Source organism: Theropithecus gelada, chromosome 4, assembly GCF_003255815.1.
Source record: "Theropithecus gelada isolate Dixy chromosome 4, Tgel_1.0, whole genome shotgun sequence".
NCBI lineage: Eukaryota > Metazoa > Chordata > Mammalia > Primates > Cercopithecidae > Theropithecus > Theropithecus gelada.
The window spans coordinates 99,423,120-99,567,298 of record NC_037671.1 but is presented as its reverse complement, the minus strand read 5'-3'; the positions used below and the strand labels follow the sequence as shown (position 1 = coordinate 99,567,298).

At 39.6% G+C, this 144,179-nt stretch overlaps 2 protein-coding genes across 2 annotated transcripts in view; both read left to right on the top strand.

Annotated features, from left to right (window-relative positions):
- ASCC3 (activating signal cointegrator 1 complex subunit 3) overlaps positions 1–8,859 on the top strand; it is a 392,325-nt gene extending 383,466 nt beyond the window's left edge. Inside the window, exons 39-42 of the mRNA XM_025383070.1 lie at positions 1,504–1,651; positions 4,920–5,129; positions 7,770–7,945; positions 8,041–8,859. Of these exons, the coding sequence (XP_025238855.1) occupies positions 1,504–1,651; positions 4,920–5,129; positions 7,770–7,945; positions 8,041–8,188 (682 nt within the window). The 3' untranslated portion in view covers positions 8,189–8,859. The remainder of the gene's footprint in view (positions 1–1,503; positions 1,652–4,919; positions 5,130–7,769; positions 7,946–8,040) is intronic.
- A 41,305-nt stretch (positions 8,860–50,164) lies between these two features.
- On the top strand, positions 50,165–125,345 carry SIM1 (SIM bHLH transcription factor 1). Its single transcript, XM_025383463.1, has 12 exons — positions 50,165–50,480; positions 51,158–51,780; positions 61,283–61,365; positions 64,776–64,865; positions 65,433–65,541; positions 65,684–65,769; positions 66,452–66,651; positions 66,879–66,985; positions 67,697–67,844; positions 94,179–94,347; positions 121,761–122,163; positions 124,521–125,345. The coding sequence occupies exons 2-12, from the start codon at positions 51,606–51,608 to the stop codon at positions 125,249–125,251; spliced, it is 2,301 nt and encodes a 766-aa protein (XP_025239248.1). The 5' UTR covers positions 50,165–50,480; positions 51,158–51,605; the 3' UTR covers positions 125,252–125,345.
- Positions 125,346–144,179: the final 18,834 nt, after the last annotated feature.

Below are 144,179 nucleotides of genomic sequence, written 5' to 3'. Positions count from 1 at the left end.
TGGCCAACTGACAACATTTTGGTTTGGAATTTGATCATCAGTCCCAAGCTGAACTATAATTTAAACTTCTCCTATCTAAATCATTTTCCATTTGAAGCATTGGATACATTTTTTTCTTGATTCCTTTTATTCTTTTACAATATCAATCTTCATTTAAGAAGACATCATTAAAATGCTTTGTGATCTAATGCAAAATAAATGGCCAATGTCTGTTATTGTTGAAGAGATTTGAGATATCTGAAATCCATTGTAAAAGTAAATTGTGCATCTGTAAAATGTCCCAAACTAGGTAGTTACATATATTAGGAGCTCAAGATATAACCTGTGTGTAAGAGTTTATGTTAGCATCAATTATTTAACCCATAAGTCTCATGTACATGACTGAAATATATTTGCAAGGAAAAGAACAGTGTTTAATACAAGCAGGGTTGGCAGTGTTTAATTGGAAATGTTTCTTTCACACCAGTGTTTCACGCCAGTTGAGAGATAATTTGCAGCAAAATATTGGTTCACAGTCATGTAGACAAGCAAAACAATCTGGCTGTAGCTTGCCATCATGCACTCGTACTCCTGTTCATCCGGATAAGGGGTGGCAGTTATTTGAGACATCTAGACACAGATGCCAACAAGAACCTCAGGCACACACGAAGTCTCCTTAGGAAAGTCCCTCAATTTGACTCAAATATATTGGGTTCCAGGGCAGTTGTCTCCATGGTACTTGGGTTCCAACCATGGGATGTCCCTAGAAACTAAAAGACACTTATGCCATAGCAGCAGCAAGTGGCATGGGGTGAAAGGCAGATAACCTCCTCTGTGTGTCTGCAGCTCAGTTTCAGGAGCCCTTCCAGTATGGTATAAAAGTTATGGGAGTAGGGTTTCAGCAGTAAAGAACACACATTAAGGTACTACCACACATAGCACGCAGGTCTGCTATGGAAGCTGCTTGGGACCTAAGAGATTTGATACAGTTTTCACAGCACTCTTAAGAGTTTCAATTATATTTCTCTTCTTACTGGAATATTTAGGTGGCCTATGTTTCTGGGATCTAGCACTACTTATGCTGTAAATCTCAAAAATTCTCAAAATGAACTTTTAGCTTTATGTTCCCAACAACTTATAATTTAAAACTTTATTTAAGTAATTATATTAAAGACATTTGCTGCACCCATTAAGCACATTTCAGGGGTCCAGATCAGTACTTCATGTACATGGAAGCATTACTTCACATTAGTGTCTTCCTGTAGAAAGATACCCAATGTCTGTGAACCCTAAGTGTTTACTCAGCTCACACATAATTAATACATTTTATGTAGTAATAACAGTACTGCCTAGGGCTGTTATCCATACAGAATGCTGGCTGAATTTTTAAACTTAACATAATGGTCTTAAAATGTCATTTCTTAATTGAAACAAAAAAAGTTATCATTATATAAACCACCATTGTCAGAAAATCATCTTTCTGCTGTGAAACAATTATTTGCTTGGTTCGATATTATTTCCTAGGAAATGGAAGCCAGTTATGAAGGGCCCACATGCTAGGGGTCGGACCTCCATCGAGTGCCTTCCCGAACTGATCCAGGCCTGTGGAGGTAAAGACCATGTATTTAGCTCCATGGTAGAAAGTGAGCTACATGCTGCAAAAACGAAACAGGTAAGACCATCTCTTAAGTGTTTTGAAGGCTCCCCTACTCAGAGGTGTACCATGAGTTTTCTAACTTAGAGCATGGATTTTGGAACCAGGCTCACCTTGAGTTAAATTGTCTCTGCCATTTACTACTATGATTATGGACATGAAAACATACATGTCTCAAGAAGTTCTTGTGAAAATTAAGGAAGATACTCTTATGTAAACTGCTTTATACAGTTCTTGACATAGAGTAAGAACTCAATAAATGAATACTAAAAATAATGACAGTAATAGTAACTAATAGTGGTATTTGCATTACGAGAAGTTGTTTCAGTATAAATGCTACTAAGCTGGCTGTGAAAAGCCTCAAGTAGCTTGTCCATCACTTGGCTGCATTATCCTAGCCTTCTACTCCCTCTCTTCAGGGTAGTGTTTCCTTCGGTATGCTTGGTATATTTTCATGCAATTCCCTCAGTTATTTGTTTATGCCCCTCTCTTATTATAATCACTTTGTTTCTAGATCCAAAAGTATCCTTTCAAATAAACCGTGTGTGTGTGTGAACCATATAACTTACACAGAAAGCTGAATCTATATTGCGAAAAACAACATGGATCATGTCTCCAAACAATCTTTAGGAAGACCAAAAATATGAATGAACAATGCCAGAAATATTTGGCTATCTAGACTTTAAGTCTTAAGCAATTTTACCCTAAACATGTCAAAGTAAACGTTCAGGATTTATAACATAATTAACATATTGACTTGCAAATACGGGTATTAAAGAAACTTCTAAACCATGTCTTTTTTTTTTCCAAGTGGAACTTATTTTTTATCAAGACTTGGAAAAAGTGTAACAAGCATTAACGTCTGATTGACTGTTCAGTTTCTGTTGAACCCAAGATTGGCACAAAATACTATTTAAATATTCATAATAAATGCCTACCTTTCCAACTAAATTACCATCAAAATTATGAATAAAAACAATATATTTAAATCAAAACAAAGCTTCTGTTAGCAACAACAGATTTCCAACATAACATACATTGATTTCAAGCCAAGTTTTAGATATGATGAAAAATTAGAACATTGTTATAATTAGTTCAGGGAGAACTCAGAAGTAAACTTACTTAATTTATTTGCATAAATTGCCATTCTGTTATCTTTAAAACCAAATGCAAATTGGCTCTGTCTGATATGATGATGGTTATTTGGCTCAAAAGTGCTTCAATTTGCAGAGCAATCTGGTGCCGGCTCTGCAGTGAGGCGATCCCAGGTAACATACAAATCCTGAATTATTCCAGAAATTAGTATGTTTAAAGCATCAATTTAAGTGCTAATTGCAGTAGTAATGAGAAAAAGCAGTACGACTGTGAGATTTGCATCTTCTACCCCATCAGTATGCCTGGAACGGCTGCTGACTGGCAGAGGATTTGGCTGCTAATTAAATAATTGTATGCATGGCAGTGCTCTTGCCTGATTCAATAGATGAAGATTAATCCTCAGATAAATATGTTTGGCTGGTATTGAAATGTCTTAGCAGTTTCTTTAAAAATAGTTCATGTTTTATATACATAAATATATATACACATATATATCTCCAATAAATATATGTGTACACATTGTAGATTGAAAATAATAATAACATTAAGTCCTACAAAAAATTACATATATATAAAAGCCAGATATGGCATTTGGGGACTTTGTAAAGTAAAATCCCAATGAATTGCTGATAACAAAACATTATATTGGTAACTAATTTAATGGTACAAGTAAAGAAACATATCAAGTCTTGCTTCATGTGGTAAATATTACTTGTGCTGTCTGACAAAGTCAAATGCTTTACAGAAATTGTGTTTTTAAGTCCCCTTAACCACTTTTCCAGACTGTCCAGTCCTAGAAGAACATCCAGTGGTACAGCTTCTATACTTAGTGACTATGGGTTCTAGCAGGGGATAGACCATCCTTTGTACTGGAAGTACACTCTGTGGCTTGACTATTTCAAAATCCAGTTCAAGACATGATTTCAGATTCATAAGACAAGTTATAGGATTGGATTTGAATTGAAAATTTGCATTGAATTTACATTTTTTAAAATTCCTAAGGGGTAGTTTGGTTCATCAGGGCTACTTCATTTCAATTAGGTATACTCAGCAGCAGTAAGCAAGATCAAAGCCTATAAGGAAATATATAGTATGTATTAAAGGAATAAAAGGAAAACCAAAATTAAAATACCATGTACTTTTAAAAACTAACATAGAAGGTAACAACTGATTTAAAAAAAAAAAAAAAAAAAGCCAATGTCTTGAGAAGTTTTCTTGACTGATGCTGATATTGCCATAGAATTGTATATGTTATAAAAAGATGACCTCAAGTTTCTTTTGTTACATCTTTTCTGTAGACCTGGGTATTCATTCATTCATTCATTCAACATTGGTGAGCACTTGCTATTTGAATACTGATTTTTCACAAATGTCTTTCCACTTCAAAAGCAGTATAAAATTAGGTAAAATATCTTTTAATGTGTCATTTTAATTGGTATTCTCAGCATAATGATGCCAAAAATTCATGTTTGTTTCTAGAAGGAACCCTAAACTTATAGAATTCCTTGTGAAATATCGAATATAAAGAAAATTTTTTTTTCAGAATAAATAGGACAAATTTGAAATAGGAGCCAAAAAATGTACAATAAGTGGTCAGTGGAGGATTCTAACATCAATTATTCAATTACAAAATTTTTTTTAGGTTGCCCATTTATCCCCAAGTAATGCTCTCCATCTTAGAAGCCACATGAATGTCTGAATAGATGCTTCTCTAAAACAAACCAGTTCGACAACAAACATTTTTTAACTTGTTTTATTTTAGTATAGTCAACAGCTGCTCAATATCAGGAGGGATTTACAATAAAGAAATCATAAGTTTAAATAATGATAAGCCCTCTTTTACTTTTACAAAGACATTAAAAAGACTAAAAGCACAATATTTTTACACATACATGCATATAGCCACAAGTATAAGAAAAATTGAGGACATCTGAACAAAATCACTGGATTATGTTAATGTTAATATCCTAGTAGTAATAAGTACCATAGTTTTGAAAAATGCTACCTTTAGAGGAAACTGAGTAAATGTCCACAGAATGTCTCTGTATTATTTCCTGCAACTGCGTTGGATCTAGAATTAATCTCAACATTAAAAGGTTGATTTTTTTCTAAAAGCACACTATTTCTTAGTTGATCATTGCATTTCACATAAACTCTTCCTTTATTATGTTACTTTTCTGTTTTTATTTAGGCATGGAATTTCTTATCTCACTTGCCAGTGATAAATGTTGGCATAAGTGTTAAAGGCTCGTGGGATGACTTAGTTGAAGGACATAATGAACTCTGTGTCTCAACTCTGACTGCAGACAAACGAGATGACAACAAATGGATCAAATTGCATGCTGACCAAGAGTATGTGCTTCAAGTCAGCTTGCAGAGAGTCCACTTTGGGTTCCACAAGGTATAGTGTTTGGTTTCCATTCTCAAATATTTCACACCAAATACCAGCATGCGCCACCACACATATCTGTTATATGACTAATGCGCCCGTGTCATTCATGAATCCTGCTTTCTCAACTGGTCTTAAGCAGCAAGAGTTAGTCTTTTGAAATTCATGAGTTCTCCTCATGTGCCATTTTTCAGCCCCAGAAAATCTACCTTACATAAGAATATATTGCCTAGAGTTCTATTCTCAAAGTATGGTATACAGACTCAGTCCAGGAGAATTTCCTCAAGGGCCTTTTAAAGCGCAGATTCCTTGGCCCCACTCCAGACTGGCTGAATCAGAACCTCAAGAGGAGGGGATCTCAAAATCTATACCTTCACTCAATACTCCAGATGATTTTTAAGGGCCTTAAAGCTTGAGCAGTACTGCCCTAGAGGCACTTTCGTATACAGGAACTGCATTGGGCTAGATATAGATGAGACTGAAGCTTTACCACTTAGCTCTATGAATTTGAATAAGACATTAAGCTTTTCTGAGCCTCAGTTACCACATCTGCCTGCGTCCTTCATTATAATGCATAGAAGAGCTTTGTCAATGTTCATGCAGGCCAAAAATGTACAGTATTTTTATTTTAGATTACTATGCTCTTTTCTGTTGCCTCTGACACCAAAATTAATTATCTGGTCCTTTAAGAATATTAGTACACAGCATGTGGGCAGATTGGTTTTTAGTGCCATAATAATTAAAATAAGAAAGAATTAGTCTTCTTTATGGTCCAGTGGATTCAGGGCTTTCCCATATCTAGAATAAGCCCTCAGGGGTGAAGCTGTAGTTCATTAGTATTGCCCCTTCTGTTCTCACACACAAAATGATCAGTAACTTTCTATTTGTACGATGTTCTTTCAGTATTGTACCTTCAAGTCTCACCTCATTTGATTTCTAAATCTAAAAAATCTGTCAGTGTAAGTATTAACTGATTGGCCTCTGGCATTTCAGAGACTTTAATATGAGCTTCTTTTTTTCTTTTTTCTTTTTTCTTTTTCCTTTTTTTTTTTTTTTTTGATACAGAGTCTCACTGTGTCACCCAGGCTTGGCTCACTGCAACCTCCACCTCCCAGGTTCAAGCATTTCTCCTACTCCAGCCTCCCAAATAGCTGGGTTTTACAGGCATGTGCCACTACACCCAACTAATTTTTTGTATTTTTAGTAGAGATAGGGTTTCACCATGTTGACCAGGCTCATCTCGAACTCCTGATCTCAAATGATTCGCCTGCCTCTGCCTCCCAAAGTGCTGGGATTACAGGCATGAGCCACCACACCTGACATTTATATGAGCTTTTGTTTGTTTGTTTGAGATGGAATTTCACTTATGTTGCCCAGGCTGGAGTGCAAGGGTGCAACATCAGCTCCCTGCAACCTCCGCCTCCCGGTTCAAGCAATTCTCCTGCCTCAGCATCCCAAGTAACTGGGATTACAGGTGCCTGCCACCATACCTGGCTAATTTTTTGTATTATGTTGGCCAGGCTGGTCTCAAACTCCTGACTTCAGGTGATCCACCTGCCTTGGCCTCCCAAAATGTTGGGATTACAGGTGTGACCCACTGCACCTGGCAATATGAGCATTTTTAGAGGACTTAATGTATTCCAACTTGTTAAAAAAGTAATATAAACTAATACTAGTAGTAATCATAAAAATAGCAATAATCATAAAGATAAAATCATAGGGGAAAACTATGATTTTTTACCTTAATATTCTATGTATAACTTAGATTTAATCATGCCAGAAAATCTCTTAATTTTTGTTTCTGAATGCTGTAAAAATATATTACTCTCTGACACCCTTTTGAAATAAGTGAAACATCTCCCTCTAGAATACTGAGTGAAGTCTGAGAATATATCATTATTACTATATTTTATTATGCCATAAAGTCATTGTCTTAAAGAATCGTTAGAATAATCTTGCATTTTATAAAAATTGATCTAAAATAAAGACCTCAAGTGCGATCATTATGTTTATATCTAATTTGGATTGCGGTGATTAATATATTTTACAAATTGCTTGACTTAAAATTGCCCATTTCTCAGAGAAGGGACTCTTTAATATTACCATATTAGAATATATGCTTACTTATGTGAGTTTTTTTCTTGGATGGGGGGGAAAGTATGTATTTGATATAGTACTCCTCATGTTGGGGTCCAGAGTCCAGTCTTGATTGGCTTTGTGTTTTTGTTTGTTTGTTTGTTTTCTTAAGCATTCGTTTTTTGTGAATGAGGTTTTAGAAGATTTGGTTAACATGGTTATGTCTCAATTTGTTCATCTACCAATGTGGTATTAAAGTTAATTATAGGAATAGCATGAGAATTTGCTACTTGGATGTCAAGATCCAGAGTTTTTTATTCTAACTGGCCAAATATTCTGATACTTACAACCACAAACTAGTGTCTATAATGTGCTCTGAGAATCTTGAGATAAGTTAAATAATTGCATATCAAAGACACCAAACCAGAATGGAAGAAAATTTAAAACATCTCAGATACATATTGTGAACTATGTAGATGTATGGCCTTCAAGTAACTCAACGTAGCCTTAACCACAACCAAGTGGTATAGAAAATCTAGATATTTTTAATGTTGTATCTTTTTTTCTGGTTTATAGGGAAAGCCAGAGAGCTGTGCAGTTACTCCTCGGTTTCCCAAATCAAAAGATGAAGGATGGTTTTTGATATTAGGAGAAGTGGATAAGAGAGAACTTATTGCTTTGAAAAGAGTGGGATATATTCGAAATCATCATGTTGCTTCCCTTTCTTTTTATACCCCTGAAATACCTGGAAGGTAAGAAGAAGCCTACTAGCAAAGTTCTAAAAGAATTAAATATGATTGTGATTACAAATGTGGTTTTACATTTTTATTCTATTTTTATATTTTAGGTATATTTACACATTATATTTCATGAGTGACTGCTACCTTGGCCTGGACCAGCAGTATGACATCTATCTCAACGTTACACAAGCGAGCCTTTCTACACAGGTCAACACCAAGGTCTCTGATGCCCTGACTGACCTGGCATTAAAGTAACCTGACCTGAACAATCCATTTGAAAGGAGTGGCTAAGAATTCTCATTGTTCAGTCATCTAGACAACATCGAATTACTTGATGTTTGCCTTGAAAGGATCAACTTCTAACCTCAGCCATCCAGGAAATTGACAGTGGCTGCAGTATTGACTCCAGTGACATAAAGTTAACCACAGTGGCCTTTTAACAAATGTTGCCTTTTATAATGTTATCTTCATGAGTTTCATGAGTTCATGATATGTGAGATGAAAAAAAATGTAGAATAATCTTTTAATTTGTGTATATTTGAGGTGATATTTAGGAGCTATCAAATTTTACATCTCACAATGTACTGTTTACATGAATATTGGCTTTTTCTTTTTTAAGGAAAACTGCATTGAGGTGTGACAAGTGTTAGGACTTGTCACAGATTTCTAACTCTGCCACATAAAATATAAATATAAACCTGTAAGGTGATACACAGTGTGTGTTGTTAGCAAAATTTATACTTTGATATGATTACATGCAGAAGTAGCTTCAAGAATTTCTTATACTCATAAATGTTTTAATAATATGTGATGTAAAATTATATTATGGAGCCTAATGATGATAACAAAGAAAACAGAATATACTGATCTTAGAAAATGTAGATACAGTTAACTGGGAAATAAAATATAGAGTGACACTTCAAGACCAGTTGACTCAATGTTTTCTTCTGCTTCCTTTCCATAATATCCCCTTACTCATCTGTTCTTCTTTTCTTTCCCTTCTACTTCAAGGCTTTATTTCCATTATCTTTCTGACATATTTATTTACACAAGGAGAGAAGTATAATCTAATTCATGTTGTAACACTTACAGATCATATAGTACAATTATTTGTCTTTATGCTGTCCTGGACAAATCTGAGACAGAAAATTTTTGACCCCTGTGGGTCAAAGAAAATTTCTCTATGTGCAAACAAATTCCATCTTGAAAAATACTTTTTCAAGCTAAAAAGTTGTTAAAATTCAATGTTCATATAATATGCATTCTAGTGGAATGAAATTCTACCTTTGTGAAATAATTTCAGTTTTCTTAGCCCTAAAATGAATTATTTTAAAACATTTTCCAATGTAACTGTTACAAGTACTAGAATTTCAGTGTTTCTGGAATTGGAATGTATTGCTTGTATATATCCTTTTCCATGCTTAAATAAAAAAGAAGAAGAAATAAAAGTAGGTTGCAGGAGAACCAGGCATTCACTTCCCAAAATTAAATCTAAATAACTATTGCAAGCAAACCAAGTATAGTGAGAATGAGGACTCTAGTCTGAGAAATTTACTTCATATAAAAGTTCTCTCTGTTTTTTCTTTGGCAAAGTTTATTACCTAATTGGAATTTATATCTTAAACACTGTTTTAGTGGAATTAAAAGAAAATGAAGATTATGTATAGATAACAATGACCAGTCCGTACAGGAACCTGCGGGGTAACAATCTCACTGATTTCGTGTTTACCAACATCATTCCTTTTTATTAGACAGCAAGCAGACTTGGGAGGTCTCCTTCACTGGACATATGACACAGGACATAGGAGCAATAAGAAAGTATTTCTGTTGTACCCATTAGAGAGAAGAGAAATAATGTGACAAATTTAAGTTAATCTTATTCCAATGAGTGACCAACACTATCTACAACTTTATCCACACTCATTACTCAACAAAAATTATAGTGTTAAATGTGTCTTACAACAGGATATATGCCAACATAATCAGATTAGTACTACTGTTTACAGATCTGCAAGTCATTAACATCTCATAACTTTATTGGCGAAGAATTTTGTCAGTGTTTAAAATAATTCCAAATCCTGATTATTGAAAGAATGCATTTGTTCTAAAGTGTCTTGCGGGGTTTTGTTTTCGTGAAGAGAAATATTGTGATAAAAAGATTTCAAGGCTGTATTAAAAAGTGCTTTCTTAACTGATGTACCTACAACCCACTTATCTCAGAACATGCACCTCTGGGCTGGCTATTATACTATACAACTCTGTTTTCATGGCAGGTCATTTCATATTTCTCTGGGGTTTATCAACTCAAAATAATTGAAGTTCCAGTCAAGGATTTGTTGTAGGCACTGTGTTGAGTATTCTGATACCCACATGAATCAGAAACACATCCTGCCTTCAAAAAGGGTAGCCTGGTGATAAAAAGATATTCATAATTATAATAAAAAGTAATTGCACTAATATTAGTGATGGGGGAAATGCTATGGGAGTTCAGAGGTAAAATATTACTTAGGAAAATCATGAAGTGACATTTAGGCTGTTTTTAAGATGCTTAGAATTGGGAAGGCACAGATGAAAGAGGACATTCCAGGTCAGGTAGAATAGCATTAGGAAAATTTATAGCTAGCGCAGCCTAGAGTGGCTAGGTCTGCATTCTCAGAGACATGAAAGGGATGAATGGGCAAGACGAAGGGGAAAGTCTGTGAAGTGACTGTGAATTAGAGAGTTAAAGACCGTAACTCTTATGTGAATACAATGGAATTTCTTGGCAAGTCACCAGAGGTTAGGGTTTGGCTATGTGGGAGCTTTCTTTATGAAAATGAATCTGGCCTCGATGTAGAGATGATATGACCAAGCAAGGAAGTGTAGCAAGAAAAGCCAAGGAAACAACATTCAAAACCTAACTGCAGTAAGGAGTCAGGAAGGACCAGAGAAGGTTATGATGAAGAACATTCTGAGAGTGGAACAGACAACCAGTGCAGAGAGGAGACAACCAGGAGCCTGGCGGGACACGCATCCATATCTGTGGTGGGTGATGGGTGCTAAATACTGACAAGAGGTCAGGGAAGTAAGAACCAAGTCAAGGGTCCTGACTCTGAGAGCGGTGGATCATGAATGATTGTTAAGAGAGTAAATTTAGCTAAATAGGAAGAGAGGAAGCTGAGATTTCAGGAGGTGAGGACCAGAGTGGGCAATAAGAAAGGAGAGGCAGTGAATGAAGAAAGTAATTCTACAGGTTTCGTTCAGCAAAGATCCAGTGTTATCACCTGCATTGAAGAAGGTGATGATAGAGCAGACAGGAATTGGTAAGAATCAGCTTGTTTCCTTTCAACATTCTCCCCTGCAACCACCATTCCTGAACACATACAAATATATGTATGTGCCCTCATCCCCACCATTACCACCATCAAGTTGAAAACTAAAACTCCTCACACATTTCCCAAAAAAAAGTGTGGGGATCCTTCAGTCCCAATAATAAGAAAATGTAAAGAGGGAACCTACCTATTTCCTTGACGTGAATAAGGAGCCCTTATCATACTTTAAAATTCCACTGCTAACTTTGATGGGAAGAGGATACAGTGGTGGGATATTCAGTCACCAAAAATCATCTGTCTTTTCTTCCCTTTACACATACAAACAATGCAGCGAAGTCCAAATATGCAAGATTGACCCACTCCGTCAAATTTTGATTGCCCTTTCTCACGATTTAATCCAATAGCCTTAAAAAATTACGTGTCACTTCCCAAGGACATGCTCCACACATACCTCCAGTTGCTCAGGACCAAAACTTTGGGGTCATTACTGACTCTACTTTTCTAATCGAATAGAAATTTAATTAGAAAACCTCAACCTACATCTAACCTGTCAGCAGACCTTTTCAGCTCTACCTTTGAAATCTATCTGAAATCCAGCCACCTTCCCCACTGCCACCCTATCCACTCCACCTCCTGGCTGGCCTCTCTGCTGCTACTCTTGCCCCTTTTCAGTCTTTACACAACAATTTGGTTTTGAAACATAGGTCTGATCATGAGTTCACTCTGCTCAAAAGCTTCCAGTGCCTTTCCATCTCAAAAGCCCAAATCCTTACAGTACCCACAAGGTCCTGCACAGTGTTGCCTTCTGCCCTCACTACCCTCTGGCCCTCCTGCTCACTACACACCAACCACAGGAGTCACCTCCCTGCTTGTTGAACTTGCCATTTCTACTCCCTCACTTGGATGACTGTTGCCCCTAATCTCCTTATGTCTCACCATATTCTCCAAAGTTCACCTAAAAGTTTATTCAACTAAAATGACTCAATTTATTTGAATGTGTAAGTTCTAGGTTTGTGATTGCTTTTTAGTGAAATTACATGCGTGGAGTATTATTTTTTTTTAAATGTCACCAGAATGGACCACCAAAAATATTAAGTACGTTTAAATTACAGAAGAGAAAGTTTGGATTGAAGTAAGAGGGAAAAAATACAAAGTCTTCACAACACAATTTTAAAATAATGAACAAGCAAGCTACCAATGGAGATCTTCATTTATCAAACATGATCTGCCCCAACATAGCTGTCTCTTTCCACTGGGCTCCTGGACACACTGGAAACCCATCCTTGCATACTTCTTTAAATGTCTAAAATTGATATTGCATGAAAATGTCTAATAGTAATTTTAACAAAGAATGCCAGCAACTACAAATGAGCTTTCAAATAAGCTCAAGTACATACGAAAGTGGCCTAATTACAGGCTGTCTACCAGGAGTGTGCGTCTCTACCTGTGTTACTTGAACTGGTAATTATTATCAGGAAATATATTTGCCTATTAGAACACAATTTCACCAGGGATCTGGAAGGAATAAGTTTTGTTTTTAAGCTAGGTTTGCTGTATCAAGAGAAGCAGTTTAGGGTTTTGGCTTTTTTTTTCTCTTTCTTTCTTTCTTTTTTTTTTTTTTTTTCTTTTTTGAGACAGTGTCTTGCTCTGTTGCCCAGGCTGGAATCGTGCAGTGGCACAGTCACAGTTAACTGCAGCCTCAACCTCCCACTCAACCAATCCTCCCACCTCAGACTCCTGAGTAACTGGGACCACAGGCACAGCCCACCATGCCTTCCTAGTTTTTCGTTTCTTTTTAATGACGTTCTGAAATGCTACCTCACCATGTGCTATATTTGGTGATCTGGTCACATTTTGTAAGATTTAGGACAATGTATCTGATCAACTTTCTTCTGTTCCCATTTCCTCACCTCCAAAAACAGAGGTAACACCTGCCCAGGCTTCTCTCAGAGTCGTTGGCTCCATCATGATAAGAAGCGCAGTGAACGTCATTGCTGTACACACAGCACCTAGCACACAGGAGGTGTTCAATCAATTTTGTTGAATGAATCATTTATGTGAAAATGCTTAGAAAATGATAAAGAACTATAAAGAGTAACTATAATGGAAATGGAAGTCTAAGATGATCAATAGCAAACAAACTCATCCTCAGGATTGATTTTATGTGTCAATGGGGCAGTAAGCTAAGAGCCCCACCTCACCTTCTCTACCCCCACCCCAAACAGAAAAATCATTGGGCCCAGAGAGAGATTTGTGCTCCATTCCTTTTTTGCTACAGGATTCCCACCTGTCAAAACGCAAAATACATGTACACTCAGGTGTAGCTCGGCACTCACATGGGAATGTGAATTACTTCTGAGAGCACTTTCTGGGAACATGTTGGAGGGACAGTAAAGGGCACCTAGGTATCCAGACTGGAGGTGAAGTCTGACTGCTTTATTACTTCCCCTCTGGGTTCTGAATTCAAACTTTAGAATCTTGCTAAGGGCCATTTTTTATATCCAAATAATCAGAAATGGATCACTCTGGAAGCAGAGCAACTTTTGAGAGCAAGAGTGGAGGCAACTCACATTCTCACTGAGTGTTTGGATCATAAGGTATGTTGCACCCAGAGTGAAATGAAAATTTTAAGCAAATTCTGTAATGTTCTTTAAAAGCATTAATGTACTTTCCTTAACATTGCAAGCAATATCCATTCTGTCCAATCTTCCTGGCAGTCATGTTGCTCTCATGCTTGTGTAAGCATGAAAATCAATTTAAATATATTCAGTAAAAACCTAAACTCTTCCCTTTTAAAAGGGAATATCTGATTTTTCTTTCAGAAACAACCATTTTTACAGTATTTATTCAACTTCTGAAGCCTAATTCTATCCAAAAAATCAGGAGAAAAAAATCATGCTACTGGATTCTAATACAGGGCTATTGTTACCAGAAACAGAGAATAATATAGACATCTTAGTAAAACCTCAATCTTATTTCCTGAGCCCTTAGAAAAATGCATTCCTCTAAAAACACATTACCCTACAAGTGGCCTTTGGAGAAACTGAAACATTGAAGAAATCCTTGGATTGCAGCAAAGAACATTCTCCATGGACAATTCTAATCAATTATAGAAACATAACTATACCCAGATCATGTAATATACCACAGTGATGATCCTGGCTTCTGTCCATCTTATAAAGTGCTACAACTCATAACATCAGACCCACTGCTGTTTGCAGCAATCCAACCCACAAAGATTTACTCTCAATTGATTGTTACTTTTCATGCTGAAAATGATTGTACATCTGCATCTTCTATTTCAGTTTTGTCATTTTGTTATCTTTGCCCACTGTGTTAATTATTTTTTGATGCTTCATCCCATCCCCAAACAATATATTTGAAACACTCATGAGGATGCATTGCATAAATATTGAATGTGTTAAAGACAGAGTCTGAGGTAATTCAGAATGAATTTAAGTAAATTGATTGGAATAAGCTTTTATTTAGGAAATCTTCTAGGGACAATCCTGACATATTTAAAATCACTAACTGTTCACAGAGATGCAATCTGCAGGTGCATTTCAATGAATCCATGAATCAGCAATCAGAACAGAAATGCTTGATTTTAAGTTGTCAGAAAACAGCTAAAAAGGGAAGCAGAAAGACATTACCAATTACAACAATAAAAAAACAGGAAAAAGTTCTTTGGAACAAAAATGTTTTTTAAAAAAATCAGATAAATATAATGTTAACAATGAGTTGCTTAATCCTGAGTTCCAATTTGATTGCACTGTGGTCTGAGATACTGCTATGATTTCTGTTCTTTTGCATTTGCTGAGGATTGTTTTACTTCCAATTATGTGGTTGATTTTAGAATAAGTGCAAAGTGGTGCTGAGAAGAATGTATGTTCTGTTGATTTGGGGTGGAGAGTTCTGTAGATGTCTATTAGGTCTGCTTGATCCAGAGCTGAGTTCAAGTCCTGAATATCCTTGTTAATTTTCTGTCTCCTTGATCTGTCTAATATTGACAGTGGGGTGTTAAAGTCTCCCACTATTACTGTGTGGAAGTCTAAGTCTCTTTGTAGGACTCTGAGAACTTGCTTTGTGCATCTAGGTGCTCCTGTATTGGGTGCATATATATTTAGAATAGTTAGCTCTTCTTGTTGCATTGATCCCTTTACCATTATGTAATGCATTTCTTTGTCTTTTTTTATCTTTGTTGGTTTAAAGTCCATTTTATCAGAAACTAGGATTGCAACCCCTGTTTTTTTTTTGCTTTCCATTTGCTTGGTAAATCTTCCTCCATCCCTTTATTTTGAGCCTATGTGTGTCTTTGCATGTGAGATAGGTCTCCTGAATACAGCACACCAATGGGTCTTAACTGTCTATCCAATTTGCCAGTCTGTGTCTTTTAATCGGGGCATTTAGCCTATTTACATTTAAGGTTAATATGTTATATGTGAATTTGATCCTGTCATTATGATGTTAGCTGGTTGTTTTGCCCATTAGTTGATGCAGTTTCTTCATATTGTCGACGGTCTTTACAATTTGGTATGTGCTTGCAGTGGCTGGTACCAGTTTTTCCTTTCCATATTTAGTGTTTCCTTCAGGAGCTCTTGTAAGGCATGCCTGATGGTGACAAAATCTGTCAGCATTTGCTTGTCTGTAAAGGTTTTTATTTCTTCTTTGCTTATGAAGCTTCATTTGACTGGATATAAAATTCTGGGTTGAAAATTATTTTCTTTAAGAATGTTGAATATTTACCCCCAGTCTCCTCTGGCTTGTAGGGTTTATGTAGAAAGATCCACTGTTAGTCTGATGGGCTTCCCTTTGTGGGTAACATGACCTTTTTCTCTGGCTGCCCTTAACATGTTTTCCTTCATTTCAACCTTGGTGAATCTGACAATTATGTGTCTTCGGGTTGCTCTTCTCGAGGAATATCTCTGTGGTGTTCTCTGTATTTCCTGAATCTGAATGTTGGCCTGTCTTGCTAAATCAGGGAAGTTCTCCTGAGTAATAGCCTGAAGAGTGTTTTCCAACTTGATTCTATTCTTCCTGCCACTTTCAGGTACACCAATAAATGTAGGTTTGGTTTTTTCACATAGTCCCACACCACTGCTCAAGGAAATAAGAGAGGACACAAACAAATGGAAAAATACTCCATGGTTATGGACAGGAAGAATCAATGTTGTGAAAATGGTCATACTGCCCAAAGTAATTTATAGATTCAGTGCTATCCCCATCAAGCTACCACTGACTTTCTTCACAGAATGAGAAAAAACTACTTTAAATTTCATATGAAACCTAAGAAGAGCCTGTATAGCCAAGACAATCCTAAGCAAAAAGAACAAAGCTGGAGGCATCACAATGCCTGGCTTCAAACTATACTACAAGGCTGTAGTAATCAAAACAGCGTGGTACTGGCACCAAAACAGAGATATAGACCAATGGAACAGAACAGAGGCCTCAGAAATAACACCATATGTCTACAACCATCTGATCTTTGAGAAACCTGACAAAAACAAGCAATGAGGAAAGGATTCCCTATGTAATAAATGGTGCTGGAAAAACTGACTAGACATACGCAGAAAACTGAAACTGGGCCTCTTCCTTACACCTTATAAAAAAATTAACTCAAGATGGATTAAAGACATAAACATAAGACCTAAAACCATAAAAACCCTAGAAGAAAATCTAGGCAATACCATTCAGGACATAGGCATGGGCAAAGACTTGATGACTAAAACACCAAAAGCAATGGCAACAAAAGCTAAAATTGACAAATGGGATCTAATTAAACTAAAGAGCTTCTGCACAGCAAAAGAAACTATCATCAGAGTGAACAGGCAACCTGCAGAATGGGAGAAATTTTTTGCAATCTATCCATCTGACAAAGGGCTAATATACAAAGAACTTAAACAAATTTACAAGAAAAAAACATACAACCCCATCCAAAAGTGGGCAAAAAATATGAACAGACACTTCTCAAAAGAAGACATTTATGCAGCCAGCAAACATATGAAAAAAGCCCATCATCACTGGTCATTAGAAAAACGGAAATCAAAACCACAATGAGATACCTTCTCATGCCAGTTAGAATGGTGATCATTAAAAAGTCCAGAAACAACACATGCTGGAGAGGCTGTGGAGAAATAGGAATACTTTTACACTGTTGGTGGGAGTGTAAATTAGTTCAACCATTGTGGAAGACAGTGTGGCGACTCCTCAAGGATCTAGAACCAGAAATACCATTTGACCCAGCAATCCCATTACTGGGTATATACCCAAAGGATTATAAATCATTCTAATGTAAAGACACATGCACACGCATGTTTATTGCAGCACTGTTAACAATAGCAAAGACTTGGAACCACCCCAAATGCCCATCAATGAAAGGTTGGATAAAAAAATGTGACACATATGCACCATGGAATACTATGCAGCCATAAAAAAGGATGAGTTCTTGTCCTTTGCAGTGACATGGATGAAGCCGGAAACTATCATTCTCAGCAAACTAACACAGGAACAGAAAACCAAACACTGCATGTTCTCACTCATAAGTGGGAGGTGAACAGTGAGAACACATGGACACAGGGAGGGGAACGTCACACACCACGGCCTGTTAGGGTGTGGGGGGCTAGGGGAGTAATAGCATTAGAAGAAATACTTAATGTAGATGATGGATTGATGGGTGCAGCAAACCACCATGGCACGTGTACAAACAAACCTATGTAACAAACCTGCACATTCTGCACATGTATCCCAGAACTTAAAGTATTAAAAAAACTGAGATGTTAAAATGAAAAAAGGGATACATAAAGTACACCAAAAGTGTAATTATATACATATTTTATAGATTCAGTAAGTAGACAGAAAAATAATCTACCCTGGTGAACAGAGGAAGAAAAGTGGCAACTATAATTAAAAGTCAAATATTTTCGATTGGATTTGAAATTATTTCTTGGCTATGACACCAAAGGCACAGGCAATAAATGAAAAAATAGACACTTGGACTTCAAGAAAATTGAAATTTTTTGCACATCAAAAGACACTATTAAAAGAGTAAAAAGGTACCCCATAGGATGGGAGAAAATATTTACAAATCATATATCTGATAAGAGATAATATCCAGAACACTCCTAAAACTCAACAATAAAATAACCTGATTCCCAAATTGACAAAGGTCTTAAATAGACATATTTCCAAAGAAGATATACAAATGGCCAACAAGCATGTGACAAGATGCTTACCACCACTAATCATTTGAGAAATGTGAATCAAAACCACAATGAGATACCACTTCACACTCACTAAGATGGCTAACCACAAAATAATAAAATAAACAAACAAAAATAACCAGTGTTGGTGAGAATGTGGAGAAATTGGAACCCTTACCCACTGTTAGTAGGAACGTAAAATGGTGCAACCACTGTGGAAAACAGTATGACAGTTCCTCAAGAAAATAAAAATAAGATTACTATAAGATCCAGCAATTCCGGAAAAATTGAAAGCAAGGTCTTGAAGAGATATTTGTATACCCATGTTCACGGCAGCATTGTTCACAATAGCCAAACCTTAGAAGCAACCCAAGTGTCTGTCAAAGGATGAATGAATAAGCAAATGTGGTATATACAGAAAACGAAATACTATTCTGCCACATGATATGATGTGGATGCACCTTGAGGATATTATGCTAAATGAAATAAGCCAGTCACAAGAAGAAAAATATGCTTTGATTCCACTGATACAAATTACCTCATATATATGAGCAGTCAAATTTACAGAGACAGAAAGTAAAATGGTGGTGCCAGGGCCTGGGAGGAAGGAAAATAAGGAGTTGTTGTCTAAAGGGTAAAGAGTTTCAGCTTTTCAAGGTAAAAAGAGTTCAGGAAATGGTGGTGATAGTTGCACAGGAATATGAAGGCACTTAATACCACCTGTATATTTTTAAAGAGTTAAAATGGTAAATTTTATGTTATATGTATTTTTTACCTTAACACAAAATGTGCACTAAAAAAAAGTCAACGGCTTTGAATCAAAGATGATAAAGTACAACAAAAACAAATGGCACCTGATATGGTTTGGCTGTGTGTCTCCACCCAAATCTCATCTCAGATTGTAATCCCCATGTATGGAAGTGTGGAAGGAGGGACCTATAATCCCCACATGTCAAGGGAGGGAGGTGACTGGATCATGAAGGCAGGTTCCCCCATGCTGTTCTCATGATAGTGAGTTCTCACGAGATCTAATGGTTTTATAAGCATCTGGCATTTCCTTTGCTTGCACTTCTCTCTCCTGCCACCATGTGAAGAAAGTCCTTGCTGCCCCTTCACCTTCTGCCATGATTGTTTTTTGAGGCCTCCCCAGTCATGTGGAACTGGGAGTCAACTAAGTTTCTTTCCTTTATAAGTAACCCAGTCTTGTGTATGTCTTTATAGCAGTGTGAGAACAGACTAATACAGCACCTGCGGGTTTATTTAAAAGTTCAGGACAATACACTATGGAGTCAGAGTTCTATATAAGCAAAAGCAAACTTTCTTTTTTTTTTTTATTGTTATTGTCAGATCATAAGGTTTTTTTTTAATTATTATTATACTTTAAGTTCTAGGGTACATGTGCATAACGTGCAGGTTTGTTACATATGTATACTTGTGCCATTTGGCGTGCTGCACCCATCAACTCGTCAGCACCCATCAACTCGTCATTTACATCAGGTATAACTCCCAATGCAATCCCTCCCCTCTCCCCCCTCCCCATGATAGGCCCCGGTGTGTGATGTTCCCCTTCCCGAGTCCAAGTGATCTCATTGTTCAGTTCCCACCTATGAGTGAGAACATGCAGTGTTTGGTTTTCTGTTCTTGTGATAGTTTGCTAAGAATGATGGTTTCCAGCTGCATCCATGTCTCTACAAAGGACACAAACTCATCCTTTTTTATGGCTGCATAGTATTCCATGGTGTATATGTGCCACATTTTCTTAATCCAGTCTGTCACTGATGGACATTTGGGTTGATTCCAAGTCTTTGCTATTGTGAATAGTGCCGTAATAAACATACGTGTGCATGTGTCTTTATAGCAGCATGATTTATAATCCTTTGGGTATATACCCAGTAATGGGATGGCTGGGTCATATGGTACATCTAGTTCTAGATCCTTGAGGAATCGCCATACTGTTTTCCATATGGTTGAACTAGTTTACAATCCCACCAACAGTGTAAAAGTGTTCCTATTTCTCCACATCCTCTCCAGCACCTGTTGTTTCCTGACTTTTTAATGATCGCCATTCTAAACAGAAAGCTTACCAGATCATTTCATCAGTTTATCCCATTGAAAACATACTTCAATAACCTATTAAATGCTGGATCTGGAAATCATTGTTTCTAGATGTTTTATTAAATGGGGTGGAGCAACTAATTTTCATTCGTGCATCCTTTGGTACTCCTTTTTTGCCAGAACCCACACCCACAAATTGGGTGAGAGTCAGGTCTTCTCATAGTGTGAGGGTGAATTAGCATCCCTGACATTCAACCTAAGACAATGCTAAAACGTTATTGGTTGGTTGAGTAGTAGTCACTTTGTGACACCCAAGCCTCCAGTAAAGTGAAACCCAAGCAAAACTGGCAACCAAAGAGCCAAGTCTCCTTTCTCCCTCATTTCCAACATCTGTTTGCCAAATACTTGAACCCAACCTTTCAAGCCCAAAAGAAATAGCATAAAAGTGTTTTAATTATTTGTAATTTGCTCATTATTTTTTATGATGAAATATTTCAAACCTATCTAAAATGAGAAATTAACAAAATGGACATCCTTCTATTGTCTCCCAAATGTATTGAATTATAACATTTTCCACACTTACTTTTTAAAAGAGAAATAAAACATTAGATGTATAGTTGGTGTCCTGATATACCCTTTTCCAATGCTGTTCTCGTCTTCCATTCCAGAGCTAGTCCTTATTCTGAATTATTATCTTTTGTGTACATATGTTAAACTATTACTGATATTACCACATAATTTTGTTCCATGTTTTTATACTATTCTCACATACTGTATATCCAAAAGTAATACACAGCAGTTGTGGTGGGCAGCCTCCAAGATGGCGCCCATTGATCCATGCCTCCTTGTGCTCACACCTGTGGGCAATCCCTGCCCCTTGAGTGTCTGCTGGACTTAAGAGATTCACCTCTAATGACTAGAATACATAATGGGATATCACTTCCAAATGTAGGTGATAAGAAGACGAATTTCCATTTGGGTACTCTCTGTCTTGCTCTCTCTTGGTTGATCACTTACGAGAGAAGCCAGCTGCTATGTCCCACTTTGTCACGGGGCAGCCCTGGGGAAAGACCCACATAAGTATACGTGGAAGTAGATCTACTGAGGCCTGCAAATAGCCATGAAAGATAGCCTGGAAGCAGCCTCATGAGAGATCCTGAGCCGGAAGGAACCAGCTCAACCATTCCTGGAGGCTTGACCCACAGAAACTATGATGAAGTAACTATGTCTTCTTTTAAGCTGATACATTTGGAAGTATTTTGTTGCGCTGCAATAGATAACTAATACGGCAGAGTGTAGCATGTTTGTAAACTTTTTTCACTTAATATGGTTGTTGAGATTTATCAATGTTGATACATACAGCTGTAGTTTAATTACCTGTATGAATATATCATAATTTATTCACTCATTTTTAAGTTGATGAGCTTTTATATTTGTTTCCAATATATGCTACTACAAGTAAAATTTCTGCAACAAATATTTTTTCTCATTTCTCATCTAATCATTTTTAATTTCATAAAAATCACAAAGCCAACTAATACTCAAGTTCAGATTCTCCAGTAATCAAAATAAATTACACACGAGGAATTTATGATTTGTCTACACTAGCATGACGTGTTTACATTTTTAAGGCAAGATTTAATCTACCAAGGTGAAGCCCTGGATTTCTCCACAAAAAACAATCTAAGCAGGTGATATTGGAACTGTAGAATAAAGGTGGCCATTGAAGCATATCCCAATCCAAAGCTGAGGCACACAGGTAGCAGTTTCTCATAATTAGCCCTGATTTGAAAAAAGTTGACCTAGTTAGCATGTTTTTCCTTCTCTGTTGTTCTAAGCTGAGATGTACTGCAGAATTTCCCAACAGATGTTTCTTCTGTGACTCAGTAGGAGACTTCTCACAGGTGCATTCTCTAGCAGCCGTGTGAAGAAAAGTCAAGATGCAGAGCCCCTCCTCATACTGCCCTCCTGAGCCAGGAAATGGCCAGCCCTGCCCCCGCGGCTATACACTGGGGCTCCTGAGATGCCTGTCACTCTCTTTGGACTACAGTGGTGAAGCTGAAGTTGTAAACCTCCTAAGAAACGGGAACATGCCCTGTCATGATCTCTCCTGGCAAAACAGGACTGGTTAAAATGTCATCATGAATTAACAAGCGTGCCTGCATGCTTCATGATGTGACAAAGGTCTTAAAAGATTCTCTTCTATTTTTGATTTACAGACTTTTGAAACTGACATTAAAAATCATTCCTCCCATAAAGTGTATTTGGTAAAATGGTATCACTGTAGCAGGCTCAGTTATTTGTATGAAACATATTTCTTTATGTTTTTATATTTCCTATCACATATTGATAGGAAAAGAGAAACTAGCAAATGATGACCTCCCAGTTTTAGCTATAGCCATAGAAGCAAAGCACCCCCAACACCACTACCACCCCCGTTGAAACATAAAAGTGCTGAATAAAGAAAAGACAGCTTTGATGAGAGATGCAAATACAGTAACACCCCCACGATGAACAGCCTTGAATGACTATCATTTTGATGCAACCCGAATAGGTGATCTATTTAAAGGGATGTCAGGCTTGTCAAAGCACCTCAGTAACCATTTCACCACAACCTACGATTTATTCAAGAAAAATCAGAAAGATCATGTATAACATTCCTTCATTATTTGAATCATTTTTAGAAGCAATCCATAGCTCTCTCAGAATATATACCACAACTCATGTGCATCAATAAAAGAAATACATACTAAGCAAAACCTGCAACCAAAATTGTGTTATCCAGATGCTTCTGAACAGAAGAGGCAACAAAGATAGGCCATAGGCAGCCTCCCTGGCCCTCTGGTCCTGCGCAGCTTCCACCTCAGTCTTGCACACTGCGGCCTACCCCTGAGCCTGCCCCCACGGCAAAGCCTCTCTCAGGGCACGAGTTTACTTTGTCTCTTCACCTGCATAGCACACAGCCTTGTGTATCAGAAGTGTTTGAAAGATGACTGTGGAACAAGTACAAATTTAAACTTACAGGCTTAAGGATTAAAATAGACAATCAACTGACAGAGAAAAATGAACTTAAAGTTTTCTTGAGCACCCATTATGCTCATTGTCCCATCTTCTTTTAAAAGGATCAGTTGAGGTGTCTCCGGCGAAGGTCAACAGAACAAAATGAGGTTACTGAATATCCTTCCTGCTTGCAGGTCATTAGGCAGACAAATGCCTTCCTGTGGCGGGAAAGCTGATATGAAAGAGAGCAAAGTAAGCACAGAATCTAGGAAATTAAAGGTATTTTTCAGGCAATGAGTTCAGCGGTAAAACCCAGTCCCTGACGTCTAACAGACCCTGCTGGAGAATATTTTACAGCCTCTGCCCCAGACTGCTATTCATTTAACAACATATTCGTTACTAAATGTGCATTGTCTAAAGAACTCAATGCTCTCCACAGAATAATTCTGGAAGGTTATCAGAGGAATTTATGAGTGGTGGCTTCTGAGGAAGGGACTGCAGGGAGAGACTTCATGTTTAATGTTTTGCACCATTTGATTTTTTTTTTATCATCTGCTTACACAGTTTTTTTCCATTAAAAATAGTTGTTTGAAAACGTTTGATTTAAAAAAGAAAAAAACACTCAAAATCACAATATGCCTCAAACAAACATAACAAAACCAAAAGCTAGCACTTAGTGTTTCCTTTACAAGCTGCTTCACTAGCTGTGCATCTGAGAGGTCCATGGAGAGTTAAGGAGAAAGCTTTAATTTCATGCTGAGGACAGCTTTGGGGGAAAGGGGGTTATTTCTTGTTCACACATGTGAAAACACCCTCCTCAGAGGAGACACAGGTTCTCTGAAGGGTTTGCAGGGTATGGAGATGTCACAGTTGTGCCCAAAGCCCTCAAATCTTCTACGACTTTAACCTGAGCAGATGGTCACCAGGGCTGACTCCCTATTAAAGGATGATTAAAACAAAGTCAGTTTCAGTATTGTGCTTTAGGGAGAAAAACTGAATATTTCTGGGAAAGGGGTTTTATTTTTGTGCGTTTTCTACTTAAAAAAAACTCGGCCAGGTGTGGTGGCTCACACCTGTAATCTCAGCATTTTGGGAGACCGAGGCAGGCGGATCACGAGCTCAGGAGTTTGAGACCAGCCTGGCCAACATAGGGAAACCCCGTCTCTACTAAAAATACAAAAAATTAGCTGGGCATGGTGGTGGGCACCTGTAATCTCAGCTACTCAGGAGGCTGAGGCAAGAGAATCACTTGAACCCAGGAGGCGGAGGTTTCAGTGAGCCAAGATTGCACCACTGCACTCCAGCCCAGATGACAATGCGAGTCTCCATCTCAAAAAAAAAAAAAAAAAAAAAAAATCAAGGTGATTTCTCTCCTTTCACCACTGTTCTGGATTGAATTGTGTTCCACCCAAATATATGTTGAGGTTCTAATTCCCAGGACCTCAGAATGTGACCTTATTCGGAAATAGGGTCTTTACAGTGTCTTCCACAGTTAAAAAGGGGTCATTAGGATGGACCTTAATCCAGTATGACTGCCGTCCTTATCAAAAGGGGAGGTGTGGACAGACACACATAGAAGGCAGATGATGTGAAGAGACACAGAGAAGATGCCACTGGAACAAGAAGGCAGAGATTGGAGTTATGCTGCCATGAGTCAAGGAGCATGTGGGGCTACAAGAAGCCAGAAAGAACAACCCTCTTAGTACTGTCAGTAGCACACCATCAAGGAGAGACACACTATTTCCAATCACCTCCAATTAAGAGCCAAGGCCCAGAATCTCAGCAGTCTTGTGGTGGACTGGAAAATAAGTACACAACAAGGAGAAACTAGGACATCTAGTGTGTTTCTAGCACTTCTGCAGCAATTGTTCCTCCCCACTCAGAGGCCACATGAGATAAAAGAGCCCAGAACAGTCAGTGAGTCCTCAGGAATGGCATCAGACGTAGGTTATAAATCTGTCAGGGGTATTTTTACTCCCATTATCTCTCACGTGTCTACATGTACATCTGCATTGATTTCATTTGGTCATAAGTTCCTTTGGGGCTGTAACCTCTGCCTCAGACAGTGCCATTCAGTGTCCTCTGGGAACTGAATAAATGATTGCTGAATTGAAACTCCAAAACAATTGAGACGAAACAAATGGGTAGATGTGAAAGCATTCCCTGAGATAAGTGGTTTCATTCCTCACTTCTCTAACACCAAGAGAACACGTTTAAAGAATTAATGATTTTGAAGACACAAAAAAGAAAAGTAGAAATAAAAGCCCTATTTTTCTAATTAAAAAAAATTCTCTTGATCATCCACAAATTATAGGACTCCATATATTAGCATGCTATTTCATTAACAAATTACTGCCAATTCTCCACAGTGAAGGAATAAAGAAAAAGTTCACCTAATAAAAGAGGTTAGCTCCTAATTAGGATCAGGCTACAGAATTTGCCGGGTGTAATTTTCCACTGCGAATTGTTCTCGGGTTGACCTTGGCTGGTATTAAGGACATAGGTTTGAAAACACATCTTTCCTTTGCCAGCACGTCCCCATAAAGCACCAGTACCTTCCACAGACCATTACTGAGTCTGTCTCCTCCCTTAGTACCCCACTCCCCATCACCCTGCATTGCCTCTAGCTTTTAGGAATCTTCTTGAAGAGGGATTAACTTGCACTGAGACCCATGGGGCAGCAGAAAAGGCACAAGACTTGGAGTCAGACAGGCCTGGTGGTTCTGCAATACCTGTGTGACTTGGCCCTCTGACTCTCAGTTCCCAGTGGTATAATGAAATCATAACACCTACTTTCACGGGGGTTAAACATGAGAGTGGTTTATAATGGTATGAAGCAACTCCTCACACATGTTACTTCCTTTCTGTTTTGAGTCCTGTCATCAGCTCTGGCATTTCTCTCCATTCTGCCCTAGATACCCAGGGAAGCTATGTACATCTCCTAAGAATGTGCAACTAACATATGGTAAGGGCAAGATTGAAAACGTTGACCCCCAAAGTGTCCAATTTGGCTCCACTGTCCACCCCATACTCTCACCTTGAAAATTGACTGCACTAAGCACACTGTCTTATCCATGTCTGCCATCCTTTGGGGCTCAAGCAAGTGAGTTTGGAGGGGAGGATGGGGCAGCAAGGCAGTCCTGCGCAAGGACACTGTCCCTGCTTGGAACCCCAACGCCCTGGCAGTGCTGACACAAAGAATCTCCCTGCTTACCCTGCTACCTCTACCCCACTGGATTCCAAGTAGATTGTGTAAATCCCTTGAAGATGTCATTTATTTATTTGCAGGAAATCACCACCACCTATCTTCCTGTCCCATCCCAGTTGGTTCTCCCAAATGCTCCGTGAGGTCCCAGGTGTGATCGATCTGTGTGGTTATTTCACAATGAGGCAAGGGTCAGAGCTTTATACAATCACTTCATCCATACCAATTGCCTCACCATGTGAATAGAAAACCCATGGAAAAATTCTGTCAATGCACACCAAGCAACCGAGCTTTGTAAGTCAGCACTTTGGAAAACTTTGGGGCTCTGAAAATTTTCCAGTGGTTCCAGAGATGTCAATGTGACTTTCAGAGACAGGACAATGGTGTGGAAGTTTGGGAGGAATGAAGGAACGATGATTTAGAGCTGAGGCCAATTCTGCTCCCACATTACTGCCATTGATAGGTATCTGGGAGATTCTTACAGAACTTCAGACTTCCCTCGATTCCTTTTAGGGCTTGTTATCTCTGTTTGTCCCAAGTGGGCCCTACTTTCTCAGCTTAAGGACTATCATCAAGAAAGTTATTTCAAGGAAAAAAAATCAGTTAAAATCTCTAAAATGTAGAAATCAAAGATTGTAACAGGCTGTGGAAGACAGAGAGTAAAAAGAGTGAAAAATAAGTATAGGGAGATAATTTTTCTTGGCCAACACTTACAGATTTAGCAGGTGATATAAGTTATTTTCATGAAGATGAAGAACCTGAAAGCAAAATTCTTAACATGCCAGTATGTTTTAAAGGGAGAAGGAAAAAGATTTCTTTCTCTTGTATTTCAAAAGGAATTGTACAAATTTCAACAACCTTCCTTTAGTTAAAAAGACTTTCCTGAATTTGGTTATATAGATACTTAAATTTACAAGGAATAATTATAATACAATCTGACTTTTAGCAAATCCCCAAAATTGCATTTAAATTATTCTTATTTCCTTCAATGTAATCATCTCCAAAGCAATTACTGCCATGAGTTTTTTAAAAATTCCCTTTCAGAATTATTTTCAGAACCTGAGGGATATTTCTCCTCAGTAGTGGTAAATATTTGTTCTTTGAGAGAAAATTTAATTTTTGGAAATGGCCCAAAACCGATGTGATCAATTTAGGTAAAAACAGCTTTGGTCAAATAAGATGAGACTGAGATTCTGTAGTCATTGATTTCAAAACCAGTTCCCAAAGAGAACTTTGAAAGTGTATTTTGCACAATGGTAGCCTTGTTAAAATAGGTGTTTTCTTTCCCAAGATAATGGTGTTCACTTAGCTTTATGAAAAGCTTCCTTTCTCTTTTTGAGCCTAAACCTCAGTATTCCATTTTTGCTAGCTGCTTTTCAAAAACTTGTAATTAGACACTTATGACTTCATGATACTACTTCTGCTTTCACCTGGGATCAGTAATTTTTTTCTTTTCTAGTGTGGACAATTAGTTCTCTTAGAACTCCCAGAACTAATTAGCTAGTAGAAAGGCCACTGTGGATTTGCTGGACAGCTTTATTCTTTAGTTTACAGTATTTTCTGGTATTCATAAGCTGTTAAGATTAGTGCTAAGTTGTAGCTATACCATGTTTCTGACTCCAATAACATGTAGAGGTTAGATGGGCCTCCTTTCTTCTCTAATTTAGGAGCTCATTAAGAGACTTTTACTTACTTCAAAAGTGCACAATCATCAAGGTTATCAAGTGCTAATCTCTGCCATGCCATCACAAGAGACGAGGAACAAAATTTTTCTACACCCACATTGTTTATGCACGCTTTTTGGCTCAGTTCCTGTGGCAATTTCTCTATATTCTGGGGAAAGATCTATGTTGGTACCTATGGGAAGAAAAGGGATAAAGTTATTTAGAAATGATGTTCTCTCTGGACTCCTTTGGAGCATCTGTGCACCTCCCCGTGGTCCAAGCCTGCCCTTTAAATTCAATTGAATAGAACGTACATGGGCATCTTCCCTGCTCCATGCTGAGGCCACAGCAGGCTGAGATGGGATCCTAGCCGAGTGTTTGGGAACACAGTGGAGTTACCCAGGCTACCAGGGGTGCCTGTTCCACAGAGGTCAGCTGTCATGAGCCCATCCGAAATTGGCATCAGGCTAAACCAGGGTGTGTGTTCCCTTGGGCCATAACGGAGGAGCACACTCAGAGGAGGAGCCTCAGGCATCTTAGAAAACTCTGTTAAGACGCACAGGGAACAGCCTGCACAGAGTCTTTTGGATGGCAGCTCCTAAGGGTGAGTGTTCCACCTACTGACCCAACCCGATATTTTGGGATTGGGGGTAGAGGTTTTCCACCCCATGAACAAGGAGGATGATGGATGCCATGCTGACCTACTGTTAATGTGAGTGTTTGCCTTTGTCACTGATGCTTACCTGGGTATTTTTATTTGATTCATATAATTTATTAATGTATGTAAATTGAGTTTGACATTTATATTCTTTTATTTACATAATTAAAGTTTTGTGCCTCTAGATTAGAAAAAGATGTCATATTTATCCCTTTCGGTGGTTATTTGACATCACTAACCACTCAGGACGGCTTATCAAAATGGAAAGTGAAGGCAGTTATTCTTCTAAAGTAGTATCAAGTGAATCACTTGCTCAGGAAGTTGGAGAATATAAAGTTAGATTCTGAATTGAATCCCTAAGTTCTCAATAATATCTGTATATAGCACTTTCTACGGACAAATTTGCTGCAACTTTGAAACACAACAGAATCTGCTCTGGAAAATAAGTTTTGCCTGGAGTCAATATTTTCTGGTGGTTGGCTGCCTAAGAAAGGGAAATGACCAAAGAAGACTCAGGGCAACTGGAAAGATCACACCCCGTGGGCCTTCCCTCCTCTGTTCCTCTGTTACTTGTTTCTCAATCTTTGCTTCAGAAGTTGGTGGTAACTTAAATATACATTGTTTATATAGATAACTCTACTAATTTGTCACTGTATTGTCAGCACAAAGAAAAATTTATTGAGAGAAATCTGCGTGCAAAATACCTCTCCTCCCACTCTGCTCACACATCAAAATACCCTCTGTTTTTGACACATACAAATGTGACTTTAATAAGGGAATAAAATATAGACTCACTAAGCATTCCTGTACCATTTCTCATCCCCTGTTTCTTCAGCCTCTCTCTCTTTCTCTCTCTCTTCACTATTCATCTTTGAGTCTCCTGATTTGTTGGGGTGGAGAAGGGGTTGATAGGTCTAGTGTGGGGATAGTAGTGATGAAAATCTCTAACTCCTGAGAGACACAGGTCAAATTTCTCTGTGTGCTGGCAAAGAAACACACGGTCACTGCCAAAACCACAGAGTAAAGTCTTCTAAAAATCCCCTCAGACAGCGATGTTTTAGAGTTAAGCCTTTTCATTTATATTTGGACAACCACCTGTTGACTTCTACTGGCGCTTGACAAGGGCGGGTAGATGGCGGGAACCTGGAGCAGAATTAGCCCATTCAAAGGGCTTGATATTCCCCTTTGAAGAGGCTGCCATTGTTTTTAACTGAGCCTAGTCAAGGCTCATAAGATCAAAACATGAAAAACAAAAAGGAAAGCGTTTACTTGGGACAGGGTCTCACTCTCCTCTTGAGATTATCACAGCATTCTCAGACCATCCCTTTTAATACAGGAATCAATTAGAGCAGTCTTTACAACGTATTTCCTAGTCCTGAAAGGCAGTCAGTGAGAGCCAGGGGAAAAGACAAAGGAGAAAATCCACGCTGGAGGTGGAGGGTGCAATGGTGGGTCCTGCCCGATGACTCCTGCTGTGGCCACACATTTTCCAGGGCAGGATTTTTCTCTGCCACAGAATTAGAAGCTGGGATGGAAGCACAGAAGTAAGAGAATGAAGTGCAAAGTATGCTTCAGTTAGGAAAGTCTCATTTAAGCCAAATTGCAAGTTTGTGATGGGAAAGGTACCTGGCATAGGTTGACATCTTTGGTGAGATTCAGACACTCAGTACTGACTGAGTTACCCAATTCTCTAGTTGACCTAGATTAAGCCATTCCACCTACATCTTGGGGTTTATAATGAGCTGCTTACGTCTCAGGGGAATGGATCTGTGGTAGGTACTTCAAAGGGCAGACAAAAAACTGCAAATGTTCTATTGCAGGTAGTGGGGAAGAGTAGACAAAATTTATGAATGTATACTATATTATACTCTAAGCCCTATAGACACACATTGATGAACCTATCATGGATCCTGCCCAAATAAAAGTGTACATTATTAATTATTCTTAACAATCCCCAAGCGAGATAAGAAGATAAAACTCAAAACTGTATGGCTGGCCTGGTTCGGTGGCTCATGCCTGTAATCCCAGTGCTTCGGGAGGCTGACGTGGGAGGATCACCCAAGGCCAAGAGTTCAAGACAAGCCCAGGCAATATAGGGACACTTCCGTCTCTACAAAAAGTGAAAAATTTAGCCAGGCATAGTGGCACATGCCTGTACTCCTAGGAATTTGGGGGGCTGAGGTGGGAGAATTGCTTGAGCCCAGAAGTTAAACCTGCGGGGAGCTGTGATTATACCACTATACTCCAGCCTGAGCAACAGAGTGAGACCTTGTCTCAAACAAAATAAAACGAAACACAACACAACAAAAATTGTATAGCTGCTTTTCCAAAATAAGACATTCCAATATCTCTCTTCTAGAAACAATCTTTTGGCCAATTCAAGAGCATAAACAGTGGATGATGTCTTCTACTTACCTTTGTAACATTTATTGTGCACCTTTGCAGAGTCAAAATTATGCTAAGGGCTGAGAAGCATACAGGCAGCTGGGGTGAGAATGCCAATCTTCCCTCCTGCCCTGTGAGCTGTGACATTCTGACAAGGGCAAGCACGCAGGTCCACGGGTTCCTCCTGTACCGTGGACGTGGGTTTTGCAACAGCTTGCAATTCATTGCCCTTTATTCTCATCCACGCCTACTCCAGTCACTCTTCAACCTAGACACTCAACTGAGCTTCCACAGAGCTGGGGTAAAGTAAGCTGGCTCTGCATGCTGGGGACTAGGGGACCAAAGCCAAACCCAGACGGTTTGTCCTTGCTCTCAAAGTCAACATGGTCAGTTCTAAATCAGAGTTTCTGTGAAGTGTTATGGGAATATGAAAGGTAAATATTTGCTTTTGGTGGGAGAGAAACAGAGACTTCTATAGTCCTGATTAAAGACAAGATCAGCTACAACCAGGCTTGGGACAGGGCTGGAGCTGGCTAAACAAGATTAGAGCTTTGTTGGAGCTATGGGAGCCCCTCAAGTGTTCAATTCCTCAAATTTATTTTTTGGTTTCTTGGTTACTTAAAAGTAGCATTGGGCTTTGAAAGCAGATAATAAACAGATGTGTCACCTAGACAAGGTAGCTTGTGGCAAAAGCAGGCACTCTGTACAGCAAAGAAAGTACATCTACACCTGCCCTTCATTTCCACCCTCACTTTGCTGCCTGTCATAGCCCAGTCCTTCATTGGTACTCTTTCTCTGGATGGAACTCATCCCTGCCATCCATCCTGCATCCTGCGGGTCCGTGCCAAATCATTTTCTCCAAAAGGTCCTTTGTACCTTGTCATAGCCAGATTCCAACAGGAACAGATAGGCATATGCACAAAATTTAACTGAGAAGAGTTTAATAAAAGAACTGTATACAGAAGTGGATCAGGATTCAGATTTTACCAAAGGATGCCAAAATACTGAGGGACTAGCAAAAGTAAGATCTTGCCCCAGGTCTGAAAGGCTAAGAGGAGAAAGATGGACTCTCTTAACTGGTGAGAGCCATAGCTATAGAAGAGGGACTGCCCGCCAAAGTCAAGGCCTAGAAAAATATAATCACTGTAAAAGCCATGGCAGGAAGAGGATGAGGCAATGAACATTCCAGCTTTTCTCTCCCCCATCTCTCAATGGTCACCCACTGGTTAAACCCAACAAGAAGCTGAAGGGAACCCCACTTCCCTCTGGAGTCTCTGCATAGGTTCAGTGTCTGTGGCACAAAGCAGGGTAGAAAGGGTAGAGAATGAATCTGAAGGGGAAGGGGTTCTTTTATATCGGTATCTCATATAATTCCTACGGTTAGATTGTAGATCGGCATCTTACCCATTTTACAGATGATGAAATGAGGCTCAGTCCGATTACACATCTTAGCTAATAATATAGCCACAGAGAGTCAGGATTCAAATTCGAATTCATTGTATGACTCCAAAATCTGTGCGCTGTAGCCAGGGAAGCTACACCGATGACTGGACTCAGGGATTGGTGGGGTCTAGGAAGGGAGCAAGATGGGAGATCTGAAGATGTCAGTCAGGGGATGATTCTGTTGACTTTGATCATGTTGAGGCCATGAACTGAAATAGGAAACCCAGGAGGAACATATTAGTTTTATGTGCCCACCCATGCTGAATCTGAGGACCCTAAAGGAAACAATCATTCAATGGATGTGTCTAGCATGCGACGTGAATGCAGGTCTGGAGTATCCGGAGGGCTCAAAGCCAAAAAGAAATATTTACAACCATGGACTAGGGTGATGGCTAATACCTTGAGGGTAAAGGACATCACCCAGGGGACTTGCTGGGCAGAGATGAGATGAAGATTCAGGCAGGGCCATCCAAGAGCCCTGCACTGAGCATTTCCTCATTACCAAAGGGCTTTCAAGGCATTTCATGATGCCTAGCTTTGCACAAAAGGGCCTCCTCCACTGGGCCCCAGACTTCAGCATTCTTTCTCACTGATTCCAGCAACCAACTCTCTTCTCTGGTTAAACCTACCTGCACTCTCCCAGCTCTTCCACTTTCCCACACCCCAAGCCTTGACTTGCCCATGCTCCACTCCTCCATTGAGGCACACTATGCCTGGCTCCTTTTCATGACCTTTGGTAATTCCCACATCTTCACCACACAGCACATCCTGTCTTACAGACCCTGTGTCTTTTGTCTCCATCTGTATGAAGAATTAGGTGCTCAGCATACATTGGATGTAGATAAATAAAAAAAATACTAGTTGGCTTAATCACTTGCTTATTTTGGAGATGGCCAAACATCAGTAAGGCCAGCTTTCTTGTTTTATTCAAATTAGCTCACCTTGGCCAGGCATGGTGGTTCACACCTGTAATCCCAGCACTTTGAGAGGGCAAAGTGGGAGGATTGCTTGAGACCAAGAGTTAGTGACCAGCCTGGGCAGCATAGCAAGATCCTGTCTCTACAAAAAATTTTTTAAAATTAGCTGGGCATGGTGGTATATGCCTGTAGTCCCAGCTTCTCAAGGGACGGAGGCAGGGAGATCACTTGAGCCCAGGAGGCTAAGGCTGGGGTGAGCCAAGATTATACCATGCCTGGGCAACAGAGCAGGACATTGTCTCTTAAAAAAAAATTAGCCCACCAGTTTGGGCTACTTTCTGTCCAAAACAGTGATCCAAACATAGTAATGGCAACATTATTAGAATATCTGGGTAGGCTTCCGAAGGGACTATATGAAAGGGAACGGCACTTATTGGGATATATATTATAGCGCCTAAAGTCATGGTGAGCTCAGTAGGTAGTCACTGGTCAACTTCTGACCATAGCACATACTTTCTTATAATTTGGGGCAAATTACTAAATTTCCCTCAATCTCGGTTTTCTTACTTGTAATAGTGTCACTTATTTAATAGGTTTACCATGCAGATCAAATGAGATCATGCTTAACCTAGGCCTGACAGCTAGTAAGGCCTTAATAAATGCTAGAAATCCTTGTTATTATAATTACTTCAGCCCATCGAGTCTAGCTTATTAGAGCTAGAAGGAACTGCATAGAAAATTCAGTCCCAGCACTTAATTTATAGATGAGCAAATAGATGCTCAGGTGTCAGGCCATGATCTGGTAGAGCTCAGAGATAAAACAAGGCCTGTGTTCCTTTGTCCACTGGCCAGCACTACTCAAGAGTCTGTGTCACGTTTTATACCTGCACTGGCCCATGCTTTTACTTGTATTACAAGCAGTAAGGCAGAGTGATCTAGATCTGTTTTTTGTTCATTTTCTGAAGAAATAGAACATTTATATCAAATCCAATCTACCTTGATCAGACAGGAAAATACAGTAAAACATTTAAGACAAATCTTTATAGAGCAAAAGTTACACCTGTTTGTAGTTACAAAAATCCTTGCCGGTGACCCTAATTAACACCAACACTTATGGGAATAATGAGAGCAAATATGTGAAGAGTAAGGTTGAAGTGAAAGTCACGGGGGTGTTTTGTGCATGACTGGTTTTTTGTTAGTTAGTTTTTGAGTTTTGTTTGTTTTTTTAGACCACTGTCTGGGTCACAGAAAAAACACTTGTAATGACAATGTCCACCTATAGGTGGCAAACTTGTACTGCTGTCATTCTGTCCTTGAGTGTCCTTGCAAATAAATGTCACTGGGAATGGAGATGAAAGTGAAATTTGAAGAAAGAAAACAAGAAATCCAAATGGATCCAGAAACAACATTCTCAAAAAATTTTTAAATGAAAAAAACAAGTAATAATCTTACAAGATACTTAGTCTGATTCATCTGCAAGAATACCTCATGAAATTGCACCAAATGCATCTATTCAGGATCCATTTCAGAGTTCCTACAACATAGCACACCCTGGTTTAGAGTGGGAAAGACATATCCCTGCCTTGAGAGCGCTGACAGCTGAGAGCCTTCCACCCGCAACACACTTCCAGCAACAGCTCTCATCTGACTTTTGCTGTTGTCCCTGATGTCACAGATAAGAAAACAGAATCTCAGAGACACCGGGGGAGTGGCAGACTGGAGCCCAGCTCCTTAGAGTCCAGGTACTGTCTCTGTCTGCCACTTTATGCAATCTCAATGTAAGGCAGAAAGCGACACAGAGATCTAGGATTTGGGGGTAGGAATAACTAATTATTTGGGTGTACTACTCACAGGAAAGCCCCAGTGGTTCTCCTAGAGCCTTTGTAAATAGAATGACCTTGGACTCTCTCATTTCCGCCCTTCACCCCGGCTAACCAACCCTTACTCTCTCATCGTGAAAGGGGGGTTGTTTCCCAGAGTGAGGGTCAGGATCCCCTGGGGCTCTAAGGAAAGTAGTGAAGACTTTAATTTACAGTGGCCAGGCTTGGTGGCTCACATCTGCAGTTCCAGCTACTTAGAAGGCTAAGGTAGAAGGTTCACTTGAGCCCAGGAGTTTGAGGCTGCAGTGAGCTATGATTACATGCCACTGCTTTTCCGCCTGGGTGACAGAGTGAAAAAAAAAAAAAAGGCTTTATTAACAAGAAATTAATTCTTTTTTTTTTTTTTTTTTTTTGAGGCAGAGTTTCGCTTTTGTTGCCCAGGCTGGAGTGCAGTGGCATGATCTCGGCTTACTGCAATCTCCGCCTCCCGGGTTCAAGAGATTCTCCTGCCTCAGCCTCCCGAGTAGCTGGGATTACAGGCATGTACCACCATGCCCGGCTAGTTTTGTATTTTTAGTAAAGATGGGGTTTCTCCATGCTGGTCAGGCTGGTCTCAAACTCCCGACCTCAGGTGATCCGCCCACCTCGGCCTCCCAAAGTGCTGGGATTACAGGTGTGAGCCATCACCCCTGGCAAGAAATAATTCTTCTACCCTACTTTTAAAAACTTTTGATATAGTATACTTGTTTAAATGTGTTTCATTAAGACAATATTGAGTGCCTGTTTAAACGTATAAAGAGGGTACAATGTGTTTTTTCATGCATTCCCTGCTCCTTTGAAAAATTGTCCCATGTATCATCCCAGGCTTATCCCTAAGTATTTACATATATGTAGATACGTAAGTGTGGATATAGAGAGAATTTTCTTTGCCCAATTCATGTAGTACTCTGCTGCTTGCTTTTTTCATTTAACAGTATAACTTGGAGAGCTTTAACTAGACATATGTTATGCAGTTTAACGTGTCATGGGGTTTATAGTTTGAATGTACTATAATATATAAACCATTCCCTTCCCTACTGGTGGATGTCTAGGTTGTTTCTGTTTCTCACTATTGTAAACAGGTCTGTAGTGAAGTCCTTTTATATATACCTGTGTACGTGTACAATATCTCTGAAGGATAAATTCCTTAAAAGAAAAAAATTGTTGGACCAAAGCATAGATATGCATTTTGAATTTAAAAAAAAATACTGTTAAATTACCTCCCACAAAGGTTGAACTGCCTTTTTATTGACCCCACCTCTCTCTCATTAACTTTCTATTCACAACCTATATTCTGGGCCACTTTTACTCTGTTTTAACTTTTTTTTGTTTTGTTTTGAGACATAGTATCCCTCTGTCACTCAACCTGGAGTGCGGTGGTGCAATCATGGCTCACTGCAGCCTCAACCTCTTGGGCTCAAGGGTATCCTCCTGCCTCAGTCTCCTGAGTAGCTGTGACTATAGGCACACACCACTATGCCCGGCTAATTTTTATAAAATTAGTTTTTGTAGGGATAAGGTCTTGCTATGTTGCCTAGGGTGGTCTTGAACTCCTGGGTTCAAGTGATCCTCCTACCTCAGCTTCTCAAAGTGCTGGGATTACAGGTGTAAACCACTGCACCTGGGCCTATGTTTTAGCTTTAATCTTGAAGTCTTCCTTCTTCCTCTTTCTCTCACCCCACACTCAATTCACCGAAAACTCTGTTGGATTTACCTTCAAATACATCCAGAATCTAGCCACTTCTCACCACCTACTCTGCTTTCACTTGGTTGAAGCCGCCATTACCCCTCCACCGGATCCCTGTAGTAGGTATCTCCTTGCTTCTGCTCTGCCCTCCTTCAAACTACTGTCAACACAGCAGCCAGAGTGACCCTGTTAAAACAAGTCAGATCATTTCACCCCCCAGCTCAAAATCCTGCAACGTATCCTCACCTCACTTCATAAAATCCTTAGGGTGACTTCCAAGGGCCTATGTGATCTGCACCTACATTCTCTTCTCCTACAGTCTCCTCCTCCCCGTCTCTAGTCTGCCATGGACACTGACCTTCTTGCTACTCCATGAATCATCCAGGCACACCCCACATTAGGGTCTTAGCAGTCCTTTCCTTCCTGATATCCACTTGACTAACTCCTTCACCTCTTTCAAGTTGGCTCAAATTTCTCTTTCTCAGTAAAGCCCTTCTAATACCTTTATTCAATACTGTAAACATCCCCGACCAGCACCCTATACTCCTTGCTCTTCTTTTTCTTTTCCCAGAGCATTTACAACCCTCTTACCTGTTATGTAATTAACTTTATTATGTTCATTGCCTACCTCCCCCATTTGAATTTACATGCCACATGGGTGGGGATCTTTGCTGATTTGTTCACTGAAAAAAATCTTCCTTAAATATCTGTTGAATTGGAGTTGGCATTCCTCTCTCCATTGCAATGGTGAAATAGCTTCAGAAAGCTGTGATTTTGACACTGAGTCATTCCCTTGTGGATGATGTTGTCCTATTGCTTTTTAAAGATAAGTTTCAAATAGGAAAAAAAAAAGCAGAAAAAATGGACATCATCAAACTTTTAAACTTTTGCTTGTGAAAGACTCTGTAAAGGAGATGAAAAGACAGACTACAGACTGAGAGAAAATATTTGCAAATCACAAATCAAACAAAGAATACATATAATCTCAAAACTCAGCTGTAAAAAACCACACAGGCAATTCAATTAGAAAATGAACAAAAACATGAACAGACATTTTACCAAAGGGGATACAGAGATGGCAAATAAGTACATGAGAAGGTATCTAACATTATTTGCCATTAGGAAGATGTAAACTAACAAACACCACAATGATATCAGACCCATCTGAATGGCTAACATAAAAAATCACATCAAATGCTGGCCAGGCACGGTGACTCACATCTGTAATCCTAGCCCTTAGGGAGGCCGAGGCGGCTGGATTGCTTGAACCCAGGAGTTTGAGACCGGCCTGGGTAACCCTGTCACACCCCGTCTCCACAAAAAAATACAAAAATGTGTCAGGCGTGGCGGTGCCTGCCTGTAGTCCCAAGCTGAGATGGGAGGATCACTTGAGATTGCAAAGTCGAGGCTGCAGCATGCCTGGGTGACAGAGAGAGATATGATTTAAAAAAAAAAAAAATCTAATACTAGTGAAGATGTGGAGAAATTGGATCACTCATATGTGGTGGTAAGGATGTAAAGTGGTACAGTCACACATATAGTTTTACTTTTTCTTTTAAAACCAAAAATGGACTTCCCATACCACCCAGCAGTTGTACTTTCAGGCATCTGTTCCACAGAAATGCAGACTTATGTTCATACAGAAACTTGTACAGCAATGCTCATAGCACCTTTATGTATAATATACAAACTGGAAACCACCCAAATGCTCTCCAACAAGGTGAATCGTTAAAAAAAAACTGTGGAACATCCATACCATTGAATACTACTCAGAAATAAAAAGGAATGAACTACTGATATGTGTAACAATATGAACTGGTCTCAAGAGGTGGTGCTGAGTGAAAACACCAATCTCGAAAAGTTACATTATATATTATTCCATTTACATAACATTCCTGAAACAAAATTATCAATGGAAAAGAGATTAGTGGTGTCCAGGATTTAGAGATGAGGATGGAGGCAAAGAGAAAGGGCTAATATAAGGGACCCTTGTGGTGATGGTGCAATTCTGTATCTTAATTGTGGTGATGGTACACTAAGCTACACATGTGGTCAGACTGTATAGGACTATGAGCACACACACACGGACACACACACGCAGGCACGCGCGCGCACACACACACACACACACACATACACACGAGTACAAGTGTAACTGGAGAAACCTGAATGAGCTCTGTTAATTGTACCAATGTCACTTTCTTGGTATTTATACATATACATTATGCAAGATGTTACTCGGGTAGGCAAGGTAAAGGGTGCACCCGAATTCCCTGTACATTTATTTGCAACTTCCTGTAAATCCATAATGATTTCCAAATTTAGAAATTAAGGGACGGGCACGGTGGCTCACGCCTGTAATCCCAGCACTTTGGGAGGCCGAGGCGGGTGGATCACAAGGTCAGGAGATCAGACCATCCTGGCTAACACGGTAAAACCCTGTCTCTACTAAAAATACAAAACATTAGCCGGGCATGGTGGTGGTGGGTGCCTGTAGTCCCAGCTACTAGGGAGTCAGAGGCAGGAGATTGGCGCGAACCCAGGAGGCGGAGCTTGCAGTGAGCCAAGATGGCGCCACTGCTCTCCACTCTGGGCGGCAGAGCAAGACTCCGTCTCAAAAAAAAAAAAAAAAAAAGTTAAGAAAAAAGTTTCAAGAAGAAACCCAGGCCAGCTTTCAATTGGGATGTTTTCCCCTGGGGTTACTCTCCTTATTTCCAATACATCTAACCTTAACTTCTTTTTATTTGGTCTTTTTCACTTTTTGAGGGAAAGCCCCAAAATACTTACTTGAGTGAACATTATTCTTAAGTGGTTCTGGGTAAGCTACTCAGCTCTCTGTTCTTCAGCCTTCCCTTTGGAAACTTGGAGAAATATCTTCTGTCCCCATCCTCACAGGAATGTAGAGAGTTACAGAAGTTCCAATTAACTCCTTTCATGCTGAAATAATAGAGCAAGTGGGAAGTGAGTTGAGCACTCTCCTCTAGTGAGCACCCATCACATTCTGGTCACTGCACAGGCATTTCAAATCTGCTGTCTCACTGGTCAGGTTTCAGATCATTTGAAAAAGATGTGAAGGTCCTATATAAACTACAGCATTGCTGACCACTGAAGAACTGATGGCTGATAACATTGCTAAACAGCAAGAGTTCTTACTGGGTTTACACTTCTCAAATTTCCAATTAGTCAAAGCAATAGTAATATTTAAGTTACTTTTTAAAAATGCACAGGCTAATTGTCTAATGCAATTTTCAAAATAAGCATACTTGGCTCTTTTTAAAGTCTTTCCCCCTGAATTTGGTCAATAGATTTTGGAACCATTTTAAACATGTTGATGTCAATCTTTTTGTAAAACTTTCTCCTCGGTGCTCCCCACCTCCATGTGTTCATCTCTTTTCTTTCCTCACAGTAGCATTTCTTTTCATTCTCTACTTTCTCTGGGATATGCCCTCACTAAACAAATTTGCTCTGTCACTCTATTCTTATACTTGCTGGGAATGAAATGTTATGTGTTGGTCACCCATTAAGCACTGAAATGACTGCAAGATTATTTCCAATACATCATGACAAACATTCTTTGAAGTGTGTCACATGAGCCCTGAATCAGCAAGGAGGATAGTATTGGGAGGGCTGTTGCTAGACTGTACAGTGCCTTTGTGTAAATTAGAAAAAGACGCCCCTCTGCATGGGACACAGGACTGAGCCAGGGCTGAATTTCAGTCCTTACCTGCATGGATGAGACACAACCTCCTCAATGAGATCCAGAAGCTATGGAAGGAGCTCTCAAAAGTACACTCAGCTCATCATCATTTTTGTACCCAAATCCATCACTGACTTACAGTGATTCCAAGAGTGATCACTTGACTCATTTGTGACCAAACTTTTTTTCTGTGTTAGACTAAAAATCTATAAAATACTTACACATGAGGTTTTACAAACCTGTCCTGTACACATTTCTTATTTATCATCATGACATTTATCATCTTAATTATCATCATGACAGTGGTGCCAGTACTCATTGGGAGATCAGCAGATCACTCAGCCTTGGGACAAAATAGAGAGTTTTAAGTAAGACAGGGGTACACCAGATATTTTTATCCTTGTTTAGTTTTCCTCTTCCAGTGCAGTGGTCTCTGACTCAACAAAGCCCAACATTCACAACTTGCTGTCAGGGGCCTGATGCATGCATTGTCTTGAGTTGAATGAAAACATTTGACTCTCTCTGTCAATTTGCAGTGGAACACACCTTCCAGATTTTCTACACTATGTGATACCAGCTCTGAATATTTTCTATTCAGTGTTCACCTCTGTGAGCTACTCTGAAAATTGGAGACAGAAACACTTGACAAATCACTGGCCACATTATAGTTAAAGGTGGTGACACATTGCTGCTGCTGCTGCTGCTGCTGCTGCTGCCGCTGCTTATTCATGAAACTGGAGATTAACGTTCCATTTCTGAGATGTAAACTAGGAAAAACCTCATATAAAGCACCAGCATTGAGCAGAATAACAGACAGACAATTTTCAACTGAAATGTCAGTTATTAGAAGTCATGTGGAGTCAGGAGTTGCCATGGAATCCATTTGTTTCTAAACCGGCTCCTCCTGCTGGAATAGTTTCTCATTATCATGTCTTTCTTATGGGGTTGGGGGAGAAAGAAAGTGAGAGTCCATCTGATATAAAACTATACTATAATTCCAAAACACTGAGGCCCTAAAATGAATAGGAAATCAAAAGTTTTAAGGAAAGTTAATGTAAAATTTTAGTACTCATTTATATTGTTGTTTGGCTTGGAGTAAAACAATCACATTGCCATCAAGATTTCTTTTCTGTGACTTTTGATTATTCAAGGAGAATACACAATGGCTTATGGTACAACATGTATCTTCACAAACTAGTTATCAGATCTCCAGGAGTGAAAATAAATATCAAAGCAGATCTAAACTGAGATGGGCTGCACATTTGCAGTGCACTTGTTTTCCCCTGTTTTCTCCTATGTATCATTTTTATTTAGATTCTTAACCAGACTATTATGGCTTTTCCTCCTGTGAAACTGCTGATGAGTCTATCCCCTTGTTTCCTCCAAGTTATTTGTTCAAATCACGAGAAGTGATTGGCTGGCATATGTTAATGCTTGAGTTGTTTCTGTGGTAAAGTCTCCCATGTGTTTGTAGGTAAAATAAAGAAACAGATTGATCAAATATCAACTTGGGACAATTGAATTTCAAAACATACAGAATCCAGAAATTAACCACTGTTTTAACATATGTACAATATAGTTGATTATAATTAGACAGGAGATCTGTTGAATGAAGATACATTAGAATTATATTTGCATATCTATCTTATTCTGTGTTTTCTGTGAAAGAATGTTAAATGTTTCATGTGAGTAAAAGTGTTGGTAGATGACTCTAGAACCTTGAGCCCGTGTTTCTCGTTGTCTCCACTTCCCAGTGTTGACGAGTGTGCTCACTCCAGGGATTCAAGAAAGGTTCAACTGTATTTAAAACCAGACCCCACCTCATCCTCCTACCCAAGGATTTACCCACCTCAGAGCCAAGAGGGCCCCCACCCTCAAATCATTTGGGTTGACAGTTTACAGTAGAGAAATGCAAGCAGCACTTAGGCATATGAAAATATGCCAAACTTCCCTAATAACAGAAAAAAAATTAAAAGTCAATTTTCATCTATTAGACTGGGGAAAAAAGTTAATAATATGCTTCATTCCAAGACTGTAGGGAAACAGTCACCCTCACACATTGCTGATGAGTGTCAATTGGCAAAACTGTCATGGAGGGCAATTTAGCCATGTTTATCAGGAGTGCAATCCATGTGTCCTTCCATATAGCAACTCCATTTTTGGGAATTTGTCCCGTGTGTGTACTTGTACACAGGTAAATGACATGTGTACAGTGTTATCCACTGCAGCATTGTTTGTGATAGCAATAATGGGAAACAAACCTAAATGTTCTCAGTGGGTGAAAGGTTAAATAATTTATACTGGTATTTCCTGGAATGCTATACAGATGTTTAGAAAAGAAAGGATGAAGAAGCTTTCTGTATACTGTCATGGAAAGTGAAAAAAAAATCAAGATGCAGAATGGTGTGTATAATATAAATCTTAACGTTTGCTTGAAATTCCAGAAGAGTAATAAGAAGCTAAGTAGTTGTATAGCTGCAGACATAAACTGGTAGCCCAAGATGCATTTGCTTGGTTTGCATAGTGTTTTAAGATTGTATTTCACTTAATAATCTGGATTTCTAGGTAAGGAAAATGACTGAAGTAGGTCAGGTGTTAAGATAAGAAATGGTGCTGGTAGCCTAATCTGTCTGGATTTTCCACTTGGTTTTAGGGTGGAGGGACTCTGCAGTGGAGCCCTGAGGAGACGAACAGTTTCATTCCAGAAATGGAGCTGTGACTCACAGATAGAGATCGTCATCCCAAACCTCTCTCCAGTTTTCTGAAAGGGTCTTAGGAACCACCGCTGGGAAAAGGCATGCCCAGCATCCACATTATCCCAGGTGTACCCAGGAGCAGCACTGACTTACCCATTTCGCACAATAGTCACAGTGCCAGGGGCCCATGTAGTTTTACGGCCTGAGAAAAATGTTTCAATGTTTATTTCTTTTACCATCAGAAGAAAAATAAATAAATATGTAAAATAATGAATATATGATAATGAAACCAACTTGGATTACACTCATCTGTTTACCAATGCAGTTACAAAAATATAATTTTAAAATATTTTCTTATGCAGGATGGAGCCATAAAAAACATGAGAAAAGTGCTTAAGGATCAACAAAGCTATATCATAACGTTGACCCCGCACAAGAGGAAGCACTTACCACTTGAGGGGAGGCCTAGACCTCCCTGGCCCAATGCATCCAGGCAGGGTCCCCTCCTCTAGCGACCACTCCCCCTGCACCAACAGCACACACACACACCTTGAACCCTTTATGCCTAAGTTGTCTTGAAAAATGAGGGAACAGATTTCGGGCCAAAAGGAGAACCAATGCTTGTCTGCTATCTTTCCAGTGTGTTCCACCGCTGGTTGACTGAACCAAAGTCTCTGGACTTATTTCCAGCAACATAGCTGAGAATCCTGGAACACTGGAACATTCTGAGAGCACCCTGTGTATTTTCCTGCTCTTCTGAAGCCAAACTCCCCACGGAAGGTTGGTCTGGCTAAGGCCCCAGCTTCCTCTCCCTTTTCTTGAGACCAGCCACTTTCCTAAGGAGACAGGAATAAGCCATCTTCAGCGACCCCATCCCTATCACGGAGGACAGCCTCACTCCTGGGCCTCGACTAGACCGCCCTATTATTTTATGCTGTATGTTCAAGATCCCACAATACTAGGGCCATCGCTTCGAATATTATCCCCCCTCACAGTCTTCTACTTCAAAAGTAGGCTGAGAAAAAGCAGACTAAGGCAATGGTTCTTAAAGTGCGGTTCCCTCACCAGCAACATCACCTGGGAACCTGTTAGAAATGCAAATAAATTATTGGGTTCTACCCCAGATCTACTGAATCATAAACTCTGGAAGTGAGGCCCAGCAATCTGTGTTTTAAGCAGCCTTCCAATCAATTCCCATGCACGCTCAAGTTCCAAAACCGCGCTAAGAGCGAAGGCGCCCAGATATTCAAGGGCAGATTCCCATGTCTTGGGCCCAGAGGCAATGAGTCCAGGAGGACCCAGGAATGTGCCCCAGACTCCGGAAGCACAGGATCTCCCGCCCAGACGAGCACAGTGATACTTTTCCGGGGTCCTGTGTTTGAGACGCGAAAGCCGGAGCAGCTGTTGGAGGCTCAGGACTTGGAGACTCAACCACCTCAGTGGCGCGGCGCCCCCAACGGGGTTAAGCTGCTACTGCCGCTGCGTCTCCGGGCGGGTCCACTACCCCTAACTGCGCAGCCCGGGGTGGCACCGGCAACCCTGGCTCTGAACTCATCCTTGCTCCTGCTTCCCCGCGTTCGGAGCTGCGTAGTGGCCTGAGGCCCTCCTTACCCTTACGGAATGCCAATTCCAGATTCGGACAGGGATTTCCGATTCCTAAACCAAGGTGGGGCCTTAGACTTCATATTTAAAAGCCGCCCTCCTCCCCAACCTCCATCCCAAGTGACCCAGAGGCTCGGCCAAGACTAGAAGCCAGACATCTGTTTACCTATTAGAGGGATCCTCCTCCTCAGAATCCCTTACCTACCTACCCAGGGAATGCAGGGCATCGTTCAGCAATTCACTGGCGCAGGGGCTAGAAGGAATGTTGGGGTTCAGAGAAGGGAAGAACCCTCTAGAAACTTAGCCCAACGGTTCTCAAACCCGGAGGGGCTGAAGGGCTAATGTTGGAGACCTGGAGTTACAAAGATAGGTACCTGCTCTCCGGATCCAGCCCATTCTGATGTCCCGTACCCTTTTTCAGGCCACTGGCCTCCCCACCCCCAGTCCCTCCGGCCGCCAGCCTGGGCTTCTTGAGCGTGGGCCTGATGCGGCCACCTTATAACAAAAGCAGAGTTTGGTCTGAAATTCGCGATCCGATTTAAGAATCAAAGTGTTTTTCAACCCGAGTTTCCAATCTAGTGTTCATCTCCAGAGTTAGAACGCCTCAGCTGTGTGCCTGTATTCAGCGTTGCTGAAATTTATGTACACAGAGCTTCCTCCGCTCGATTTCTGGAAAAGAAAAGTGTGAAAGTGCAGGCACCCACCTGCTCCCATCCTCAGAATGCACAGAATCAGACCTCTTTCCAGTTAGCAATTATATGTTAAAATAATTATATTATTTAAAGCTTAAAATTTATGTCTGCAAATAAAGTAGTGCACAATTCAAGAAGCACTTATTTCTCGGCGGCCATTCAAGGTTATATATTAGACCACGGTTTCCAATATCTGAAAAATTAACCATAATATTTAGAGAAACTATATGAAACCCTTACTTGTATTCGCCAATCTCATTTTCCAACTTGGTGGATTTTCTTTTTTTTTTCTTTTTCTTTTTCCAATGTGTAACCACTGAAGTGAATTTGGGGTATTTCAAGGGTCAATTTAGGGAGACAACTGAAAAGCAGTACCTCGGAAAAAGGTTTTTTTAAATATTTATATACATAAAATATACTTTTCAAAACGTCTTGATCAGACAAGTAATATTTACCATAATTTCTAACATAGCAAATATGACCCTATTTTGGGGGGCTCCTTCTACACTTTGGGGTCAAGGCTACAAGTGGCCTTTGTTTCTGCCTCAACATCATAACGACTCACAGAGATGTAAATGTCTAAATGTGGTGATAAAATGAGTCTAGGACAGGATTACATTAACGAATATACTTGGAAGTAGGAAATGTTAATATTTCCTAAGACAATAATATGTCCCTAGATAACTTGTCCTTTTCAGTGATAGAGTGAACATCTGGATATAACATACTGAGATGTTCGAGTGACCATCTTCAGATTTTGTATCTTGATTATAAATATATCCTTCATCCTCACCTTGGACATTGAGCAAATCCATGTCTGTGTGCTTTGTGCAACTGTGCATGTGGAATGTGCGAGCATGCAAATGTGTATGTGTGCGTCCCTAGCAGTTTGCAAAAAATAAATAAATAAATAAATAAATAAATAAATAAAGAGAATGGTAGTGGACAGAAATCTTTCTAGTTTTGATAAGTTACTCAAACAACCTGGAGCAAAGAAGAGTCATTAGAGGAGTTATCGGAAGGCAGGGTGGAGGTCTGTGCCAGAGCAAGGGTCGGGGGCCGAGGCATTGAACCCCGGTTCAGCGGTTTGCACCGGAATTCCACTATGCGTTCACTCGTTCTTTTACAACCGAAAGTTCAACTTCTCTTGTCTTGATTTTGCCTTTTGCGGGGAGGGGTCAGAAGGCGCCTGAGATGCCCACTCCCCCTTCTATCCGGGTGCTCGTGGTATGCTGGACATTGCGCACACAGGCGCGTTGGTTCCCGAATCCACCCGGAGTGGCTCCCGGCAACCACTGGGGTAGACTCACGGAAGCCTGCACATCCTGGCCTCCGGGGTCCAGGGCAGACTCCATGAGGGCAGCATCCTGGGTTGCCCCAGAGGTGGCAGGGACTCTTGGGGGAACAGTGTCGCCATCACACTGAGCTGTTCGCCCTGCTTGGTAGGGGAAGGAGGGAGATACTTTTTTTGCAGCCCCGCATGGGTTTTCTCCCACATCAGGCTCGCACTCTGGATGCCTGAGGGCCAGAGGCTAAGTTTTAAGGCCACTGGCTCAAGGAAGTGGCGGCCTAGACTCTATAAGGATCACTATTTAGGGATAGTGGGTCGCCGGTGACCGTCTCTTCCTTTCTGGGGCTTTTCTCCTTATATTGGCAAAGCGGATGGTACGATTAGTCTCTGAGCTTCAAGAAATTCATTTAAAATTTCCCATGATAGAGGCGAACGCAAATTCTCAGAACACGTGGGAGGCACCTGAGGTTCCGGTTCACGGTTCACGCCTCCGGCTACAGGGCGCATCGGGGGATTGGCAGGCAGGGTCGCGGGGAGGGTGCAAAGCCGGGTCCCTGGGCCCGGGCGGGGGAGTGAAGGAGCAGCGTTCAGGCTCCAACCTAGGTTCAAAGATTAGAAAAACAGGTGTTACGTCGTCATGCTAATTCACTCTCTCGGTAAACGCGGCTCAGACAGTTGTGTGCTGAGGACTTAGCGAGAGGCCGTCACCTCGTGGTCGTGCATTCACTTTGTTTATTAAACATCTACTCGTCTCATTGACAACTGAGCTTCGCTGGGACATTGGAACAGCCCGCCCAGCCCCCCAGGACGTCCGCTTTAAGCGTGAAGACTTCCTTACTCATTTTGCCCATCTTGCTTCTGAAGGCAAAATTACTGCATTTCTTCTTCTGGAAACCCAGCATTACCTGACTCCCCGCCCCCCACTCCCCGGAAGTTCCTGCTGTGGGCACAGGTTTCAGACCCCTGAGAGGCACTTGCACACTGGCATGTTGTTTTAAGTAGAGATAGGGTTAGAGTAACCGCAGACTTGACGGAAATCCTCTCTAGAACACAGTCGAATAGAAAACCTCCTCTTAACCCTAAGTGTCATTGCTTTGCCTGGCAGCTATATCTGACCTGGTTGGAGGGGAGAGGAGGGTCAAGAAAGTTTATTTCCCTCTCCACACGCACTCTCCACCCCCGACTTTACATGTAGTAGCCAACTTGACCTTATCTGATCTTTCTGGAATCTTGTGTATAAGTGAGCCACAGTGCATCTCTCGCTATCTTCTAGATATGTTTGTTAAAAGTGCATCACTGCGTGGTTGAAAGCCGCCCAGAACCAGGTCTGTAAGTGGCTACAGTCACTGGGGAAATGACTCCTCCTGGATTGGAGTCCATTAGCCGGATTCCAGTTTTGAAAGACGTACAAAATCTCCGTGCTTCTTTCTTTTTCTTTCTATCCAAAAAGTTCACTTCCTCCAGCCAGGTGTTGCCCAGATGTGTAAATACCACCAGAAAGCTCCTGTTGTCCTTCTACGAGGATCTCACTGCCATCGGGCAGCAAGGAGGTGGCAGATGTCTGTATTTTTGAACAAACACTCTTAAAGTTGTTCTGAATATCAGCAGAATGGCACACACCCCTCTTCAAAGTATTTATTTTCTCAATGGCAATTAGCGCCACAAACGAGAGGATGAGTGCCCAGTCACTGGTGTTCTCACTGATTTTCATGACAGATGAAACAACTCCCCCCAAACGCACCTCCGGGAGCCGAATCTGGTCACAGGCAGTACCCAAACCAAGCCGGGAATCGAGTCTGTAGGATGTGATTGGTGAGCACAACAATTGTTTTGGGACAATTTGAGTTTTTCTCTATGCTATCTGTTGTGTTTTCTCAGATGAGAGAAAGAGAAGGCGTTTCAAATTAGAGGGTCTCTAGGAGATAATTACTCAGGGAGAGTCCTGGTGAGCGTTTGTTTAACCAGCTCCTATTAGGGAATTGTGAGCTCCTATTAGGGAACTGTGAGGATCGTTAAGTTCATTCATGCAGACTGTATCCTTTCTGTAAGGAATAGTCATGTTGGACTTTTGTTTCCTGAACAAAATCCGACAAAGAGTTGGCTAATGTTTAAGATAACGGACTGTTGTGATATGTATCTCTATATATCAATCATTCTATTTTGCCCTGAAATGTAACGTGTTCCCCTAGTGTCCCCCTCGCTTCTCCCCACAGGAAAACTCCCTGATCGAGCTTTCCACAGTGAAAAAAATCAGCCCCCAAACCCAAACCGTTTAGAAAAAGGCGCACTTCTTTGGGATTAATTTAAAGACAGTTATTGTATTTATTTCCTCTGGCAATGAATTCCGTGTCTTCATGGTTTCACAGAAAGAGAAAATAAAGCACAAAACCGGCCTCGCGCATGCCGTCGGCCCCCGACTGCCAGCGGGATGGGCCTTTGGGCCAACCCTGCCTCCTCCGCCGGTAGAACTAACCAGCCGGTCCGACCTCCGCTGCCTCCGGACGTCCCCGGCTCTTCTGGGCCGCCGCGCTGGACTGAGCGCTTAACCACCCGACCCCAGGGAGCCCGAGGAACGCGGGTCGCACACGATGTCGGGAAGGCCCAGGAGGCCGCGAGCAGCGGCGGCAACCGGACAGCGCCGACCCCGCACCCGGGGCTCATTAGGAGCCCAGCGGCGGAGCGGATAGTAAGATCCAGACCCCGGAGCCTGGACGCGCGGAGGGCGGCGCGGGGCCGACTCGTGTCACTCATCCCTGTTGGCCAATAAGCGCCTCGCCCCTGGCCGGGCCAGGCCAATGGGAGGCTAGAAGGCTTGTGAGTGGCATTGAGGGAGGGCGGGAGAGAGGCGGCCCGGGAGTGAAGTTGAAGCTAAACCCTTAAGCTATAAAGAAGTTACGGGCGACAGTTTTCGGCTTCCAATTAGGAATAATAGTGAAGTGGCTTCGTAGCAACTACGGAGGACCAGGATTCTAAAATCACCTCACTCTTCCCAAAGCTTGCATCCTCCTTTTTCTGCCACGCACCGCTCCTCCAATTCATGATCCAGAAAAGGGAGCCGGGAATGCTCTGCTCCTCTCTGCCGGTGGGAAGCGGAGAGGCCGGCGGAGCCGCTGGGTTGGACGGTAGGCATGAGTACAATTAAGAGATGGGCGCCCCCGAACCCTCTGCCGCCTGTGGGGACTGAAGGTAGGTGAAGCAGAAGACATCCCGCGCCCTACCAGCAACCCCGGAGCTCCGCGGCGGTGTGGGAGAGGCCGCGGCCCCTCCCACCCCCAGGGCGCCTGCGAGGGGCTGTCGCGAGCGCGCCACCTGTTAACCTGGCGCTGCCGGACCCCGCTTGTTGCCGCCCCTGCTGGGCAGCCAGATCGCTGGGTCGCCTTGGGAGTCCCGAGGGACTTGGTGTGTAAGTGTCACTTTTTGAGGAATCCCTCAGACTTAAGGCCCAAGTTAAAGAGGTAGCCAAGGTCCACATCTGCCAAGGTCGGGAGCTGAAAGGCCCCCGCCGCACCGTGGAGGAATTCTGAATTGTAGAAACCTGCTTTCGTGGGACATGCACCCAACCTGGGCGCGGGCTCGGGGACCCGCAGCGGAAGGTCTCTTGCGGGTCTTAAAAAATATGCATTTTGTTGTTTGGGCAACTTCCCAGGGGTCTGGAGGATGTGGCTGGCATGAGTCAGGGAATGCCAGCATTATTTGCAGGGGGCCGTCTCGCTGCCGATTTATCCGGTTCTTTAAAAACAAACCCAAAACGCCTGGCTAGGCACGCTGAGTCCCTTTCCGGCCGTGTTTTTGGAATTGGGACAAATGTGTGAGTGGTTGTGGAGCCGCGGATCTCTTATGCTCTGATGTTGTTGTCTTCACAGGGCCTTGAAAGAGTTGTCTGGAGTTCCTGCTCTTCCTAAAGGGGCTCGGAGATACCTTAAATGCCGCGAGACTGAAGAACAAACGTCGGGGATTATTATGTCGATTTTCCGAGGACCAGCGTTCGCAGCTCGGAGTAGAAGAAAAGGCTGGCTCCTCAGGGGTCCCACCGGCATTTGATACCCCGAGGACCCCCAGGATTGCCCAAATTCCGTGGATCAGCAACTTTCCTATACTGCATCCCTCATTTTCAAAGAAAATATTTTCCGTTCACCCCCGCTGGTCTTTTACTGCCATTAATACACTGTTCTTGGTGCAAATACTTCAGCCTCTTTATTCAAAGTATATTTTATGTTTTTGCCAAATATGATCTCTAATTGAAAGTTTATTTTTTGTTTTGGATGAATCTGCGGAGTTTACGTTGTAAGAAGAAAGGGGGAACAAGACACAATGAAAGAAAAGTCCAAAAATGCTGCCCGGACTAGGAGGGAGAAGGAAAACAGTGAATTTTATGAACTGGCTAAATTACTGCCTTTGCCTTCGGCTATCACCTCGCAGCTGGACAAAGCATCCATAATCAGACTCACGACCAGCTATCTCAAAATGAGAGTCGTGTTCCCAGAAGGTAAGTGACTTTGACCAGATGGAATTTCAAATGCAGAAGGGGCAGGGGATTTGCCAGGCAATGAGCCGAAACCAGTGACCAGAGAAATGCATACATATTTACATATATATTCTGCAAAGGGAAGTTTAGCTCGGCTACTTCACTAAGGTCCTCACTGAACTCAGAATTTCTGTCGCTTTTTCGAGGCTCCCTCTACTTCCCCATCAATACTTTCTCTTCAGTCCATCAGATATGTTTGGTTGGGAAGCAGCCCAACAGTCCTTTTGTCAACACTTCAGATACTAGGCTCAATTGAAAGTACTACTAATCCAAACATGACTTTCTTTTTTACTCCTCTTGTTAGAATTTTGTCCAGTAAAAAGCCAGAGCACTGCCAAATTCTGTATTTTTTGCCAGGTGTAGATAGACCCATGTACCTGGAGCTAGATATGCCAGATAATAATTTCTCTATATGTCTAAAGTTTTGCAAATGGGTAACATGCATATTTGTGAACAAGTATGCCTGAATTTACTCAGGTTCTTAAATAAATTCTAAGCAAATTTATTCTGAGTTTTCAAGACATTCGCAGATTCTGGAATAACTCTGGAGCTTGATGATTTGCAACTGTGGGCTTGGTGTTATCTGTAAGATAATAGGCTAGTCCTAAAATACATAAGATTGAATTAAGATGGCTAGCCCGCTTAGAAAATATCTTCTGGCTGTCAGGTTGGCAAATGGATTCTGAGAAAATCGTCCAATAAGGCCTAGAAGTTAGAATAGCTGAGCTGTTGACTTGGTTTAAAACTCGTATTTAGATTATCAAGATTCACTATGTGAGGACAGTGCAGCTTTCATAGAACAGTGTCCTGTATAAAACCATTTATACTTATTAGAAAAGTACACTTTTCCATTTGCCCATCTTTTCCTTTACTTGCATTCAAATAATACAAACAGATTTTTAAAAAATATATATTGGATATGTCTTTGCTGGGAGAAGGGGATTCAGAAGTGTAAAAGAGGGATTACTAAACAAGCAAACAAACAAAAATCCAAAAGAAAGAATTCTGTTTATTTACAAATGAGAACTTCTGATTTGACCCCTGGAGGTGTTTGCTGTTGTTGATTTTAGATGTTTGGGGTTTGTGGTTTTCCATTAAATGAATGGATGGGCAGGAAACAGTCATTATTGGGTTTGCAGTTTCACTTTGCTTGATCATGACATTAAAGTTATTATCTAAGTCAAAAAGCCTGCAAAACATGCTCCAAGCCAAAGGAAAACTTTCAAATTATAGTTCAGTTCTACCTTCAAACTACAAGTGATGTTTTAGTCGTTCCCTCCTAAAGCAGTTCCTTGAACAGTTCTTCTCTGACCCTGGAAACCGCGGGGGAAAAAAGAAATGAAAGTCTAAAGTACCTGAAAAGTAAATAAATAAATAAATAAATAATTTAAAACGAAGAAGAAGAAGAAGAAGGGGAACTTATATACCAAAAACCACATTTCCCATTCACACTGTGCTATGAATTGTTGATGGGATAATTACCATTATACCACACTGCCTTCTATTTAAAAAAGAGATCTCGTTGTCTTTTATACTGTCAGCGCCTACTTTATAAAAATAAAGCTATTGCGAACTCCGCTGGCCGCACTGTTCCTAACAGGATTATTAGCAGTGATTTGTCAGCCCCTGCGGTCTCAGTGGGCTCCCTTTCTGCGTGATTTCCAGCCGGTCTCGTCAATTATCTGTGCCGATGTCGCTCGCTGTTTGATCAGAAGCAGCATATGGTGCTGCTTGTGGGGCTGCGAGTAATCGCGGGAGGAGAATAGCAACGCGGCGTTCTGGGGCAGGCACCGAGCCGGCCGGGAGAGCCCGGGGAGTCGCCCGGCCAGGGACGCTAGTCGGCTTGGTGCAGACCCGGGGCAGGCGCAGCTGGGAGGATATCGGGCTGTTTTCTGCTGTTGTTCGTGTTTTTGTTCTTAAAAGAGCAAGCCTTTTTGCTTAATTAAGTGCTAACTCTACACATTGTAAGTCGCGTTATAAATAAATAGGAACAAAAAGTAAACTCTCACAGCCAACCTCTCGTTATTTTTAAAGAGAGCGCCAATGAAAGCTTCCGCTGGAGTCCTCTTGGTGGCCAGGATGGTCCCCTCTGGCTACTTTAACAGCCACTGTGCTTTCTGCAGCCCCCTCACCTTCCCCCCCCCCTCCAGCCCCGGACCCCTCCTTTCTCTCCCTTCTGTGGGTGAGTGTGAGTTTATGGGGTGGAGGGGGTGGACGATGTGTGAACTCTGGGCACATCATTTGTTTCTCCAGCTACTGTTGAGCTCATAACTCACCCTCAGCTTCCACCCAGTGAGCTAGACAGGGTCATCAGAACAGCTGGCTTCTAGGGATGAGGTTTTAATTTTGACGGTGGACAAACTTCAAAAACCCAAAACCCAAACACAGCTCTTGAGAATATTAAACAACAACAACAACAGCAACAACAACAACAACAACACCACAACAGCTTTCAAAGCAATAAAATAGTCACAATCGCAAGACCAGGCACAACCTGTAGGGGGTGCCAAATTTAGGTTCAGTGTTGACTGAAGGCTGAGAGTGGACAAGATTGGGGTCCAAGGCAGTTGGGGTAACTGATCACTTTATATGGATGTAATCTTTTCTAGTGGTGTTAAATGGAATTTGTTAGAACATGAAATTCATCTTTACATCTATCTTGAAGCCATCTTAGTACATAGTAGGTCCTCAACAGAATTTTAAGGATGAGATTAAGATAGGTATAAATGTCTTATCACAGGTAATATATGAATTTTGTAAGTTATATAATCTAAATAATTATTAATCTGGTGACATAGCTGTAGGTATAAAACTGCTGTAAAACTTCAGTTTTGTTCATATACTATTTCATCGCTAATACACTGTAATGCCAAAAGTCTATAAGTTAAATTAACAAAAATCATTTCATAATTATATTTGAAAGAATAAATATCCTTAAATACACCTTAAATACAGCTAATTCCCTTCCCTTTTCATTTGCCGAATACACTTTTTTGTTTTCCTCCCAAGTCTAGTAGCTTCCGTGTCTGGGGGCAAGTTTCAGCTTTTATTTGCCTGAGTAGATGAAGTTAAACTGTTTAGGTGAAAATGCGGGAATGGGAGAACAGAGAAATGGGATATGGGTACCTGAAATAATTAAGAATAAAGCATTAGGTTGGAGATTTCAGAGAAAAAGAAAATTAGGAAAGATAATTGAGAAATCACTAACACTTCATATCTCCCAATTAGTGACATATTATATTCCAAAGTAGCCTTGTGAAGAAAAAATCGAGGCACATGGAAATGTACCAATTTTTGGTATTATCAAAGCCAGAGGGACAGGATCTAAAAAATAGCATGACTTTATTTGTGTGCAAAATACGACAAATTCAACTACAAAGAGATATATATTTGTTATCCAGCTATAAAGCAATTTTGGCTGGGTGTGTAGTGGCTTTCATAATAAACTTTGAAAGGATCAGATATATTTTCTAATCTATAGCTATTCAAAATCTTGGTAACATCACATTGCCATTTCATTGACAAGATGTCTTGGAAAAATAAAAATAATCAGAGAGTTGAAATTAGTAACTACTCAGGAAAGATCGTCTCTACAACAGACAAGGGTGATTAAACAACTTCCGCAGACGGTTTCTATAATTTTCACCTGAAGATTGAAATCCTTAATGGCGATATATATATATATATATATATATATATATATATATATATATTTTTTTTTTTTTTTTTTTTGAGGCAGAGAACTGAAAAAGAAAAGGAGGCCCCATTTCCCACGTGGGTCGGTGATTTAAGGCTGTTTTTCTTGCTTCTTGGGGAAATGATTGAGCATTAGGTTTCCATGTTTATTTTCTTACAGAAGTTTTTCTCATTTAAAGGCCTTTAAGCACAGTTTACGCTCCGTGCTGGTTTTCTGTGTTTAATTCCAGTTTTGATGTTGACTTAAAATGTGGAGTGCAGAACTAAACTACGGGCAGAGCATTTGCAAGGCGGATTTATGTGCTAGAAATTGTAGATCAGATCAATAAAAAAGGATACTTTTTTCTTTTAAGGGAGGGATCACTAATAAAAACAACAACAACAAAAACAGGTATTATAAGCTATTGTGGGATGCTTTCAAGCAGGGTGCAATCACTCATCTAATGATAAAACAGGGCTGAATTTCTAAAGGACAAATCTAATTTCTAGGGCAGTTGTTGTTCAGTTCTAAGAAATCTTGGCAGCTTCCAGCTTTTACAGACCCAAATGTGGACACAGAATGAGAGCCCATAGATTCTCACCGCATTTCTCCGTACCACCAGGTATTTCTCAGGAAAATGAGGCTTGTACTTTGCTAACATCTAATGATTTTCATGGGCCACCCATTGCCAGTCTCTGATCCGTGAAATTTTAAAATTTTGTGTGGAGGAAGGGGAACCTCAATTATTTAGGGATGGTCCTGCTACTCTGAAAGTGCTAAAACAGTGTCCACGGCAGAGTAAACTTCCTTCCGCAGGCAGCCCCACCAATAGGCGGTTCCTGCGCCTTGTCTCTCGGCCTCGCGGCTCAGGGCCGACAGGGGACAATTAGGTCCAGGCCCCCGTCGCGCCTCCCGCACCGTCCAAAGCACGCAGTCAGCCAGGTCTGCGCGGTGTGTCCCATCCTCTGTCTGCGGTGGCTCCAGCCAAGGGCCTACCTCGTGGTCTCAGCACAGTCTCCTCACTCCCCAGGCCGGCCCAGGTGCCACCCCCTGCCCGGATCAGAGGTCCCGCTGGAGCAGGTGTGTGCAGCAGCCCCTCATGCCGTCCCGGCCACTGCCCCCGAAGGGCAAGCAGTCGTCTAAATCTTAGGTCCAGATCCAGTCTGTTTGGGCAGTTCCTGGGAAGGCGGGTTAGGTGCCATCGTCCGAGTCCCTGCGCCAAGTAGAACCGAAGTGGATTCGCCTGCGACTTTGGGCTTGGCCACGCCAGCGCGGGCCTCTAGAGAGGTGGCATCGCCAAAGCTGGGCCGCATTCGAAGACACGGAGTCCCAGGGCGACATCGATTGACGTTTTTCGGCCGTCACGCAGGACTGTCTCGTGAACCCTGCATGAATTTCGCCCCCAGTTTTAGTCTGGCCGAACCCCGCCCTCCTTGGGTTTCTGCAGTCTTTTGGCGGCTGACTCCAATTCGGGCAGCCAGGTTGGCCCGCAGGCTCTATGCCTATGGGAAGCCCAAATTCCGGGGCTGGAGCTCCGCGAAGGCGCAGAGAGAGAGAGAGAGAGAGAGAGAGAGTCAGCGCTGTAACCTTAGGCCTCTACCCCACATTTACAGTAACATTAGTGGATTCCCTGGGCACGGCCGCGGTGTCTCTGAACTGGGATCGGCAGGCAGGAGAAATCAGGGCACTGCCGAGTGCAGGCACACACTGTGGGGTCCAGGCTGCTGCGTGCAACAAGACCTGGCCCGGCGCGCTAGCCGATGCCCTCAGGTCAACCACACAGGCCCCTTGGCCGTAGAGGGCCGCAGGCAGAGGAGGGCAGCAGCGCCAGAGGTGGGGTCGGGTGCGCCTTGGTGCGTGAAGCGGCCTCCTGCCAGTGACTGCTCCAGGAGCTTGGTTCGGGCTGGTAGCACCCATTTGCAGTCACTTTTTTTCTCCAAAGAGCCCGGCCGCGGAGGCGCCAGGAGGCTAAACACAAAGGCCACTCAACGTCTCAGCCCGGGGAAGACTTGGACAGTACTCATTTAGCGACGATGCGCAGGCCCGGAAGGATACATGGGATTTGGGGTTTTCAGGATTACCCCCCACCCCCGGATCAGACTCTCCTACACACTCTCAAGGGACACTCAGTTGGTTGAGACAAGTTGTTCAGGAACCGCAGTGGCCTCAGCCTCGGAGGGCTTTCCCCTCCTCAGTCACCAAGCCGTGGTCAGGTCATGAAACAGCGCCTCCGTCCACCCTCCTCCATTGCCTAAAAGGCACCTCAATTAGTTGAGGAGGTGAAGGTTCCCGGGAAGGACTGCAAGGAGGATACATTTCTATTGAGATGTAGCGTTTATTTATTAAAATAAATAAAAAATTAAAAAAAAAACAGAACACACTCTTCTCTTCCTCCTTTTCCTGTCTGAGTGAAGGCGGTGATGATGCCGGGTCTGTAATCTATATTTTGTCAAGGGTATGAAATTCATTCCGAAGGAAAAGCTCTATCAATTTATTTTTGCTGCTTGCAATAACACAGCTGGATGATGCTTTGAGCTCACGCTAGACTGGGGCTCATCATTCATTCGCCAAGAACGGGCCTAAATGGTGCCTGTGGGATTAGGTCAATTTTAGTGGATCTACTTCGCCTCATTTGGTTACTAATTGGTTTCTTGTTTTATAAATCGAAATCTCATTTTCAGGAAATTACAAAACCCGTGCAGTCAGTCCATTGAGGTAATCCTTGGGTCAGGGGGTATTTAAATGGAAATGGCTCAACCGAGAACGGAGGGTAAAGCAACAGTGAAACTTGCCTGGGTTTCACAGGAAATGTGAGCTAGCCCTTTAGATCCATAATAGATACATCCCTTCTAATGCTACTTATGTAAATATGATAAACCAGACTTTAAGGGAAGACGGGGGCCTGGGAGAAGCAAAATTTATCAGCTAAGGTTAATGTGGCATATCTTGGAAATCTTCCAAAATAGATTCTGTTTTCCTTTGTCTTCGGCCACTTTAGCTGAGGAAAATCCTTTTGTCTAAAACCCGATTTAGTTATCGCCTCCCTCACAGAGCTCCTTTTCTCCTTTGCAAAACCCCGTTCCCTCGGCCTCACCGAATTACAAGAGAATCTTTAGATCTTGTTCCCACTGTAATCCCGCCGCAAAGGGAGCTGGTTTCCTCCTCATTTTAAACAGACAATCAAAGGATTTGCGAATTTTCTGCGGTAGGTCAAGTGCAGAAACGAAATCTCAGCTTACCCCCTCGCCAACTGAAATTGGGTTTGCCAGAGCGCGTCAACGAAGGCAGGAGGCGAGGGGGTCCAGGGAGGAGGTCTCTACCCCACTTCGAGACTTTAGGGAGGGGGGACCCCTTACTGGGACTTGGGGAGGTTCCCTCGATATTAGATCGGGAAAGCCCGGCAGGTAGACGAGAGTAGCCAGTCCTTTATAAAACATTAACTCAGACACAATCGTGAGATTTCTACGGGTAACAGAAAGAGAAGGCAAACCTCCGGGAAAGCAAAAGGTTCCTTAAAAGGTGGCGGGGGTGGGGCAGGAGAGGGCGAGGAAGGCTCCTGTTAACCTGTGCCGGACGGGTTGTTTATTAACCAGTGGGGAAGTCTTATTTTCCCTTGTAGGCGCATACTAATGAGGCCGAAACCCGAAACAACAAACAGCCTAGGCTGGCACCGGGAGTTCAGAACGAGTATTTATCCCGAGCCCAGCCTGGGGGGATTTTCAGATCATTCTGGTTGGGAGGCCGCTTCGGGTATCTTACAGCCGCTTTGGGAGACCCTCAAAACGTTAGTTTGAAGACGTTTTGTTGGCCTTCAGCGCAGGCTTCGTACCCTTCCGGGAGCCGCGCGAGACCTGCTCCCAGTCACAACGCAGTCTCCGCCCGCTGTGGGCTCGCCCGAGTGCCCCGGCCCTTGGTCCCCGCCAAGCTTTGGGGTTTAAGGCCTCCGTAGGCCCCAGAGAGCCCAAGGGCCAGCGTCGCCGGCGTCCTCGGCTTTCCCGACAGGGTCCTTTCTCCTTTCCCCCGTGTGGCCTCCGCAGCCAATCCCTCCTGCCACTCCTTCTGAGTGGGTATGTCTGAGCCGGGATTTAAAAAGAAAAGAGCAGGTCGTGATAGAAACGAAGAATAGGTTGGCTGAAACGGGAAGAGCGATAAATGTGAAAAGGCGAAGGGGTGTGTACAGGTGGCTGTGGCGGGGGCCCTCCCAGAATGGTCCAGGAGGACCCCAGGGACCAGGGCAGTGGAGTCTCTCCGGGGAGGAAAACTGGGGCGGGCTAGAGTCGGGAGGAGTTGACCGGGAGCCAGAGAGGTAGAGGAGTCCCGAGTGCGGGCGGGGAGCATCAGTGTTTGCAGAGTGGTGGGGAAATCGTTAGATTTATTTAGATGTGCAAACACCCAGAAAGACTGGATTTGAGTTTAAGGGGCGCTCACGGTTCCTCATTACCAAGGCTTTGATCGCTTGCTTAGGAAGCAGCTCCTAGCCAACACCTTTTAAAAATCCAACTCCATGTTTTATTTTGAAATATCTGCCCCCAACCTCATATTACAAGGCCAGTGTTCATCATTGTGTACTTCTTGGTGATTTGCTCCTTAACGCAGTAAATCACCTTTCTGAGGGCTGGGGTGTAGGAGGTCATGTTAAACTTTGTTTAATGGTGTAAGAAGAAAAGGATTTAACTACCTAGTTAAAATAATTTTAGCAGCAGCACTATTAAAAAGATAACACCCATAAATAGCTTAACACAGGCCTTCAAAAGTTTTTTTTTTTTTTTTTTTGCCTTCTTTTTTTTTTTTCTTTCCACAAAAGGGTACTCTAGCATACTCCATATTAAATTTTTAAAAATCGGCCACAAGAGTCCTGAGCGTTTTATTTTTTTAGGCATCACCAGAGAAAGTTTGCAGCAAAGCCTCCAAAGATCTTAATGGGGAAACACCAAGGAGAGAAAGAGATGGTCTATGTTAATAGAATACAGTACCCGGAACGTAGAAAAGTTGAATGAGTCTCAATTCGAGAAGAGAACGAAAATATTACGAAAAGGTTGTTAGCACCCCAAAGTAACTGACTTCAGAAAAAGCCCATGCGGGTTTTAGTGGTAGGGGGGTGGGTAGGGGGCATGAGTTGTGTGTAAGGCAAAGGGCTAGGAGGCGAAAGGAATAGGAAGATGGGTTGATCAGTGACGCTGGTAGACTTCAGGCTGGAAATCATCCGCCAGGGAACTAATTTTTCCGAAGGGGATTAAAGCCAGAGGCCAAGGGGAGGAGAGTGGCTAGAAGCCCAGCAGCCAATCAGAAAGCCCGCCAGGGACCGGTTGGACCTGGCCGGTTGTCTCAGGTCGCTGTGGGCTGGCAGTGGCTTTCGCTGGGTGTTGGGACAAGCTCGGCCCCGGGAAAAGGACGACGATGAAAACTTTGGGCGAGAAACAGAGTGCCCTTACCCCCGTAAACACACTAGTGAACCTACACGAAAGTTATCGGTGAGGTGCAATGTTGGAGGCTTTTTCGGAGCCTGGGCCACTTGGAGTCCTGCCAGGGGGCCTTTGGCCTGGGCCCAGCTCTCCCTGAGAAACCAGGTCTAGTTTAGAAGACGAAATCTAACCTCTGCTGAGAAACTGAGAGGACGGACTGAAATGTACACTCTCCCATCCTCCGCTGTCCACATTGAGAGGGATCCCGTATGGTATCCAGTCAAAGGGCTGGTGTTCGCTCGGGTAATACAGTCGCGGGACTTGGTCCCAAACTGCCTGCCAGGTCCGGGTTCAGTGGCTACAGGATGTTTCTGTGTCTCCACAGGGCTCGGCGAGGCGTGGGGCCACTCGAGTCGGACCAGCCCCCTGGACAACGTTGGCCGAGAACTGGGCTCCCATCTGCTCCAGGTACAGGTGCAGGTCTTCCGGCGGCACATAAGCTTTGAGGGTCTGAGTGTCTGGCCCTGAGTTGGGCTTTTAGTTTCTCAGAAAAACAAAACAAAACCGAACAAACAAAAACAAAACAAAACAAAAAACAGGGATCTGGATTGCACGAGGCCCTCTCAGAGCCCAATAGCTGCTGCAAAGTAAAATTTTAGCTTTTGCAGATGATGCCTCAAGAGGTTGAGAGGGAGGCAAGGTAGACAAGTGAGAAGTTGGGTTTGGAAGGTAGCCCAAGGAGGCCCCATCAGAGCAACCTAACCGAGGGAGGGGGCACCATTTGTCTCCATCGGGCTGAGGGAACTGGAACACCCCAGATCAGGCAGAAGAGGCAAGGCCACAGAACCATCCGAATCGAAGAATTTCCAAAGGAAATAACATGAATCTGTTTTTTCTCTCAGTGCTTTAAGCCCACACCTTTCCAATTCAGCTACATCTGCAACTGGTTTTATCTCCCTGTAGTGCCCAGGTTCCCTCTTTTCTTCCTATTCCCCTTTATTTCAAGCCAGCCCAGGCTGCGTGCAGGACTTTGCTTAAGCACATACACCCCCCCCAGATAATGAGTCTAACCAATGCTAGGCTCCCATTACTTTGTGGTTTGTAATGCTCACAGTTTTAAATTGCTCTTTGCCTACTTAAGTCACAGAACAAATATTTTAAATTGCAAAACCCCGGTGGCATTTTTAGATTTTGCATTTGTCCCAACCCTGCAACATCATCATTATTATTATTCAAGCCCACTGGGAGCTACTTCCCCCGGGGGCCTTGAACCTAAGCAGCATTTGGGGAATCTAAGCAAGTTTTCCCTGTGGGCTGGCATGAGTGGCATCTCTTGACAGGAGCTCCTTTTCCTACCACTACCCTATACCTTTCTCCTTCCAAGACACCAAGGAGATTTTAGTTTCATGGGACAAAGAAAGGGCTTGGGCAAGCATTCTTTCACTGACCTGGCCTTCACACCTTTGAATTTATCTAGAAAGGCACTTAACTCTTAGACATGTTCTATCAGATTTCTCTATGTCCTTCCCCCAATATTTTCATATTCCCAACTAATTTTCCTCAGGAACATAAACAAGAAAACAAAATCCAAACTGTCCTTGACACTTTCTAGCTCTTGCCAATTTATTTCCTCTCCTTCACCCCACATTTCTGGCAGGACTGACTTACATTCCCAATTTCAATGCCCCCCCCCATTCACTCCCACATCCCTGCAGTTTGACATCTCTCCCACCCATCATGCTCTTCATTGGCTTCACCACATTTTGATAGCAAGAATTAGATGCTCATCTCTTATCCTAACAGAGCTCGCTCATTCCGCAAATTTAGGGGGGGCAATTGCAGGTCAGACTGAAAGCCCTGCTCTCATGGAGTTTACATTCTAAGGAGAGCAGTTTTACAAGCCCACATAGGTACACTGTGTAGTGTACCAAGTGGTATAGGTGCCATGGAGAAAAATAAAGAGGAGAGGAAGAAAGAGTAGTGCCTTTTAAAATAAGAGATGGTTGTAGAGGGCCTCACTGAGAAGGTGACATTCGGACTAAGACCTGAAGGAGGTGATACTGATTATTTAACATTGTCTCCTTTCCTCAGTTTCTAAAATAGCACTATTTCCCAGATTCTTCTCTCTCTCTCTCTCCCTGCTCCCTTTTGATTTCGCTGCCACTGGTTGGCCTGCAAATTCTGTAATTTCCCCAAGGGTTTAGCTCTATTTCTCCTGTCACAGCTTCAAGGCCACCCAGGTAATCTCACCCAACACCAGCCTCTCAACTCCTTTCTCCACATGAAACCAACTGGTTTCTCTAGTCTAGACTCTCCTCCTGAACTCCAGATTTTTGTTTCCTACTGCAAACTGGACACATCTAAATGGAAATCTGCATACACTTGAGGTTTAGCATCTCCAAAACAAGGTGCATTATCTCCCTCCCCCAGAATTCTACTCATACAAAATCTCACTAAATCTTGGTTATTGATGCCACCTTCTGCTTAGTGCCTTCACTGAAACCTTGAAGTAAACCTCTCTCTGCCACCAATGAAGTCCATATCCAGAAACATCTTTGAATTAGATTCTCGCCTTTCTATATTCCCCTTCTGACTGCCCCATTTCAGGCTTGACCATCTCTGCTGCAGCTGCCTTCTCTGATCTCCTCTTCCCCTCCACTTCCTCTTCAGATCACTGTCTTCATTCTGCCAAACAAAATACAATTAAACAAATGCCACATCTAAGCATGCTATTCTTCTCCTTAGAAACCTCTGTTAGACCTCTAGTGCTTACAGAGCAACTCTGGGTTTCTCAAGTTGACATTTCAAGCTCCAAAATCTATTGCAGGTGTAGCTCCTTTGCCATCTCTGGTTCACCAAATTCATCACCTCAGAATACACTAGGTTGGTCCTATCCCCAGACCCAGCAGACTTTGCCCCTTCATTCCTTCTGCCTAGAATGCTCTTTCTCTCTTCTCCAGTCCAAGCTTCTGTTCAAGGTTCTGCTCAAATATCAGCTCCTCTAAGGCCTGATTGTCCCCCAGGCCTCTGGTCACTCAGGCTCTGGGCTGCCTGCCTATTCAGCATTGTCTGTTCAGCTGTGTCGTCATTATATCTGTCTTCAGGCCAGTTGCCCCTGCTGGACTTCCTGCTCCTTGAGAGCAGGGTCTGACTCATCTTGTCTCTGCCTGGACTAAGGCCTTATTCACAAAGATAGAGACCATGAAAATCTTAAGACTTTCCTTCATGGAGAGCCTGTCAGTTTGATGTATCAGTGTAAACTTACACACACATACACCCTATGGCACTACTCTATGGACTTGCTCCTTGTTAAACCTCTCATCTCCTAAACGCCGCCTCTCCTGGACTCTTTCCAGAGTCACTGGCCAGCTTTCTTCTGCCTACAAACTTTAGACTGCCAGCCCTTCCATATTGACCAACCAATGCCTACTACACGACTATTCCCAAACCTTGCTATTACTCATTATAGAATATGTAGGCTGTGATTCCCCCCCCCCCAGAACTGTGTGTGTGTGTGTGTGTGTGTGTGTGAGAGAGAGAGAGAGAGAGAGAGACAGAGACAGAGACTGTGTGTGTGTGTGTGATATGGATGTATTTTCTTTGTTCATTTCAGTGGATCCTGAGTCTTACAGGGCATTAGCCTTGTCCACCAATTAGTCTGGATCTTTCCCATTGGGCTGCATGCCCCAGATGTTTACAAATTTAGAATGAACAAAAAGGGTTCATGTGGCTAGTTTTCTATGACCTGTTTCCTGCCAGACCTGCTCCACTCCATCTCTCTACACTTTGGGCTGAAAGTCACTAACTTCTGTCCTCCTGCTCGCATTTCTCCAGATGGCCCAGAGGGCTCTCTATTCTCTCTGTTTCTGCCTCCCCAGACCCTGGATGGCTTCATCTTCGTGGTAGCCCCAGATGGGAAGATCATGTACATCTCAGAGACAGCCTCAGTCCACTTGGGTCTTTCTCAGGTAGGTGAGTGGTTCACATATCCCACCTGCAGTGTTTACAGCCAGAGCTGGAAGCAGGGGTAGGGGGCTGGGTTGTGGGTAGGGGGTACTTCTCTAAACCTGGAGCTGGACATCTCACAACTGGCAGGAAGACTCTTAAATGGGTCTGAGTCTCTCCATTTCTCCACTTCCCTTCTCCTTTACCTTCCACCCTAGGCCCAAACAATGGCTAATTTTTTGAGTCCCTGTGGTAAGCCAGAAAACATGAGAGGAGGTTACATACCTATTTCATGATATCTTTATCAGAACTTTGCCAGGGTGCTGCTGCTGCTGTTGCTACTACTACTATTACTGCTATTATTATTATCATCATTATTACTGCTATTTTTATTATTATATAGACAAAGAAGCTGAATCTTAGATAGGCTGCAATAGGTGGCAAGAAGCAGAGCTGGCATTAGAACTCAGGGCCGAATCCAGAATTCTGGCTGCTGTCCTCATGGTCCTGCAGCTCCCCTGGCCTAATCTTTCAGTCCCTTCACCGGGCATTCCACCGCCACGGGGGCGGCGACATCCTCCTCTTTACAGGTAGAGCTGACCGGAAACAGCATTTATGAATACATTCACCCGGCAGACCACGACGAGATGACGGCGGTGCTCACCGCCCATCAGCCCTACCACTCTCACTTCGTGCAGGGTAAGGTAGACATGTGCCTGCGACGCTCAGGCCCATCGCGGTCCGCTTGTGATTTTCCCCCAGTTAGTCGTGGCAGAGACGCTTGCCGTCCCACGCCGCCGGTATCACACGTCCTGAGCTTCCCTCCATTCCTCTCTCCCAGAGTATGAGATCGAGCGCTCCTTCTTCCTGAGGATGAAGTGCGTCTTGGCCAAGCGTAACGCCGGCCTCACGTGTGGCGGCTACAAGGTGCGTGGCTGGAAGATCCGCTCCGGGTGGAGTCAGAGGCGGCAAGAAGCGAGGCGCGTGCGGGTGGGAGGAATGTCCCCACCCATAGGACTACCCGCGAGGGCGCCCCCAGCTTGCGTCGAGGAGCCGCAGGCCAGGACTCTCCACGAGGGCCACAGAACTTTGTGAACACCTGGGGACTATGCTTAAAGACAAAGTCTAACTGGGTGCCAATACTGGATGGCCGCGGTGGCTATGAACTTGTGACCCGTAGAGATGGGCCTTAAGGGTTCATAAGGCCTCTGAAGGGGCGGGTAACTTTGGTGGATCCCTAAGAGTTTATGCGTAGCGTTACATAAGAGGTTAGAAACCAGAGCTTTAGTTCGAAGCTATGGGTCTCACTTTGAATGTCGTTGAACGTCATTAGCAGGTTTCAGGGCCCTACTTCGCTATTCGGATGCGTTAGGGTTGGTGGGGCCAGGCCTCTACATTTTTTATGAGCTCCCAGGTGAGTTCAGTGTGGCTGTACAGTCACTTTCTTAAGACACCTTAGAGCACCAATAACTGGATTCCTTAGTGCATGGGCGTGGTCAGCACAGCGTTTATGGCTGAGTCGAGTTTCAACATGTTTCAGCCCCTTCTCCACCTTTTGGCGGCTCTTCCTCACTGTGGCTGAGTCTCCTTCCCTCTCCCTCTGCCTCAGGTCATCCACTGCAGCGGCTACTTGAAGATCCGCCAGTACAGCCTGGACATGTCCCCCTTCGATGGCTGCTACCAAAACGTGGGCCTGGTGGCCGTGGGCCACTCGCTGCCTCCCAGCGCCGTCACGGAGATCAAGCTACACAGCAATATGTTTATGTTTCGCGCCAGCCTGGACATGAAGCTCATCTTTCTGGACTCTAGGTGGGTGGGCAGGGCCGGAAAGGGCTTCCCTTAGCCTGAGGGCGGCCCTGCTTAGTGACTGAAAGCTTTCCGTTTATCCTATGAGCCCATTTTGCAGAAGAGGCGACTGAACCGTCCCTGGAAAGTGAGGGCGGACAGCTAGGTCTCAGAGGGCTGTCGAGGGTGTGTTTTGAGGGGTATCCCTGCACCCCCACCTGCACTCATCCTGCAGGGATTGCTCTCCTCAGGGTGGCGGAGCTGACGGGGTACGAACCTCAGGACCTGATTGAGAAGACCCTGTACCACCATGTGCACGGCTGCGACACCTTCCACCTGCGCTGCGCGCACCATTTGCGTAAGGCGCCACCCTGCCCCGTACCCAGGCAAACTTGGCGCTTCCCCTGGTTAGGGGGTGGGGGAGCCACGATTTAAGGGGACAGGTGGGAGCCCAAGGAGGTTGGTGGTGGTGTGTGAGGCCTCCTGAGAGGCTGCTCTAACACTGGGCCCACCTAATTCTCTAACATCCGCGGGCAGCTAATACAGGCGGAAGAAGCATTTCTGGGAGAAATCCGTCCCCCGTCCCCCGCGAAGGTATATTATTCTCCTATTGGTATTTTTTTCCCATCTGCGAACCACATTAAAGATGAACAAAAACCAAGGCTGGAACTCACTTGCGTTGACTCGCCTGGCTTTTGATACAGCTTTGCTTTGAGCGTAATCTCCCGGGCTAGGAACGTGAGCGCCAGAGTTCAGCTGCCCAGAGCTTTACTTCCATAGTTAGAAAAGCAAATCTGGAGGAAACCCCCAGCTATAAGTGTTCCCCTCTTTGCTAATGGTGAAGACATCCGACCACCCCGCTATCATCCCTATAAGGGTGACCGGAGGGCTCGATGCAATATAACAAGACAATCAATTCTTTTGGGAATTTGCCTGTCCTCTCCCTTTCCTGCCTGGTGAGGTTATTAGGACCCACAGGGGGCCCTCAATTCTCACCACCAGGGATTGCATTTGGGACTAGTCCCGAGCAGGCTAGTTCACCACCATCTGCCTCCTGTCTCTCCGTCAGTGCTGGTGAAGGGACAGGTGACCACCAAGTACTACAGGTTCCTGGCGAAACACGGAGGCTGGGTATGGGTGCAGAGCTACGCGACCATCGTGCACAACAGCCGCTCCTCCAGGCCACACTGTATCGTCAGCGTCAACTATGTCCTCACGTGAGTGCAAGACTGAGACCCCTTCACCCACTCCAGGCGACCCTGCTCTCTGCGAGAGTGCGGGGTGGCGGCGCAGCCGGGTTAGACAAGGCTCGGGCCACTGGGAATGCCGTTTTGACCCTCGAGTGCTGGCTGCTCCAAGAGGAGGCAGGTCGAACACTTTCATCTTTTTGAAGAGGCTTTCTTCGTTATATTCTAGAGAAAGATTTAGGAGTTTTTCCATCACAGTCCATATTTGCTTTCTTCTCTTTCTTTTTCTCTCTTAACCTTTTAAGCGAACTCTGCATTAAATAAAACTTAATGCGGCAGAAAGAAAAAGAGAGAGAGAGGAAAGGATCCGACGTACGGAGGCATTTATCGTTAACAAACAGGACATCTGTTTCATTTTTTCAAATCTGGGGTTTGAAGTTCTTAATTTTAACCAGAGTCTCCAATCAAAGTTAAGAGTTCTGAGAGAGTGGTTTTCCCCCTGAACCACAAAGGGGGCTTAAGTGACCAGGAGGATCTGACTTTAACTCGCAGGAAGCTAAGGGACCCCAGCGAACGCTGCAAGTCTTGGCCGGTGCCCAGGCCCCGCGCGGGGTGTAATTGCTTCACTGAGTGAGGAGCGGAGCTCTGGGTGCCACCTGCGGGCGCGACTGACAGGGAGGCTGCAGAGGCCTGCATTTCAGCCTTATTCTTGCTAGAAACAATAATAGTTTCTGGTTACCAGTGTGGCCCTGCAGGTTGATCACGTGGCCTGGTGTGTGGCTGGTGAAGAAAGCAAGTTCTGTATAATGTTTGTGAAAGTCTAGTTGCTTAGGGTTGAAGCCTTTATGAAGAACTCTTTTGTGTGTGCAGTTGCGCTCCCCCCACCTTTTTTTTGGTAGAGGTTGAAATTCTTGTGATTTTAGGGAATCTCATAGGTTGTTTACTTTGGAAGTTGGAAGTGTTGACACACCAGGCACTTAGTAGAATGCTCTTTAGACATTAGGAAGTTGGTGAAGGGGTGCTATTTGGAATCAGACTATACTATAGGTGATGAGGACTAGATTCGTTTCATGTTGTTTTAAATTGCCAAATTAAAAATGTAGTAGTTGGAAATATTATGCTTGGCAGTAAGACTATTTATTCTGTGTCTTGTTTAATAAGAAAATTTAATTCAATAGACTTAGAAAATGAATTTGGCTTAGATGAGGATTCAACATTCAAGAATAGTAGCTGACAATTAAGAATAATCTTTTACTTTTTTTCATCTTAGTAAACAGTGTTAATATTATATAATTCTTGTAATATCAAGAAGGCTGTATATTTTAATACAAAACAGAAAATTTACCAATATTTTGGGTTTCATGAAACAAAACCATCAATTTTATGAATACAGTTGTTCATATTATTAAAATAAATGCAAGAGAGAATGGCAAAGCATAATTCATAAAATAGGCCACTCTGTGAAGCAGTAGTATTAAAGGGTGAAAAATTACGTCTGCTTACCATGGAAAGGAAACGGACATTCTTTAAGAAGGTACTTTGTATGTCTGAGACATCACAAGCGTTACACATACACTCTGTTCTCTGGTGGGTGCCTGTGGTTAGTAATCATTTTCTATCAAACAGCAGGGTATATAGTCACACAGACCCATATAAATGATCCAAATGCAAGTTAGACCTCCCAATGGGTAAACTTAATTTATGTTTGGAGTCATTTGAAATATTCTGTTTTGTTTTCCAGTAGATAAGTGTACATTTTTTCTTCTGTTGATTGTGTCATTCCTGACTTTACATACTCCTTCAGAACTGTAGAATTAGAGGATCAACTTTACATCAAATTTAAAAAGATGTAATGAGGATAAATAAATGATTAATAGAAGGAAAAAGAGCATGGTGCACATTAAAACATTTTATACCTCTGAATGAAAATGGAAATAAACACACAGAAGCATATATACACAGCACACAAGATGAAAAGCTGAAATTGATTACCCTTTTATGAGTCTCAGCTTCAGTTTCTTGTATGAAAATTCTTAGGACAATTTTTATAGCTGCAAATGTGGAAATTGCTTTAGATGAAATGTCATCAAGTGGCTCTGTGTATGTTGACAGGATTTTCATAATGAACAGGTTGCAGTTTGTTTGATGTGCATATCACACATCTGGCTGGAAGTTACTAATTTACATTGTCTTAGCAAATTAAATAGATGGCTATTGATTCTCCATGGTTGTAGTGAACTACTACATACATTTGTTTTTTAGGGCTACTTCCCTATGAAGCCTGAGAATGACAAGTGAATTCTTTCTAAATACACCACCTCAAACAAAGTACTTAAAATCACAAGCTCCCAAATAGTTTGACATGCCAGATGTTTTCCAAATTTAAATGTTTTAATAGCATATATTTTAAAGGGATTTTCATGTCATGAAAGTAGAGATTTTAAATAAGCCTTGGTCAAATGAGGTTGTGATGTTTTGGTAGAGGCAACATTCGTAAGCTCATTAATTTTCTAATTTCCTGATTTATTGCTGAAGTTAAAATATGCCTAGAAAAATAAGTTATTATCTAACAAAAGCAACAATGATTAGACTTATTTAGTAACCTTATTTTAATAAGTGGTTGCAACAGGGCATATAGGAAAACTGGATGATTTTAGAGGCAGGGGGTACATGCCTTGGTGCTTTTTACTGACTTTTGTATGCCCACTATATGTTCTGAAAATCTGGAGAGGTGAGCGAGAAGATACTGTGATTAAATTCTGAAAATTCCCTTAGTTTTTCTGGGTCTCTGAGGTTCAGTGAAGCTTCTATAGCTCTTCATTAAACCCTCGCTCCAAAACAAAACAAAACAAAACTAATCAGTTCATGATTTTCTGTAAGACACACATACCCTGTTAGCTTTACTTTACACATTTAAAAAATATTTTTCTTATAAGTTATGAGTATCCTCAGGCTTTGAAATAAGTGTTAAGTATGACAAGTCTTACTCTCTGGTTATTTTCAAGAGGGTAGGTCAATGGAATTAGTGTCTAGTAACAAGGATGTCAGGCAAAGTCCAGAATATATGGAGTATACTGTGTAAAGACCTATGTGAGTCTTCTTGAATTCATGTTTTCTTCAGTTTAATTACTATTATTAATTATTCATAGCCAGCTCAGATGGAAAGCTTTAGTTTTTAATGTAAAGAAAATTGAAAATATAGAACACTTAATAAACTATGAAAAACAATTTCTAAGAAAATTAACAGTCTTGGTTCTATTTATGTTTTTAGACTACATATATTTTTAAAATAAGAAATATTCGGCCACTTTTAAAGATAACCCAATAGAGTATAAAATTCCTATTTAAAAATATTTTAAAACATAAACTTTGCAAATATAAAAGTTGAAAGAGAAGTAAATGAATATCCATATTCACATCATCTACATCCAACAACTGTTATTTTCCTATATTTGCTTTAAATCTCACTCTACCCATATGTGTGCTTATTTTTAATGTGTATTTTTTTTTCCTACTAAATCACTTCAAAGTAAGCTACAGATATCATGGTGCTTCATCCTTGAATAGCATTTTCCAACATAGCCACTGTACCATTTATGATGACACATTTAAAGTGTTAAAAATTATTGTGTGTAGAGCTTGCAAAAATATAGTTGAGAGCTAGTTTACCGGTGCCATTAAAAACAATCTGCCACTAATGTTCATCAAGTACTCATTGGTGTATGATCTCAATTAGGCTGATTGATAGATATTTTGTGAGGAGACCTTCGTAGGATAGAAGGTTCTAAATGACACTGTATTTTAAACTAGCTTTCTAATAAGACTTGCAAGCTAATACAATTCTGATATTATGTCTGGAAAGTAAAAGAGAGAGAATAGATTTAGTGAGAAATTTGGAAATTTTGGAATCAGACAGATTTAACATCTCAACTTATTTTTCTTAGCAAAGACGGCTTCTCTGCTTATTTATTTTCTACGTTTAGGATGGAACATTGCTTTCCTAGAAAATCTCACGTGGTGTTTTAGAGTGATTCACTGAACATATATAAGGAAGTAGTCTTCTGTGTTAAAATTTCTATTTCTGTGTTACTAAAAGCAAAACAAATAGAGACAATTTATATTGGTAGTGTATTTAACATTTGCTGTCTACTAAATACCCCTTTTGAATTCATAGAAAAGTTAGGCCAAATACCAAAGGTGACGTACAGTACTTCCTTCATGTCAATGAAAATAAAAAGGGTCTCTATATTATAATTACTGTAGATCCCATACTTTTTGTTGTTGTTTGTATACCATGTTAACCACAACAATTTACCATTATGAGAACCACTGTAGTTCTTAGAATTAAAAAGGATTTTAAATGTTAACATATTCTGTAAGTATAAAACCTGACATATCCTTGTCATAAAGTAGCAAACATTAAAATATGTTCATATTGCTTTCCTCTTTTAAGTACATTATTGGTGCTGAGTTAATTTGGGTTTTCAAATTTTAAAAAATTATTTATTTAAAGACCAGTGATGCATTATTATTATTATAGCAGTTTTTAGAGAACACTTTAAAACAACTTGACCAATAACATATATAGTTAACATATACAGTTATTTATTTTCCTGGTTAGCAAAATCACTTTTATATTACAAATAATATAAATACAAACAATATAAAATTTCCTTTTCACTTAGCAAGCTACAGAAAATATAAAATAATTTACTCTCTGGAGCATTTGTATAGACTTAATCTTTTGATCTTCCAAAATAATAATCATGCACTAACGTATACCCATAAATTAGATTTGATCCTTAATTGTGTTTAATCTTTACTAAGATAATATTGAACATCAGAGTCACAATTTTCTTTTTAGATGATCTTTCATGTAACTTAATGATTATAAAAACAAATTGAAGACATATTTGTATTAATACTAATTTTATAACTACCAAAACACTTAGTTAAAAGGAAGAGCCAGGAGATTTAGTGTCTTTTGAAATACATAATACAAGTTAAATATTCACTTAAATAATCTTATTCTTCACACACTTTTTCCTTATTATAGTATTTTATCAAAAGGATCTGTATTTGGTTTTGAATTCATCTTTTATGAACTTAAAGACTTTGTATTTTTTTAAACAAATACTGAATGCATATCTGTTTCAACGTGCTGTCACATTGGTTACCTGACTTGCTTCTTTGATGGCTCTGCACAGTGGTTGGGTCAGAGATTGCTTTTCGTATTTTTAGGTGTGGAAACTGAGGCTCAGTTATGCTGAATAAGTAGTGAAGCCAGAATTAAAAGCTGGTGTGTCACTCCTACTGCATCCTGCTGTTCTCTGTGTATAGGGGTGGAAGTGGAAGGTGGTTGTAGGAAAGATGTCTGAGAGACAGGGATGGATTTGAATGAATGAGACCTGTAGCGTTCAGCCCACAAAACTTCAAGATAGGCTTTGATCTGAATTCACGATGGAAGATTAAGAAACTGCCTCTTTGTGGTTGCTTCACAAGTGTGTGCAGATATTGACATTTTCCTAGCTAAAATTTAGCTGTTCTGTCTTCTCAATGACATTCAATTAAGAATGTCTCATTTTTCCCCCATAAGTTTCACTAAGGGCGTTTTCATTTTGTAAGAAGAAAATGTAGCCTGCAAGCATTTTAGTGTTTTAGTGAATTGCTTGGTTCTAGACTACACAAGTACATTATTGCTATTACTAATTATTCTATTTCTGCGACCAGATTTAACATTTTATGTTTTTACTAAACAAAAGAGTTAACCCAAATGTCAGTAGATTTGCAAACCAAGTCATATGTGATGCAAATTGCCTGCTGTGGCAGGGGTGTATTTCTTACATGGTGTGTGTGTGTGTACATCCCCATGGGGATGGGATGGGAGGAAGGAATTGGCCCTTTTCTGCCTTTGAGAGAGAATGGAGGGGATATATGGCAGGAGGGGATGCCCCCTGGGGGTTCTATTCAGAGGCCTGGGATAGAGAACCTCCCAGTATTCTTCGGGCTGCTGTGCCATCCTCTGGCCCCTTCGCATTGCCACTACCCAACTACTTCTCCCTCCCCAGGCCTCTCTGGCCTCCAGTCCTTCCTCTGTTGTTGCCCTGACCTGAAGGGCACTGATTCACAGGAGTTTCACTTTAGTTCCCGGGTAGAGGCCACTGGGTGTGTACTAAATGACCAGGCTGTCTACTTTCCTCTGGCTTTCTCTTAGTCTGGCTGTTGGGAAAAAAGGGTTTTGATCTTTGACTCACATTGTAGAAAAACATGGATCACTGCCTTATTTGAAGGCAGGGACCCATACATGTGATTGTGAATGGATGGAGAAATTCAAGGGAGGCTTTACTTGAACTCCAGAAAAACATGTTTTTGTCTCCTGACTTAGTCTACTCACAAGGGAAACACTGTTATGTTTGATACAAGATGTGTGTGTGGTGGGGGGTGGGGTGGATTATACATATCTTCATAATTTAGTAAAAGGTTGCTACTGCTTTCACCTTAACCAATACTTCCTTCTCGGTTCTTGGCCTATGATGTCTTTCTAGATGAGCAGGTGATCATAGAAAATTCACTGGAGTTGAAATGCTAGTGTCTATAATTAAACCTTCATGCAAAAAAAGGATTGGTTGGAGTTTAGATGAAACTTGGAATTCCTGAGTGCCTGTCAATAGAGGAATTTAACGTTCTGGCTTGCCTGAGGGAGTAAACTCTCCGACCCCATCTCCCTTTCTCCTGCCTCTGGCATTCCAAGGACAGGGAGCTGGCAGGGAAGAGGGCTCCTCCTTGGTGATCATGGAACTGAAAGAAGTTACTTTGCAGGGCATTGACAATGTTCTGGGGTCTGGCTGAGCCTGGGCCATCTCCAGAAAGTGGTATTGCTGTAGGATTGTGATTTTGTTTTTACAAACACCCACAGTATCATTTTCCAAGCAATCTGTGAAACAAAGGCATGAGCTTTAGTGCCAGATGGGCCTGGGTTAGAATGAAGACTCGGCTACATAGTAGCTGTGAGGCCTTGAGCATATTACGCTACCCCTTTGACCCTCTGTTGCCCCATATATGAAATGGGGACATTTGTACCCACCTTTTGGGAATTTGTGGAGGATTAAATGAGATAATATAGAGAGAGAATATAGCACAGTATCTGACAGAAAGCAGGTGCTCAGAATTTCTTAGCTGTTTTTATTAGCTCTTGCCAATTATGTAATGTCAACTAAAATACTTTGAAAGAGAATTACTAGTTTTCTCCTTAACTTGACTTTCTATATCCTTAAATCCAAAAATTTAGGTGTTTATTTTCTCTTCCCTCCCTAGTCCCTCAACACACAAACCTCCAAGTTTTGTGCTGTTTGTGTGTGGTGATTTCTGCAGTTTGGTTAGGCTCACCGTGTTTTTCACTGTAGTCTTGATACTCTAAGGGGAGTAGAGATTTCTATGTGGAGGGAGAAAACACAGCATTTACTGAGCACCTTCTTTGTGCTAGAGAGGGTGGAAGGTGTTTACATAGGTTAGTTTCTTGTGGAAAAAGAGATCATAAGAAACTAACCTAATATTTAGGGTAATTTAGTTGGAATCAGTGTTTTGTCAACTTTACCAATGCTAGTAGTTATAATTTAATGTGCATAAAACACCAAACACTGACATTTCTGATGGTGTTCAGTGGAGCCTTTTGTATATTCCTCATTGTTCTACACGGACTGAGTGTGGCTGTATACCAGTGTTTCATGGAGTATAGCAGATTGCAATGATTAATTGCATGATTACATGAAGTAGGAATCTTAGCATTTCTCAAGCAGTTGACAATTTAGTTGGCGAAATAGAAGGGTTTCATTGAAATCTTTGAGAAGTCAGATTAGCCCAGTTTGCAATGTTATAGTATACTTGCACCATTTGCTAAGGACACAGAATACAAAGGAGCTCAAAGTGACAGTGGAGCTATCAGGGAAAGGATGGAATTTTAAGGGTTGGAAGCAGAAGTAGGGTGTTTTGAGACGGGTCAGTGACCTATATATATTTGTCATGTTGTTCTTTTCCAGTAAGTACTCCTTGTAATGTCGTTAGTATCACTCTTCAAATTAGATTCAAATGGTGATGGTCTCAGTGCTCTTGTCTAAGCTGGGTTTTCTCTTTTTCTTTACATTCTTTACCTTGAACTGCATTGCTGAAACTGAGCATGTTTCTTTTTTTAAATTTCAATAGTTTTTGGGGTACAAGTGGTTTTTGGTTACATGAATAAATTCCTTAGTGGTGATTTAGGAAATTTTAGTGCATCTGTCACCCAAGCAGGGTATACTGTAGCCAATATGTATGTAGTCTTTTATTCCTCACCCCACACAACCTTTCCTCTGGAAGCCCCAAAGTCCATTATACCATTCTTATGCCTTTGCATCTTCATAGCTTAGCTCCTACCTGTAAGTGAGAACATATGACCTTTGGTTTTCCATTTCTGAATTACTTCACTTAGAACAGTGGCCTCCAGCTCCAACCACGTTGCTGCAAAAGACATTATTTCGTTCCTCTTTATGACTAAGTGGTATTCCATGGTATATATATACCACATTTTCTTTATCCACTCATTGGTTGATGGGCACTTAGATTAGTTCCATACCTTTGCAATTGCAAATTGGGCTGCTATAAATGTGCATGTGCATGTTTCTTTTTCATAAAATGCCTTCTTTTCCTTTGGGTAGATACCCAGTAGTGGGATTGCTGTATCAAATGGTAGTTCTACTGTTAGTTCCTTAAGGAATTCCCATACTGTTTTCCATAGTGGTTATACTAATTTACACTTCTACCAGTAGTGTGAAAGTGTTCCCTTTTTACCACATTTATACCAATATCTATTGCTTTTTGAGTTTTAAATTATGGCCATTCTTGCAGGTGTAAGGTGGTATCTCATTGGGGTTTTAGTTTGCATTTCCCTGATGATCAGTAATGTCAAGCATTTCTTCATATGTTTGTTGGCTGTTTGTATATCTTCTTTTGCGAAATGTCTATTTATGTCCTTTGCCTACTTTTTGATGGTATTATTTGTTTTTCCTTGTTGATTTGTTGATGATCCTTGTAGATTTTGCATACTTGTTCTTTGTCATATGCATAGTTTGCAAATATTTTCTTCCAATCTGTGGGTTGTCTGTTTGTTCTGCTGATTTTTTCTTTTGCAGTGCAGAAGCTTTTTAGTTTAATCAGGTCCCATTTATTTATTTTCATTTTTGTTGCATTTGCTTTTGGGGTCATAGCCATGAATTCTTTGCCTAAATCCATGTTCAGAAGAGTTTTTCCAAAGTTATCTTCTAGAATTTATGATTTCATGTCTTAGATTTAAGTATTTGATCCATCTTGAGTTGAATTTTGTACAAGGTGAGAGACAGGGCTCCAGAACTGAGCGTTTCATCAGGACTGGAAACTATTTTTTTTTATATCCTCAAACCCAGAAATTTAGGTGTTTATTTTCTCTCCCTTCCCCAGTCCCACAACACACAAACCTCCAAGCTTTGTGCTCTTTGAATGTGGTGATTTCTGCAGTTTGGTCAGGCTCACTCTGTTTTTCACTGTTGTCATTGATACTCTAAAGGGAGCAGAGATTTCCATGCAGAGGGAGAAACGTCAGCATTTATGGAGCACTTTCTTTGTGCCAGGGAGGCACAGTCTCTTGCCATTCCCAAATGATTAAAATGTTCACTCAGCTTTAGTAATGAATACGGTTTTTTTTTTTTTTTTTTAGCATCTAGACTACAACACCATTTAAAATTTTTTTAGGGATATCAATATTCTGAATGCAAATCTTATTGAAATGAATACACTGTGCTACCGAGTGTATGATGGGTATATTTCAAAAATTATTTTCAGAAAGAAAATATGAGGTGTATATTAGGATGACAAACACCAGCAGATTGGAGAAAAGGGAGGTACAAAGTCCTTATACAGCTTGTTCCAGATTTGCAGGGTCAGAGGGTCTCATTTGATATTATCATCCTGTTGTTATTAGAATATGATGCAGTCTAAACCTTAGGCTTCTTAGTTGGATGTTTCAGACTCTGAAAAACATAGCAATGCATTACAAGTTATTTGAAAAATATGTTATCAAATGAGGTATCATAATATTTTATCCTATGACATGGCATATTAGTTAAGAGGTTGGGCTCTAGAATCTAGGGTCTATTGTCTGTTCCCTAGCACTGCCATTCATTAGCCCAATGACTATGAACAAATTGCTTAACTACACTATCTCTCTATTTTTTAAAAATCTGCAAAATGGGCCGGGTGTGGTAGCTCATGCCTGTAATCCCAGCACTTTGGGAGGCTGAGGTGGGTGGATCACGAAGTCAGGAGATCGAGATCATCCTGGCCAACATGGTGAAACCCCATCTCTACAAAAACACAAAAAATTAACCAGGCATGGTGGTGAGGGCCTGTAGTCCCAGCTACTCAGGAGACTGAGGCAGGGGAATAGCTTGAACCTGGGAGGCAGAGTTTGCAGTGAGCCAAGATCGCACCACTGCACTCCAGCCTGGTGACAGAGCAAGATGCTGTCACACAAAACCAAAAAACAAACAACGACAACAACAAAAACCTGTAAGATGCAGGTAGTAATAGGTTCTACCTCATAGAGTCAATTGGAACATTTAATGAGATCATGTGTAAGGTTGGTGGCTCTGTGCCTGACATAGTAACACTGAGTACATGTGAATTATTACAGTGGTTATTTTAGTGAAACTGAATAAAGTAATTTTTGTCCTGCCAATGAACACAAAATAAATGTATGTGAGTCTTTGAACTGAAGGAGGGAAAGCATGAGTCTTAGGAAGGCAGAGAGTGGCCCAAGAACAAGAAATCAGCAATTATGTTGATGCATCTGGAAAGATCCTCCTTCAACTGGTTAGAACTAGTGGCCTTTAAGCATTCATAAAAGGCTTATTGAACACCTATTATATATCAAGCACTGTGCACAGTTCAGAGGACATCAAAATGAGTAAGGCAGTGTCTGCAGGAAAAAGAAATAAGCATATGTCCAAGCTGTATCCTAGCCTGATTTCCCTGTGGGCTTGCTGGTAACTGAGATGCCTTTATGGAGGAAAGTGTGTCCATCCACAATTAGAAGGAAGACAGCCCAAAGCATCTTGGCACTGTTTGGGTCACTCCTGAGGAAAGAGCTCACAGGTGTAGTCAGACTGCTTTCTGGCTAGATAGTAGGAAGGGAGGAGAGACAGTGGGAGGAGTTGGACACCTTGGAAGGGGTGTGTGTGTGTGTGTGTGTGTGTGTGTGTGTGTGTGTGATGTGTATGGTAAGGGAGTTCATGACTGGCAGCAAAGTAACTGTCTACAGATTAAGGAGTTCAACTTTAACTCTCTCAAGGACGTTGCCCAGGGTGGGCCCTGTGTATCTCATTGCCTCAGGGAGAGAGAGCAGTTGTGTTGATTTTTGTCCTGTTGGAATGATGTTTTGTCCTGCTCTAAATGGGATTTTTCAAAATTTTGGGGGTTGAGTTCTGATAGGATTATGAATCTCAGTGAGTTTTTCAATTAAAGAATTATTCTAGATTCAAAATAGTCTTTGCAGATTTATTACATTTGAAATACATTGTCAATTTTTTTTAGATGTTTGTAATTTTTTTGCTTCTTTTTTCTTTTATAAGAGGTAATTCTCAGGCATTGCTGCTCTGTCTGGGAGAGACTGCGAGGTGGTTGTTAGCTCTAAGCTGAAAGAAGGGTGGCATGTTGTTTTGTTCATTACATGCTTAGGAAGGCTGAGGAGTAAGACAGACTCACATTTGAAGGGTGGCTGCTTTGTGTGAGAGGTCAGAGAGGTAAAGTGACTCAGCCAATACAATATAGCTAGTGAGTGGTCCAGCGAGCATACCAACCCAGGGCCTGGACTCCAGCATCCACCTGATTTCCTCTTTGGCATGTTTTCTTTAAGTGGATAATGCTGTTTTAGGGTGAACCATATGAAATTGTCACTTCTATACATTAAAACAGTTCAATATTGGCAATTTTATATGATTCCACCTAATATTTACATAGTCATTTATGATATTTTGCCAATATTTTGCATGGTCTATGGATAGTTTACCCCCTTTTTTAATATGGGGTCTCCACAAGGTGACTCGGTTTCTTCAGAGTTTGGGTATATTTGGAACCTACTCAATTGCCAGTCAATATCTTGAGCCCATCTCTTCTTCACTAATGTTAGCATCAACAGTCATGATGTTTTCACAAAACAACAACTGACATATCACCCACAGAACATTATTTTATTTAGAACATTTAATATTTTACCAGGATTCAAATGGGAGCTGCTGTCTTTACTAGAAGAATATTTTTTCTTTGATTGATTGCTAAATGGATAGGGCCTGTGAATGGATCCTTTTTTCCCCCCGCCCCAGGGATTTCTTGTTCAAACAGAATTTGTTGTATCCACATCAGTAAAGCCGTGCTAATACGGGCTGCCAGCCAGATTGTAGAAATAGCCTCATTATATTGAACTGGATATCATAATGGTACCCATTAAGGTGGGATTCTCTCTGTGTTTGTGCTTTTAAACCCAAGTCCCTTGCCACTTTTTACATCTCTCCAAGAATAGCAACATTCTCTGGTAAAATGCAATCTTAGAATGTGCTGTCTCTCACCTCTTCCTACTGAAAACCATTAACAAAAGTAGAATCCTTGGTTCTGAGCATTCTTACGGGTTTGCAGCTGCTCTTCAGTCATTCATTTTACTCTCGTGCTTGTAATGACTATAATGTGTTCTTGTGACTGAACCAGGAGCTTCACTTGTTTCAATACCTCCCATTAATTGATATTGGTGTCCAAACAAGTGACAGTCAAAGAGCTGCTTGTTATCAGATCAAACCAAATGCATCACAGAGTTTTTCATTTTAATTTTGATAAACCATTAAGAGACTAATAGTATTGGAAGGCACAGCATTTATATTCACTGTTGAAATCTTACCACAGTCCTGGCATAGTGAAGTATCTGTTGTGTTGGATTTGGATAACGGACCCTTGCAGGGTTACAGCTCAGGAATGCTAGAAGAATGACGCCCACAAAGGGGAGGGCAGAGTGAGTGTCAATTTCATTCCTCCAATTAGAGCAGTTAAAGAAATAGCAATGTGCAGGATAGCATTTTATTGTGAAGGCTAATTGAAAACCAGGAGGAAAATATTTAGAGACGTTACATGGCACTTTACAGTCTAATCTCTTTTCTATTTGTGTCTCTTCTTGGTTGACTCAATAGGACCTTCATTATAAACAAATTTCTATCATTAGAATCAGCTTAATCTCTGTTGCTATAATTAAGGTAATGGATAAGAAATGTTTTAGAGTGTAGTCCTCTCTATGACAAGCTGGGGATTGTTCATGCATTCACTCAGCAAATATTTCCTCAGTGCCTACTGTGTGCCAGGCCCTGGTAGGGCTACAGTGTGGCTGAAAGAGACAAAGTCCTTACCCTCATGGAATGTAAGTTTTTAAATATATATATATATATAGTATACATTATATATATAAAATAAATGTGTGTGTGTGTGTGTGTGTGTGTGTGAGAGAGAGAGAGAGAGAGAGAGAGAGAGAGAGAGAGTCTTGATCTGTTGCTCAGGCTGCAGTGCAGTGGCAAGATCATGGTTCACTGCACCTTGACCTCCCAGGCTCAAACGATCCTCCCATGGCCTCAGCCTCTGCAGTAGCTGGGATGGCATGCATATGCTACCACACCTGGATAATTTGAGCATAAATTTTAATATACTTATAAAATAATTATAAAGGAATAAAAAATGTCACATAATATCAGAAAGTGATAGGAGAAAAATTAAGCAGGACAAAGAGGTGGGAATGGTCAGAAAGGCTTCTCTAAAGACTCATAAATGAAGGAAGGGGCCAGCCATGTGGAGTCTTACAGGGAGAGTATTCCCAGCAGAAGGAAGTGAATGCAAAGGCCCTGAGGTGGAAACCTGCTTGGCATGTTGAGGAACAGAGAAGGTCACTGTGGTGGCCACCAAGTAAGAGAGGGGGAAGAATGGAAGGAAGTGATGCTAGAAAAATAGTCAGGGCCAGATCGTGTTGGATCTTGAAGGTTTTGGGAAGCCGTTGGAGAATTCTGCACACGGGTGTGACATGATCTGATTGTATATGAAAAGATCATTCTGACTAGTTTGGAGAATAGGCTTTTGGGAGTATGGGTGGTGGAGACAGAGAATACCATTGAGAAATGATTGTAATTGCCACAGTGAGGGAAGACGATGGCTTGAAACATAGGGTAGTGGTGAGGGGTCAGATTTGGCATACATTTTGAAGGTAGGCTCAGTGGGATTTGCAGATAGATTGGATACGGGATGTGAGAAGATGAAAGGGGTCAAGAACAACACCTAGATTTTTAGCCTCAGCAACTTGGGTAAATGGTGGGAAGGAACAGTTTAACAGGCAGAGGCGGCAACCAGGGTTGTGTGTGGACAACATGTTTAGCTTTGAGATGCCCATCATTCATCAGAGTGGAAATGTCACATAAGCACTTGAACCTGGGGGTCTGTGGAGTTGGGAGGTCTGGGCTAGATATTGGGGGTAAACAGTGTATGGAATTTAAAGTCAGCAGAGTGGATGAGATACCCAGAGAGTATGTGTTAATAGAGAAGAGAAGCATCCTGAAGACTAAACCCTGCGGCTCTGCAATGTTTTGGGGTCTGCAGAAATAAGAGGCACTCAAAAGGAGGTTAAGAGGAAACAGGCAGTTGGGAGTAGGGGTGGGAGTACTTCATTGAAAGATATCCAGTGAGGTATGCCTTGGGGAAAGTGTGAAGCTTGAATTTTGTCCTTGGAACCCTCCCTTTTCAGTGGTTTCTTATCTTCTCTGTGGTCTCCTTTCATCTGATTCCTTTCATTTAAAACAATAACAACAACAACTCAGATAACAACTGCTTTAGTTCTCAAAGTATGGCCCCTGATTGCAGCATCAGTACCATCCAGTGGCTTGTTAAAAATGCAAATCATTGGGCTCAACCGTAGACCTACAAATGAGAAACTCTAAGGGAAACGGCCCAGCAAGCTGTTTCTGTGGCGTGTTAACACACTCTTCGGGTGCTTCTGAGGCGTGCTGAAGTTTTAGAACTACTGCTTTCAGGAAAGTAGCTGATAAACTAAACAATAAATGATAACAAACTATTATCTCTCTCTCTCTCCCGTTTTTAGAGATAGGGTGTTACTCTGTCACCCAGGCTGGAGTGCAGTGGCATGATCATGGCTCACTCAGCCTCAAAATGCTGGGCTCAAGCAATCCTCCTGCCTCAACCTCTCATGTAGCTAGGATTACAGATGTGCACCACTATGCCTGGCTAATTGTTTTTTATCTTTTGTAGAGATGGGGTCTTGCTATGTTGTCCAGGCTGTTCTTGAACTCCCGGCCTCAAGCAGTCCTCCCACTTTGGCCAATGAATGAGTCATCACTCATCCAGCCCTACTATTATCTCTTTCTGGGCCATCGGCTTAAGACAAATAGATTAAAATATGAATAAATGAATTTTAAGCATCAGCTATTAGACCACTATTGAGACATCTTCATCATGGCCAGGGAACTTTCTCAAGCCCTATAAATCATAAAAACTGGCTGCTGCTGCCTATTCTGTCTTTGGTAATGGGCTCTGTTGATAACTATGTATTCTGTATAGTAGTATGCAAGTTCTCTGACTTCAGGTATAGAGACAATGAAAATTTTGGTATTTTAGTGGGCAATCTGAAATCCCTAGCAACTACTCAGAACTTATTTTGTTTAAACGCAACTTATCTACCAGGCAATTTAAAATAATGTCTGAATACTGAAGCACAGAATAATACTAATAATAATGGTAGGACATTTGTTGAATTGTGGATTTTTATTCATAAAATAAATCTCAAATTTATTTTAGTCATTTAAATAATAGAGTTTGATGTATATTTAGCCAAGCATTACAGTAGTAAGGGCTTTAAGGAGATTAGAAATAAATGAATCCAATTAAAGAACATGTCTATGAGATTTGATATGTCATAGGTATGAATGAACTGTTTGCACAGCAACTGTAAAGAAACCATTAATGATTAACTATCTAGAAGAGGTTTAATCAAGAATAAATGTTATAGGACATATTTTAAAATATTTAAGTTAAACAAATGAAGATTTGTGCATTTGAAAACATTGCATCATGCCATCATTTTTTGCGGTGTCATTTTCTGGGGAGTTCAGAATCTGAGGCTCTACTTTTCTATAATCTACAGAAATGCCAGTGTCTTTGTGTTGTACAGAAAAGGGCAGAGCTTCCAACCTGCTGTGAGGCTTGGCCTTATGGGGTCTCCCCATGTGAGATCCTGTGGGGAATTTGGAGACTCTGTGGCCTTGGGTATGGGGTCTAAATTTCCCAGTGTCGTGGAAAATTATTTTATGATTACAGGTAACTTTTTTTGTTCCTGGAGTTTGTGTGGAGCTGAAAACAGGAGGTATGCTCTTTTCACCCCTCCACCAGAGGATACTTTTAGGGTTTAGGAATCAGTTTTGCTAAGAACTAGGTAGGAAAGCTGTTTCTGTGATAATAGAACCTCAACCAAATGTAAGATGTTCAGTAATGGGATCTTCCATTACTTATCTTTTTTAGGTATTGGAAGACTTCTAAAGGGGAGGTACACTTGAAAGACATTAGCTTAATAAATGACAGTGAAGGGTCTGGTGAGGGGGATGGACACAGAGGGTGGGGAGGTGGGAAATAATGGAAAAGAGGGGGCCAGAATAACATATGTGTATTTTATTTCCTAGTTTTTGAAAATAAAAGAAGTAATACAAATGTGATTGATATTAATATGATATTAATATTACTTTTTCTTTATATTTGATTCTTTTCTAGAACTGGGCTACAATTAGGAGTTTAGATTGTGGAAGAAGAGACTGACAATTTTAAATATATGCCTCATTTGAAAGAGGCAGCATATTTTGTGTTTATTCAGATCTAACTTTTAAAGACCAACACCCTCTTCCAGCCTCCAAGAAAATAAGAAACAGAAAAAATATAAGGTCAATAGAATGTAGAACTTCAACCTGAAGGATTCACAAATATATTTAAACTTTAGTAGCTAAATACGGAATGAATTTCTGAGCAGAATAAAGTTCCTTAGAACAAAAAATGTGGCCCCCGCATTAGGGTTTACTTCATTTGAACAATGACAAATGTACCATTTATAAGCCACATGAAACTAAATTGTTTTAAGAAAGTTCATGACAATACTTTATTTTTTTTTCAATTGTGGTAATAATTTAGATTATATTGTCCTAAGAAGGAAACAGAAAGTCATATAGCTCACATGAAAGCCTTCAGAGACAGATAATTCTATAAGGTAGGAAGGGTGGAAAACAGATCAGAAAGTAAGTGAAACATGCAGGCACTGAGACAGCATGTGGATATTTTAAAATTACAGATGGCATACCTGAGGAGCTGAACCTTGAGGAAAAGGAATTTACTAATGCTTTCTCTTTTGTAATTTAATATACACAAAGAAGACATTCTGGAAATGTAAAGAAAGTTTTAATATGAAATGAAAAGTACCTGAAATTTGCCTCAATTAGTATTTTTTTAAAAGAAATATTTTTCTGATTGTAAAAGTCATACATACTAGAGAAAAAATTAGGGTAATGCAGAGATGTTTAAAGAGAAGATGAAAGACATCTTTAATCCATTTTCGAATATCAACTAAATATTTTAGTTTATTATCTCTCAATATGCATATAGAGTACATGTCAAAGAGAGATAATTTTTTACTTTATTATGTATATTTTATGTCATTAGAGTAAAAATATTTAATAACTGCATAATATTTTATCACAAGGATATATCATAATTTAGTAATTCTATTATTGTTGGTTCTTCTTATTTCATTATTTATAATTAAACTTAAGAGATTATGCTGTGATAAACACACTTGTATACAGTTTCTTTTCTTTTTATTTTGAGACGGAGTCTCACTCTGTCCCTCAGGCTGGAGTGCATGGTGCACTCGGCTCACCGCAATCTCTGCCTCTGGGTTCAAGCGATTCTCCTGCCTCAGCCTCTCGAGTAGCTGGGACTACAGGCATGTACCACCATGCCGGGCTAATTTTTTGTATTTTTTGTAGAGATGGGGTTTCACCATGTTGACCAAGTTGTTCTCAAACTCCTGACCTCAAATGATCCACCCGCCTTGGCCTCCCAAAGTGCTGGGATTACAGGCATGAGCTACTGCGCCCTGCCCTGTATACAGATTCTTGATACTTATCTCTAATTATTTTTATAAGATATATTCCCAGAGGTGGAATTACCATAGTTCCCCCTTATCCACAGTTTTGCTTTCTGTGGTTTCAGTAATATGAGGTCAACTGTAGTCCAACAATAAGTGAGTGCAATGCAATTTTAAGAGAGAGGGAAAGAGAACATGTTTACATACAATTACAGCATGTAGTTATAATTGTTCTATTTTATTACCAATTATTATTGTTAATCTCTTATTATACCCTATTTTAAAATTAAACCTTATTATAGGTATATAATAAAGTGTGTGTGTTTTCCTATACATACATTTCCTATAATGTATGTATAGGGTTTGGCACTATCCATGATTTCAGGCACCCACTAGGGGTCTTAGAATGTACTCCCTTGGATGAGGGGACACTAGTGTGCTGAATTTAAGGTATGAACATTCTTAAAACTCTTGATAAACACTACCAGTTTACTGTCTTACTAGTAGTATATAAGAATGTTCATTTATTTCACCTTATCTTCATTTGGATTTATTGTCATTTAAAATTTTTTGCTAATTTGAAAGCAAAAATGGCACCCATTAGCTGCTTTAATTCATTTTACTCGTGAGGTTAAACCTTTACAAAATGTTTCTCAGCAATTTGTGCATTGTTCATGTATTTTTTCTTATTTTTCTACTGCAGATATATTGTATTTCTTGTTGATTTGCAGAAGTTATTTCTCTGGGCGTCTAAAACACTATCTTTCTAATTCCTTCAATACAATTGTAATAGTCCAAATAAATGCCTGAGGATGAAATTAATTTAAAATTCCAATTTGGCTAAGTATCACATATGCTGAGCCTGAATTATAATTTCATAAAATAAGTACATTTTATTAATGTGCATAACAGTAAACCATGATTTGCTTTTTTAAAATTTAAGACCTTACAGAACTTCAGAATGATCATTATTAATTATAATCTGAGAATTTAAGAATCTCTCACATAAACTCACTTACTTAGTAGATATCTCTTTCTCATTTATGTAAAAATATTTACCAGTATTTGAATTTTTATTCATTTGGATTTGAGATGAGCAAAAGTTTATTAAAAGATAATTATTTTGTTAATCACTTGCAAGTGAGCATCTGTTCTATGTGAGATACTGTCTAGACAGTAAATAAAGGCTGTTATAAGAAGGAATTTAGAAGGAGGTTATCAAGATATGAAGCCACCACACTGTAAGACAGAACATTAGAAATGCCAGTTGAGTGGTTGAGGCAGTGAATGGTATAGGAACTCAGAGGAAGGAGCTGGGAGAAATCGCTGTGGCCTGGAGGGGTGAGGGAACAAATTTAGATGTAGTGTGATGGCAGATCTGGATTTAGCTATATTTCCACTTGTTCCATGGGTTGGTATGAAGGTATTAAACAATCTCTGTTATGAGGCTGGTTGACTTTGGCACATCTTATCATTTCACAATTTTTTTGCCTTACTTTTTGGTTGTTATTGTTTGCCTGTTGATTACACTCATGTGTTTCTGTCTTGAAATTACAATGTGATAGCAAACTTTGTGTCTGAACCATTCCTTACCCTTGTGATGCCATCCACTCCATAGCATGTTGGATGAAACCTTCAAAGTGGAGAAGAAAGATGGTTTCTAGGCAGAGGCAATGTATGTTTATGTAAAACCAAAGACTTTGGGACAACTATTAAAATCACCAGATCAAATGGAGAAAACTACAAGGAGCAAACATAAATCCACTTATTAGTATGAGACTATTACAATTTCCAAGGGTGCCTTAGCCTAATTTCCCAGCAGATTGTCTTAGTCTGTGAGACCCTCGCAGTATTCCTTCTTGTCAGCTCTCTCTGCTGGGCTCCATGGGAGCTTGAAAATGAAACATAAAGTAGGTCTCTCTGCTGCGGACGTTTACCCAGTGGCCAGGCGGTAACTCTGCCAGAATATAAAGAAGGTCATGCACTTCGTGTAACAGTGACTCTAGAATCCAATTAAAAAGTTTAGTGTAAGGCACAGTCATTCCCACCTAATCCGATCACGGTTTAATGCAATCCTCTGCTTATTTCAATCAGCGCCTTTGGAGCCAAATCAATTGTATGTCTTTGTTTCCACGTTTTCCTTGGTAATTTGATCACCTTCAGCTGTTTAAAAAAAAAAAAAGCTCAACCAGGAAATCTGGCAACCTCTTTTAAGAATTGCCACATAACATAAAGCCAACAAAGAAGCTCCAGATTGGCCAGCCAACTCCAAATTGACATGACAGAAGCAAAAATAAAGTTGTCTAAAATGAAAGTGGAATATGGTGGGGTGGAAGAGAAAAGTTATTGCAAATAATCTTGAATCAACAAGAACTGATGAAATACTGTTCATTGCTTTCTCTGTACACTCATTCAAACTCACTTGAAATTGTAAATAGCTCCAAATTTCTTTATAAATTAGTTTGGCTACTGGTATTATGGAGGCTATTCTCCCAGTTGAAATGATAGAAATAATGTGAATGCATTTCTCTAAATCTGACAATGCAGTTTTTGTGGCAAAGACACCTTCTATTGGCTTTCCAAGGGTGTCACGCTGAGCTTCCCATATGGCATGTTGGCATTTGCCTCATAAGTGGTCACGGTGTATTGCTTAAGGGAAGGCTGAGGAAGCCCAAAGATACAAAAATGGCCCCATTTTCTCTATTGGAATTTGAGTTATTTCAAATATGTACATGACTATTATAAAGTTTAAAGTAGACTCAGATGGTTAATTCTGCAAATTGAATGATTTCTGACTGCCTGTAATGGAATAAGAGGATTACTTTGGTCTGTGCAAATATGGGTGAGACTGACAAGCTGCAAGTCCTAGTGATTGCAAATTTCCCATTTCAGATTGCTTTCAGAGCTGAGGCACCTGAAGATGTCTGGAGCTCTCTAGAAATCATTGAAGGGAGAAAAAAGTGTAAATTTTCCTCAGTAGCCTTTTGAAGGATATGTCAAATGCATGTGCCACAGTTCCTTTCCATATGCCAATCACGTCTGAGAGAACAGCATATACTGCCCTTGAGAAAGTTACCTCATGGAGCCCCAAACAGGGTCTGTGTGGCACTTTTCAAGAAAACTTTAGAAGGAGAGCAGTGCTGTCCTTCATTTAGAAAATTGGATAAGTCAAATTTCTTACCACACTGATTTAAGAGTCTAAGTTCTGTGCAGCTGAGTATTTTACTTTGTTCCACTCCATGAGGAAGCATTAAATATATGATTCTACTGAGCATGCATGTAACTTTGAGGACATATGCGATACCAGAAAGTGCCTCACAAAATGAAAGGAAGAGGGTAGGGCCAGACAATTTGTGTCTGGGTTAGGAGGAAGAAAATGGAGCTCATAATGTGATTTCCATCAGCATTTAGCCCTTTAAGCTATACAAGTGAAACGCTCAATTTAATAGAATTCTAAAAGTAAAACAAATGCTTTGTTCTTAGTGAATCTGCCATTCAGAGCTGCTCTTGGCAGCACATCAACCGTACTTGAAATAGCTTTAAGTGGGTATTTTTTATTGTGCTTTCCATCCTAGCACATCTTTTGAGCTGTTGGAGTTTTGAACAGAGAGGCAGGAAGGCCAAATTCCTCTCAGAGTGACTGTGTTGCCATAAGGTCCCCATTTGCTGACTTAGCAATAAAGAATTTATCTTAAAAAGTATTCTGGCCATACTGCAATAGATTTTAGAGGCCAAAAAGTAACAGAGTAAATTAAAATGGTCTAGGATTGTATTAGTCTGTTTTCACACTGCGATAAAGACATGCCCAAGACTGGGGAAAAAAAAAAGAGGTTTAATTGGACTTACAGTCCCACATGCCTGGGGAGGCCTCAGAATCATGGCGGGAGGTAAGAGGAACTTCTTGCATGGCAGTGGCAAGAGAAAATGAGGAAAAAGCAAAAGCAGAAACCCCTGATCAACCCATCAGATCTTGTGAGACTTATTCACTATCACAAGAATAGCATGGGAAAGACTGGCCCCCATGATTCACTTACTTCCCCCTGGGTCCCTGATATGCAATTCAAGTTGAGATTTGGGTGGGGACACAGCTAAACCATATCAGGGATAGAAAGGAATGAAATACAGCAAAAGGTTTTTATAATGAAATTTATTGTAATCATTACCAAAGTGAAACTATTGTTCTGGGGATAGCAGGTGCCAAAACTTGTCACAGTTTGGAAGGTAAGATATAATGCTATTTATTGAGCATTTACTATGTTCTAGGCACTGTGCTATGAGTTTTTCGTAGAATATTTCATCTAAACTTCACCAAATCCAAGGCTAGTCATGGTGGCTCACCCCTGTAATCCCAGTACTTTGGGAGGCCAAGGCAAGTAGGATCACTTGAGCCTGGGAGTATGAGACCAACCTGGGCAACACAGAGAGATCTCGTGTTTATCAAAAATAAAAAAATAAAAAAATCAGTTGAGCATGGTGGTGCATGCCTATAGTCCCAGCTACTTGGGAGGCTGAGATGGGAGGATCACTTGAGCCAGGGAGGTTGAGGCTGCAGTGAGCCAAGATTGCACCACTGCACTTCAACTTGGGTGAGAGAGCAAGACCCTGTCTCAAACAAAACAAAACAGAACAAAATAAAAAAATTCACCAAATCCGTATGAGTTACAAGAAAGAAATTGAGGCCTATACATAGAGGCAGAGGTTAGCTTAAACCACTGATCAACCTGCCATCATGGTCTTCCGTTACATTTTGGTGGATTATTTTTGTATTTTTGATGTGTACCAAAGCATTAATATTTGTATTAATTTATCAAGAGTATTTGTATAACTCTTCTTATTTTTTTAGAGTTTTCATGTGAATATGTGAAATTTTAAACTATGTCTTGGTTTTAAATGTTATTTAAACCTATTTAATTTGAAGTATTTCTGTTATTAGAAGCCATGCAAAAATTTTGGTAAGACTTTTTCAACAGTGAGATGCATACCCTGGGCGGGGGCGGGATCTGAAAGTGTGCAAGAGAAAAATAAATCCTTGCTTATTCCCTGCTTATAGCCATAAAACCCCTGGGCTGAGATGCAGCACTAGGAATGGGTTTACCAAGTTATTTGGCCAAACTTTCATGGGTGCACAATTCTTATTGTCTGTCTAGATCCTGTCCAGCAGAAACTAAATGTCTACTGGACTATTGTCCAATGAACGGAAGTGCATTTGACACAGGAAATGCCCAAGGGTGGAGGCTCTACCTCCTGTTAGAGTCCAGTTAACTTGGCTCACTGATGTCTAATGGCAGGTAGGTCAGAGGACTCATAGCCCATCTGAGTTTTTTATCGTGCAGAAAGGATATTGGGTTGCAAGTTATTAGTAGTCACTGGGGAAAACAATCTTTCTTAGTTTCATCCTTGTTATCGTCTTCCTCTTTCTTCTATGTGAAATACTGTGCAAATGGTCATTGGAATATAATAAAATATCTCTTAACTCTTGTCCTCTAGGGACTTAGAATCCACTGAGAAAGACAAGACATAATCACTTGAAAAGTAAGGCTAGAGGTGGAAAAGGATAGTTCTTGCTTCCTTCCCCACAATACTCAGGAACTGGCCCTGGTACCTTCTTCATGAGGGGTAGGAACTTAGTTCTTGTGTTCATTGATGTCTCCCTGTCCCCAGAACAGGGCCCCATACAGAAAAGACACTCAGTAAATATGGATTGAATAAATAGCTTTAACAGTCAGGAAGGGCTTCATAGAGGCAAGTGGGAGTTAAGAAGAGTTTTATAGGTTAAGAAGAACCAAGAGAGTTTAAAGTCAATTCAGGGACAACTGTTTGAATGAAGTAAGGGGTAGATGAAGGAAAATTTTGAAATATTTTCAAAAAAGCAAATGGGAGCAGCATTTTGAAAGTTATTCCATTTCTGACAGAGTGCTCAGAGTCTATATGGTCCTTAAAAGGAGTTGATTAGAGCTGAAAAGCAGACCAGTGATGGGATAGGACTTCCCAGGCCTGAAAGACAAATTGCAGGTTCACTTTCTAAATTTTTACTGTTTATGTAGAAGAACATTTTTTTTTTTTTTAAAGAAAGCTTGCATTGAGTGGATAGATTATTTGATAGGAAGCCATTGTAATTTGCTGATATACATCACTTCCCTGTGTTTTGTGGCAGTGATATTGTTGGAGCTGTTTTAGCTGGTTTATATTCTTACTCACTTAAGAGTCTCCTTGTCTGAATTATATTTTATCCATTTTAAATTGACAAGTAAAAAATGTATATCTGTGATGTACAACATGATGTTTTGATGTATGTATACATTGTGGAAAATCTAAATCAAACTAACATGTGCATTACCTCACATACTCATCATTATGTCTGTGTGTGTGTGTGTGTGTGTGTTTGTGTGGTGAAAATATTTTAAATCTACTCTATTAGCAATTTTCAAGTACTGAATTATACTTTTGCTTTTGCCTGATCTTGCTATAGAAGAACCAATAGGGACAAAGAAAAGAAGATAACTGAATATTTGCTGATCACTGGATATTTGCTGATAACTGAATGTGCTGGTCACTTTTACATATATGATTTTATTAATTTATTGGGTTTTAGGCTGGATGCAGTGGCCTACGCCTGTGATCTCAGCACTTTGGGAGGCCAAGGTGGGTGGATCACCTGAGGTCAGAAGTTCGAGACCAGTCTGGCCAACATGGCAAAACCCTGTCTCTACTAAAAATACAAAAATTAGGCAGGCATTGTGGTGGCTGCCTGTAATCCCAGCTACTTGGGGGGCTGAGACAAGAAAATCGCTTGAACTCAAGAGGTGGAATCCGCAGTGAACTGAGATTGCGCCACTGCACTCCAGCCTGGGTGACAGAGTGAGACTCTGTCTTTAAAAAAAAAAAAAAAATTATCAGGCTTTATATGCTTCTCAATCCGAAGACAATTAAAAATGCATGTAAAAAATTTTAAAAGGCAAACCCATTAGAGAATCAGAGAAAGTGAAAAATAAGAAAAATAAGAGAAGCCAGTGGAGTGTGTTGCACAAAATGCATGGCATGAGGACTTTGTACACTTGCTAGAAGTGATTACAAATCAGACTCAGGGCTTGGGGACTTTTGACTTTTAGTGCAAAGAGGGAAACTTGATGAGCTATATGATTCACAGTTTCATGAGATCAAAATAAATCAATTACCCGGGGCAGCCCAGTGAGTTCCGGAACCTGAGAGAAAATTCTCCCATGAGTCTTCATAAAGAAGACTCTCTAAAACATTTTATTTTGGCTGCCAGTGGAAAGGGTTAATGTCCTCTTATGAAAACTGAGGAGTCCAATGAGATTCACTGCTGTCTAGAAGCCAGCAGAGGTTGTATCTATGGGCAGGCCAAGGCTGTCATCTTCGGCCCCTAGATATCTCAAGTATACCTTTGTAATGAGCTTCCTAAGATAAGCTTCATACCACAGTCTGCAGTTATTATGTATGTTTATTTGTTTACTGTTTCTTCTCCCCAGTGTATTATAATCCACACAAGGGCAGGGTTTATAGGTATCTTATTTATTCTTACATCCTTATGTAGCACAAAGTCTGGTGTATATTGGGAACTCAATAAATATTTATTGAATAAAGGAAGGAATGGAAAAAACGGTGGTAAAATGTACCTAAAGTAACTGAATTAACCTGTTGAGAGGAATTTTTAACTATTTATAATCCTGCTTAAACTAGTTAGCTAACTTTAAGAATGCTTTGAATGTTTACCAGAATGATTGATCTTAGAACAGCTGACAGTAGACATTCTCCTTATATTGGTGGTAGACATGCTACCAATAATCTGGTAGCATCAGATGACCACCCCACATAAGAAACCTGTAGAGTAGGTTGTTTAATTCATATCTCATCAAAGAGCTCACAGAAGTTCAGAAAATATGAATTATGTGCTTATTTTCCACTTAACTAATACAAATAATGAGAAATACATTATTATCAGCACACTAGTTAAATATTAGACCTTGCTAGAATAATCCAGGTGCTTGTGGAAGTGAGTTATAGGGCTAACTTTTGCTTGCCTTCTTTTCAAATATAGATTACTATCATTCCTGATGAGAGTATGCATGAATCCATTTCCTATGGTGGCTGATTAAGGGCTTTGTCCTTCCACCCTGCAGAGACACAGAATACAAAGGGCTGCAGCTCTCCCTGGATCAGATCTCAGTCTCCAAACCAGCCTTCTCCTTTACCAGCAGCTCCACCCCCACCATGACTGACAACAGAAAGGGGGCCAAATCCCGGCTCTCCAGCTCAAAGTCAAAATCCAGGACTTCCCCATACCCTCAGGTAAGTGCATTGCTGTTTTGCAACTTTCTTTTGGTGACATGGTTTGAACTTGAGGTTGAGAAAGTATTAAAACTGTTTGGAATGAATTATCTAGTTTTAATAACTAAAACTTCTGTAAATCTGCAAGGTTCTCTAAACTATCTGCCTCCTTTTAAAATAACTGCTAGTAAAAATTTGAAAATTTGAAAATTTGTGGTTTACTGCATTAATATAAAGGTCACGAGAGTCTGGTTGTTGTCAGAACTATAACTTCTTTGTGATTTTGAGGAGATTGATCCTGAATTTCCCTCCCACCCAGTGAGTGAAATGATGTAGCCAGCAAAATAAAATACAGGAAACAAGAGCTTGATGTAGAAAAATGAATCTTGGGACGGGAACTAAAGAAGAAGAAAATTAAAAGGGGAAGGCAAAGGAACAAGGATGCATGTTCCCATGCAATTTGAACACAGACTGGCTATTTACTAGAAGGAATAAAATAAAGAGGGTCTTCCAGATGGCCGGAATGGTAGGAAAAGCAAATTCTTCTTATCTTTGCAAGGTAGAGAGAAGATGAGACCCCGAGAGGTATTCCAGAAACATTGCAAGGTACAAATAGGATTCCTGGTTCTTGGAAGAAAAAAAAATTATTTTTCTGTTCAGTCACAGACATAGAAACTAGACTATGTCAAGGTGTGTACACAGCTCTCCTGGCCTGAAGGAAGTAGGACAGGACTGAGAATTACCCATTCCCAATATCCTGTGGCCACCTCACCTCCATCCTTCTCTTTTAATAGCATCATGTCAAACCTCCTGCAGTTCACTAGAGTAGCTCGGGAAATGCTTCCTGGGCTAGTATAAAACCAAACTGGAGGCTGGGCATGGTGGCTTATGCCTGTAATCCCAGCACTTTGGGAGGTTGAGGGAGGGGATCACTTGAGGTCAGAAGTTCAAGACCAGCCTAGCCAACATGGTGAAACCCCGACTCTGCTAAAAATACAAAACTTAGCAAGGTGTAGTGGCATGTGTCTGTAGTCCCAGCTACTCAGGAGGCTGAGATTGGAGAATGGCTTGAACCTGGGTGACAAAGGTTGCAGTGAGCCGAGATCGCTCCATTGCACTCCAGGATGGGTGATGGTGAGACTCCAGCTCGAAAAAACAAAAATAAAACCAAACTGGTTTCTGAGTCACTTATTCATCAAGTTGACCTCTGTCATTTATTTTAAAATATGTTTTGTAAGTAAAAATGACAATCCAGTAGGTATAGAAACTATTGTTTTCTTATTTGTCAGAGTTATGTTATTCTGTTGATATCTATAAGTGTATACTATTTGAGAAAATGTTGTTCACTGAACCAGTGGTCACTAAGAGGCTGCTATTTGCTAGATTATTTTAGTGGCTTGGTGTATGAAGATGAGCACAACATGGTCTCTGCCTCTAAGAGATTTACGTCACATGGTTTGAAGTCTTCCACAGAAGATCACGTTTCTTTACTCTGGCAAAAGAAAAGAGAGTAGATGTGTGATGCCCAGATGTTTTTCAGTGTACAACTTCCATTATAAGTACTGAGCACTTAATTCATAAAATATTACATTTTAGTCAAAGTCACTGCAGAGAAGAAGCTTTTTTTTCTTTTTTCTTTTTTGTAAGATGGAGTCTTGCTCCATTGCCCAGATTGGAGTACAGTGGTACGATCTTAGCTCACTGTAACCTCCGCCTACTGGGTTCAAGCGATTCTTCTGCCTCAGCTTCCCAAGTAGCTGGGATTACAGGCACCCGCTACCACGCCAGGCTAATTTTTGTATTTTTAGTAGAGACGGGGTTTCACCATGCTGGCCAGGCTGGTCTCGAACTCCCGATCTCAGGCAATCTACTCACCTAGGCCTCCCAAAGTGCTGGGATTACAGAGGTGAGCCACCATACTCGGCCAGGAGCTGCTTCTTTTTATGGAACATCTAATGAGAAACTTTTCTTATTGCTCTCTTGTACCTTGGGAAGAGAGTTTTATGGTTTCTTTTTACTGCTTGGAAAGATGGATTATGGCTTTGGGTAGTTCTCTCCTTTAATATGTAGATGTGTTGGACACATAGATGAAAGAAGAATTTAAATTAGGAGGTACTAAGTAGAAGGAGTTTGTCCATTGTTATATAGAAATTAAGCCACAAAAATAAAATCTCCCTATTGGACCCCCAAATCCTCACTGTCTAGTCTATGTTTTCTTTCATGCTCAGTTCTTAACAGCTAACATTTCTATTAGTTCACTCTAACAGGATACTAAATGTTTTAACTACCATTAGTTTACCCTTTCCATGGGGTAAGGGTAGGCGGAAAGGAGTTAACTGGAAAGTTATACACGTTCTATGATTTAAAGAAAAGGAACACAGATGAGTAGAAAGTAGAAAATTTTCTTATTTATTTATTTATTTATTTTTGGAGACAGGGTCTCAGTCTTTTGCCCAGGCTGGAGTGCAGTGGCAAGATCCTAGCTCACTGCAGCCGCGAACTCCTAAACTCAAGCAATACTTCCCTGTAGTACCAGCTTTCTAAGTAGCTGGTACTACAGGCACACAACAATGTGGCCCATGAATTTTAAAATTTTTAAATACTTTTTGTAGACATGGGAGTCTCACTTGGTTGCCCAGGCTGGTCTTGAACTCCTGGCTTCAAGCCATCCTCCTGCCTCAGCCTCCCATAGTGCCCATTTTTCATTTTTTCTATCCAAAATTGTTCTTTCTTCTAGAAATGTTCTATGAAATGCACATGCACACACGTATGTCCACATAGGATTTATCTTAAAGTTTGTGTATTTGTTATTGTGGTTAATACTTACATAAACTAGTCCTTAGAATTTCAACCATATGTCTCACTTGAAATTGCACAGTCATAAATTAAGTTTACTTAACATTTATGTGCCTAGTTAAGGTTATTCTTTAATTGTGTTTAGATAATCATGGTACTAAATCAATCATTGACTGAGTTCCTCCTGTGTGAGTTGTTGATAACCTAGAGATCAGAATTGGAACATGCTATCCTTGCTAGTATAGACAGACAAGAAAGCAGGCATTTACAGTGAATTCTCATAGGCTGAGAGTTTCCTCTGGGGCACACTGGAAAATTATGGTGTCCAGGGCAAACTCATCACCATTTCTGTTGGAAGAGGCAACTTAGAAGTCCTCCACCTTGGATTTTAAATTCTCAGAATTTTTAAAAATTAGCTTCTCAAAAATCTTATCTGGTCCAAATTGTTTGTATATTGTTAAGGAATAATTCACTTTTAATTTTCATGCATCATTGCTATTACATGTCTTTGACTTAGCAGATGCTAGCTGCATTAAAAAGATACTTCTCTGGTCATCATGATAGTTGGGAGTTAGGGGTTGGATTAAAAAGTGCTAGACTACAAAGAAGTGGTAAAAGAAATATCCTTAAGTTTTGCAGTACAGATGAAGTCATAAATTATATACTAGAATAAGTATTGTCTAGGAGATGGTATATACAAAGGACATTGCAGGTGGTATGAACAATATGGACTCTAGCCTGGCTGAGGAAGGTATTGTGGGAGACCTGGAGTCAAGGGTAGAACTCAGGCATATGGGCATAAGGGAAAGGAGAGGGGACTTCAGGAAGCCTAGGATTATGAGGAAATGCAGGAATAAATTGTTAATGTGATTGGGTCTGAGGGTGGAGTGGAGGAGGGTTGGTGTCTTTTAATGAGAACAAAGAAGAAGTGATATATTTAGAAATATAGAGTGGTACCAACTATATGCTAGGCCAAAGAGTTTAGAGTTTGTTTTTTGGAGAACTAGTAAAGGTTTTGAACAGTAAATGAGAGGATTAATGTGATTGAAGCAAGGAAAACTATTTAGGGGACTAATTTTAATAGTCTGACGTGAGTCTATGAAGATCTAAACTAAAGTTCTCTCCTGAAATAAAAGGGACTGTAGAGGAAGAATGGATAAAATGTTTTATCCTTTGTTGCTTGTACCTTTTCTTGTCATAAATATATTCTGATCATTCATTATGGATTTAGTTGGAAATTATACTTTTAAAGCTTACTTTTAGTAGTTATTGACACACATATTAGATTCTCCTTTTTGTATTGATAGCTGCAAAATAAATTCCTTTTTTGTGACTGAATGATAAAACTTTCAATTGTATTTAATTTTAAATATTTCTGTCCATTTTTTCAAAAATAAGGTGACAGTCTTTTTTGTTATTTACTTATTTACATATTTTTGGCATGCAAATTCACATTAAAATTTTCAAGAGGCAGTTTCCTGAGCAAAAGCAAAATTGGACTCATAGGGTAATGTCTTGTGCCTCTTTAGCTACTTATATAAATGGTGATTTAATGATTCTATCACTATTATTCATTAGGCTTTTTGCTCTGACTAGTATGTATCAGGCATATCTAGATTTCTAACAGATACCTAACAAATGGCAGTAATACTGCGTTTTGGAATTATGTAGGCACCCTTATACAAATATTCAAGACATGCACAAATTGTAATTTGCTACCACTGTAAGAATTAAAGAAAGAGGAGAGAAACATGCAGGGTAGCTTGCCAGTCAACAAGGACAGGTTTATTTTAGAAAATGAACCTGAGAGGGACTTCTGGCTGAGTTAGGTCAGAGCCACACTCTCTTACAGACTAAGAGTTTTTAAGGGTTCAGGGTGGGAGAGTTTATTAGAGGCTGGGACTGCTTCTGTGTCTCTTTGTTGTGCTTATCTGGGAAGGAGGGTTGTATGTCTGTTCCCATACATCTTCATGCAGCTGCAGGCATCCTCCGGAGTCGGCTTTTAGCTTCCTTATGTTAGTGAACCTGAAGGAAAAGGAATGTGCTTATTAAGGCCCACCGTTTTACTGGGGCCCATTGTATGAGGGTAAAGTTTGGCAGTTACCCAAGAGACTTCCCCACCACCTCCCTCTGTGCCCGAGCTGTCTTATCTTATTTTACTGTCTGCTCTTTCTGTCTGCTTGTAGTTAGAAGAGAAGTGATTTCCTTGAAATGCATGAGGCTAGAAAGGGAGCTGGAACTTAAAGTGGTGGTGTTTGTCCAAGATGATGGTGCTACTGCTCTGTCAACCACGACTCAGTTTGTCTCCATTAATAGATGAAACTTTAGGTCCCTTTCTGGTATGAGATACCCTTAGGAATGATGTTAGACTTGATTATATTATGACCACTTAATGAATGACTCAGTTATCTTTGTACCTCAAGGTATTACTGGGGACAGGAGAGGTCAAAATAAAATTGTTTTGAATGGTTTTGGAAAAATTATAAGAAATATTACAGTTAATTTCCAAAGATTCTGCCCATAGCTACTGTGCTGCTGTATGGTGGCAATCTTACCATTATGACAGTTGTATTTTATTGTTATGACATTTGTTATGCTTATGAAAATAGCAATGTATTTTTCAGAGTTCTGTTGAATTAGAAATACTGAGTTTATATAATTTATTTCAAAGACTTTATCTGCTAGACATTGCTACAATATTTTCTGTCTATTTTAATAAAACTAGTTATAGCTACATTAACACCAGTTGGAGGTTATCTTGCCATGGTTTAGTCATGTCAATCATGAATAAATTGCCTCCTCATTCCAGAGTTTCCTTTTAAACTTCTCACTGGCATGTTTATAGTTACATTTATTACAGACAGTGCGTGCCATCCTGTTTTATTGTATCATCCTGCCCTCCTCTTGCCTTTTCCCTAGTCAGTAATAACCAATACACTATATAATTCAGTAATAACAGGGCATACAGAAGACTGTATGCTTCTGAAATCTGAAAGTATTTAATCACTTGCTACTGATACATTGTAACACTTGCAGATTTTATTCTACATCTGTTACCTTAAATAATCCCACAGAAATCTCTTAATTTTCATTGCCAGCAATCTGGCTTCCTTTTGGTGAAGGTAGAAACTCTTCCTTTGCAAAGGTTTTCTCTGATCTCAAAAATATATTAGTGACTACTATGCTGAGAGACTGACTTTTTAAGTCACAGATATCAGAAGGGTCAATAATTTCTTAAGCATAGTTATCCCTTTATACATAGCACTTTGATTACTATTGGTATAGATATTCCTTCATTTCATGTTTTATATGTAACACCCAAACATGTAATCCTGGACTACTAAAAACAAAAATTTTTAATGTGTATTGCCAGAAAAATTCAGGTTATTTTCATAGAAAGTCTTATATTAGATAGGTGCATTTGTATTTCCTGTCCATGGATAAATTTGAGATTAGTCTTCTTCTCCTGTTGAAATTTTAGGAGATTATTAGAGTAGACCTTTATAATCTTTTTAGATGGTTTTCATAAATGAATCTCAGATTCACATTTTAGAAAACATTTTACTCAGTGGGGTGAAGCCTCTGTAGTTTGGTTTTTACTAACTCTTGCATTTAGTTAAGTACTATGATGTGCAGTAAAGTAATACAGATGAACTCTTAAGAGACTAGGGTCTAGTTGGGCAGGCAAAGCTAACCTGTTAGAGAGGAATTACAAGATGTCATTGATCATAGGGCCTCAAGGCCACAATTTCTGCCCTTTTATTCTCTTGGCATATGACTGAGGCAAGGGGCAGACAGTGGTGTCCAGGGACTGTTGGCTTCTGCCCATCCATCCCTTTTCCCAAACAGGGTTTCTCCATGATTGCTTTATGAAATCACATTCTGTTCATACTATTCTCCATTAATTAACTTCCTTATACCCCCAAATTTATTTGTCATTATCCTGTTTTTCTAAACTGGGTCTCAGGAGGAACCAGCGTGCTTTTTTTCAAATAGGTTATAGTGAAGTCTGCTATAAAGGACACACAATCTTGCCGAGTGAATATGCATGGTAAAGGAGCACAGAGAAAGGGAACATTTTAGGAGACAGTGCAGAAGGGTGAAGAGATGGAAGGGAACTAACAGTAGAGATAGGCAAAAGTGGTTGTTTCCAATGCAGTTTATTTAATAGAGAACTTCTTTGGCCTTCACCTTGCTTTGGAGCACAACAGTATAAAATAGATATTTATGGTAGATAAAGTAGGTACATGGAATCAGATATAGGATTGTATACCTTTTTTCTTAGTTTACTTAAGTGGGTATATATGTTAGGTATAATATTTTATTGATGTTTACTATCATAACATCATAATACACAGTGACACATGGCATTTAGAATGCATTCCTGATACTGAGAATTTAAAGATGACACATCTCATAAAAATTAAGTAAATGGATGGCTAGATTTAGTCACATTAGTTTTCTAAGTAAGGCGGCAGGAGTTATTGAATAAGAAAAGACCAATAAGAAGAAAAAATGAGAAAAAGTGGCATAAATGAGGAAGGTGAAATTAGACCTAGCAACAATGACATGGTAAAAGGAAGAAATTTTGGGGCAGTAAAGGTAAGGTTCATGAGGACAGACGATGTTGCCCTTAGTAACCAGATTGCCTTGGCCACCTAGAAGTCCTTAGCAGATATTGAGTGAGTGCATGAGTGAATGGATGGATGATTCCCACTGAGGTGATGGGGTAGATGGAGAAAGAAGCAGGAGAGTGATGAGACATGTTAAGTCCTGAGGATATCATCCTCACCCCAGAAAGCAGATTCAATGGGCAAATTAAAATGTAAACATTGTTTAAACACATGTAATATGTAATGAGATAAAGGAATGTGGTGGTGTCAGTGTGGTATATGTGGTGGTGGTGGTATGTGTTGGGAGTTGACCTGCCCTTCCAGCAATGATCTGGAGGCAGGAGTTGGAAGCAGATAGTGAGAGAACCAATAGCCCCTAGGCTTAGAGAGCTCACATGTTAAGGGGAGTTATCAGCAGGATTGGGCTTATCCCTGTTTACAAGATTTGCAGAGGGGCTGCAAGATGACAGTTAATAAACTCCTGGTGTACTTGGGTGCCCCTTCAAGGACCAGACTCATGCTCACTCTGAATACCCTGCTGTGATTTTCTTTCTTTCTTTCTTTCTTTCTTTCTTTCTTTCTTTCTTTCTTTCTTTCTTTCTTTCTTTCTTTCTTTCTTTCTTTCTTTCTTTCTTTCTTTCTTTCTCTCTCTCTCTCTCTTTCTTTCTTTCTTTCTTTCTTTCTCTTTCTTTCTTTCTCTCTCTCTTTCTTCTTTCTTTCTTTCTCTCTTTCTTTCTTTCTCTCTTTCTTTCTTCTTTCTTTCTTTTTCTTTCTTTCTCTCTCTCTCTTTCTCTCTCGCTTTCTCCTTCCCTCCCTCCCTCCCTCCCTCCCTCCCTCCCTCCCTCCCTTCCTTCCTTCCTTCCTTCCTTCCTTCCTTCCTTCCTTCCTTCCTTCCTTCCTTTCTGACAGAGTCTCGCTCTGTCGCCCAGGCTGGAGTGCAGTGGCACTGTCTCGGCTCACTGTAACCTCCACCTCCAGGGTTCCGGCGATTCTCCTGCCTCAGCCTCTCTAGTAGCTGGGATTACAGGCACCCACCACTAGGGCCGGCTAATTTTTGTGTTTTTAGTAGAGACGGGTTTCCCCATGTTAGCCAGGCTGGTCTTGAACTCCTGACCTCAGGTGACTACCCACCTTGGCCTCTCAAAGTGCTGGAATAACAGGCGCAAGCCACCATACCCAGCCCAAGCTGTGATTTTCTATGCTTTCGCCCATTTGATCTTCTTCCCCTCATTGCCCGTGTCCTGGGAGGTCCCTCAGCCTGGATGATTGTAACAGCATCTTAATTTTCTCCCTATTTTGGAAAATTTTCCTCCCCAGTCTGCCATGTCTCCCAGACCATGATCAGAGACCACTGCCCTAGCTGTTCCTCAAGGTCATTTATAATTGGGCCCTAAATAACCTTCCTCACATTCTCTCTTGTTGGTCCCCTACCTGAACTTTGTGATCTAGGCAGACCGGTCTACTCACTGTTTGATGAATGCCTTGTCTTTTTCTGCCCCCATGCTTGTGCCTATGCATTTATTTCTGCATGCATTGCCCCTATTTTTCAAAATTCTGCTTAAGGTCCAGATTGAGAACCACCTCTTTCATAAAATATTGCTGAGTTATATTTCTCCTTTGGACCCCTATTTAGAATAATCTGCCTTCTACTGCCTTCTAGACATGTCATATCTCCTCTCTTGGACTATAATCTCTTTGAAAGTAATGACACGTCTTTTTCATATCCACCTCCCTCCCCCTCCATTCCCCAGCATCCACATATTTACTCACTAAATGGTAATAGAATTAATGAATAAATAAATAAATTTTAAAAGTATGGGGACACTTTGTTAATTGTCTGTGGAGATATTAAAAACCCCAAGAGGAAGGGAACATACTGCTACTAAGAAATTTATAACCTCTGTAAAGAGACAAAACAACCTAGGGATGGTCTGCAAATGCCACATCCTGTAATAAAAATCAAACACCTAAGTGCTGAGGAGGAATTAGATGTGGTGGAATCTAAGGGTTCTTTTGAGAGTAAAACTTTGAACAAGCACTCTCTGTCTCATACTCCAGGGACAGAGAACCATCCATTTCCAGTCCTGAGCTGGGCTTTCTAGTCTTCTTGTCCTCACTGTCATCTCCAGTACAAAATGGAAATATGTGACAGCTGATATTCACTTTGTGTGTGTGTTTTGATAACAAAATACTTGCATTGGCAGTTGAGTGACTGTGTAGGAAATGCCATTTGACCCTATATTCCATCTCAGTACCTGTGTTTATGGGCTCAGCCCTAGTTCCAGGGCTCAGTTCTCATGATAACTAGTCTCTTTCTAGATTACATTCTTACTATTATTCTACTAGTTTATGTACACTTTTTGTTCTACATCTTTAATAGTGTTGTGCTTATGAAACATAGATTTTCTCCACAATAAAGGGAAAGTATCTCAAACTATTTTCTGTTTGTTTGGCTTGGTTTTTGATCTTACGGACACAAAAGGCCTTGTGAGGGTCATGTTCCTTCATAATGTTTCTCAACTCTTGTCCCCTCCTCACTGTCTTTGCCTGGTTCCAGGCTCTCTGGAACAGGACATCACATTTAGAGAACCTAATCTGCCTCTTTATTATTCTTTTGGTCTCTGATCATTCCTGCTGGGGTAAGATTCCTGAAATATGATTTTCATTATGCCTTACCTTGTCTGCTTAAATACCTACAGAGTCACCTCATTGGTTATAGTATGACATCCAATCTTGACAGTCTGGCCCATTGCCTGCCTCACTCTACCCACTTCAGTCCACCTGCCAACCCCCGCCCCCTTGTCAGCACTCCACTCTAGCTAGAGTCTGTTAACTCTGTGTGAGGATAACTTGCTTCTCAAATCCTATCCACCCATCAAAGCACAGCTGCAGCTCCACCTCTCATCCCCACAGATTCCTGGATATAAGTCATAATTTATGTTCAACATGTCACTATTCCATAGTGTAGCATGGTTTGGATCTGGGGAACGGTTAGTTTCCAAAAAGAAATCAGGCAGTGGGTGGAGCAACTGTGCTAAACCAAATCGGAAGCCTCTGCTTCTGGCTTAATGGAAGTGAAACTGCAATTTGTGATTCTGCTTCCCAGCTGAAAAGAAGAGAAGAGCAGAATGGATGAATCTACTATCAAAATGTATCTAGGGAAATTTATTTTAACAAAATCTATGGAATAAAGTATTATTAAAACTAAACAGTAAATTTAAAGAGAGCAATGCCTCATTTGACAGTTTATGGTGGCATTTGACCCTTCTAGAGTTAATGAAGTTGAATTTGAGTATCTTTAGCTAAGAAATGTAGATTCCTTTAATTCTTCCTTCTTTCACAGATTTTTAGGAAACCGCCTTAGTGTATTACAGGGCATTGAATTGCTTTGTTTTTCTGTAAGGTCAAGGTTCTGATGCAGAATATACATTTCTCTCAAGCTCATGCAGAACGTTTTCCAGATAGTCATATGTTAGTCCACAAATCAAGTCTTAATAAATTCAAGAAGGTTGGCCTTATATCAAGTATAATATACACTGACTACAGTGGTATGAAACTAAAATAAGTAACAGGAGGAAAATTGAAAAAATTGCAATTTCATGGAAATTAACAAACTCCTGAACAACCAGTGGGTCAGAGAATAAATAAAAAAGGAAATAAAAAATATCTTGAGATGAATGAAAATGGGAACACAACATATAAAAATGTCTGGGTTGCAGCAAAAGCAGTTTTAATAGGAAAGTGTATAAACACTTACATTAAGAAAAAAACAAAGATCTCATATAACCCAACTTTACACCTAAAGGAACTATAAGGTAAAGAACAAACTAGACCCAAGTTTAGCAGAAGGAAGGAATTAATAAAGATTGGAGCAGGAATAAATGAAATAGAGAATGGAAAACAATAGAAAAAATCAACAGAAGTGAAAGTTGGTTTTTTGAGAAGATCAACATAATTGACAAATCTTTAGCTAGACTAACCAAAAAAAATGACAGGGGACACAAATAAAAAAATTATAAATGGAAGAGGAAATATAATTGATACTACAGAAATATCAAGGATTATAAGAGACCCCTATGAACAATTAAATGCTAACAAATTGGATAACTTACTCTTCTGGATACATTTCCAGAACGTACAGCCTACCAAAACTGAATCATTAAGGCATAGAAAATCTGAACACATTAATAATGTGTAAGGAAATTAAATCAATCATCAAATCCCTCCTAACAAAGAAAAGTCTAATATCAGATGACTTCACTGGTGAATTCTACCAAACACTTAAAGAATTAATGCCAATCTTTCTCAAATTCTTCCAAAAAATTGAAGAAGAAGGAACATTTCCAAACTCATTTTACAAAGCCAACAATGCCCTGATACTGAAGCCAAAAAGGACACCACAAGAAAAGAAAATAACATGTCAGTATCCCTGGTGAACACAGACACCCAAATTCTCAACAAATTACTAGCAAACAAAATTGAACAACATGTTGAAAGGATCATACACCATGATCAAGTGGGATTTATCCCTGGGATGCAAGGTTGGTTCCATCCACAAATCAATACATGTTATATACCACATTAACTGAATGAAAGATAAAAATCATGTGATCATCTCAATAGATGCAGAAAAAGCATTTGATAAAATTCAACATCCTTTCATGATAAAAATTCTCAACAAATTAGTATAGAATAAATATAACACAACATAATAAAGATTACATAGGGCAGGCCCACAGCTAACATTATACTCAATGGTGAAAAGCTGAAAGCTTTCCCTCTGAGACCAGAAACAAGAAAAGAGAGAAATAGAAAAAAAATTCTCAAATTCATATAGAACCAAAAAAGAACCCGAATATCCAAAGCACTATTGAGAAAGAAGAACAAAGATGAATGCATCACACTTCCAGACTTCAAACAATATTATTATACAAAGCTATAATAATCCATACAATAACAGTACCAGAATTAAAACAGACACATACCCCAGTGGAGCAGAATAGAGAGCCCAGAATTAAACCCACGTATATATAATCAACTAATATTTGACAAAGATGCCAAGAATGCAAAATGGGGAAAGGATAGTTTTTTCAATAAATTGTGCTGGGCAAACCAGATATCTACATACAAAAGAATGAAATTGAGCCCTTATCTTAGACAACTCACAAAAAGTAACTTGAATGGATTAAAAACTTACATGTAAGGCCTGAAACTATAAAGTTTCTAGAAAAAAATAAAAGGAAAAAGGTCCTTGACGTAGGTCTTGACAGTGATTTTTCAGATATGACACCAAAAGCATTGACAACAAAAGCAAAAATAAATCAATGGGAGTACATCAAACTAAAAACTTCTGCATAGCAAAGGAAATGATATAATGAAAATGCAGCCTTTGGAGTGAGAGAAAATATTTGCATATCATATATCTGGTAAAGAGTTAATATCACAAACATATAAGGAACTTGTATAACTCAATAGCCAAATAAACAAAAAAGAAAAGCAGAAAAAAGAAAGAAAAGAAGAAGGAAATATTTGATTAAAAATGAGCAAAGGACCTGAATAGACATTTTCCTGAAGAAGGCATACAAATGGTCAACACGTACATGAAAAGGTGCTAAACATCACTAATCGTCAGAGAAATACAAATCAAAGCCTCAATGAGATATCACCTTGTACCTGTTAGAATGGCTATTATTAAAAAAGACAAGAGGTAAGTTTTGACAAAGATGTGTAGAAAAGGGAAAGCCAGGCACTGTTAGTAAATTAGTACAGCCATTATGGAAAATGGTATGAAAAGTCTTCAAAAAATTAAAAATAGAACTATGATACAATTCAGCAACCTCACTTCTTATATACCTGAAGGAAAAAAATCAGTATGTTGAGGAGATGTCTGCACTCCCATGTTCGTTGCAGCGTTATTCAAAATGAAGACATGGAAACAACCTAAATGTTCATTGATGAATGAGTGGATTAAAAAATATATCTATGTACAGTGAAATATTATTCAGCTACAAAAGAAGGAAATTCTGCCATTTGCAGCAAAATAAATCAACCTGCTAAGTGAAATACGCCTGATAAAGAAAGGTGAATACTATATGATTTCACTTATGTATGGAATACTGTATGAATGGATTAAAAAGTATATATATATACAATGAAATATTATTCAGCCACAAAAGAAGGAAACTGTGCCATTTGCAACAAAATGGATAATCATGTTAAGTGAAATAAGCCACATAGAGAAAAATGAATACTTACATGTAGATTACACTTATATGTAGAATCTAAAAAATGTAGAATATTCTATATGTAGAATATACATGATTTCACTTATATGTAGAATCTAAAAAAATCAAACTCATAGAAACAGAGAATGCTAGTTGTCAGGGCTTGGAGGGTGGGGGAAATGGGGAGATGTTGATCAAAAGGGTACAAACTTTCAGGTATAAGATGGATGTGTTCTGGGGATCTCGTGTAGAGCATGGTGACTATAGTTAATAATATTGTATTGTACACTTGAAAGTTGCTAAGAATAATGTTAAGTTTTCACACCACACACACACAAAAGGTAATGATGTGAGGTGACGAATGTGTTAACAAACTTGTTTGTGGTATTCATTTCACGATGTACAGTTACATTAAATTTATGGTGCTGTATACCATAAATGTATACAATTTTATTAGTCAATTATACTGCAGTAAGGCTTGAGGAAAAGTTCTGATATCTATTGTTTAATATAGTTTATATTTTTTTAGTTTTCCTCATGTTTACTGTACTGGACTTAGAAGAAGAAAAGGTAGACTTATCCTTCCATTCACAGTTGCTCAACTTGGTGGAGGACCGTTAAGCTTCAATTTCTTTTTACAAAATTACAAATCTGATAGACCTCTTCTTTCAGTGTGCAGAAAGTTGGTAATATGCCTGCCAATCTGTTGGCCTAGTTCTAGGACATTCCCAAGAACAGCTTGGGCAGTCCATGCTTTGTCCAAACACAGAATAAAGCAGTGGAAGACCAAACAAAGCTGCAACGAGGGGTTGGAGCAGGTGGCACCACCTGTACCCATCTAATTCAAACCCATTTAATCTGCCACTTACATGTGAAAATCAGAGAGTGAGTCAGAGCATCAGTGAAAGGATCAAAGTGATTGTGGCACATGCCTGAAACCCATCATGGAAGATGGGCTACTTTAAATTAAAATTAGTACTACTGGTTCTGGAAATCCAGGATTTTACCCAGTAGGCTAGAACTATTTCTAAATTATCTATGCCAGTTGGAATATACTTAATCATTTACAGTCATGGATGCCATGACATAAAGGACTTAATTAAATACTTATTCTAATTTGTTGTTACCTGATTAAAATTTTCAGTGCAATGAAAATGCTTGTAAGTCTTTAAGACTTCACCTTTGATTTACAAAAAGGATAGATTGTAGATTTCATGGTTTGGGAACAACTCTCTCCATATGGAATCCTATAGGAGATTCCTTATAGAGTTACACTGAAGGAAACCCAGCCCTGGGTCCTGCGTGCTGATTCCCTTCCAGCTGCACATCACCCTGACAGCTAATGAGATGTCGACTATGGTTACTTTTCTGTGAGAAAAATGAGTTAACCAAATCCCAGGAACATTTTTGTAACTTTTTTGGGGGGTGGGGTGGATTAAGAGAAGGCCTATGACATTTCAAACCACATTTGAGGCATATTTTTAAAACTTCCCATGTTTCTACTTCATGAAATATATCAGAGAATTTACAGGTATAAAAGCTTTCTTGCCAGAATGTTTCTTTTGAGCTAAATATGACTAAAATGTGGATAAAAGGTAAAAAAGTCACAATAAATAATAGATTAAACTATAAATGAATCAAATAACATAATGGGGGAAAATCTTGTGAATAAATACTTTAAAATTGATTTTGGGAAGCTGATAATTCATACTATTCTTTAAAATGAAGGAAGAAATGGCCAAAATATTTTAAAAATATTTAAAACTTCTATTAACTGAATTTTGATTCAGTATTTACCATCTAATTATTTATAGTATAAATGGGTATATTTACTGCTCAGTTCCTCTAGCCAAATTATCTTCAACTCTGGAATGTGACTCAAGATTGATATAATTTTTCTTTTAGAATATATTCTCCAACTTTTCTTGAAGTTTTTTTAAAGCTTAATTCTTTAGGAACTATATGTAATTGAATTAAATTTCACAAACATATCTCAGGAGGGTTCTTTTCCAATGCTAAAAATTTTTGAGACTTGTCTAGAAATCAAATTATACTTAGTTTTTATTAATATATATTAGATTAGATTTATTCTTGCTGTTTATTAATAAGGTAATAAATTAGAAATGAAATGACAGCAAACATTTCTATTATTTGTAGGAGTGCAGGAATGTGGAAAATAATTTCTACTTGATATTCTCTTTGCAGTTTTATTTAGTTGTGTTTTCTAGGTACTAACATTTTTCCAGTTAGAAATAAACTTTATTATTTGACTGCTGTTCAGTTACATTATCACAGGCACGTGGTTTCCATCAACCTCTCAGATTAGCAAAATAAGTTGCATTATTGTCATTTAAAAATACATTTGATTCTGATATTAGTTTTTCTCTTACTCCTGTGTTTATCCTTGAGAAAACTCCTGGCAATTTCCAATGTGTGTAAGTCAAAGCCATTCTTTATAGTAAACAGGACTCCTGTTTGAGGGAAGCATCCCGAGAAGTGGGGTTATTTTAATGGACATGCTGTATTACTTTAATCTAACCCTTTCACCATCTGTTCTTCCCATAACAGTGAATGAAAAAAAAGAACATATTTTATGTTTCAGGGTTACATTAGTAAAAGAAAAAAAGATAAAAGTGATTTAAAAGCATGCATATGTTCTTAGTACAATGCAGTCTGCATCTGTGATTTTTTTTTTTTTTTTCTCATGGTTCAGACACAAATCAAGAGGAAAGCTGCTCATGCCTGATAGAGTGAAAGTTTTTCATGAAAAACAGGACTTTACCAGAAGAGGGTCTCTTTATATATTTTACAGCTATAAATGATAAAAACCTCAATGAGCTGCCAGAATAAAAATAGATAACTGTGACATCTATTGTTAGAACATCTGGCATTTTTCCTGGGCTGGGTGGTTGCTGCCACATCCAGATGAATGCAGAGCACCTGTCTGGAACATGCTGTTGAAGCAGGAATGAATCTTATGACCGTAATTAAAAGAAGAATATCTATGGGTGTACTTGTGGTAGGAGACTGTTTGAGTGATTAGAGGACATACGTAAGGGTGTGTGGGGATTAAGGGATGTAGAGGATGGAGAAAGTCCCCTTTGTAAAAAGATGCTTGGGAACCTGAAATCTATTACTGCATAGAGGGTAGGACACTGTTGTCTTTATTATCTAAGTACAGTATATCAAAGCATGGGGCAGAGAAAAGAGTAAGGGTTCTGGAATTACATGTCCCCTCTTAAACTTCGTAATTCTGCAACTTTGGGCAAAAAAAATTTTTTTGAACCTTATTTGTTATGTCTGTAAAGAGATTAATAATATTGTAAAGATGTTGTTAGCATTTAATAAAACAATGTCTAAGGAATCTGCATAGTGACTAATGCATAGCAAGTGTTTTATAATGGTAACCATTGCTGTGATGGGTATTAGTTAGCATAAGAAGATAATATAGTAAGTTGCTACTTAATAAGTCACAGTTCTTTTCCTTTTTCCTAAATAAGCTATTTACTAAAGGAAACAGTAATGTTTTCCTTCTTTGAACTCCTAAACTATTTTGTTTTCCTCTCTGTTCAGGTCTTTGCCTTTTCTAAATTGTATTAAAGTCATGTGCTGTTCATTGTTTATATCCCTCTTAATGTGAACACCTTGAAGGTGGGGCTGTATTTCTCCTATCACCTGGCATGCTGCCTTGCAAATAGCAGTCACTCAATAAATATTAGAATGAATGTTAGAATGAATTTTTGTAAATAGATCCCATTGGGTGCATATTAAGCCCCGAGGGATGGCTCAGGTCTTTAACCTGATGAACTATCAGTCTCTTCTAGAAGGAAGGATTCTGTTATAAGCTGAATTCCAGAGGAGAGCTGGGGGACTGTGGATGTCATCTGAAATCCAGTTTTGGCAGTCATTTGAGCTCTTTGCTTGCCAGCCTCAGTCCACCTTTGGTGGATGGCATTTGGTTGCATGTTTCATGAGAACAAGAGCATCCATCATCTGACTCATATTTTAATTTGCAAAATGAATGCTTGTTTTGAAAATTAAAACTTAAATATGGGCCGGGCGCGGTGGCTCAAGCCTGTAATCCCAGCACTTTGGGAGGCCGAGACGGGCGGATCACGAGGTCAGGAGATCGAGACCATCCTGGCTAACACAGTGAAACCCCGTCTCTACTAAAAATACAAAAACTTAGCCGGGCGAGGTGGCGGGCGCCTGTAGTCCCAGCTACTCGGGAGGCTGAGGCAGGAGAATGGCGTGAACCCGGGAGGCGGAGCTTGCAGTGAGCTGAGATCCGGCCACTGCACTCCAGCCTGGGTGACAGAGCGAGACTCCGTCTCAAAAAAAAAAAAAAAAAAAAAAAAAAAAAAAAAAAAAACTTAAATATGAAATTGAGGTAAATTAAGGTGCATAGTATTCAGAATGACAAAAAATTTTCTAAGAAGAAAGAGGTTTCAGCAAAATTAAAGCTAGATTTTCACTGAACTTTCTTACTTGATTGGCATAATCTAATGAAAATAAAGGAATCATTCAGTTTCTCAGCTTCAAATATAGGAGAAAACATTGTTATCTTTTCAAAGAAAGAAGAGCAAATACTCTCTAACTCATAAAGCATGACTGTTTTACTTAAAAATAGTGTCAATACCAAGAAAGGCTAGGAGAACCATCCACAGGCTTGCATTAAACCTAACTGACCACGATTCTCCCTCCTCTCCACTCTTAAGACACGTCTTTAGGCTCTTAATCAAAGTGTAAATGATAAAAACTGTTGGTACCAAACTACTTTCCAGCTTTGAAAACTGCAGTATTTGGAAGAAAAGGCCCCAGTATTTAGATGACTGGCTAGTGGCCTGATTTCTTTCTGCAGTTGGGAATATTGATTTTTTTTTTTAACACTTTAACATATATATCTTATCTTTTACCTGCCTATAAGATGGTACTGAAAACATGGTTTTTCTAGACAATATAGTCTATGGCAGAAAATAATTTTTACAAGATGGTAACCACTTCTGTTTACCTAAGTGAAAGTGATTAATCAATGACCTTTACTTGACACATGCATATCTGTACCATTTGTATTTTTTAGTGCTGTTATATGTATTACTTATTTGATTCTTACTGCAATCCTATAAGGTAGTGTGTTCCTGTTCTACAAATGGGAAAACCAAGGCCCAAGAAAAGTGATCCTTTGCACAAGTCATACCAAATGGCAGTAGATCAGGATGCGCCCATGTCTGAATCCAAGGTTTATTTGTACTGAAATTCCTGGTTGATAACTTTATATTTTCATATGCAAAATATTAATAGTCAGAAATAAAAACAAAGGTATTTAAACAATTAAATTATAGCTTTATTAAAACAAGTTTCCATTTCTTCAGAAAAATGTTGTTTAAGAAAAGGCTTTGTCCGAAATGATTCTATAAAAATAAGATATAAGTTTACTATATGGGATTTTTCTGATGTTCAAATATTTATTTTAAAATGATTACATACTTCAAGAAAAGTTGCAAGAATAGTATAATTGTACACTAGGTTCACCAGTGCTTAGCATTTTGCCACATTTGCCTTATCATTTTTTTTCTCTTTCCCTTCCCTCTGCCCTCATTATTATTTATTTTTTTGAACCATTTTAGAGTAGGTTACATATATCATGCCTCTACCTAAACCTTAATACATCGATGTGTATTTCCTAAGGACAAGAATAGTCTCTTATATAACCACAGCACAATTATCAATATCAGAGTATTTAACATTCATAAGATGATTTTTATCTAATCTTACAGGTGTAAGATGTAAGATTTCTCCAGTAATGTCCCCAATAGCATTTGTTATTTCCTCTCTAGTACAAGACTCAGTCCCGGAATCTATATTACATTTAATTTTCATGCCCCTTTCATCTCCTTTAATCTGAATAGTTCTTTAGCCTGGACTTTTCTTTCATGTTATTGGCATTTTTGAAGAACACAGCCCAGTTATTTTACAGAATGTTCTTCAGTTTGAGTTTGTGTGCTGCTTCTTCATGGTTAGATTCTGGTTATACATTATCCACTGGAATACTTCATCAGTGAGGTTGTGTCTTCAGAGTGTCTGTCACATCCAGAGGCACATAATGTCCATCTGCTCTGACTTGGTTGGTGATGTTAATTTTGATCACCTGGTGAAAGTATCATTTGGTTTCTTTACTGTATAACTTTTTTTTTTTGCCTTCTAATTAAAAAGCAATCTGTGGGGAAACCCTTTAAGACCATAAAAATAGCCTATTTCTCAACAGTTCTTCTCCGAGATTTATCATCCATGATCATCTGTGCCCAAATAAATCTTTACCGAGGTGATTGCAAAATGTTTATTTTCTAACTCAACTACTCCCTCCATATTTATCAGTTGGCACTCTCCTGTAAGGAAGATTCGTTTATGTTTCCCTATTTATTAGCTAGTTTGTTTATCAGTTTGGACCCATGGGTTTATTTAGTGGGTTACAATTTATTCATTACTGTCGTTTACTTTTGCTGAAGTTTTTCTGTATTTGGCCAGAGGGATTTCCTTCCAGCTGGCTCCTGTGTCGTTTTGATATGTCCCTATCATTCCTATGTAAAGCTATTCAAAACTGTGGATCTCATAGGTCTGGATATGTAGCTTTTACCTACAGAATTCTGTATTTAATTTACATAATTTGTAGTTGCCTATTTTCCCCAAAGGTTATTTAAAAGTTTTTTTTTTTGGGGGGGGGGTCTAAGGGTTTTTTTTTTTTAATTTTGTTTTTAATTTCCATTTTTATGCATTGTGATCAGAGGGTGTTGTTTATATTTCTATCCCATGAAATTTGCTGAAGTTTTCTTTGTGACCTAATATTTGCTCCATTTTGATGATTGGGCATCTACATCAAGAAGGTTTCTTCTTTATTATCAGTATTTGAAGTGATATATAGCCATACAATTTAACTGATTGGTTTTCGTTTTTTTTTTAAGCCTTCTGTAGTCTTTATTATTTTTAAAATTCACTTTACTCTGTTACTGAGAGTGGTATGTTAGTCTTTTATTTGTCAGTGTTTCTATATCTCCTTTGTATCTCCTATAGCTTTTGCTTCAAATAGATGGCATTGCAATGTTATTTGATGCATAAATATTCATAACATTTCTACCTTCATTGTGAATTCTGGCTTTTAGCAACATAAAATGTCTTTTGTTATGTTTGTTTTATTTACTGCTTTTTTTTAAGGCTAAATTCTACTTTGCTTGGTTTTACAATACAAACTCTTGGTTTCTTATTGTCTACATTTGCTTTGTTTATGTTTGCCTTTTCCTTTATTTTTAGCCTTTTGAAACTGTGTTTCAGGTATGTCACATGATCAGTATAGAATTGGGTTTGTTCTTTAAACAATGAGATCACTTGGACTCGGGAAGGGGAACATCACACACCGGGGCCTATCATGGGGAGGGGGGCGGGGGGAGGGATTGCATTGGGAGTTATACCTGATGTAAATGACGAGTTGATGGGTGCAGCACACCAACAAGGCACAAGTATACATATGTAACAAACCTGCACGTTATGCACATGTACCCTACAACTTACAGTATAATAATAATAAATAAATTTAAAAAAAAAAAAAAAAAAAAAGAATTGGGTTTGTTCTATAAATTATCAGAAAATTCTTTTTTAAAATTCGTAATTTAAGCCAATTCACATTTATTGATGGGCTTGATATGTTCGATTCAATGCTGTCATATTATTTAATATTTACTGTATGCATTATGCTATATTTAATGTGTTTTCTTGATTTGTCTATTTTTCTGTTTTTAATCAAATTGTAATTTTGATATATTTCTAAATTAAAATGCAGGTATCACAGAAAGTGCCCATTTACTCATTATCTGGTTTCCCCAGTGGTAACATCTTGCAAAGCTGTAGTACAGTATCACAACCAGGATATTGCATTGTTACTATCATCATATAGAACAATTTCACTACCACAAGGATTCCTCATGTTGCCTTTTTACAACCACATCTACCTCTCTCCTGCTCCTGCTTTTGTCATTAGCCTCAGCAAGCACTAATCTGTTCTTCATATCTGTAATTTTGTCATTACAAGAATGTTGTAGAAATGGAATCATACAGCCTTTTGGAATTGACTTTTTTCACTCAGCATAATTCACTGGAGATTCATCCACATTGGTGCATGTATCAATAGTTCATTTCTTTAATTGTTGTTTTTGGTTATTAAAAATAAAGCTATGACAACTCAATAACAACAAAAGCAACTCAATTAAAAAATGGGAAAAGGACTTGAATAGACATTTCTCCAAAGATTTACAAATGACGAATATGCATGCGGAATGATGCTCAACATTGCTAATCATTAGAGAAATGCAAATCAAAACTGCAATGAGACACTATCTCACACACATTGGGATGGCTACCACTACTACTGCTACTACACACACACACACAATAACAAGTGTTGGTGAGGATGTAGATAAATTGGAACCCGTTGTACTATTGATAGGAATGTAAAATGGTGCAGCTTCTGTGAAAAACAGCATGGCAGGTCCTCAAAGAATTCAAAATAGAATTGTCATATGATGCAGCAATCCCATTTCTGGTTATATACCCTAAAGGATTAAAAACAGAGTCTCAAAGACGTATTTGTACATCCATGTTCATAGTAGCTTCATAGCCAAAAGGTAGAAGCAACCCAAATGTCATCAATGGGTGAATGGATAAGCAAATTGTGGTATATACAATAGAACACTCTCCAGTTTTAAAAAGGATGGAAATTTTAACACCTGTTTCAACATGGAAGAACCTTGAGAACATAATGCTAAGTGAAATAAACCAGTCACAAAGAGACAAATACTCTACAAATTTCCTTATGTGAGGTACCTAGAATAGTCAAAGTAATAGACACAGAAATTAGAATGGTGTTAGGAACCGAAGGGAAGAGGGAATGGGGAGTTATTGTTTAATGGGTACAGAGTTCAGTTTTGTAAAATGAAGAGTTCTGGAAATGAATGGTGGTGATGGTTGCATGGCACCATGCATGTACTTAATGACACTGAACTGTATACTTAAAAATGGATGATAGTAAATTTTATGTTATGTGTATTTTGCCACATTGAAAAAGAAAGGAAACAATTAAAGTGGACTTGGAAGTGCAGAGAGGTAGTTGCTATAAGTATTTGTGTGCAAGTTTTATATGAATATAGTTTTTATTCCTCTGGGATAAATGTCCAGGATTACATGTGGTAATTGCACATTTAGTTTTTAAGAAGTTGCCAAACTGTTTTCTAGAGTAAGTACACCATTTTATATTCCCATCAGCATTGTATGAGTGATCCAGTTTTCCTACATCTTTGCCAGCAATTGGTGTTGTCATTATTTTTTATTTTAGCCAACCTGATAGGTATATTGTGATATTTCATTGTGGTTTTAATTTGCATCTTCCTAGTCACTAATGATGTTGAACATCTTTTCATATGATTATTTGCCATCTGTATATCCTACCCAGTGAAGTGCCACTTCATATCTTTCACCGTTTTTTGTTGTTCTTGTTGAGTCTTGGGAGTTCAGTATATATTCTAGAGGCTAGTCCTTTGTTAGATATGTAGTCGGTAAATGCTTTATCCCTTCCTATAGCTTGTCTTTTCATCCTCTTAATGGAGTCTTTTTTATTTTTATTTTTTGAGACGGAGTCTCGCTCTGTCACCCAGGCTGGAGTACAGTGGCCGGATCTCAGCTCACTGCAAGCTCTGCCTCCCGGGTTTACGCCATTCTCCTGCCTCAGCCTCCCGAGTAGCTGGGACTACAGGCGCCCGCCACCTCGCCCGGCTAGTTTTTTGTATTTTTAGTAGAGACGGGGTTTCACCGTGTTACCCAGGATGGTCTCGATCTCCTGACCTCGTGATTCACCCGTCTCGGCCTCCCAAAGTGCTGGGATTACAGGCTTGAGCCACCGCGCCCGGCCGATGGGGTCTTTTTTGGAGCAAAAATTTTTAATTTTGATCTAGTTTAATTTATCTTTTTTTTCTTTTATGGATTCTGTTTTTGTTTTCAAGTCTAAAAACTCCTTACCTAGTCCTAGACCTTGACGATTTTCTTTTATGTTATTTTCTAAACGTTTTATAATTTTATGTTTTACATTTAAGTCTGTGAACCTTTTAAGTTATTTTTTTATATAAGCTGTGACACTTAGGTTGAGATTTATTTGATTTTTGCCTATGAATATCCAATTACTCTAGCACCATTTGCTGAGAAGTTTATGTTTCCTTCACTGAATTGTCAAAAATCAGTTGAGCATATTTGAAGTTTGTCACATTTTCTGCCTCCAAGTAATGCTGATAGTATGGGTAATGTGTGACTTAATTTGTGCTTCTTAATGACTTTATAGGTTTTGAGGGCAGAATGTGTGGACAGATCCAGATTACAGTGGTTGCCATTATCCTTCAAACTCAGAAGCCTCTAGAATGCAATAATTTATTGACCAAAAGGCAGCATGTAATTCCTAATGAAATTGTGTCATAACGGGATACTTGGAGGAAAAATAGGCATTATAGTAAAATTATAATTTACACAATAACTTTCTTTTTATGATTATGACAATAAAAATTTGTAGACTTGGATTATTGTTCTCAATAATTATTTTCTTCCAATAACTGAGATGTAGGGACAAGCACAGGACTCAAACATTTCAACACTAAAAAGGATACCGAATAGTTATTATATTGTAAAGAGTAGTAGAGCTGAAAGACAAGTTAGATAAAGTCTAATCTAACCCACTACTGCATTTTTATGCAGTATTCATTCATACCGCACACACTACATATATTGGCCGGCTGCCTTCCTCTCTTTCTGCCTTCTCTCTTTTCTCAAATATATAATGAATACCTGAAACATTTTGGATCAAGTAATGCGGCTGTAGTGTCCTCAACAGAGTTTACACCAAGTGCAGTTCATTTTAAAGGGATGAATGTGGCTCAGAGTTTTGATGGTGCCCACTGGTGTAAATTTATAGGTCTTGAAAAAAAAGGTTTACTGTGAGGTTTTTCCTCTGTATCTCCTAAGCAGTGTGAGGTCTTGGACTAACTGAACCACCCAACTTCCGCCTGCTTGAATATCTCAGGGCAATGCATTTGGTGTTGTTGTGGTTTCCTGCCTATTGACAAGAGGCTTATCCTTCAAATTCTTCTTTGGGTACTCTTGAAATGTATACCTCCTGTATGCCCAGGTTGTCTCTTGTTGAATTTTCATTTGATTGAAGGACAGAATGTTCTTCTCTGTTGCGCCAATAGCACTTTCCCATACACACTCAGGGAAAGCTTTTCCCCCTCTTAACAGGGCTCAAAAGTCTTGACTGGAGTACCTCAGAAATAGACCTAGTTTATACTTTTATAAAAACAAGCAGAATCTGGGCAACTCCTAGCTTGGAATAACACTGATGGTCTGAGTTTCTCTGAGGCAAGCACATGGATGGTACTCTCAAGGAACACATGTACATGTATAGCACTTGGATCCCCACTCAGTAAGGTGAGGAAGCGCCAGCCCTGCTTTGGTGAAAGTGAAGGTGGTATCTTGTGAAAAGAGAGTCTGGGTTCACTGGGAGAAGAGGATGATGGCATGTGGAAGGCATGATATAGGATCTGAGTCCCAGGATGCCTTGATGTCTCCTATCCTACAACCCTGCAGGGAGAGAAGGTGGATTTTTAATTTTTTTTTCTTGATGGAATATGGTGATAGCCCATATGTGCATATGGAAAATAATTAAAGTAATAATTAGAAATGGCAAAGGAAAAATTTCGACCTGGAATTTGCACAGGACTCTGTTCTGAGCATGCTATATTGGCATACTTTGGAGGTTCCCCAGAGGAACCTGTGTAGTTCATCTCTCTGTCCCCAAGAGCCCTTGGCTGAGATGCCTCTTTGTACTGAAATGGGAAGAGCCAGGATTCTTATTCCCACAGGGTGGGCCTACTGGTAAGGGGAAAGTTTGTTTTGTCCTGTGAAGTTCTCATCATGGGTGACAAGGGAACAGCAGTGGAGACTAGGAATTTTTCTTCTTCCCTCCACAACACCACACATGCCCACCCCTGTTTATTCTGGGGTAAGAAATAAAAGTCTAAAATGGACTTGTATTTTGGTTCCTGGGACTGTGAAACAGTTTCTCCTCCTTCTTTGCAAATCTCCCTAACATTGGATCATTTTTTCTCTCCTTTCTTCCTTAACAGTGTTTTATCTGAAATGTAAAATCATGGTTTTAAGTGCAGGCTTTGAGACCAGATAGACTGTGTGGTGGCTGTAGCATCTTATTAAAACTTGTAGTAATGTCCTTTCTTCCTCTATTAAATGGAGCTATATTATGTTCAGGTGGTTGTGAGGATTAAATGATGAAATGTATATGGAATGATTAGCATATTGCCAGACACATAGTAAACTCTCAATAAATGGCATCCATCTTTATCATAGTAGGTAATCTCTTTACAGTACCTAGAATTGTTTGGCATTAGGCAACCCAAAACTGGTAAAAATTATTATTATATTACTGATTTTAGTGGCTCACGAGGGTCTTCAAACTGAGCAAACTTCTGAGGGAGATCTACCAAGCATTTTATATTTTCTTTCAAAACCTGACCAAATAGTCTGGGAGTAGATAAGCCATTTAATTCCAACAAGGCACAGCAATGCCTGTGGCTTGTTATTTTCTGGTGACCCTATGCATATTTCAAGTTGTATCTTCTAAACAAGAGGCAAATGCTAGTGAATAGGCCTAGCTCTTATGTGGGACAAGACTTCTTAAGAGTTACATTGCAATTGAATTATGTAAGCACTTATTAACTATTCTGCCATCTATCCAGCAGGGCCTTCAGAGAGTTAACAGTCAAGTATGAAGATTAAGTTTCAGGACATTGGTGCCTTAAACCTTAGGTTTTTGTTTGTTTTAATTAAGAAAAAATGTAGGCTGGGTGTTGTGGCTCATATCTGTAATCTTAGCCCTTTGGGAGGCTGAGGTGGGAGAATTGCTTGAGCTCCAGAGTTCAAGACCACTTTGGACAACAAAGTGAGACCCTGTCTCTACCAAAAATTTAAAAATTAGCTGTGCATGTTTGCACACCTGTGATCCCACCTACTCAGGAGACTGTGTTGGGAGGGTTGCTTGAGCCGAGAAGATGGAGGCTGCAGTGAGCCGTGATCACGCCACTGCACTCCAGTCTGGGGGACAGAGCCAGACCCTGTCAAAAAAAAAAAAAAAGAAAAAAAAAGAAAAAAAATACGTAGAAAGCAAATAGAAATAAAATATGGAACTTACTTGGAATCTCTCTCTGGCAATACTGTCAGGGTAGATGAAGAACCTGGGTTTGAATAATCTTCATTCTGTCACCTGCAAACACTGTGGCTTTGGGCAAATCACTTTCTCTCTCTGAGCCTTAGCTTCTCTATCCATAAACTGGGGATACTAATAGTGCCATTAAGGGTTTCCTATAGGAGCTACGTGGATAGTTCATATGAGGCACTTCATTCAGGGCCTAGTACTTCAGTCGATGGTTTTCATTATTATTTTTATCTCCTGTTTTCAGCAGCCAAAAGGATTTTCTTTGGAAGCATCATAATGAATTAAGTAATTCCAAGTTAGGTGTGCACACCTAACTAGTTGTGCACCAAGCCGTGATGCCAAAGCAACGGTTATTTTGACGACCTCAGGACAATTAGACCTTAAGGGTGCTTGCAGAGTAAATAAAAGCTGTTTTTTGTTTGTCTGTTTGTTTTCTCTTACTGATTGATCGATTTTTGAAATGAACTTTTCTCCCCTACTCGGTTTCAGTATTCGGGATTTCACACGGAAAGATCGGAATCTGATCATGACAGCCAGTGGGGCGGAAGTCCCTTGACCGACACGGCCTCTCCGCAGCTTCTGGACCCCGCCGACAGGCCTGGCTCCCAGCACGACGCATCGTGCGCCTACAGACAGTTCTCGGACCGCAGCTCTCTTTGCTATGGCTTTGCGCTTGACCATTCCAGGCTGGTGGAAGAGAGGCATTTCCATACCCAGGCCTGTGAAGGAGGCCGGTGTGAGGCAGGCAGGTACTTCCTGGGAACGCCGCAGGCCGGGAGGGAGCCCTGGTGGGGCTCTCGCGCAGCCTTGCCCCTGACCAAGGCCTCCCCAGAAAGCAGAGAAGCCTATGAAAACAGCATGCCTCACATCGCTTCAGTCCACAGGATCCATGGTAAGAGCAGGCGAAAGGGTTCCCGAACTCCAAGCTTTAGGCCCCGGGCAGGTTCATCTTATTGTGACACTAGAGTGAATGACCAAATAGTTCTCTTCTTTGATTTACAAATCAGAACCCATGGGATTTTTTTTAAAAGTTCACTCTGTTATGAATTTTGCTAGTATTTGCCAAATACATTTAGTTTTGACAAGTGAATAAAAAGATTCCTATTTTAAACATCAGAAAGTATTGAAATTATGTAGTTTATTATTGAATATGTCTATTGAATTCGTAGTGTGTACGCATTTACATTCCTCGTGCATTATTTTCTTTTGTATTTGCATGCTTCAAATGTGGACTTGAACAGTCTGTAGGCTCATTTGGTCATAGCAGTGTTTCTGAATGAGGGCACTATTGATATGTTGGAGACGGCCAGTCTTTGTTTTATGGACAGTCACACATATCACAGATGTTTAACCTTTCTGGGCACTAAATGCCAGTAACTTCCCGTTCTTTCCCCATCATTATGACAACCCACAATGATGATCCCGTGAGTAAAGGATGAAGCAATATGTAGAATGCACTGGAATTTTCACCTTGGGATAATTATACAGCTTTATAAACACATTGAAATGGGCACCATAGCTAAAGCCTTGATTGTTGCTAATGCTTCCCTTTGTGCATTTCAAAGTAAACTGGTTAAGGAGAGTTCATTCCGTCCATTCCAAGGTTGGGTCCAGACCGGTCTTTGGAATCCTTCCTATTTCATTAAAAGCCAGTGACATTAGGATTGATCTGAAGGCCCCAATACTACTACTTTTGTCTTTAGAATGAGAAATGTGCTAGGCAATATTCTTTCCAATAATAAACCTTCCTGTCAAATACCACTCAGAAGCTGAGTAATTTTAATCTGTTTCTATTCTTGCTTTCTATTTTTCTGATTTTACTTTGAGTATCCCTAGTTTGGTCGACTGGTAATGGAAACCCAGAGCAAAGGGCAATTACTCGCCAAAGAATAGAGTTAAGTGAAAATCCTGGCTTAACCTACAGGGTCTGGAGGAAAATATTAGAAATAAAACAAGAAGAAAAGAGAAAAGGAAAGCAATGAGTAGTGTGATCCAGGCTTTCTCTGCTGATTAAGCAATTTACAGCTTTCATATATTCTTACTTGTTTCTCTTCTCTCTTTTTATATTGACTTCAGACTCTTTTGAGAATAATTTGGTTTATGGAATATACTTTGGATGCACTACTCCTCCATATTTTATTTCTTTCCTTATTGTTTAAAAAAATTTTTTTCTTGAGACAGAGTTTCGCTCTTGTCGCCCAGGCTGGAGTGCAGTGGCACGATCTCGGCTCACTGCAACCTCTGCCTCCTGGGTTCAAGCAATTCTCCTGTCTCAACCTTTCTAGTAGCTGGGATTACAGGTGCCTGCCACCATGGCTGGCTGATTTTTGTATTTTTTAGTAGAGATGGGGGAGATGGGGTTTCACCATGTTGGCCAGGCTGGTACTGAATTCCTGACCTCAGGTAATCCACCCATCTGGGCCTCCCAAAGTGTTGGGATTACAGATGTGAGCCACCATGCCCGGCCTTATTCTTTACCTTACTTCAAAAACAATCTAAGGTACCTGAGTTACTATATGATTACCTGTGAAGCTGAGATGTTTACCACCAAATTTGATAAGATGATATTTATGTTTTATTTGGGCAAGATTGTATCTATACCTATAATCTTCATTTATATCCATCCATGCTTACATATATATCTATGTGAATAGATGTATATTTTTAACCTTCAAATACTCTAAAAATGAATATTAGAGCTTTATTGTAACTGTACTTAAGATATATTAGGGCTTTATTTTAACTCTACTTAAGATATATTTAGCAATATTAACATTTTAGGTTAATTATTTGGAAGTGAGAGAATAGTTCAGCCTATATAATTATTTCCCTCAAATCCAATTGAAAACATTTTCCAAGCATCAATTTAATGTGACAGTGCTCTAGTGAATAACGTAAACCAAATTCTATGCATCCTCCTCTTATTTCCAGTCAGACAAGTCTAATAACATATATCCATAGAGAAGTATAAACACACTTTACCATTTTGCTAATTGTAATTCACAACGAACAAGGTTTATCTTCTAGGAAACTTGTTATAAACTTGGTCTGCATTTAAAATTCACTGATTTTATATGAATCCAGTACAGAGAGTTGACACTGTATCATGTGAGCCTGTGCCTGTTTCAAATATTGGTGCACATATTAAAAATGAAAGATATAAAGTTTATTTCAATAGGAAAATGAAATATATTTATTTTTGAGGGTGAATTCTGAGATCACTTACTTTGGACTTTTTCTAATTTCTAGGGCGAGGTCATTGGGATGAAGATAGTGTGGTCAGTTCTCCAGATCCTGGGTCGGCCAGTGAATCAGGTGATCGATATCGTACGGAGCAGTATCAAAGTAGCCCACATGAACCCAGCAAAATTGAAACTCTTATAAGAGCCACCCAGCAAATGATTAAAGAAGAAGAGAACAGATTACAGCTAAGGAAAGCCCCCTCAGACCAACTGGCTTCCATTAATGGGGCAGGGAAAAAACACTCCCTCTGTTTTGCAAACTACCAACAGCCCCCACCAACAGGTGAAGTCTGCCACAGCTCTGCTCTTGCCAACACTTCACCCTGTGACCACATCCAGCAGAGAGAGGGAAAAATGTTGAGCCCCCATGAAAATGACTATGACAACAGTCCCACCACACTATCACGGATAAGTAGTCCCAATTCGGATCGCATTTCAAAATCCAGTTTGATCCTAGCTAAAGACTATCTGTATTCGGATATATCTCCTCATCAAACAGCAGGAGACCACCCTACTGTCTCTCCAAACTGCTTTGGCTCTCACCGGCAGTATTTTGATAAGCATGCTTACACATTAACTGGATATGCCCTGGAGCACTTATATGACAGCGAAACCATTAGAAACTATTCCTTGGGCTGTAATGGCTCACACTTTGATGTAACTTCCCATCTAAGGATGCAACCAGACCCAGCACAAGGACACAAGGGAACATCTGTTATAATAACCAATGGAAGCTGATGTTTTGCTGAAATATTTTGTTCTTTAAGGATCTCTGAAACGTATTTATAGTTTAATACCCCATTACCAGCATTTACTATGCCACAGATTGTTAGAGAGGGTAACTTAAGTTACTGGGTATTTGATACGTGTTCCTATAAAATCAAAGAAAACAGCACTAGCATTCAGGGTTATACACAGAAAATGAAGCTAAATTGAATACACAAATTTCCCCTCTAATTATATGGGAACCAGAAGAGATAAATTTTGAATAGAAAAATATTCATGTAGATCAAGTGTACATATATACCACATGAGAGGACTGATGAATGACAACATTGCATTGTGACTATCCAGTGATCCTCATACACACAAACTATTACTTACAAACTGCGGTATACATTTTACATATGGAAATATAGGCTATGTAATGTAAATACATAAAAAATGGGTAATTTTCTTGGACTCTATCACACTAAACTTCTTTTTTTTTTTTTTCTTTTGAGAGGGAGTCTCGCTCTGTTGCCCAGGCTGGAGCACAGTGGCCGGATCTCAGCTCACTGCGAGCTCCGCCTCCCGGGTTTACTCCATTCTCCTGCCTCAGCCTCCCGAGTAGCTGGGACTACAGGCGCCCGCCACCTTGCCCGGCTAGTTTTTTGTATTTTGTAGTAGAGACGGGGTTTCACCGTGTTAGCCAGGATGGTCTTGATCTCCTGACCTCGTGAGCCGCCCGTCTCGGCCTCCCAAAGTGCTGGGATTACAGGCTTGAGCCACTGCACCCGGCCTAAACTTCTTAAAGAAATTTCCATTCCCAAAATAACTGAGAAAGAGAGAGATATATCTTATAAACTGACTTCTTTGTGGTTTCAAATCAGCCAGCTCATTTGGTTCAGGCATAAATTAGAGAAATGGTTCTGGATATGGTGCAAAAATGAGTTTTCAACTGGTATCCATTATAAACAATCAGGAAGAGGTAATTTTTCACCTTGCTTTTCAGTTAGACAAGGACGAGGATTGCACTGACATGGCGCTAAGGGTTTTTCTAAGTAAAAACACTGAGATGTTGGGACGCACATCAAAAACCTGGTGTGCTCAATTGGAAGAAGTACTATGAATATGGAAAGGCCAGAGGCAGAGTGAAATAAAATGATATCTCAAAAGACACAATTTAAAGGCTCAGCATAAATAAATGACATATTTGGGGTTTGCTTGGAAAACCAACTAAATAAAAAAATTCAAACCAATTCGCCCAGAAAAAAGACTGATACATTCAAAAATAAAAGGAAAACCAGTGAATTGCTACATGACAGCAGTGTAAGTGTTTGAAAACGTTTCAAAGCACATATGTGCCAGTGTAACAACATGTGGAAAGCCTCAGGCGAGGGTCTAAGATAAAAGCTTAGGCTGATAGACAAGTAGTTAAAAGCTAAGAGCAGTACTCTGAAGGAATAGGCAAAATGTTTATTTTCCTTATTGTTGGTAAACAACAAACTTGGTCTTAACATCTGTGTGGTATAGTAGAAAGGCCAGCTGACTAGATCTCTGGATTCTAATTTTGGCCCTACCTATAACTTAATTTTGCGATCACAGTTGTATCATTCACCATGCCTGGGCTCTAATTTCCTGGTTTGTAAGGCAGCCCTAACGTTCCATGTTCTGTGATAGAGCAGAACTGAACTTATTACCTAATTAACTCTCTGCTATGAGTTGTCAAGACTGATCATTCTGGTTTTTCTGTACACAGAAGTTTAGATGCTTTGTGACTTAAGCAGGTGTGTGGGCTCCTTTAGGCAGGTTACAGTTAACTTTCTAGATTTAGCCAAAATGTAGTTGGTAGAAATTTATGACAAGGAAGAAAAATATCAAGATTTATTTAATGCACTATTCTTTAGTAATTAAAGCAAAATGATATAAGTGATTAGAGAAATTTCATAGATAATATTTCCTAGGAGTCTCATGCCCAAAACTCTTGCCATATTTAAGGAGGGGAATGTACTGGAAGAACTTAACTTATAATTTTGGAAACAGAACATGAAATTGAATACTCAGGGATTAGTAGTATATTTTCATCATTTAACACACAGTTCTTTGACAGTCCATAGGTAGGTGACAATCTGAATGATAATATGAAAGATGAATATTGGGTTGTTTGTGTATGCAAGAAGAGGCTACATAAAATTAGATAATGTTAACATTTGTGCTGTAAATGCAAAAAAGTGCAAGTAAGTGAGAAAGTTAGTGGTTATATATATTTTCAAAAAATTCAAAGTGCAGTTGACCCTTGAATAACATGGGTTTGAACTGTGCAGATTCACTTATATGTGGTTGTTTTTTTTTTTCCAATCAAATGCAGATCAAAAACCCAGTATTTGGAGAAACGTGAAACCCGAGTATACAGAGGGCTGATGTTTTGTATAAGCGAGTTCCACAGGGCCAACGGCAGGACTTGAGCATGTGAGAATTTAGTTATATGGGGGTGGTCCTGGAACCAACTCCCTGTTTATACCAAGGGGTGACTGTACAATAAAAACTAAATTTTGAATGATACAAACAAGAGTATTTAGTAATTTTGAGAAAATTATTTATGAGAAATCCTGGAATACATCAAATGGAGTTTTGATCAGTTTGCAACATGAAGTAATGTCTTAAGAATGCTAAACGTTTTGTAGAATTCTGTAGATTGATAAATGTTTGGAAGACAAAAATATTTGATGAATGTGGTGTATTTTGGAAAGATAATTTTCACAGATGGGTATTTCTGGTGGCTATACTTTCTACCAAATGTGCCAGGGACAGAAACTAAAAGAACTGGAAACTTAAGAACCAGGGAAAATGAACTGATATTAAAGAAAAGGCTGTCACTAAAGGAATTTCAGTGGAATTTTTATATGGAAGATAGTTAACTGGTGAAAGGAAGAAATTATGAATTTCACAGATGAGATGAGAGTAATCAGAAGGAATAATGGTCTTCAAAATGACATGACCAATATTTTTAAGGGAATACAGAATTAACTAAATTATATCTTGATTCAAAATTTTGGTAGATTGACCCAGTTTTAAGTACATAACCATTTTAAAATTTACTGAATGTCAATAATTTTATCGTAGCAGCTTTATTACATTACACAAAATATCATATTAACTCACTGTATTGTATAGCTTACATTTTTTGCAATATGGCATGATTATCACAAAATGACCCAAGGTAAGTTAAGACATTTGATGACAATGTACCTTCTTAATATACATGTGAATGTGTTAAAATGTGTTTATAATCTACATTATTTTGTTCTGTGCAGGAACATACTTCCTCATGATGAAAATGTCATCTGTGTCTTTTAAAAATAGTATATAGAATAAATATGTTCCTGATAATTTAATCAGTTAAACTTAATGTGGCTTTAGTTTTAATTCTTGATTTCCATAACTTTGCCAAATGTTGAGACATATGAACTTTGATTGAAATAGATGGAGAAGTATGATTTTTATATCACCTTGGGGATACATAAAAATGTGCTCTATCCAACTACCGGTATAATATGTATCAGTTCATTAGGTAAAACATAACTCATGGTTTTGTAGAATTCTGCTTTCTAGTAATAATAAGTATCTTTACTGCCCATTTCACCTGCCATACCTACTTTAAAAATTTGGATGACCAAAGAAGTAAGTGAATGTTTCCCCAATCTTTCTTGGGAAAATTCTGTTTAAATTGTTATTGGGAATATACAGATTTGATATGTTATTTTGGGATGCATAATATTAATGTCACAGTCACTACAGGTCAGATATTTAGGTGTGCTTCAGCTCCACAAGTCTTTTGTCAGATTATGCTCGCTTAACTAAACTGTAATTGCCTGATAAAAGATAATATGACAGTGCTGAGGTGTCATTCAAAATGAGACCGGATGCAATAAATGATTGCCTTCAGCATTTATACAGAAAAACCACTTGCTCTTTCTTGGTTATATTTTATAGGGCTAGATTTTTCCATTGGGTACTATTCTTAATTCACTCTATACCATGTTGTCACATGCTGCCTCTGGGTAAAGAATCCCACTTAAAATAAACTTTAGGGGATCTTCTAAAAAAAGATAATGTGCTCCAATTTTTATTTCTCCTTCTTATGGGGGATGAGGATCAATTATAATACAAGACCATTTGGAAAATATGCATAGACATTTTAAAGTGAAATACAAGACTTCTGCCTTCAAGGTCTAAACCAAGTAAGTTTGATGGACGGCAGCAAAGGTAAAGAAACCTTCTGAATACACATTTGATTTGTATAGCTCTTCTTTCAAGAGTAGGATATTACTAAGATATTCAGTGCAATCTATCAGTCCTAGTAGTACTTGAAAGTGACAGAGTGAATGCTGATATTTGGAAAATTGAGCATTTGACCATTTTGGGATTACTCACTTGGCCTAGTGGAATAGCTTACACTTTAATACAACCAAATGAAGTCTTTCTGATTTAAAATGTTTGAATGCCCAGATTTGGTTCCCTAGTTCACTCAAATCATAGATGTAGACATACATCCTGTTTTCATAATGATTTTTAAAAGAATGTAAATCCTATGGTTCTCCAAGTAAATGATTCAACTTTCATGTAAATGGCAAGTTTTTGTGAATAGGGATTTATGTCCAAGACAGAAAAATCTATTGAACCAGTTCTTACTGTGGAACTTATTGTGGATAAAACATTAGTTATCTTTCTAAATTTTAAATGAATGACAGAACAGTTATGGACACATGCAAAAGGTATCAGACATAGAAAATATTCTTGGGGGAAATTTCTGTGTGATGCTAATTTCTTGCAAGGGTTGTATGGATAGTGCTTAACTCAAAAAGTGAGAGTGTAGTCATTGCCAAATAGGGGTTTGTTCAGAGTTCCTTCTCTAGGACTGTATGCAGGAAGCATACAAACACACACACACACACACACACACACACAGACAAAAATATGATTTTTATATCATATTCATGAAAATGTGCCATATCCAATTATAACACACACACACACATAAATAAATAAATGATGGTTCACATAAGAAATCCTAATTGCTAATTTAAAACCAAACATTTACAGTTTTGTTTATTGCAACTTTGCTGCATGGGACTTTGCTTTCATAAATCTATATGGGGTTGGGGGGAATTTACCCTAATTTGCTGACCCTGGGACACATGTAATCACAGTCAAATTTACACCCAATAACCCTGATGTGTTTACATTTCAAAAGAAAGGAAATTGGCCTGGAAAAAATTTTGGAAGTACTGTAATTTTTTTTTCTTTTTTTCCAAAGGGAAATATTTCAAAAAATGAAACATTATGAGTAGACACTTCAAAAAAGATAAAATATTTTACATTTGTTTTTTGAATAATGTGCTATAAAAAGGATTATATTTGTGAGAAAAGATACTGATCGCCAATATTTCAAACACCATGTTGCAATGTATAGTTTTTAGTGACATTGTAGTATAAAGCTGTAATTTGAAATTTTACTTTGGAATGTAAAGTAGAAAATATTAGCTATGTCAATGATATCTTGCAAAGTGTTCCCATTTATAATTATTTATATTGTAAATAGTTTTCTGAAGTAAATTCAAAGTTAATGTGCATAAAATGTATTTATTATGTGAGGAATTTTTTGGTTTAAAATATAGTTATCAATATGCAGTTTGAGTCTGAGTTATTCATTGAAAGAAAAATCTCTATAGGACAAAGAAGACTGTCAACCAAAGGAGTACTATAAAGAAACAGGAACCATTTTAGCTCTAGATTCTATTGGAATGGGTAGCACTAAACACACACACACACACACACACACACACACAAATATGTACACACACACATACTGTAAGAGACCTGGGAATAGAAGCATATACATATGCACAGCAACTATTAAATAATGGGTCTGTTTTTTATTAGACGCTGGAGAATGGTTTTTCAATGTTTCATTAGGACAACTTAATGCAGGACCTCTTTGTTAAATAAAGCAGAAAATTTGAAAGTAAAGATTACGTTTTTAACGCCTACATGAAAAGAAAACCTAAAATATTGAGATTATTTAATTTGTTGTCATTTAAAAATATTCTCTGAATAATTTTTGTTTTGGAATCCAAAGTAGTTTAAAAATTCAGAATGAAGAATTAAGGTCAAACAAAAACAGATTGCCAGGTAGCAATCTATTCTATCTGGCAATCTATTTTTTTCTCTTTTAAGCATTTTCATAATGCCCAACGTGCTTTTCTTTTTCTCCTCTGAGAATTTCTCTTTTGCCCTAAAGTACTCAGAAATTGTCAAATATTGGCCAGTTTAATGAACCTACACAATATCTGTCTAATTCAATGGAAATATAGTTTGTATTTTATAAAGCGTTTTTATGAAGTGAGCAAAATATCAAGATATCATTGTTATTAATATTATAGCATTTATCAGATATTTTCAAATATGATTCTTTGAAATACTTGTTTTTGGGCTTTTGCTTCTGCAAATAAAATTGTTGTCACCTATTTTATTCTCCAAAAGAACTGCACTTCCAATTTAATCCACAACTTTTATTGAATACCTATTATGTGTCCCAAATGGGATAGGCACCAAGAATCTTTCTCATTGCAGGGTGTAATAAGAAAGGACATACAATGGGTCTTTGATTTTCTCTATGTGCTTTGAAAGTATAAATTCTTTAGATAATCGTAAAAATGACAAGCACTTGTTGAACTATCATGTGCTACATGCTGAATCAAGCTCAGATCATCATAGAAGTCTGAATGAAGACCATCACAGAGGAAGATACCTATATGCTCCATTTGATTAATGAGGGAACTGAGACTCAAGGTCTCACTTGAGTAACTTAGTCACAGAGCTAATAAGTGGTGAGATGAAATTTGAACTCAGGACGATTTACTCTAAAACTTTACCCAACTTCATTCTGCTCTTTATATATGTAATATAATATAATATTTAATATAATAAATCAGCCTGCTGGGATCAGTCTGTCTCTGGTTGCCTTGGTAATCATGCAACCCATGGGTATGAGGAACTGAGGCAGCCTTCCAGGCCCACCCAGCCATCCTTTCTCAATTAACAAAATGCATGTTTCATCTATATATATACACATATATATGTATATATGCATATGTGTATGTGCATGTATATAAAGAAAGCAGAATGAAGTTAGATAAAGTTTTCTTTTACCTAACTTCATTCTGTTTTCTTTCTATAGGCCGTTTCTTTCATATATATAGATATGCCCCTTACATACATTTTTCTTTCCTGCTGAATGAGGATTCTGGTGTTTCTTTTATATGACCATGATACCAAGAAAAGTTTAGGGCACAGTAAGCTCACAGGAAAGTTATCCTGAAAGGTTCCGCATAATATTTGACTTTTTTTTGAGACTTTCTCCATTAACAAAATGCAAATGGCTTCATTAGTAATTATAAACTGTATACATGTTTTACCTAACATTTTCAGGACATGAACCCAAACAAAAGTTTTACTTTTTCATCACAGTCATTAAATACTTTGTTTTGTTTCATGGAAAATTTTCCTTCCTGTTTGGATAAAAAACAACCAAAACTCACTCAAGCAAGAGTCAATATGTGTCAGCAATGACTGCATTATTTAAGGGCCTGATTTTGCTATTTCAACTACCACATTATGTATTTTCCTTATTTGAGGGGGAACTTGTTGCAAGTTATCTGACAGGAAGACTGCCCTTCTAACTGCAGATGATTCCTATAGGATATCTTTAAGCAATGATGCACGCCTGCTGGAATCAGTCTGTCTCTGGCTGCCTTGGTAATTATGTAACCCATAGGTATCAGGAACTAAGGCAGCCTCTCAGGCCCACCCAGCCATCCACCGCCACTGGCCTCCCTGCCTTATAGTGTCAGGAGGGTCGATTCTCTGTAGTACTTCTTGGCCTTTTAATAATTATACTTTATAACTTAATATGTGCTGTAGTTACTGATGGAACTAGATCCAGGGTGGGAGAAATGTGAAACAGCCCCCGCTTTGGGAATTTGTAAATAATCTCTGCTTTGTTCAGCTTCCTCCAGGCCAGGCTCCTGTGTGGGGAGTAATTCCATATGCGAATCTTACTTAAGTGTCATCTAACTAGATCTTAAAGGAAATCTTGGCAGTATCTTCCAAGTCATAAGGAAATCATTCTCAGTTTCTGATGAGGCTTTTCTGAGAACTTTGTTTGAGAGAGAGATATATATATATATCTCAAACAAAAAACCAAACCAACCAAACAAAAAACACCTGAACCTGAAAAATCTTTTGTGGATGAAGTCTCTAGGATTCACTTGGAAATGGGTAATTGGGTCCTAACATAAGAAGAAATCATCCAGGCAGTAATTGAGGTTCATTATTCAGTGCATTTCTACGTTTCTAATTTCCAATTTCAGCCGTTGTGTGAGTCACATGCCCCATTAGTTAGGCTAGACAGGGCTTGTCCATGGTAGCATGCTAAAACTATTTTTCAATTTAAAAGGTCAGAGGCATGTTTTTAATTCACATTTGCAATTCTGTTACATAATTAAGGGTTGTCGATAGCTAAGAAAAGTTTTTTCAGGGTGGGGAGTAAAAGAGATGACAGGGCTGGCTTTTACACTGCTTAAATACTCCTTCCAGGCTCGCGGCTTCCTTGTTTAAATACCCATATCTGTTATCTAATTAACCTTGCTAGTTTCCCTACATAAAATTAAAATATATAAGAGATGCCTTGTTATGAATGACACAGAATGTCTTGTTTTTGAAATTTATTTTTATTTCATGACACTGCTGTTCCTTCACTTAATGGAAATAAAATGGCTTAAGAATTCTGCCACTCTTTCATGCCCTCTTTAGTTGGTTTATGGTCAGGTTTCCTTCATTACGGATATTATGTCATATTCCATTGTTCCAAATTTTTACTTTTTTCCCAGGCTCCCCTTACCCTGAAGACATCATATCATTTTACTTCAGGAACCATCTCTAAATGATAAGGTCTTAAAAATACATATATAACCATTATGCCACTCTCATACATACCAAACTTAACAATAACTTATTGTCATCCAATATGTGGCACTTTTTGAAAGAAGGCTGTGATCAGGCGTGAATTTGTTTCCTTCTGTCTCAAGGTCCTCTTGCCTCCCTTTGGACATTCTGTCTTCGATGCTTCCACAGCTCTCTTCGTCTACTCACGCTTCTCCCCCTTCTCTCATTTTTGACTCCTCTCAGCTTCTTCCCGGGATTTTTAGGTACGCCAGTGTTCTTTTAACACATGCTTACATACGTGCATACACACACATGCACACGCTCCCAGATGGGCCCAGCCTTCAGGCCACAGGCCTCATAGCTGCTCAGTTGCTCTTGCTCAATCCTCACAGCAGCTGTTTTCCATTCCGAGAGCATCCTAAATCCGACTCTTAGCTGAAGACTGAGTGCTCTATAGTCCTACCTTCCTGAAACGTTTCAGTATCTCTTCCCAACACTTCAAAATGTGTCTGTATCTCTGCCCTTCTTTTCTGCCTGCTTATCTCATGAAACAAGTGATTTTACTTTCCAAGAGTAACTCGACTTTCTGTGATACTGAGGTAGTTACAATGCTAATTGTTCCCTTCTTTTCTCTATTCACTGACTCCTTTGTTTCTGCTTCTAGATATGCCTCAGTCTCTCAACTAAAAAAAAAAAAAAAAGAAGAACAAAAATAAGGACAGTCCTTTGAATACTATCCTTCTCTTCCTATTACCAACAAAATAGTTCATTTATTAGTGTATCTAGATGACATGATACACTCCTTACTTTCTATTTTACACACACTCCCAAGCCTTAAGGTACAATTTTCCCCTTTTATCTTATGGTTCCCTCATGCACAAGTCATCATTAGCTCTTCATTGTCTTTCATATAGCATCCTGACCCCTTTTCTTGGTACTTAAGATTTCCTCCAATCTAGTTTCTACTGCCATTTTCTTTCTTTCTTTTTCTGAGACAAGGTCTCATTCTGTCACCCAGGCTAGAGTGCAGGGGTGTGATCATGGCCCACTGCAGCCTTGACCTTCTGGGCTCAAGGCCTGTGCCACCACCACACCTGGCTAATTTTTCTATTTTTTTAGAGATGGGGTTTTGCCATGTTGCCCAGGCTAGTCTCGAACTGCTGAGCTCAAGCAATCTGCCCACCTCGGCCTCCCAAAGTGCTAAGATCACGGGTGTGAGTCATTGCACGTGGCTCTACTGCCATTTTCAAAATAATCTTCCACTACTCTCCTACATAATTAGTCTACACCCAACACACAGGTGTATTCATTTTCCCATATCACATCATTTGTCTCTGAGAGACTGGCAGTGTAGCCAGTGTGCACGTGCTTACATGCTAAATCAGACCTAGATTTGAATCCCAGCCCTGCTACTTACTAGTGATGCAACTTTGAACACTCTGGCTTGGTTCTTTCCTTGGTAAAATGGGGATGCAGAAGATTTATATCTCAAAAAACCTTTGTGAACATTCAATGAAGCAATGCTTGTGGCACCCTCAGTATACAGCAAGTGCTCAATAGATGTTAGCCATTAGTGTTACGGGTCTCCAAGAATTTACCTCCCCTTCATTCATCATTCAGTCAGTGCTTAACTGACATTTATGAAGTGCCTCCACCTACTGACTGACATTCAGCTAGTCCCAGGCCACTACAGACAAAAATCCGTGTAGCCCCTGACACACGAGGTTCACAGTTGGGGAAGGTGGCGACGGATAATCTCAAATGCCTTTCAGTCCTTTCCTTCTGCGTAGATGCCACCCCTCCTGTGAAGCCTGCCTGTCGTGGCCCCCTCCTTGACTGACCCCTGTGCACTGCCTCGGGATGCACTTTTTTTCTGAACTCCAAGTGTTCCCGGCCAGCTTGTCAGCTGTTTTCTTGTGCTCTCTAGTATGTTTGTGTGGGCTCTTTCATCAGCAGCAAGGCCTTCAATGCAGGGACTATTCCCTGTGCCTGCTGTTACCTTCAGCCCCAGCCCCTATAACAGCACCTGACACAGGAGAGAAACATAATGAATATGCTGGGTGAGTGACTATGTGCCTTGCAAATGGTCATGTATTTCAGATTATTTCATCTGGTCTTCAGTCAGCATTATAAAACCTCCTGTGGCTTGTGCAACCCCAGATAATCTCTGGATTGTATAAACAGGATTATAGCTTCTTCATATTTTCTTTCTTTTTGTTGTGGGGGCAGAGGGAGGTTTGCAAGTTGTTTTCAACATTCCGATTTTAAAACCTGAACAGTAATCATTCTGAGTCTCATCCATGTTAATGACTTTTACCCACAATTTGCAATCTAAAGGAGATTATATATGAGACACGTTGGCACAGTCTCTGGCTTATGGTGACTGAACACAATTGTATTCCACCTCTTCTTCCCTCTCAAATCTACATTTTCCCCTAATTTGCCCCCAAATCTCTTTCTGCATTTATGATGCATATTCCATATTTTTAAATTGTATTCCATGACACAAATCCATTTTAAAAAACACTTTTCCCAAATCTTACTCTGTTACTGAGATAACACCACAAATTCAACTTCCTCTCATTCTTCCTTCAAATTTTCCCCCAAATTTCCCTTCTCCTGTTCTATACATCTCCCACACTGCTGACAGGGTCTTCTTCCCAAATAGTTTATATCGTACATCTACTTAGAAAGCCCTTTTATGTCCCTGTAGCAGCTGAATGAAATTTAAATCCCTTAGCCTGTCACACTGGGTGCTTTACAACTGAGCCCTAAACTACCTCATTAGCCTTCTCTCCATCTGTCACCTTGGGTACCCTAGGTTTTTGCTGTACCGAGTTTTTCACTCTTCCTGCAATATGCCTTGCCTTTCACTATCCCAGGCCTTGGCACACACTGTTTTCTGGTTGGAATGCTCCACAACCATTATTTATTGGGAAAATTCCTCTTCACTCTTCAAGGCACATAGTTCTCGTGTGATGTCTAGTTCTCTTTGGGAAAGTTTTATACTCCTTCCTTGGCTCCCGCAGTGCATGGCTCATATTTCTGTTAAATATTTATTGAGTGTACTATGAGTTATAAGGTTTAAAAAATTATAAAAATAAGGGACTAGTTAAAAATTGATGTAATACACAAATGTGTACAGTAATAAAGAGAATATATATAATTTTGTAACTTTTTTCATTCAACAATATATCATAGGCATCATTCTATGTGAGTTCATACAGCTCTCAATTATCTTTATAGTATTTTATTGTTTGGGCTTGCTATAGTTCTACTTATGATAGAAATCTGTCTTTTTAACAGACATCTACTTCCTTCCAATTTTTATGTATTATTTTACATCATGTACATATGTACAATAAACATCTTTGCAAATATATCTTTTTGCATCTGTGACTAAATTTCAGTAGAATGGATTCCTAGAAGTAAAATTGCTGATTCAAAGAGTATCTTTAATTTTCATAAGTATTATCAAATTGCCCTTCAAAGACATTCTAAAAGTAGACACTCCCTTCAACAGGATGTGAGACCATACTCTTGCCCTTTAATAAATTTCATAGTTTGTTTCATATAAGTTTTATGTATTTCTTAACTTGATTCATGGTTATTCAATAATTTTCTGAACTATTAATATCAACATGTGGATCTTTTTCTATAACTTTTTTTTCTCATTTGGAATTGATAATGTATAGGAAAGCAATTGATTTTTGCATATTCACCTTATACAAATAATCTTTTATTGACCTCATTATTTCTGATAGTTTTTAGTTGATTCCTCTGGATTTTCTATGTAGACAATATTTTTCAATACTTAAATATTTCTTTTTTGAGTTTTAGATTAGTATATTTAAAAAAATAGTATCATGCTTGAATTTATCAACAGAATTTTGGTAGTCAAGATGACAGTACTTTTTTCCCCCTTAATTTCCTAATTTGAGATATTCTTTCCTAATGTTGACATATTCTTGAATTCCTAGCCAAAATCTGCTTGGTCAAATTATTCTTTTAATATATTTCTGTATTCAGTGTGCTAATGTTTAACTTCAAGTCTTTTCTTCTATATTTTCCATTGTAATTCATTTTCTTATTTTTGTCCTTATTTGAATATGGGCCCTTTGAGGGCAGAAAGCATACATCACTCAGCATACAGCATACATCAGGGTAAGCACACATACATACATACCCACACCACATATAACACTAGGTACACATAGTAGATGCTAAAACGTTGCCTTGTGTTTGTGCTCTGCAGACCCAGATTCAACCCGCAATTCTAACTCTTCCTAAAAATGTGAGCAGGTCACTTGACATTGTGTCTGTTTCTTCATTTGTAAAACATGATATTACCTCTTCAAAGGACCAATGTAAAGATTAAATGGAAAAACATTTAAATATCTATGTTAAATGTTAAATATCTATGGCAGTGTTTAGAGCAGTGAAAATAATTAAAGTTAACTCCCTTCTTTTTCCTTTTAAGATAGAAAAATAACCTGGATTTACCTGTCATGGCAGAATTATCGGGGTGATCCAAGAAGTTTTTTGCAGGTAAGATTATGAGTGACTCTAAACTTTCACTCCCCACTGCAAAATGAACTAGTGGATGTCAGTCTTCTTTTGATCACTGTCAACAAAAATATTTGTTGGGCAGATTATAATTACAACTTCAGAAAACCTTAATATAGTATAGATATCACTGTCAATTAGTAAGAAATTTATACTGAAATTATAGGTCATTCCTTCATATTTCCTACTTCAACCACATGTATGCAGATATGAACAGAAATACATATACATCTTTTTCGTTTTTGCTTTTAGACTATCTCTTACATGTCCTGAAAGACTAGGATTGCTACTGACTTATTAAGTCACCAGTTCAGCAATAAGCTTGAGAATTTTATGATGAGAGTGGTCTAATTTGGGCTTTTTATTTTTACAAGAAGAGCAAAATAATACCTGGACTGTTTAAACCTGAAACCTTTCTCCACCAAACTTAAATATTAATGTTTTCTCATATACAGGAGAATACGTTCTATTGCCTATGCATGAAGCTGAATCAATGTCTCAGTAAAACCCTCTGGTGTCATCTCACTGAATGGTTTCAAATAGGAATACAAAGCCCAGATGAAACTAAGATGAGATAGTAGAAATTGTGACAGGGCTATTTTTGAAATGATGCTCTTAGGAAAAGCTGCTGATTGAAATCAATACCTCAAGACCCGGAATTTGAAAAGACTATTTCTGAGACCTGAGAGGGTCACTGAATAGAAGTGTCAGTTGATGGTATTCAGACCATGCAATTGCTTTCACCAAGGTGCCTCTGTGTTTACTTAAGTGACTTGTGGTAGCTGGTGGCTGAGCATACATTGAGAGAGTCTCCCTCGACTCAGGCTCAAGGGAGGAGGGGACTAGAGGGGACGTTGTCTGCGGTTTAAATGAGGAAGTCCTAGTGTGCTATATTGAAGGAAATGAATTGAACTGGATTTTCTTTTTTATTTATCCTTGGGAGAAAAAAAAATCTGTGAAAGATGTGAAGAATATAAACGTTTTAAATATTTTAAAAATTGGTGTACCCAAACCTTATAATATTCTTCTTAAACCAAGTCCTATTTAATATATTATAATTGATCAGGAAAAATTCATTTGCACAGATTCCTGCTAATGTTTCCAATTTTCTCCAAGGCACATGGAGTCATTTTCTTTTTGTTAAGTGTGAAATTTTGTTTGCGGTGATATCCTAGGGTGTGGGGTAACACAGAAGCTATTCATGCTATTTCAAGATGCTTTATATAGAAGTTGCCAGATCACTTAATTATACTGAGTAAGATTTGAGACTATTTTGTTGGGTGGGGGGAAGTGTGGATTTTAATGAAGCTATTAGTCAGTTTTTTACAGCACTAGATTGTAAATTTTTAAATTATAGAAAAATTTGATTTATCTATTTTTGTATGTCAAAGTAAATCAATCACATTTCAGCATCCTTAGCATATATGGTATATCTCGATTATTAACTTTGTTCTCTATGTTTAGGATAGTTCATTTGAATGAAAATGAATTTCTTTGTATTCCAGGTGCTCTGAACCCAGCTCTCCACTGTCCCACTACCCATGGGACTATCCCAGATTGATATGCATGTTACAGGTGCAGATGACATCACAGACAGAGGAGTAACAATACCATCCCCCACTCCCACCCAGACTCTGTCACATGCTGCAGATTTGGACATGCTCTTCAGAACTGTAAACTTGGCCAAATTGCATGTGAATGAAGCTTTGGACATGGAATCAAGGTTTTAAAATGTCAGAAGAACAGTTTGAAAAGTGAAGTTGTCCCATCAGCTGCCTTACTCATGTAAGACCACGTTTTAAAAGGGTAGACTCTGTTGTTGTGGCCATTGTTCTAAGAACTCTTCTAGTAGAAACGCTGTGAACATAGAGACAGGTGTGAGGTAAGGCAGGGCTGGGTGATCAGGAGCCTTGGGAGGAAAGCAATCAGAAAGAGGTCTTATAAGTTGTCCACTGTGTCTGTGTGGCAACACATCTGACCTGGAATCAGAGCCCGATCCTTGAGCATTTACATTGTGAGATTACTATAGCTATGAGGATTCTGCCCACAAGACCCAAATGGAAGTTTGCCTACTAGGTCTCTATAGCTTATATACATGCCTGCCAAAAATTATGTGGATAGGCTGGAAGTCCAACTGGAAATTTTCTGCCATTTCTGCTTTTGGATATTTTGGAATCTGAAGACTCGTAAGATCATATAGCATAAATGTGACAAGTCCTTGAACTCTCTAAGTCTTAGTATCCACAACCATAAAATGGGGTAGAGTTTCTACTTTAAAGGATTGATAAGGGGATTTAAAGTAATATCTTCAAAGCATGGTAGCATAGTTTAACCCAGGACATAATTAGCTCATCACTTGATAGATATTACTTATTATGATCAGTACTATCATAACTATAATTATTATTCTCACATTGTTCTTTGGCCTCAATTCTATTTCTAGGAATAACCTGAAGTCACAATATATATGGGTATTTTTTAGTTCATGAGATTTTAAAGGGTGTTGCATCTCATCAAAAGCATTCTTTATAAAAGGAAAAAGAAAACGTTGGAATGTATGTCATAGTTTCATTTTTATTGCAGTTCTTTAGTGGAATTCCAATATTATTAAGCATGTTTTATGTTTACAGAATTATTTAGGGTATAATCAAGAATACCATAATACTGTCTTCATAAATGGGCACTGTTTAAAAACTTGGCATAATTAGCAGGAAGATATTCATAGTGTAGGTTTGACATTATTATGACTGCAATATAAATTCCACGAGGTGAAGAAGACTCAGAGAAAGAAGGCTACAGATTTATCATAGTATGATGCATTTGCAATATGGATCATACTTATGTTTTTATTTGCCACAGACAATGTAAATTAGGAACATCTGAACAAGGATTCAAATAATTTAGCATCTGTAGCTCACTATAAAATATGCTGTTCTGATGCCCAGAGAGGAAAAATAAATTTACTGTTTTCTAACTCTACTGATATGATTTGGCTTGGGGTCCCAGAGGTAGCCTCCTATCAGTGATGGACAGGGAGTCACTTTGAAAGAAAAATGGGAAAATGGCAGTAGATCACATTATTATTTCTTCCTCTTCTCCCTTTAGTAAAAAAAAACTTTCTTCTTTGGTCCAGATTATAACAATGAATAAAATCCTTTAGAGGAGGTGAAGTTTGGGGTAATGATATCTTCAACCCATTTTCCATCTTAATGTTATTTATTATTCTCTTGCTGAAATCATAAGCTTTAGGGAATGTAATTGAACAATTGAGCATTTAAATTTATATAAATATCTGAGGTTTGGTGAGGTATTCTTAATGGCTATAAAGATTTCTTCTTGGACAACTTTGCCAGCATGTACAAAGAACTGTATTGTGCTCAGAACATAAAGTTAATCACCATGGCAGTAGACAATGGAAAGAGGGCCTGCAACAAGCCTGGAAACTTACCATACATTTTCATGCTTAATCTTCATTAGACAGATGAGGAAATTGAGGCTTGGAGATTTTTAAACGACTTACTCTAGGTCACGAGTCAGACTTTTCATTTATAATAAAGATAAAATATCACAATTTGGTTATGGGTGAATGAAGCTGTGGTCATATATCAGGGTAGTGGGCAGCTGCTTTTTAAATGTATTAGGAAAACCTGGACTGCCACAGGAGCTGTGTGTCCAAAAGCAAATGGAAGCTGCCAAACTGCCATGACGAGGATATTGGCACTGGGTGTGTAGGATGGATGGCCAGAGAGTTTTCAGGTGTGTTGATGAGGAAGCGCAATGGAAGATGGCACTTTCCTCATTTCACTCTGAGTGGCTGGGTGCATTTTTGAAGTGAGCTTCCACGTTTTCTCATTATACCACAATTGGGGAAATTTGAGTATAAGATACAGCTTCCCTAAGGCCTGAGAGATGGCCTCACTGTTGTCTAATCTGCAATCTGGCTGAGGCATTTCCCCTACTTTCTGATAGTCCCACTGGGGACAGAAGGGGCTTCTTGCTGCACCCATTTAGCAACAAACAACAGCTGGGTAGTTTGGATCCAATTTAGCCACATAATTTGCAAGTGGCTCTAAGCAGACCTGAGGAATCCCACGACTTTCTTTTAGCTGTGTGTGTTGAGTTCAGAAAGTGGAAACACAACGATGTCCCTCTGGCCTCCCAGGCTACCAAGAGAGCCGCAGCTTAATGCGGAACTGATTTCTTTCTTTGAACAATAATAGCAAAGCGAGCACTTCAAAAAGACCAATCCATCTCCTCTCCATAAAATGTTAATACCCTTCAATGTACAAAAAAGAGAACAAGCTTCTCACCCTTTGCATGGCAAACACCAACTGAGAAAAGTAAAAAGAACCAAGGACATTTGAATATCCTCTTTTGCAATCCATCCATTATCCGTTTATCCCATATTGCAAAAAAGCCCATCCTCTGTGTGGCTTTCCTGTAAGCTTGAGCTTTGCTTACGCTTGGGGTTTTTCGGGGAGGGACAGGATCCTCAGTGAAGCAGCCTCCAGCCCTCCCCAGGAGGCTGGTGACATGAGGATCCAGCTCCTGGGTGTTGGCTGTGCTCCTTCATATCAAAGCCAATGCCTCCAAGTGGAATTAGGACCAGACGTTTGGGAGTGGAGATGCTGTTTTCAAGATGCATGTGAGCATGAACTTCTGCAGTGCTTGCAACACTGTCATCCTGTCCTGCCCAATCCCCTTTCGAAAGGTTACACCATTGGGCTCTTTATTTCTCTTTGCTTTCACCAACTTTCTATGCTCTTCAGTGCCCGTGCTAAAAGCACGCAGTCACTTTCAGTGGGAGAGGTTTTTGATGAGGAGATAGGTAAGGAGAAATAGTGAAAAGTTTCCTTAGTTTCACACATGCTTTTACATGATGTGAGGGAATCAGGGACAAGTTCTTTTGTCTTGCTTAGTGCCTCAATGAAGGTAGCGAAGTATGCTCCACTCAGAAGGAAACTTCGGGCCCTCTGGAGAGTAGAAGAAAGAAATTCACATTGCATATTCTGGATAAAAAATGTTTGAAATAAAGTACTATCTTTAGGGAGAAATAACGTTGGCATGTCACCCTAATTATATCATAGAATCCTAGTGCAGGAGGAGATTTTTAGCCTCACCCTCTACTTGTATAATAACAATAATTAACAAATATCAGATGTGTACTACATGGCCAACCCTGTGCTGTGCTGGGGACTATATGTAATATCTTCTCAGATATTTACCTGAGCTCCTGTGAATCAAGTACTATTATTATCCAATTGTATAGACGAAACCAACTGAAGGTTTGGTCTGCACAATGTAGATAATAATAGTACTTGATTCACAGGAACATATTTGCTTAAGTTCTCACTGCTAGTTAGTGCTGGGGCTGAGATTTAAACACAGGCTC

What these genes read in the sequence shown, in the direction of transcription:
- SIM1 (XM_025383463.1), top strand. Translation starts at nt 51,606, where the DNA reads ATGAAAGAAAAGTCCAAAAATGCTGCCCGGACTAGGAGGGAGAAGGAA. An exon ending in CTCATCTTTCTGGACTCTAG is followed by an intron (nt 66,652 to 66,878) that starts GTGGGTGGGCAG and finishes TGCTCTCCTCAG; the next exon opens with GGTGGCGGAGCTGACGGGGT. An exon ending in GCGCTGCGCGCACCATTTGC is followed by an intron (nt 66,986 to 67,696) that starts GTAAGGCGCCAC and finishes TCTCTCCGTCAG; the next exon opens with TGCTGGTGAAGGGACAGGTG.